We start from the raw sequence: 119,919 nt of genomic DNA, 5'->3' as shown, positions 1-119,919 counted from the left end.
TCCTTAAATTTGACAGTACCTAAGGTGATGTCTCACTCACCCTACCTAGTCCTAGAGAGTCCCAAAGCCAGAGAAATTTACAGCCAGTGTCCCTGCAAGGGAGCCATGCGACTCTCCCTATTAAATGGAGGCTCCCCAGAAAGACTGGAGGGTAATGGGGAGGGTGGCGGTGTCTGCAGTAGTACTGCTTCTTCGCGGAAAGAAAATGAATCCACATCCAAAGCCAGGAAAGAGTGAGAACCGTATAGACCCCACCTCACCTCTGTCACACAGACTCAAAGACCCAAACCGTGATAGGAGCACACTTTGAAAGTAGAGTTACTTTATGAAAAGCTATAATAAAAACAGAGTGATACTATTGTCATTTCTCACTATTACACTCAGTTTCCATTTTTTCTTTTTAGCAGATAGATCTTTTTTTCCCAGCAGATTTTTTTAAACCTCTTGTATTATATTTTTCAGTTACTAGTTAAATTACTTTGGGTTCCAGGCATCATTTCACAAATGTTCTGCTGGGATGACAGGGAAAAGTCTGCCTAGAATGAAAAAAGAAAAAGGAAAAAACAATTCATGATCCTCAAAGGGAGTAATCTGCACCATCAGTTGGAACAAATGAAATTTGATTGGAACCATCTTAGGTAAATTCTCTGAATCTAGGAAACTGATGTACGTCTCTTCCAGGCTGAGGGCATCAACAACGTTGGGGACCCAGTCCGCCCGGGCCTGTGGCCACTGGCTTCTGCCTCCAATGGAGGTGGGAAGGCTTTGTATTATCACCATTTATGAATTGAATACTTTCCATGCAGAATGTATTGAATATAAAAACAGTGTCTGACCCTGAGTTATTCACAGTCTTTATTCAGAGACAGGCAAGGCAGGTGGTGATAGAGGTGGGCCAGATTCATATGCCCTTGGTTAGTATTTCAAGTTGGCACATTCCATGCTAATCGCCTTCTAGCTGGACCCTGAAGCTGGTGAGCTTGCTGCTTAGACTGTTCCAATATCCACACACCTCTCCCATCACTGACACGCCCTCCAGACTCCTCTCTGTTCTTGGGCTTCCTCCTCTGTGATGGGAGTCTGTCATCTTCAGGTGCCCATCCATCTTCATCCCTCTCTGAGGCTTCAGCCCTTCTCATCCAACCAGCCAGGGCTGCCAAGGCTGTGCAGTTGGACTCTTTGGCTCCCTTCTTTAAGGGAATATCATATTGTTTGGGGATGGATAGTACCCAGACCTAGGCCTAAGGGTTAATTCTTCCAACTCAATGATATTCACATCCCCTGCCCCCCTTTAATGATGAGGACGCCCCAGTGAGAACCTCTTGCATTTATGGACCTTAGTGTAATCTCTCCTACTAATTAATTACACTTTTTGTTTTACACTTATTTTCTTTTAAGTTCACAGTAAATGGAGGAGTTAATTAATTACACCTGCATATTTTGAGGACACAGATTCCAGGTTGCTATGAATTTTGGGGACACTACTCAACTCACTGTGCCCTCCCCCAGATATGACATCATCTACACATTTGATCTCAGCCTAACAGTCTATTGTTCCTTACGTACTTTATATAGACACATGGCTGACATAAATATTTAAAAAAAATTAAACATCAAAGTTGATAGATTTTATCAAATTTTATCTCTGGTTAAAATTCATGGGCCAGGAATCTGGCCAAGTGTCTACAAGTCTGATTGAACACTGCTGAGAGGCAACCCACAGTATAAATCCCGGAAATACACGGTGTAAATCCAAGACAGTCTCCATCCACAGTTTGAACCTAAGGATCAATGTTGCACGTTAGTTCATAGTTGCTTTTTATTTCACATCTTTGAAATACATATTTTATACTGTAACAATAGCTGTTTATAAACCTGTTTTCCCCTTAAATGTATTGGTGAGCCTCCAGGGTAAAGGAAGCTAAGATAAAGTGGAAGGTATTTACATCTGAAAAGTAAAATTTTGTAACAAAAGAATATTTTTGTTGCTAGGCTTGATTACTTAAAAACACAAGGTTCGGACTTCCCAGGTGGCACAGTGCTTAAGAATCCGCCTGCCAATGCAGGGGGCGTGGGTTCGATCCCTGGTCTCGGAAAATCCCACATGCCACAAAGCAACTAAGCCCATGTGCCACAACTACCAAACCTGTGCTCTAGAGCCCACGAGCCACAACTACTGAGCCCATGTGCCACACTACTGAAGCCTGCACGCTTAGAGCCTGTGCTCTGCAACAAGAGAAGCCACCTCACTGAGAAGCCCATGCACCACAGCTAAGAGTAGCCCCCACTCTCCAAAACTAGAGAAAGCTGGCGTGCAGCAACGAAGACCCAACTCAGCCAAAAATAAAAATAGATAAATAAATTTATAAAAAAACAAACCTACAAGGTTCATAAATATAAAATTAATATATACATACATTGCAGAAGACTAGGAAAAACATCAACATGAAACGAAAATACTCTTGTAATTCCAATGATCAGAATGAAACTTTAACATTTTGGAGTAGACTTTTTCAGTCTTTCTAACCATAGGCACACATAAATACGGTGTGTCTGGAAGAAGAGATATGTATTTATAAACATACTCTCACAGGATTGTAGCTGCTTCAGCTACAATCTAGGAGGGTGGTAGAATTCATCTCAAGGAAGATTTATTTTAATTTAGAAGCATTCCTAATTGTCTGTATAAAGTGTGAATGGTGGACACCTCTCAACACTACTCCTTTCTGGGGCAAGAATAATAAATGATTCCCTAAGTTTGAGCTGACAGCTCAAGAGAGGGGCATGTGAGGAGGGTAACTGGGAAGGAGCACTGGGACGATAGATTCTGCGAAGGAGCACAACCAGTGAGGAATTCCCTGTGGCAGAGAATGCCTGATATTAAACCTGAAGCGGTTTCCTGCCCTGTGCCATAATTGCACTCCATGACTCAGCCCTTCAGTAAAAGTATGCTATTAACAACACCCCGGGGTTTGGTTGCTTTGGCTGAAATGAAGCCTGGAGTAAAGTGGAGTGGCGAGGGAGCAAGGGAGCTGGGAACAGAGGCTAGGAGCAGACATTAGGGAGAACAGGAATATACCGTGCACAAGAATTTTGTAGTCAGCTTTATTCGTTTAGCAAAAGACTTCAACAGCATGTCCGCATAGCGTTAGATCCTCTTCCACGTCACCATGGCGCCCAACCTCATATTTATAGCAGCTTTTCAAATTCGAGAATTTTCATCGACACAGTTGAAAGTGACAAGACTCAAGACAACGTTTAATAACTGCAATATTTCGGTACAATCAGGGATGCGGTAAAACAGCACCTACAGTTTATCCCCACAGAGGCTAGGTAGACACCCTGCTCCAAGGTTATATACAGAAGCCTGTAGTAGACATGCCAGTACCCACAGCCTTGCCCACGTTGCTGATTGTTTCCTTTTATATCCCAGAAGTGGATTTTACAAGGGTCAGAGAAGTATTTCAGAACACTGGACTGGCCTTAACAATTGTCCTCCCCCAAAGTGGTAGCAGTGTTGTTTTAAACAGCCAACTATCTTTCTCCAAACTGGGTATTATCATTATTTCATTTTTTTTCACAGTTTATAGTTTAAAAAAAGAGTACACAACCATTTTTGATCACTACTTGTGAGCTTGAACACTTTTCTGCCCATCTGCTTTTTACTTTTATGAATTGTCTGTTTCTATCCTTTGCTTACTTTTCCTATTGGGGGGTTCATCTTTCTCTTATTGATTTTTGTGAACATGCAAAATAAGAATATTAACTCTTTGTTGGTTAATATATTGCGGTGTTTTGTCCTAATTTGTCACTTGCGTTTACTTTTAGCTATGGTATTTTGGGACCAAGAAAAGTTTAAAATTTTCATGCAGTCAAATTTGTCTATCTTTTCCTTTATGGATTCTACATTTGATGTTCTAGTTTAAAAGATGTTTCAAAACCCGAGTTTATAGGATTTTGTCTAGTCCTTTTATGTTTCATTTTTTTAAATGTTCAATTCTTTATTCCTTTTGGAATTTATTTTGATATAAGGAATGAGGTGGAGCTTTAGCTTAACTTTTCTCCTAAAGGCTAGCCAAATACCTCAGCACTCTTTATCAACAAATCCACCTTTCTCTACTGATTGTAAATGCCACCTGTACATTACACTAGATTATAGTAAATGCTCACACGTACATTGGTCTGTGCTTCGCTGCCAGAGACATCCCAATATCCCCTCTCCCTTTCATCTGTAGTAGTAAAACTTTCCAATTTAGCTGGATACCTGATTCTCCTAAATCAAAACTATGTTTCCCAGCCTTCTTCGCTGATAGGTATGGTCACGTGGCTATGTTCTAGTCACTGAGATATAAGGGGAATGTTGTTTATAAATTTCAGGATATGTTCTGAATGAGAAGGGCCATGCCCTTCTTTAGGTCTTTTCCTCCTTTCTGACAACTGTAATGTAAATGTGATGGCAAGCGCTCTGGCAGCCATTTTAGACCATAAGTAGAAGTTACTTGAGCATTATTGCATAGTAGAAGTCTTGGTGTCTGAGGAGGTCTTGATGACTTTCTATCAGCTGTGGATTGTTTATCTTTAGACTTCTAAGAAAGGAGAGAAAAATAAACTTTTATTCTGTATAAATCATTCTTAGATTGTTTTTATTGGTCATTGCAGGTGAACCTAATTCTAACTGATGGGACTTTTCATTAGGTTTCACTGGTGTCTGCGTATTCATGTAACAAGGCTATGAAATGAAATTTTAACACTGTAACAAATTTCAATATGTGACAACGCAGATACCTCTCAAACTATTTGTTAATTATTCTCATCTGTTATTCTTCTTGGTACATTTTATGATAAATAAGTCAATTTGCAAACAAAAAATTCATTTGGGATTTTGATTAAAATTGCATTAAATGTATAAGTTAATATAAAATCACTGACATTTTTACAATATTGTGTTTTACTATCCAGGAATATGGTACGTTTCTCTCAAAGCTTTTATTATATTCCTCAATATAATTTTTCCTTATATCAGTTCATGTACTTTTTATATTTATTATTGAGCATCTTTTTTTACTGTTTATATTGCAAGTGGAATTTACTCTCATGAATTATTATTCAAAAATACAGTTGATTTTTTACAAATTTATATTGCGTAGAGAGTAGAAAAAAATAGATTAAAAAGAAAAAAGCAACTCAGCTACTTCTGCCTCCTAGGGGAATGTCATAACTCATCTCTGGGGTTCATGGTTGTATGTCTTAAGCAAATGCCTCCATGGGCATTTTTGGTTGAGAAAGTCACAGCCTGTTATTTGTTTGGGGGAGACTCAAAGAGGCCTGAATAATGTTATTATAAAGTGAGAAGAATCTTAAGTGTCTGCAGGGAGGCTGGGGGAGGGGTGAAGAACAGAAAGGTGAGAGGAGTGTGAGGAATATCTAGAGAGAGAATGGGAGAAGGACTGGAGAGAAAGAGGTGGAGATATGAGTATAGCTTGGCGCCTAAGGAAGAATAGGGCCAATGGGAATGTTCCCATGATGAGGAATGGAAAATGCATTTCTAGGACAATGATGACATATTCAATATTGTCATCTACACTGTTCTATAATAAAAAAAACTTCTTTATTTTCTCAGTTGCTCTGATAAAAACTCTGCTGTATATAACAGGCTGGGATTAGCAGTGTTTTGAATGAAGGAATAGGGGCAGTGTCCAGTGTGGGGCTAAGAGATGACGGAAGAATTAAATTGTTGTAAGAGGCAAATTAACAGCAAAGACTAAGAACCTGGTGAAGTCTAGGAGTTATAGCAAAAGAGATAACCAGGAGAAATACAAGGTCCCCTGAGAATATTATTTAATTGGAAGTGAAATCATGTAAGTCAGATGGGACTTGAACCCATGGGCTGGCACTCAAACCCACGGTCCACTGGGACTTGAACCCATGGTCTTTTTTTAAAATAATTAATTAATTAATTAATTGGCTGCATTGGGTCTTCGTTGCTGCACGTGGGCTTTCTCTAGGTGTGGTGAGTGGGGTCTACTCTTCATTGCAGTGTGCAGGCTTCTCTTGTTGGGGAGCACAGGCTCTAGGGTGCACAGGCTTCAGTAGCTGTGGCATGTGGGCTCAATAGTTATGGCTCATGGGCTCTAGAGCACAGGATCAGTAGTTGTGGCACACGCGCTTAGTTGCTCCGCAGCATGTGGGATCTTCCCGGACCAGGGCTCAAACCTGTGTCCCCTGCATTGGCAGGCAGATTCCCAACCACGGCGCCACCAGGGAAGTCGCAAACCAATGGTTTTTTAACTGAGAGCACACACCTGTTCTTAGGACTTAATGAAGCTCAGGTTTTTGATGTCTCACCACAGAAAGAATTCAGTGAGAGACAAAGTGATAGGTAAGAAGTGGACTTATTTAGAGAAAAGCACACTTCACAGACAGAGTGGGTGCCAGCTCAGAAGGCGAGTGTGACTCCAGGGTACAGGGTTGTCAGTTTTTATAGGGGTGAGTAATTTCATAGGCTAATGAGTGGGAGGAGTATTCCAGCTATTTTGGGGACTGGATGGAGGTTTCCAGGAATTGGGCCACCACCCACTTTTAGATCTTTGATGGTCAGCCTCAGAACTGTCATGGCGCCTCTGGGTGTGTTACAATGAGTGTATACTGAGGATCAGGGTCTAATGGAAGTTGAACCATCTTGGACCTATTTGGTTCTAATCAGTTTATGTCGTGTCCTCGGGATATGTCATTCTTTCAAAGATTGTACCCTGCCCCCTTCCCTTCTATTTCAGAAGGACCCTGGGTTTTCTACATGGGACGGGGGAACAAACTGTTTTGTTTGAATTATAGAGAAAGGTAATCCAAGAAGCCTGATGATTTCAAGATTCTCCTGTTGCAAACATTTAGGTTACAACTAGACTTCATTATGTTATTTTGTGGTTGGTTTGCATTTATTTTTTGGTTGATATTAAGAGACTAAATATACAAACAGGAAATGGTCAGACCATAGATGACCATAGCACTCTGACTCACAACCTTTGTAGCAACCAACCTGAGAAGTCAAACCAGACCCACTGTAGCAAACAGAACAGAAAAGTCAGGACTTGGTCAATGGTGGCCAGTTCCCTAGATTTTTGCTCCTGATTCTGAAACTGAGCAGGACCCTGTGGGGCTCCTGGGCACAAAAGCCTTTCTGTACCCCCATTTCGTGTTTGTAGGAAATAGGCTTCATGCAGCCTCCATGACCTTTTCTGAGTTCCAAAGGGCAGGTTCAAACAGTTGCTAATCAGGGAAGGGAGGGGATGCAGAGACGAGGGTGGATCAGCTAAGAAACAATAGTGCAGCCTTGGGGCAGGGTCCTGGTTCCACATCAAGGGAGATACATAACAATATCTTTGAGCTGTTTTGCAGATATTGAAACCCCCACCAGCTGGAAGAAGTTACTGTCTTAGCACATAGACCCCAGATCGGTTAGAACCAGGAGGTTGATGATGTTGACTCCCAATTACCTCACCACCAGCCAATCAGAAGAATGTCCACAAGCTGATCACACTCTCCTCTTTGAACTGTTACTATAAAACTCCTCACTGTCCCCTCCAGGTCAGGACACACAGCTTTGAGGACATTAATTAGCCCACTGTGGCCCCCTTTGCTTGGCAAAGTAATAAAGCTATTCTTTTCTACTTCACCCAAAACTGTGTCTCCTAGATTCAGTTTGGTACCAGTGTACAGAGGCTGAATTTTGGCTACAATTCCAGCTTAAGACCAATCAGAGAAAGTCAAATATGCTCCCCAAATCAATCACATAGGATGTATCTAGTTAGCCTGCCTTCAATGTCCCCATGCCCCCCAGCTCCTATCTGAGCATACTTGATATCTCCCCCATCCCCTTATTTTCACTATAAAGCTTTCCGGATTGCATCTGAGTTCTGTCAAACCCAAGTGAATGCAACTGACTCCCCTCGTATAGCAAGCTCTGAATATTTAGCCTCTAATTTTTTTTTCATTTGGGTGGTCTTTGTTTATTTCCACAATATTCTTGGGTTTTACAGGTAGGCAACGATGTGAACTTCAATGAAGACTTCTCCCTTTCGGATACCTATATATTTATATCTTTTTCCTGTCCTATTGCATAGAGTTGAAATTACCACAACAATGTCATGTAACAATGGCAATAGAAACTATGATTATCTTACTCCTTACTTTATTGGGAAAGTCTCTAAAGTTTTGCCCTTAAATACAATATTTCCCAGTGGTTTGAAATGGATATGCCCTCTTCCATTAAATAAGTATATTTTCATCTCCAGTCTATTTAGGTTTTTCTTTTAATATCAGAAAATGATGTTTTTAGTGTCTATTGAGTTAATCTTTTAATTTTTTCTCCTTATGGGTAATAACATATTAATAGATATTCTAATTTTAGTCCTTGTAGTCTTATAAAAATAAACCTACTTGATCACAGTGCATTATTCTTTTAACACACTGCTGCATTTAATTGGCTAATATTTTATTCAGGATTTTTGCATTTATATTCATAAGCCAAATTAGTCTGTAATTTTCTCTTTTTGGTGCTATTTTAGTCAGATTTTTGACTTGCAATCTATTTCATCTACTATTAATATTGTAGATTTTTTTGTTAGCATTAACAACTGGCTGTTGGTTTGAAATACATGTTTTTTGTCATGTTAAAGAATTACACCTAGACCTGCCACATTTGGAGGAGGGATTCTTTGGAAATGATTTCCAATTTGTTCCATATTTCTTAGTCTTTTCAGACCTTCTACATTCTCTTGACTCAATTTTGATCATTTTTATTTTCCCATAAATTTACCATTTTGTTAAGATTTTTAATTAAGTTGGCATGAAGTTTTATATAGATTTTTAAAAAAATTTAGTCTACGTGTGGTTCTAATATTTAGTTTTAATCTGTGGCTATAAAATATCGTTTTTAATTTGGTGTAATTTTTTCTCCTTCTGTGGGTACAAAACTTTTGTTTGTTTTAGATATTTATTCAATGTACAATTTGGGTTTCCCCTTGAGAAGGATTTGAATTCAAGCATTTTGTTTGGTTTATTTGGTTGATGGAAGAAAACACCAAAGGGGAGCAGGGAGGTGACCCGGGGGAAGGAAGGCAGCCAATAAAGGATGAGCTGTTCAGCCCCCCACCACTGTGGGGCCTGGGGTGTGAGCCTGGGGACTCGGGAGTAGAGGCATGCCTCAGAGGGACCTCACCAGAAGGGGCGGAGTGGAGGTACTTACACACAGCCCCTGACAGGTACTGGTTGAGGGTTACTGTGTGTAGAAATGGGGTGTGTTGTTAGTGTCAGGGTGTTCCTTCCCCAGCACTGAAGCCTGTCCCGGGCACAAGTAGAAAGGCCTCCCACAATCTCAGAAAAAGCTATCATGCAAGGGGATGCAGATACTGACACTGGAATTCCTTTAGAAAACACCAAAGTGATGATGCCCTGGGTATTGGGACAGGCACAACGGCTTCTGCTACATACACCCTCCAGGGCTTATTTATCAATTCTGCTCTTTCATAGATTCTAATTAATTTCATCTTTTAGCTTTGTTAATTTATTTCTTCTGTTTTTCATTTTATTTTTTATTTATTTGATTTATTTATTTCCCATGTAGGTTGTGGGATCTTAGTTCTCTGACCAGGGATTGAACTCATGCTCTCGGCAGTGAAAGCACAGAACCCTAGCCACTGGACTGCCAGGGAATTCCCTATTTTTTCTGTTTTTTAAACTTTAATGTTCTTTTTTTTTTTAAACAATGATTTCTTAATATCATCAGTTACTTTATATGTTGTTTAATTAATTAATTAAATTTATTGGCTGCATTGGGTCTTCGTTGCTGCGTGTGGGCTTTCTGTAGTTGCGGAGAGTGGGGGCTACTCTTCATTGTGGTGTGTGGGCTTCTCATTGTGGTGGCTTCTCTTGTTGCAGAGCATAGGCTGTAGGGCTCTAGAGCGCAGGCTCAGTAGTTGTGGCACATGGGCCCAGTTGCTCCACAGCATGTGGGATCTTCCCAGACCAGGGCTCGAAACTGTGTCCCCTGCATTAGTAGGCAGACTCTTAACCACTGCACCACCAGGGAAGCCCTAATCTTCTTTTTAACTTCTTGCATTATATGCTAACTTCATATATTTTTACTTTCTTATTTGATAATATTAATAAAAGCATTTCAGATTGGTTATGAGGCATAATTGAGAAACTACATGTAAAAGTGCTTAGTGCAGTGTCTCTCACATAGTAAGTGCTCAACAAAGGTTAATTATTATTTTTACTGACCACTTTGAATTTGCCTCTGGTTACAGATTTGGCTGTCTCCTCTTGGTGTTGATGTGTGGTGTGGTCATCATTATTTTCGAAGCGTTCTTTAAATTGTGGTTTAGATTTCCTCTTTGATCCACGGATTATTTTGAAGATTTTTTTCATACCAAGTAGTCAGGCATTTTTTTGTTTACAGATTTTTCCACTTTCTAGTTTTATTGTATATGGTAAAGGATATAGCCATGTGTAATTTCTGAATTTGGAATTTTGTTAGAATTTTTTGGTGGTTTGATACACAAGCAATTTTTAAAAATATTCTGTAGACACTGAAAAAAGCTGGTGTATTCTTTTTTATTCTTTTCACATTTGCTAAATGTACCCCAGCAGTGAGTTTTGTCAGAGGTTCTGTGTCGGGAGCCGTCTGGACAAGCCAATGCTGTGACAAGGTCACCAGGCTCCAAGGAGGACCGCAAGGCGAGAACTCCTTGGAAGGGCATTTCGGAGCAGGAGGATCGCAAGGCGACCGCTCCGCAAGGACAGGCCCCAGACCATCTCCACCCATTGTACATTCTGCTTTTTGTTTCTTTGTGATACTGTGCTTACCACCCACTTCCCCTCCCTGTTTCTATGTCCCCAAGAAAGAACCAGGGTTTGACACATTCTTTCTCCGTGTCTGCCCCACCAAGTCCCCTCCCACCACCCCTTCCTGGAGAAGGCGGGCACCTCAGGCTACTAAATGCTGGAGAAAAGGGAGGGGTGGCTCTTTTTGTAATGCTTATGATTGCTGCAGGCATAAGTATAGACGTAGACATTAGGCATAGGTATGGGTGCTAAGGGCTATCGTTTGCTTAGATATAAGAAGTAATTTACATATGTGTACCTCAGAGTCACAAGGTTTCCTATGGGTACTAAGGGCTATAGTTTGCTTAGATATAAGATTAAGAAGTTATTTACATATGCTTATCTCAGAGTTACAGGGTTTGCAAGCCAAACCTGATGAAAGAAAGAAACTGGTAGATGCTGAGGGACAATATGCTCTGCCATAAAAGATTTTTTCTGAGATATGTTCACTATATAAACACACAAAGCTCTGACAATAAATGGAGAGATCCTGCATAGCTGACACAGGCCTCCCTGTCTCTTCCTTGCGCCGACGCCACTCATCCCTTGGGTACTCCTGGACCCGCCGGAGCTGGACTTCGGCAGTTCTGCATCTTCATGTTTGCTTACTTGATCAGCTAAGAACTGACAAAGTCTCCATAGCAATTGCTTTTTGGTCATTTTCCTCTTATTACTCAGAAATTAAAGGTTTATGACAAACATATCTTCATTACAGATCCTGGTTTTTAATAATTATTCTTTATTTTGTTTAATAGTTTAGGACTTTAATTTTTCCTTTTCTAAATATATTTTTTCCCATCTTTTTATCTTTAAACATATAGAGTCACTTTGTTTTGGATGTGCCTCTTGTGGACAATTTATGGCTGGATCAAATGTAAGAATCTTTGTCATTTCAAATGGAAATATAACTTATTTAGGTATATCATGTCACAACTAACATGTTTGACTTTCTGTTGAATTTATCAGGATCCCTTGTTGAGGTATAATGAGAAAAAACTATTTGATCTTTGTCCCTGGTTCCTGGTGGAGATCCTAAAATCCCTGGGATTTCCCAAGGGAGAGAGGTGATAGGAGCATCTTCCCTTAATCATAAGGAGCCCCTTTCAACCACAGCTGAGTTCATGCTAGTGAGGTGACTCTTGGCCAGCCCCTAGACAGCTTCAGGATGGGGGTTGGCGCCAGAAAGAACAAGGCAGGATTAGACACTTGAAACTTTCATCCCCACTCTGCCCCCTCTCACCCTCCCCAACCCAACCTCCTGGAAGGGGAGAGCAGCTAAAGTTGAGTTAATTGCCAATGGCCGATGATTAGTCAATCATGTCTATGTAACCAAATCTCCATAAAAAACCCTTAGTAACATGGTTCAGGGAGCTGTTCAGTTGGCAAACACAACCACAGAGGGTGGCACACTCCAAACCCACGGGGACAGAGGCTCCTGTACTCCGGAGTCTTCTGGACTCATCCTATATGTCTCCTCACCTGACTGTTCATTTGTGTGCTTTGTAAAGATAAAAGATAAACTGAAGCGTTTTATAATTTTTAAGAGTTTGAGCAAAAAAATCCATTGGGATGGGGCAGTGCCACACCAGACGTCGTGAGGAGCTTTCCACCTATAGGAGTTCAGGAAGGGACTCAGAGAAGGTGCAGAAACAAAGAAAGGAAATTATTTGATTGGCTGTAGCTTAAAGCCTGGTTGGCTGTTTGTGACTGGCTGTCCTGAGGCTTTGATTTCGTACCCTGGAGGCATTTCCAGGCTTAGATTTCTGGTTGTTTACATGGGCTGCACAGCGTTGGAGCACCCTCAGTCTCATGGCCTCCTTGTTTGATTAATTTAACATAATAAACTGTAACAGTAAATACATAATTTTCCCGAGTTCTGTGAGTTATTCTAGCCAATCATGGAAACTGGTGGGAAATGGGGGTAGGCTGTGGGAACCCTGCCTGCAGCCAAGTTGGACACACGTATTGGACTGGCCCCAGGTTGAGGCGGGTGTTTCAGACACTGAGTCCTGAACCCTGAGGCGTCTGTGCTGTCTCCATGTACTTGGTGTCAGAGTTGACCTGTGGGGCACCCAGCTGGCATCAGAGAACCAGAGATTTGGTTGGGGTGAGAAAAAAGCCTCATGCTTGGCAAAGATGGAAATCTACTTCTGGTTTATGTGTTTGCTAATATTTAAACACACTTGCTCTTTTGACCATAGGGATTAGCCCAGACCCATCCCTACCCAGCCTTGTTGATGGTGGTGTCACCTGGAAATCAGACAGGATTCCTGCTGCTTTGGAACAAGGCTTTTCTTTGCTGCTGCTTTGTGTTTGGAGTAGCTGCTCTGCCTGGGCTTTTCCGCCTGGCTTCTCATGAAGTTACTATGCTGCAGCACCCAGAAGGACTCCATCTGACCCCTTTCCAGACTGTGCCAGGGGCTGCCCTTGTCTCCAGCCTTTGCCTCTCAAATTGGGAGTGTCTTAAGATTTTCCCTTCTGTTGTTGTAGAACTAGGGGAAGATGGAAGTTCTCTTCTTCAGGAAAGAGAGGGGAAAATCACCCTGAAGTTTTTCTTCAATCTAGTCCCACTGAACTTCATCTAGTGTAAATGCATTGAAGTTTCTGGTGTGTGGTTGGCACTCTTCTTTGGACCCCGGTCAAAGTATAATTTTCAAAATGATAAAAGCTTAACTTTTGTGCAAATATGAAATGAATCATGGTCAAAAATTTTATTCAACTAATTCATGAATTAATGTGGGAACCAATAAGATGTCAAAACTCATTCAAAGAGCATTTGTGAAACAATATGTAAAGATATAGATATGCAATTTAATAAAGAAATGTTGGGTTAAGATTGCTGGGTTAGATTTAGATATAAAAGGTTTTAAAGTGTTACAGGGCAATAAACTGTAACCTTTGGGGTTATCTGTTCTATCTGACAATAAATTATTCATGTTTTTAAAAAATATCTGAATGGTAGTTTTATCTTGTTGTAAAGGTTGAGTGCATATTCACATGATGGTATCTTAAGTGAGAGCTTTATTCTTTTATTTTTTTAAAATTTATTTTAATTAATTAATTAATTTGGCTGTTCCTGTCTTAGTTTGTGGCAGGCGGGCCTTAGTTGGGGCATGCATGTGGGATCCCTGACCAGGGACCGAACCTGGGCCCCCTGCATTGGGAGCATGGAATCTTAACCACTGTGCCACCAGGGAAGTCCCTATTCACATTTTTTTTTTTTTTTTTTTTTTTTTTTAGGCGCACGGGCTTAGTTGCTCCGTGGCATGTGGAATCTTCCCAGGGCAGGGCTCGAACCCATGTCCCCTGAATTGGCAGGCGGATTCTTTACCACTGCACCACCTAGGAAGTCCCCTATTCACATTTTTTAATGGACAAAAAAGACAAGTTAACTTCTTAAGTGTTGTAAAATAATCCAATCAATAGAAACCAAGCTCAGCACTGCACTGAAAGAACACTTAAAAAATCTCTTTTGCCTAGTTCCAAGATACAGATTGTTTTTGTGACAGATGTGCCATTTTTCACTTTTTGCTATCACTATTTCTAGACTGGGTAGAGGCAGAGGATGTCTGCAGCTCTTATGTGGCCATCGTACACAGAGGACTGGAAGAAATATTTCCTGTTCTGCTGCAGCTGCCTCCTGAGAAGGTTTTCATTTCTCCTATTAATGGCAGACTCAATAGAGTCTTGGCTAAACTAGGGGTTTAAATTATAAAAGAAGCTCCTCCAAAATTTAACACAAATGTCTTATTAATTTAAAAATACAAACACAAAAACTCAAATAAAGGAGAATTACATTATACACTCATTGAACTTAAATAAGTCCAACTATACACCAAGCAAGAGAACACTTTACATAGTAAGAGAATTTCCACCTGCTATTTCATTCAATGAATATGTACCACAGAATGAGGGTGAGAGGGAGACACAATTGGCTTTCATTTTCATAAATCTCGGTTCTCTTGCATGAGTATCTTAGTATGCTGGGTGTGATTCTCATGTTTAAAAAACACATATATTTTGGAACCACATGGTCCCAAAATGAAAGCCACCTACTCCAACTGGTACCATAAGTTCCAGGGTAGAAGGAAAAAATCTAGATGTCAGTGTCAGCTCTCCTAAAGGATTTTCATGGGTAGTTTTTTAAATAAATTTATTTATTTATTTATTGGCTGTGTTGGGTCTTCCTTGCTGTATATGGGCTTTCTCTAGTTGTGGCGAGTGGGGCTACTCTTTGTTGAGGTGCATGGTCTTCTCATTGTGGTGGCTTCTGTTGTTGTGGAGCATGGGCTCTAGGTGTATGGGCTTTAGTAGTTGTGGCACACGGGCTCAGTAGTTGTGGCTCACGGGCTCTAGAGCTCAGGCTCAGTAGTTGTGGCGAACAGACTTAGTTGCTCTGCGGCATGTGAGATCTTCCTGGAGTAGGGATCAAATCCATGTCCCCTGCATTGGCGAGTGGATCCTTACCCACTGTGCCACCTAGGAAGTCTCTTCATGGGTAATTTTAACACTATGTTTAATTTGCCTCATACAAAGTCTGCAGACTTGGTATTAGTTTTCTATGGCCGCATAATGGATTGCCATACATTGAACAGCTTTAGAAAACACACACATATATTGGCTTACAGTTTCTGTGGGTCAGGATTCTAGGCAGGTTTAGCAGAGTCCTCTCCCCAGATTGCAGTCAAGGGTTCAACTGGGCTGCATTTTCATCGGAAGGCTCAACCAGGGGACAATCTGCTTCTGAGCTCATTCCGCTTGTTGGCAGATTTCATTGCCTTGTGGTTGTAGGGCTAGGGGTCCCCTTCTGAGATTTTTGCCATGTGGGCCTCCTCAAGATAGCTCTTACTTTGTCAAGTCAGCAAGGCGAGTCTCTCTGACCTCAAAGAAGGCCTAGTCCCCTCTTGGGGGCTTTCACCTGATTAAGTCAGGCCCATCTCAGATGATCTCCCTTTTTATTTACTCAGAGTCAACTGTTTGAGGACCTTAATTACCTCTGCAAAATTTCTTCACTTTGCCACGTTCTATGGATTGGAAGCAAGTCACAGGTCCTGCCCACACTCAAGGGGATGGGGTTAAACAGGACCTGGACACCAGGGGGCAGGGGTCATGAAGGTCACCCTAAGGGTCTCTCTGCCACAGACCTTAACCCCCCAAAAGAATCAGGGCTTAGTCAGGAAAACAGCCACCATGCGAGGTATTCTAACAGAAAATATTTAATATAGGAAATTGGTCAAATAGCTACTAGAAAACTAAAAAAGTGAAAAAGAAAAAAATAAAGGAACAGTGAGATAAGAAACAAAATAAGTACAGGAAGCATCTACCTCTATGGCTGTGGGTGAGGGGTGAGGTCAGGGTTACCAGGACCTATGAGCTTGGAGGAGAGGACCACACAACTGAGCCTTAACCTCGGAGTACAGTTCCACTTTGACTACCTCAGTTTTTCAAGGAGGTAGCAGAGCTGGCTCAGACCTCTGAGGAGGAGTGCTGTTTGGCTGGTGCTGGTACCTGTGAGGCGGAGTCACGGGGATTGTCTTGGGAGTGCAGACAGAAGCTGTACCAGGCTGACCTGCTGCTGGGATGAAGGGCTGTTGCTGGGCCCACCTGCCAGGAGGAGAAAGCCAACAGGAAGAGCATCTTCCCTACTCCTGCCTTCCAGTCTCTCTCTCGCATCCTTCTTGCAGAACCTCACAGCTGCAAGCCAGCAAAGGAGAAACAGAATTTGCGAAGTTCCTATACCCAGCATCACAAAACAAATATGAAAGGGTAGATTTGGAACCTAGACCTTGAAAATCAGCATACACCTTCCCTAGCTGAGACTGCTGAAACCTAAGTCCAGTAGAAAACCTGGCCTCGGCTTCCTGTCTGACACTGGCAGTGCTGGGATTCTAGGTGGTCAGTGAGTAACACCTCTCTCTTCCCTGCTTGAGTTCTGAACCAAGCAAGTCAGAATATCAGCGGTTAGAAGTTGGAGGTAAAAATATCAGCTTTATTCCTAACAAAGTCTCTGTTGTCAGGTATGCAGCCAAATGTGCTTGCAAACATCCCAGACCCAAGCTTCCTGCCCCAAGCTTCAGGCTCCCCCTGTGGACTCATGAGATTACGTGTTCTCAGGCAGCCCACAAGTTCCAATGAGAGACAGAGACACATCTGAGTGAAGCCCAGCCTTGGGCACAGTGCCTGGAGGGGCTGAGGGGGGCCTGGGGGTGTCCCCGGTGGAGGGTCCTCCAGTGGGGAAGATGAGATTTGGAGGCGTATTTGATCGTAACCTGGCTCTGGTTAGAGAGGTTGTAGAAACACAGATTAATTTTTCTTAGTTGGAGGTATCATTTTCAGATTGTGGTAAAATATCTGTAACATAAAATTTACCATTTTAATCACGTTTAAGTAGACAGTCGGTGACATTAGGGACATTCACATGGTTGTGCAGCCGTCACCATCATCCATCTCCAGTACTTTTTCATTTTCCCAAATTAAACCTCGGTGCCCACTAAACAAGGAGTACCCATTACCCCCTCTCCTGTGCCCTGGAAACCTGTAGTATACTTTCCGTCTCTGAAACTGACTACTCTAGCCATACAAATGGAATCAAACAATCGCTGTCCTTTTATAATTGGCTTTTTTTCACTAAGCATAATATCCTCAAGGTCCATTCATGTTGTGGCAGGTGTCAGAACATCCTTCCTTTTTATAGGATTGACTAATATTCCATTGAATGTATATGCCACGTTTTGCTTATCCATCACTGGTGGACATTCAGGTTTCTTTTACCTTTTGGCTATTGTGAATAACGCCACAATTCACATGCTCTGCACGTGGGTGAACAAATATCTCAGTCTCTGCTTTCAATTCTTTTGAGTACACACCCAAAAGTAGAATTGCTGATCTATGGCAATTCTGTTTGATAAGGATTGTGAGAAGTATTCAGAGGTACGGGCAGCGAGCCCGTGACATGAGCACCACCCAGTCCAAAGGTCTCCTAGGTGCAAACTGCCCACTTGGCCCTGAGAGTCTGCCCCTGCTGCCTCTTCAGGCCCACAAAGTGGGGAAGGAGATTCTCAGAGAAAGGCGCCTGCCTGCTTTTTAGGCATGGGGTGGTGAGTTCCACACTCAGGAATGAGGGCAGGAGCTGGAGTCCACCTGGGTCCCCATCACCCAGGGACCGGTTGTGAAACCCGGGTAAGATTCTGGAGCCCTCGCAGCTTGCCAAGCTTTGTTATTTTTGTCATCCTTTGCTGTCAGTATCACTGTAGTGACTGGCAGTAGAGCCTTCAAGATGGGGCCAGCTGTATGTGTGTCTTTGGGGACAGCTGGAGAAGGGAGCTGGAATGCCTTTTTCTGGTTTAGGGCCACTCTTGGGGTGAGGCTGAGGAAAGGAAAGCAAGCTGAATTCCTGATGGTTGTGGAGGTTTAACAGTTGTAAGACCGTTTCTGGAGAAGTTACATTTTCTATTCAATAGAGCCACCCAAATGGTGGAACTTCCAGAATGGGGGCCGGCTGTTGGGTAAACATTTTGCAGCAGATGGCAGGGATTAGGAAACAGTGTATGGTACGGAGGGAACAGGCTCGTGCTAAGCCACGCGGGAGGACTGCGCTCTGAGCTCACTGGGTGTCTCAAAGAGAAAGTGGTGGATGCTTCCCTCTGCCCTGGGGCGGGGACGTGCACATGTCTGAGGCAGCTGAACTCACTCTCTTGGTTTAACTGGACCTGGCAGTCAAGCATTAAGGGTGCTCCCAGGAATGTCTCTTGGGCAGCATCATAAAGATACAAAAAAGAGGAAACAGATGAGTGCCAGGAGCATTTGTAAAGAAGTCAGTGCGTCTTACCGCTTTCCCTGAATGCTCAGGGCTTGCCTTTGTGCCTTCCATTCGTCAAGGTTCAGAGACTTAGAGCTCTGTCTGATAGAAACATAATGCGAGCCACACGCAGAAATAAAAGTTTCTAATAGCCACTTTGGTATAAAGGTAACATAAAGGGAAAGGGAAATGGATGCAATTAATTTTAATAATTTTTTTTTGTTTATCCACTGTATCCAAAATATTATCATTTCAGCTGGCAATCAATGTGAAAATTGTTGAATTATTTTACATTTTTTGGGGGGGTACTATGTCTTTGAAATTTGGGTCTATTTTACACTCGTGGCATACATCAATTCAGATGAGCCGTATTTTGAGCGCTCAGTTATCACATGTGGCTTGTGGCTACCATATTGGATAGTGCAGCTCTAAGAGATCCAAGGATATTTATAATAGCGGGCATTTATTGGACAACTGCTATGACATGTATTAAATCATTTAATCCTCATAGAGATACTCCAAGCTAGTTGCTGTCTACTAAGGAATACAAACGTATCCCTTAGTTTGTGGCCCCATTCCTGCATCTTTAAAAAAATGGTGGTGTAGCATCTACTGTCTCTGATCTGCTTCCTTCTACCTCCATCACCACGTGGCCTTCTTCTGACACTGACTTCTACTGAGACCCTTTCGTAAGGACCCTAGTGATTACCTCAGGCCCACCAAGTAATCCAGGATAACCTCCCCATCTCAAGATTCTTAACTTAATCACACCTGCAAAGCCATGCATTGTAACACTCACAGGTTGCAGGAGTAGGTGTGGGCATCTTGGGGGAATACTCTCCAGCCCACACAGAGGGGACTTTGTTTTCACAATCACGTAAGGAAAACGCTGCACTGAGACCACACTTCTTCCACTTCCTCTTCTCACTGTGCAGTCAACTCATTCTGCTCCCAGAGGAGACCATCTCCTTTGCTCTATCAAATCTGAAGCACTGGCTGCTGCTGGCAGCAGTGTGGCCCTGCTTCTCCTGGCGTCCTGGTCGCTTGTCGCTGTGAATAACTCTGCTGGGACTTCCATGTGTCTCTCCCTCTGAGGGAGCTGGTGATCTGTGAGGAGTCCTTCTTTCTGCCTTTTGCTTCTCACTTTGGGGGAGCAAAGGGATGAGACTGACCAGAATCACTAACCAGAAGAGGCACCTCTGTCCTCTTACAAGGGACATCTAACCTCAGCACCCCGCCCCTGCCCTGCCACCAGTCACCTCCCTGCTTCACTGGCCAACACTGACTTTCCACCCAAAATCAACCTCTCAAGCAAGTCATTTCCTTCTCAACAATGTCTTTCAAGTGAGTTCATTAAATTCTTCTATCATCAAGTAACAGAAACGGACTTGAATGAACTTATGCAAAAAAAGAAAAAGTGGCCAGAAAATCTCTCCTTGGGTATATCTCATCTCTCACTTCTTGGCAACCTGAGGACTCCTTCCCTAGGAAAGGGAAATTTGCCCTGTCTGCCTCTGACTCCCAGCACGCATTATGTGATTGCAATGCTTTAGTCTATGACTCCTCAAACACCCGTATGTACCTCTCTCCACCCAGGAAATGAAGAATCACAGACCTGCGATGGCACCAGGAGGCAAACCCTGGGTAGGAGGGTAAGTCTATAAGAGAGGAGCCTGGCCAGAGTGCTGATGACTGACCAAGACATTTGCTTTCATGTGTTATATTTAATATTGTGTGTGTGTGTGTGTGTGTGTGTGTTTGTATACACATATAGATATACTTAACGTTACACAAAGTTTGTGTATGTGTTAGGTATTGCGCTACTGTTGAGGATACAGAGATTACTTTATTCCTACCTTAAATTTTTCCCTAAGAGACAAGGATCTGCAGGACTGTTTGATAAATGCCGTAAGAGATATTAGTATTGGGTATAAAAATTGTACAAGGAGAGGCACAATTTCCTTTGTTTGGCTGTGTTTAGGGTATTTGAAGTGGGTCTTAATAGAAATTCAAAGATCACTAGGTGGTGTGTGTGTGTGTGTGTGTGTGTGTGTGTGTGTGGTGGTAGTGGTGGTGGTGATGGTGTGTTGGGAATGGAAACTAATGTTCCAGGAGGAAGGAATTATATGGCCGAAGGCCTTGATGTGAAATGACACTGAAGTTTAGAACAGTGCAGATAGTTCCACATGGCTGTCAGGAAGGGCATATGGGGTGGGGGATATGAGAGTGGAAAGTCGAGCACAGGCTGAATCTGGAGAGACTTAAATCTTTTAATTTCATCTTGTAAGTGACCAGGCATCTTGGAAAGAATGAAAGCAGAGAGTGTGACAAGATGTGAATTTGAAAAGAAGGAGGACTGTAGCAGTGTGAAGGATGGATGGAGGGAAGGGAGACCAGGGGCAGTGAGATCCGTTAAGACAAGTAGAGACCAAGACAAAAGTAAACAAGCAAGAGAGTCACTGGGGGAAACACCATACCTGTGATGGATAAAGAGGGAGCAGGAGTAGAGGAGGAGAGAGGAGAGCCTTCAGGTGTACTGCAGGTGTGACACCTGTGAAGGTGGTGGGGGCAGGGGGAAGGGTCAGGTAGGAGGAGCCTCAGACCACAGTGCAGCTGTGAGAAAATCTCAGCCAGGTCGATGGGGTGCCCAATAGCAACATCCCACGTCAGGCACAAATGGGCTGTCTCTGGCACCCTGCTGTGCTCACCACTGGCTGGGAGCCTAATGACCTCATTTCAGCTTAATCACCTCCTTTAAAGACTGTATCTCCAAATATAGTCATGGGGGCGTGGCTTCAGTGTGAACACCTGATGCACCCAGAGGTGCAGCAGCTGGAGGCTACCAGCCTCCCAGGCTCCTCGCAGCAGACCTGTGTGCACCTCCTACCGCACAGAGATGACTGTGGCAGCCCAGTCTGAATTAAGGCAGTTTTGGGAGAATGGAAAAGAGATGTGAAAGAGGGGCTGACCTCTTTAGCACCCCTGGTCTGGGTAGGTTGTTTTCCGCCAGCCTCCTGGAAGGGCTTAGGCTGGTCTCTCCTGGGTGTGTGCTTGCAGCCCCCTCCCCTTTTCCAGTTGCTGCTTGAAATCTCCCTCTTCTTCTTGAGCACACCACAGCCTTGGTAGATGTATTAGTCAGCTTGAGCTGCCGTAACAAATACCACAGACTGGGGGCTTAAAGAACAGAAATGTATTTTCTCAAGTTCTGAAGGATAGAAGGCCAAGATCAAGGTGTTGGTGGGTGGGTTTCTTTGGAGGCCTCTTTCCTTGGCTTGTGGATGGGTGCTTTCTCACTGTGTCCTCACATGGTCTTTCCTCCATGTGTATCTGTGTCCTAATCTCCTCTTCTTATAAGAACACCAGTCTCATTAGATTAGGGCCCAGCCTAATGACCTCATTTCAACTTAATCACCTCCTTTATAGACAGTATCTCCAAATGTAGTCACATTCTGAAGTACTGGGGTATAGGACTTCAATATGTGGATTTCAAGGGACCTAATTCAGCTCATAGCACTAAATTATCTCACTTTTTATTGTGCTGAGACTCAGGTCATTTTACCTGAATGTTTCCGGTTTTCTTTGTCCTCAGGACTGTTTTGCATGTCCAGTTTCTGTTTTTTTTTTCTCTCTCTCTTGCACTGCTTTATCAGCTTCTGCTTTTCATTCCATTCTTTTCCATCTGCTCCAGGGGCCTGTCCTATCCATTACTCAGCATCTCCCATCCCCCCCCTCTGTTCACCAGTGTGCTCATGGCTACTCTATTGTTTAAAAAATTTCCTTCAAGCTTGTTGCCTCCCCTCAACTTTCTCCTTCCATTACAGCCTGATTGAGATGTCCATGCTCTTCTGCTCTATTTCCTTAACGCCTGGTTTATTCTCTGTGCACTTATTTTATTTGCATATACAAAATATATAGGTTTGGGGGCTTCCTAGGAGGGGCAGTGGTTAAGAATCTGCCTGCCAATGCAGGGGACACAGATTCCATCCCTGCTCCAAGAAGATCCCACATGTGGCAGACCAACTAAGCCCGTGAGCCACAACTATTGGGCCCATGTGATGCAGCTACTGAAGCCCACGCGCCTAGAGCCCATGCTCTGCAACAAGGGAAGCCACTGCAATGAGGAGATTGTGCACCACAACAAAGAGTAGCCCCCACTCACTGCAACGAGAGAAAGCCTGTGCACAGCAACAAAGACCCAACACAGCCAATATACAAACAAATTAATTAATTTAAAAATAATAAAAAATATATAGGTTTGTTCTTAAGCATAAATGTCCTTATGTTGAACAGATTGTTTTCCGACTTGTCTGTTCACTTAAAATTGTCTTTGAGATCTTTTTCATAGTATACACAGGTCTATCGTACTTTGTTTAGTTTGTGCTTGTGGGTGGAGGAAGGTAGGAACGTCAGTGTTCCTCTCTGGGACAGCGTTAAACGTCAGACCTTGGGGGCCGCTTGCTGCTGAGCAGGGCCGTCACCCCTGAATGGATGCTTATTTGGGGGAAAGTCAACAGAGGGAAGCCTACCGACTGGGAGGAGGCCTGCCAGACATGCCTTGGTTTTAGATAAAAACCTACGTGTTTTTAGCTGTAGCCAGATCCAGTATATGTTCTGTATAACTGAAAGATACCAGTTTACCTTTTTTTAGAAATTAGCTAATAACTGTATTGTTTACTTGAAATTTGCTAAAAGTAGATCTTAAACATTCTTACAGAAAGAAATGGTAACATTATGAGGTGATAGATGTGTTAATTAATTTGATCGTGGGAATCATTTCGCAATGTATATGTATATCAAATCATCACACTGTAAGCTTAAATATATTACAGTTTTATTTGTCCATTATATCTCAACAGAGCTGGAAAAAGTTTTAAAAATTAAAAAATTAAAAACCTACTTGTTGTCGGCTGAACTGTGTACACTGCCCCACCCCCATACACATGCTGAAGTCTTAACCCCCAGTACCTCAGAATGTGCCTGTATTTGGAGATCAGATTTTTTTAAAGAGGTAATTAAGGTAAAATGAGGCTGTTAGGGTGGGCTCTAATCCAATTTGACTGGTGTCTTCATGAGAAGAAAAGGTTAGGACCCCAGGGCTGCTCGTGCACAGAGAGATGACCCTATGAAGAGGTAGCAAAAGGGTGGCCATCTGCAAGCCAAGGAGAGAGGGCTCAGAGGAAGCCAGCTCTGCCAGAACCTTGATCTTGGACTTCCAGCCTCCAGAATTATGAGAAAATAAACTTCTGCTGTTTAAGCCACCTATTCTGTGGCATTTTATTATGGCAGCCCTAGCAAACTAATAGACCCTCCCAAGACTATGTGGGAATTGATGGACTGGAAAGAAGTTTTTGATATTATCACTGCCTACCAAAGCCATGGCATTCATCAGAAGAGATCAGTTCCGTCTCTTTTCATTTTTAAGATTTATTGTTTATTTGTTTTTTTTTATTTATTTTTGGCTGTGTTGGGTCTTCATTGCTGTGCACAGGCTTTCCTCGCCACAATGGTTGTGGCTCTCAGGCTCTAGAGCGCAGGCTCAGCAATTGTGGTGCATGGGCTTAGTTCCTCCATGGCATGTGGGATCTTCCTGGACCAGGGATCGAACCTGTGCCCCCTGCATTGGCAGGCAGATTCTTAACCACTGAGCCACTAGGGAAGCCCCATCAGTCCTGTCTTGATATGCCACCAAAATTTGCCATGCCTTGAGTTTTATGATCCTGATACCCTGCACACAACTGACTGGACAGAGGATCAAGGACTGGCTAGACCTGTGGGTTTATGGGAGAGCTCCTTATCATAGAGTGCTAAGTTTCCCAATTAGATTCTCTCAGGGGAGTTTTGAATACAAAACAGTAAAAGAGCAGGGAAGGCAGAAGTAATAGAAACAGAAGTAGGAGAAGAAAAGACAGAAGACAGAGAAGCTGGGTAAGGAGCACAGCTATACCTAGGGCAGACGTTGGCTTCTGGGGGACAATCAGAGCTACTCTCAGGTGAGTCCCACTCTCTGCATGTGAAGCCTGCATATGAGATTGTTGAGACAGTTTCCTTACTTGTCCTTGTGCCTTAAAATAAATCCCTGTCACTCAAGCTCTTTAAGCCTGAGCCTCTCTTTTTCCTTCAATCTATCAAAGAACCTACCTACTACGATAGTGTATTGTTTGCTAGGGCCGCCGTAACAAAGTGCCACAAACTGAGTGGCTTATATGATCAAAATGTCTTGTCTCACACTTCTGGAGGCTGGAAGTCCCGGATCAAGGTATTGGCAGTGTTGGCTCCCTCTGAGGGCTGTAAGGGAAGGATCTATTCCAGGCCTCTCTCCTTGGCAGGCTCAGTAGTTGTGGCGCATGGGCTTAGTTGCTCCATGGCATGTGGGATCTTCCTGGAGCAGGGATTGAACCTGGTCTTCTCCCCCTTATGAATGGGGTGGTGGGGAGGGTGGGCACAATTTAGCATATAACAGAGGGTAAGGAGTATCGCACCTCTGTAACCCTTTCACACGTTAAAAGCTCCGAGTCCTTCGGTGTATGTGTTGCTGTTCCTTCCTGTGATTCCTGCTTCTGTCATCTGATGCGCAAAAGGAGAATCAGATGGGTCTAGGAGACATGGACACAGACAGTGTTGGAGAAAGACGTGAGAAGAGTTGGAGAGTGAGAAGTACACATATTAAATAGGGCTGAGGTCTCCAATTAGCTCTTAATCCTCAGAGACTCTGTTGCCCATCAAAGGAAGACTTGGGCAATGTGGTTGGGTACCATTCTATCACTAGTCACTTTCAAGAGAGAACAAAGGTAGCCATGGCTGAAAGGCCAAGAGGATGAGCAGTACCAAGGCTGGTGGAGAAGTCTGGGATGTGGCAAAGGGGAAGAGGCTGGGAAGAGTGAAAGGAAGAACACTGAGCCACATGAGAAGGTGTGTCTTTCTAAGAGTAGAATCTAAGAGCTCACTGTGGAGAGATGTCTGTGCCTCAGAAGCCCATCCTGGAAGTGTGCCTAGGAATCATTGCCCTAGTGGGTGGTTAGGGATGAGCTCTCAGAAGCAGAAATGGGAAACATCAGAAGACTCATTGTAAATTGGTCCTAAATGTCCTTTGCCTTGGTCTTGCTAAGAGGTCCTAATCTTCTCTCCCATCTTCGCTTTCCACTTATTTCCCATTCCTACCCTATGATTCATCCAGATCTGACCATCTGATATTTCCTAAAATATCTTGTGATTTCCCATCTCTGTGCCTTTGTTTATGCTAGTTCCTTCATATACAATTTATTTTACTTATAGGTGCCTCTCAATCCCTTCTTGATGCCTGTTGAGCCCTGCAACTGGGTGGGCTAGCCCCCTTCATTGAACTCTCCCAGACTGTCTGGGAAAACGTGCTGTTACATGCAATTTTGTGTCCCCAGTTTCACCTAGCACAGTGCCCTACATATAGCAGAATGAAATAGATCTTTGTTGAGTTAAACTGAAGTAGAAAAAGACTGCCTTATGTTATTTTCTCTAGGTCATTCATGGTAAAGAGTCCCATGAGAGTCTCTTCCAGTCGACAAAATATTTTTTTGGCTACCATACTTTGACGCTTAACTCCTAGCCTTGGAAGCTTAGATTGATTTAAATCTCTTTGCTTTAAATGCTTAAGCTTGCACTTTTACCAAAATGAGCTCATAGCTTCATCTAAGCCTGCTTACCCAAGAAGATTTACATTTTTTTTCTGAACATTTACAAACATATTAGAACAGTTTTTAATGTTGTGGTTTCCTCTTATCTTCCCAGCAGTATTTGCATATTAAAGAAGAACTTGGGGGAAAGTAGTGACAACCAAAAAGAAACCAGTGGAATTTCACAAAAGGAGGTAGGGGGAGGGTGTGGTCTGAGACAGATGTGCTTGAGAAGGGCTTCTCTAAACAACTCAACCTTTACCACCTAGGCAGACTTCTACTGCTTCTGATTGGTAACCAGTATTATAACTTATACCTACCCCTCTAATTTTGTAAGGTTTTCTACTCATGGCCACACTAAGTGAGCCACGAACTCGGAAAACCAAACCTGATCAAATAGAAGTTAAAAGGAAACAACACCGACAGCATTGATGAGATACATTTATTGATGTACAAGGCTCATGGAGCGCCTCATGGTAAGTAAGCGTAAATGAGTCCTCTCTCCTTCCAAACCAAAAGCAATCTGTATTTCCACACAGTCAATGAAGTCCTTTAACACAGTCAAATGAAGTACAGTCAAATGGTTTGCCGTGAGAGAAGCCCCCCTCCCATAAGAGGAGACGGATGGGTTTACATAGTTGCGAGGAAATATTGCCTTCTGTGATAGTGACAAAACTCAGAACCGTCAAAGTTGGGCCTGGAACAAGGATCTCCTGGGGGGAAGGCCAACTGGGCCACAGGCCTGAGGTTCTTCTTGCTTTTGAGGTTCACCTTCTCTAGGGGGCCTCCTTGTTGACCACTCCCAGTGTCCACCATGCTGGGTTTTGGAGAGCTCTGCTTCCTCGTCAACATACGACTGAGCTGGGCCGAAACCTTTAGGCAAGTATTTACTAAAGGCTAGGGTAAGTGAAAGGGAAACTTTTAAAAAAAAGTACCAGGAATCTGTCTTGTAAGATATAGTTTAGGCATCTTAAGCTGTCTCCCTTCTTAGTTCCTGGCCTGCCTGGATGCCATCCTAGTACCTGTCACCCAGGTGGCTACAATCTTCCATCTACCCCCTTCGAGTTGGAGCCAGGCTCCTAAGAGATGAGGAATTCTTTCCTCGTGCTGAGACCCATCTCATCAGATCTGGTGTCCTGTATGAAGAGCCACGTTTACTCTCATACCTGACACCAAAGTCAGCTCTCCTTTCTAAAGTCCCCACCCCTACCCCGAGTCTCATCCTGTCTGCTACTTCTTAGAGGATGAGGCAGTTGTCGTTTAAAAGTCCCATCGGGCTTCCTTTCCTCGTTCCTCCTGAAGCAGGGAGGACGGGAAGTGGCGAGAGGTGTGCCATGGGCTGGCTCCACGGAGACCCTAAAGCCAGGATGGCCAGTGGCTGGATGGAAATGTTCCTATGAAGCGTCTCAGGAGCTCTGGCCAGTTGGAGGTGGGGAAGCAGTGGGGACTGGCACTTCCCAAGTCTGTATAGGAAGAGGGAGCAAGGGGCTCACGCATCCTCCTGTATCCACCATTCCCATGTTGAATCTCTCTTTCCATCAGGAAGCTCTTATTATCAGATCTTACCCCCAGCTTTTCTCCATTGCGGAGCCTGTGATGGAAAGCTTGGTGTGTCCTAGTTTCATGTCCGTGCTATTTCTGTGTGCACGTCCCCTTCTGACCCCCTGACTGGAAATGTCTGTCTGAGGGGACAGCCATCTGTCTGAGGTCGCTGCCGCCCCCGACTCTAGTGCAGTCAGGAAGGCTTGCTCCACGGTGCTGAGCTGCAGCTCGTGTGCCCATCTGTGCTGAGCCGCATGTCAGGTCTGAAGGCACCGGAGGTCTCAGGGTCTCTTCCCTCCTGCAAATGGCCTTGAACCATCCCCAGCCACCCCAGTGCCCCGTAATGAACAGCTGTGTCTGGCACATTCTGCTTTTCCCTCTCAGCCACTTTCTCCCATTCACACCAGGCGTCTCCACCAGCTGAAGTCCTAGCCCCGCCTGCAGGAGCTAGACGATGCTGTGACTAGCTCTGCTGTGAGCTCGGTGTACAGGACACAATGAATATTTCCCATAACTGAGGGCGGGGGGCACGCGCAATGCCAGAATGAAATTCCAGGAAAAAAAACCCTTCTTTTTGTCACTGAATGAAGACTGCATCTGCTGACCTTTGTGTCTTCCAGAATTACCTGGGACCTCGGCTTGTAACTCCAAGAACTCGGGCCTGTCCCTGCTGTGTGTCTCTCCTGTCTTCTGCCACCAACAAGAATGTAAGCCTGTCGTCAACGGTCAGTCTTCTCACCTACTCATCCTGCTCTGCCCACACTGCGGTCGCCCGGCTTCTCACTTCCAGAGTCTGTTCTTTACCTCCTCCCCAGCATCCTCCTTGTGCAACGAGAGCCTCGGCTCCTCTCCTCGGGAGCTTCACCTACAGGGAGTGGATCCCCACTCAGGTCATTCAGGTAGGAGGGGCTCATGGAAGGATGGAGAAAGGGAAATAAAGGTTAGAAGCTTTTGTTTTACTTAGCTTTTTAATTTAAAAATATGTGAATGAGCGTCCCTAGTGGCACAGTGGTTAAGAATCTGCCTGCTAATGCAGGGGACACGGGTTCAATCCCTGGTCCAGGAAGATCCCACATGCCACGGAGCAACGAAACCGGTGCGCCACAACTACTGAGCCTGTGCTCTAGAGCCTGTGAGCCACAGCTACTGAAGCCCCCATACCTAGAGTCTGTGCTCTGCAACAAGAGAAGACACCACAATAAGACTGTGCAGCTCAAGGAAGAGTAGCCCCTGCTCGCTGCAACTAGAGAAAGCCCACGCAGCAAGGAAGACCCAACGCAGCCAATAAATAAAGGAATAAATTTATTTTTTAAAAAAAGTGAATGCGGTAAAAACATTAGAAAATGTTTATAGAGAACAACTGTTTTTGTTGTGAAAACTGTTTTTTCCAACCCTAGCCCAAGAGTTACCCAGTCTACTTACTAGATTCTAAAAATCTTATATGTATATGCAAACTTACAGACGTGTGAACGTGTATGTGTATACCTTTTAAAAAAAAAAATTATTTATTTATTTATTTTATTGGCTGTGTTGGGTCTTTTTTGCTGTGCACAGGCTTTCTTCAGTTGTGGTGAGTGGTGAGTACTCTTCGGTGTGGTGCACGGGCTCCTCACTGCTGTGGCTTTTCTTGTTGCAGAGCACGGGCTCTAGGCACATGGGCTTCAGTAGTTGCAGCACATGGGCTCAATAGTTGTGGCTCACAGGCTCCAAAGCGCAGGCTCAGTATTTGTGGCGCACGGGCTTAGTTGATCTGCGGCTTGTGAGATCTTCCTGGAGCAGGGATTGAACCCGTGTCTCCTGCATTGGCAGGCAGATTCTTAACCACTGCACCACCTAGGAAGCCCTGTGTATACCTTTTTATACACAAGTGGAAGTGCACTGTACACGTGGGTCCACATGTTACTTTTAAAAACATATTTATTTTCTTTATTTTTATTGGCTGTGTCGGGCCTTAGTTGGCGGCACTCAGGATCTTCGCTGAGGCAAGCGGCATCTTTCGCTGTGGTGCGCTGGCTTCTGTCTAGTTGTGGCACACGGTCTTCAGGGCGCATGGGCTCTGTAGTTTGTGGCACGCGGGCTCTCTCATTGAGGCACATGAGCGCAGTAGTTGTGGTGCACAGGCTTAGTTGCCCCACGGCATGTGGGATCTTAGTTCCCTGACCAGGGATTGAACATGAGTCCCCTGCATTGGGAGGCGGATTCTTTACCACTGGACCACCAGGGAAGTCCCCCATTTGTTGCTTTTAATTTTCTTTCACTAACACTTTATCTTGGGGCTCATTCCATTTCGTATTTATGGACCTACCTCTTCCTCATGGCTATGTTATATTTCATTACATGGCTGGGCCAAAATTATTGAACCAGTGCCTTATTAATGAACATTTAGTTGTTTTTACTTTTTGCTGTTATATGTATGTATACAGTCTTCTAGATTCTACCTCTTTAGCATCGCTCTGCATCCCAGCAGCCCAGGAGGGAGACTCCAGGCTTTACTGGTGCGAGGCAGCCCTTAAGCGAGACTGGGTCCAGAAACAGAGCCCCCCGGCTGGAGGTCAGGGTGTGGGGTCAGTGGGGGAGGGGAGTCACTCCCCAGGGCCCTGGGCAGTGGGACCCCCCGGGAGGTGGGGAGGGGTCCCTAAGGGAGGAGCCTGGGTGGTCCAGCTGACCCTTCCAACCGTGTGCTGCCCCAGCTCCTGTGTCCCGTCCCCGGCTCAGCCTGAGACCCACCAGCCTCGTAGTGGGGGAGTTGGTGGAGCTGCTCTGTGAGGCCAAGCGGGGCTCCCCTCCAATCCTGTACTCGCTCCCCCTCGATGGGGACATCCTGCGGAACCACGTGGCGCCCCACGGCGGAGCCGCCTCCTTCCTCTTCCCGGTGGTGTCACAGCAGGATGCCGGGAACGACTCCTGCGAGGCTGAGAATGGAGTCTCCAAAGAGACAAGCAAGCCCGGGACGCTCTCCGTGCATGGTAGGTCTTGTCCCCCACAGGGCTCCGGGCCCCACACCTCACGCCTCTGTGCTCCGCCTGCCATGCTGGGCACAGAGCACGGGGGGCCTGGTGGAGGGAGATGTGTCGTGGCAGAGGGACCTCAGTCCACTTGAAAATAAGCAGTTTTTACAGGCACAGATGTTGCAGACGCTGTAGAGAACCGCTTTCCTGGGATCTCAGTAAATCTGAGCCATTTGGATTTTGGCCTCAGACATAGGCAATTCATCTCCTGTGGAAGGCCATCGCATGTGTGCTACAGACTGAACGTTTGTGTAAATCCTAAATTCATAAGCTGAAGGCCTAATCCCCAATATGGAGGTATTTGGAGATGGTGGTCTTTGCAGATGGGGGTCTTTGGAAGGTGATTAGGGTTAGATGAGATTATGAGGGTGGGGCCCTCATGATGTGATAAATGGCTTTGTAAGAAGAGACACTAAGAGCCTCCTCTCGCTCCCTCTCCCCCACCCCCCTTCCCATCCCTTCCCCTCCCCCCCCATGCAAAAAGAAAAGGTCAGGTGAAGATACATGGAGATGGCAGCCACCTACAAGCCAAGAGAAGCCGCCTCAGAATGAAACCTCTTGGACTTCTAGTCCCCAGAACTGCGAGAAAACACATTTCTGTTCTGTAAGCCTCCCAGGGTGTGGTATTTTGTTACGGGAGCGTGAGCTGACTAAGCCATTGTGTGTTAGAGAGAGAGCAGAGGGGGAGAGCCCGGCTGAGGCACACGCAGGGACAGGAACAGAGAGGCAGGAGCTGGAGTCCCGGGTGCAGATGGGCTTCAGAGGCCCGTGGGAAGCCCCACCACCTCAGCTTGACCCCCTTTCCTCCCAGGTCTGCTGATGCCCTTTCCCCAGAGCTGGCTGCGTTGCCTTTTCCCCTTGTTGTGGGTGGGTTGTCACACAGTCTGCGTGCCTCTCTGCAGAGGGGACTCTGTGCCCACACAGCCTGGAGGTATTTCGGGAACCACAGGACTCCCCAGAGTGCCAGGGGAGAAATGGCAGCTGCTTTGCTCAGGTACTGCCCGAAGGCTAATGAGTGTGGCCCTGAGGCTCTGGACCCTGAGTGCCAACAATGACCTTGACCCAGCATCCTTCCCAAACAGTTCTGCAAAGCAGTCAGGACCTTCACCTTCTACTGCATATGTGTCCATCTTAGCCTACTCTGCCTGGAATCCCTTCCCTAGGAACGTGGGAAGATGGCACAAGTCTGAATCCACGTCCATCTCATTGTCATCAAGTCCCAGCTTGCTCTGCTCACCACATGACAGGCCAATGAATCACAGACGAGGTGTTGAGGCAAGGAATACGACTTTATTCAGAAAGCCAGCAGACCGAGAAGATGCAGACTAGTGTCTCAAAAAAACCATCTTATTGGGGTCTGGATGCCGGTTTATTTCATAGAATCAGAGAGGGAGAGGCAGTGAGGAAGTAAAGTGAAAGGACCATCAGTCTTGCAAAACATCTCTGGGAATGACCAGCCTTGGTGAAGGGATGTTAATTTCTTCTTTTCTGTAGCCATTCACACAGGTGGGCAGGGCAGGTTGTCTGCCCGTGAGCTCAACAGAGGCAGAGAGGCAGTGTTCCATGAGGCAGGCCGTCATGTATGATTATAATCAAAGGTTAAAGTCAGAGAAACAGATCTAACACGGAGTCCGGTTTAGCTCTTCCCTGTTCCATCATCCGCATCTCCTTTCCTCCCTGGCCTCTGAGGGCACTGTCTCTCCTGCCCTCACTCAGGGTGGAGCAGCACCCCAACTCCCTCTTCCAACCCTGGGTACCATGAGTGGCACAACCAGCCCTCAGAGGGGCTTAGGCTGTGGGCTAGAGTCCCTGCTGGGGTCCCTCACCTTGATTTGCTCCCCATGGTGTTATTGTCATTGGGCAGCTGTAGCCAGGAGTCTGGACTGGTTTGATTTGATTGGTTACTTCATTCCTTCTTTCCTTCTCTCCTTGCTGGAAAAATGAATTTAACACATTGTGTCATGAAGAATGAACTTTCCGAAGAGAGGTCAGGCTTTTGTCACTGGCTACTGGGAAGTGATCTTTAGAACTTTGGAATGTCAAGTCTGATAGGCGCGTCTTCTTTTGCCTGGGGACCTCAGCCACCAGACCATCTACCAATGTGATTTATGATGAGCACTTTGGGCCATGAAGTATCATTTCTCCCCCCAACTTTTGGAAGGCGAGAGACTGAAGGTCAGCCCCAACAAAACCAGCATCAAGGCTTGGCGAGCTTCTCTGTGTGTATTGTCACACACTGATGCCAGGAGCATAACACTGTCCCAGGATTCCATGGGAGAGGACACCTTTGGTACTTTTCATGGGTCTCTGCACTTCCTGCCTGGGCCGATTTTAACCTGTGAGTATAAAAGCTTTCAACGTGTTCTGTGAGTGCCTTTAGCAAATCATTGGAACTGAGGGTGGTTTGGGGGAACCCCTGAAACTTGCCGTTGGTGTCAGAAGTGAGGGTGGTCTTGGTCTTGTATCCTCTCTAACTGTATGCTTGGCTAAACGCTCATACATGTTTTACAGAAGGTATAAAACGTGGCAAGATAAGACACCAATCAGTTAGGAAAATGAGATTAGAAGAAAGCAGGGTAGGAAGATCAGCTGCTTCCAGGAACAAGGTCGGTATCCAGATTGCGTGCTTCAGTGTTCTATCCTGGCCATGCGAGGCCACCCACGAGGCTGTCTACTCACAGCAGCAACTCGGAGGTGGTAGTGACATCAGCTATACGGTCGCAAGGCTGCTCAGGGAAACAGGCCTGGGCCCTGCAGTTCCCGACCCTGGGAGGCAGTTTTTCTCAAGAAGACACTGTGTGCTGATACCGAACAGCACCTTTAGCATCAGACAACCCCACTTGCAGTAGCCCCGTTGAATATTCCTACCTTGTAACACACTGTACAGGCTGCAGGCACCGCAGTCAAGCACTTCAATGGGTCCTTGTGGGATGTGGCTTGGGGTTCAGCTTTCTGACCATCCCGCTTAGCTGGGGTTAGTGATTCTCTCTCTGGGGGCAAACTCCCTTCGCCCCAGCTTTGAGGACCTTTGCAGGAGCAAGCCATGCTTTTGTATAGGAGCACACGATATTCTTTTGTATTTTTAAGGCTCCAAACTGGGTGATAAACACTACTTTAAAGGATTTTGAGTAGGGGGCACTTTTTCTTTTTTAAAGAAGTTTTTTTCCCCACAGAATATCTTTTAATAATTCCAATAGGTAAGTAGGTGACATTCCACACATTCTATTTGAAATGGGGTAGAAGTTCTGCAATTCCACCCGCTTATGCTGCCCCCATTTCTTTGCCCATCTGCAACCCCTGTGCAGAGGAACTCCGTAGAACCCTCAGGGCTCCAAGGAGTTGCCTTGGGGTTTAAATTGAGAGTGTCTCCACCCTCCAGCTTGCACCAGAGTAGTCCACCTTTATCTGTTTCACATATTGGGTTTCTCGTAATATTTCCCTTTTTTTTAAGTATCTAATTTATTTATTTATTTATTTGCTTGTTTGTTTTTGGCTGCATTGGGTCTTTGTTGCTGAGTGAGGGCTTAATCCAGCTGTGGCGAGTGGGAGCTACTCTTCATTGCAGTGAGCTGGCTTCTTATTGCGGTGGCTTCTATTGTGGAGTGCGGGCTCTAGGCGTGCGGGCTTCAGCAGTTGTGGCTCATGGGGTCAGTAGTTGTGGCTTGTAGGCTTAGTTGTTCCGCAGCATGCGGGATCTTCCCAGACCAGGGATCAAACTGGAGTCCCCTGCATTGACAGGCAGATTCTTAGCCACTGCACCACCAGGGAAGTCCCTCATAATGTTTCCTTTGAGGAAAGGGTTATATGGATATTTTCTAAAGTTCAGAAACCACAGTTCTAAAGAAAGGGCTGGATTGCATAGCCTTTAGGGAATACCTCATCAGATGAGATTTTGAAAAATAAAGAGTTGGGGACAGTACTCCTGTGACCTCCTCCATCTTCTCCCAGTGTAGCCAGCCAGACTGGCTACCCTAGTGCCAGAACTGTCAATCCCAGGACGATTCTCCTCTCCACTGCTTCTTCCCCTGCCCATAGGACGGTTGCAGTGGCTAGTCCTAACTCTCCACTTCCCCTTCTCTGCCTCCATTTCCTCTTCTGGCAGATTGAGGGGATCCCCGAGGCCGTCCCCACTCCTTAACCGTTTCTGTAGACTGGGAGAGAAATTCTCCATTGCTGGGGTTCTGTCACCAGTCTGCTCTCCCCTCAGAGAAGGGAAACCTTGCAGATCCAGGAGATCCTGTCCCACAATCCCATGACCAAAATTCAAGCCACCTTCAGTGCTGTGAGGTGAAGACTCCAGACAGCCCCTCTCTCCCCTAGGAAGAAAGATTTGACCCAGAGAGCAGAATGCCATGGGGTGTCATGAAACCGTTATAAGAGATAAACTCTTTGGGGAACTTGACAGGGAAAAGGGAGCCTTTCCTGTTGAAAGTATTTTATATCTGATAAAAGAAGAGCTGCAGCCTTCACCAAGAAAAGCATCTAATGAGTGTATGGTGGGGAGTGGTTGGTGTTGGTAGCCACAGAAAAGGAGAAAGTGAGACTGCCTTCCAAGTGCCAAAGGATTAAGTCACTACTTAGTGGATCAGAGAAGAGATATGCAAATTATCCTAAGTAAGCAAATGATTAAGTGAAGGTATTTACTCCCTTAGAAAAATGAGATGGGGTGGTGTGGACTCATTGCCAGGACAGTCACAGCAGTAAATCCTGACAGTGCCACCTGAATTCTGTCTGGGGACTGTTAGCCACAGTTCAGTGGAGAAAGAGCTCACTATAGAGATTGATGCAATAGGCTGTCACCAAACATTTTATTTTTAAGATTTTAAAACCTTTTTACTTTGAGATACTTTTAGACTTACAGAATTAGAGTTCCTGGGACTTCCCTGGAGGTCCAGTGGTTAAGACTCTGCATTCCTACTTCATGGGGCGCATGTTCAATCCCTGGTAGGGGAACTAAGATCCTGCATGCCTCACGATGTGGCCAAAAAAAAAAAAAAATTACCAAGTTCCTGTATAGCCTTCATCCAGCTTCCACTAACTAACCTTAGTCCTTCACATGAGTGATGGTATGTTTGTCACCAAATTGTTGCATCACGGCTCATCTCCTGCCTTCTAACACCACGCCCCCCGGGGCAGGCTCCTATGGACAACTCCCCAAACCGGGCGTATGCAGGGAGGAAATGTCAGGGCAACGTAGCCGCAACTGGCCTCTTTGATTCGAATGCCCTCAACGAAGTAGACCTCTGGCCGCCCTCCCTCTGTATGCCTTCCTCCTGCTTTGCTTTCCCCTGCAGGACTTTATCACTTGACGTTGTGTGTTTGCTGTGCAATGCCTGTCTCCCCAAAACCCCGACCCTAACAAGAATGTAAACTCCATGTTTCCTGCTTACTGCCGTGGCCCCTGTCTGGAACAGTGCCTGTGGCCTTGTGGGAACTTCTTAAATATTTGTAGGGTGAGTGGCTAATTTTATATATCAGTTGATGACAGCTCTGATGAAGCAGGCTCCCAGATTCTTTTTTTTTAATTAATTTATTGTATTTATTTTATTTTTGGCTGTTTTGGGTCTTTGTTGCTGCGTGGGCTTTCTCTAGTTGAGGAGAGCAGGAGCTACTCTTTGTGGCAGTGTGTGGCTTCTCATTGCAGTGGCTTCTCTTGTTGCAGAGCACGGGCCCTAGGTGTGCAGGCTTCAGTAGTTGTGGCACATGGGCTCAGTAGTTGTGGCACAGAGGCTTAGTTGCTTCGTGGCATGTGGGATCTTCCCAGACCAGGAATGGAACCTGTGTCCCCTGCATTGGCAGGCAGATTCTCAACCACTGCACCACCAGGGAAGCCCAGCCTCCCAGATTCTGATCAACTCTGGGCCATTGACGAGCTGGAGTTTTGAGCCTGTGGTGGTGTGGAGAGCTGATCAGTGCTGAATTCACTGAGAAAAGTATTCTGTGTAGAGCTATCTGGGCAGCCAGCTGGCTTCCCTCAGGCCATCCCACTCTGTTCCCTTGGGCTCTCTTTGAGGGCCTCCAGTCTCAAATATAAATTAACAATAACAAATGAATACAAATACAAATTAATAATGACACCAGCAATACTAACATTTACTGAGGGTTTTCTGTGTTGGGACACCACAGATGGAGTTCTGTTACATCCCAAATTAATTTCATCAAGTAAAGTTCTGCCCCCAAGGCACCAGGAGACCTGGGTTTTGGCCCCAATTGTGTGGCCTTGGAGAAGTCCCTCCACCACATGGACCTCTGGGTTTTATTTTTGTTTTTTGTGGGTTTTTTTTTTTTTTGTAAAATAAGGGGTTAGACAAAATGAATAGGTTCTGAACTATTTTCCTCTCCTATTTTCAAACAAGTACCACATCAGCACCCCTGCACGTGAAGTAAGAAATGCCGGCGGATGTCTTGGGTTGAAGCTCTGGCTCTCACCTGCTTCCCTTGGCAGTCCTGGACACAGTGCTTCCAAATTCCCAGGGGGACTCCCAGGAGGACAGACCCAGAGTCCCTCTCATGTTCTAGGAAGCCCAGTCCAAGAAGGCAGTGTTTCATCGCTCTACTCAGGGGAAAAGAAAGCTCTGCGATTAGAGACAAAGGCAGCTCCGGCTGGGGAACTTCCTCTCTGCTTCAGCAGAACAGAAAAGCAGGCAGCGTGGGGCATTCTCAAACTTAAGCAAACTGTGGATGCTGGGGACCTGGGGACCTGGGGAGCAGGGGCTTCGCAGCCACCATCCCCTCGCCCCCATCCTGTTCCCTGGGTCTGGAGTGGAGCCCAAGGAATCAGCACTGTAGCCAGCCCTCCGTGTGATTCTGATGCAGAAGATACAGCATCTGCACTGTGAGAACAATACTCATGAGGGAGAGCAGAACATATGGTGGGGAGTCGATTTTAGGAAAGAAGGACAGACGCACACTGCTTACAAGGAAAGCTGAGGGAAGGATGTGTGTGTAGGAACCACTCTGGGATTTGGATGCCCAAGAGATAAGGAATGAGTGGTCAGGCAGTGTGTTGTTGTGTTGTTGTGTTGTTGTTTCTTTCCTATAATGATTTGTGGAGGGGAGAGCAGGGGCTGTGTTGGGGCTTCGTTGCTGTGTGCAGGCTTTCTCTAGTTGTGGTGAACAGGGGCTCCTCTTCCTTGCTGTGCCTTCTCTCTTGTTGTGGAGCACGGGCTCTAGGTGAGAGGGCTTCAGTAGTTGCAGCACATGAGCTCAGTAGTTGTGGCTCGCAGGCTCTAGAGAGCAGGCTTAGCAGTTGTGGTGCACAGGCTTAGTTGCTCCGCCGCATGTAGGATCTTCCTGGAGCAGGGATCGAACCCGTGTTCCCTGCATTGGCAGGTGGATTCTTAACCACTGCGCCACCAGGGAAGTCCCAGGCAGTGTGTTTTAAAGGGACTCAGCGAATTCCCTGGTTGTCTAGTGGTTAGGGCTCTGTGCTTCCACTGCAGGGGGCAAGGGTTCGATCCCTGGTCAGGGAACTGAGATCCTGCAAGCTGCTATGTGGCCAGAAAATAAAATAAAATAAATAAAATAAAATAAGCTCAGGCAGCATGCTGTGTCCCTGTGTATGTACATAACGGGCTGATCTGGTGAGTAGGCAGATGGCATGGAAAACACCAGGCTGGGCTGAACCTGCCAACAGCAAAGCCCTCTGTGTCCTCAGACCAGGGGCTGATTGGTACTGTCAGGGACAGTCTCAAATCAGCCTATTCACATGTCTTCTGTTAGAGACTTCCTCCCTATTCTCTTCAATAGACACAGACCTAGGCCAAGTACGCAGGGGCCCCAAGTATTCACAGTTCCCAAGCCCACGATCTTGATGCTTAACCAACCTTCAGTCACAATACAACTCACACTCTTCGTGCCCTCGCTGTGTGCCGCTCTGTGCTGGGTACTTTACAGACGTCATCTGACTTCGTTTTCACAACTGCCCTGCAAAGCTGGGGTTGTGAGGACCCCATTCTGCAGATGAAGGTTCCAAACCAAGCACTTTGGTTCCAGATGTCTTCCCCTGCTGGCCCCTCTACCTTCCTCCAGATCTTTAGGGCAATTTGTTGACCAGAAAAGCTAAGGGTGGCCTTGAACTCTTAAAGCTTAGCTATTGCATTGTGACTCCTTTTCTCAGATTTTGCTCCTGTTTTAGGGTAATCACATAATTTACAGTACAAACCAGGATACTTTCTAAGAGTGAAAAGGGGTACAATTAATAATTAGACCAGGACAACAGACTTAAACTGGGACTGTCCCAAGAAACCCGGACACAGAGTCACCTCATCTGTTTCAAACTTTGTCCATTCTCCTGAAATACCTGCCTTTGACACACACACTTAATACTTCAGTTTCAGCAGATAACTTTGCCTCCACTGTACAGAGGAAATTGAAACCACCATCAGGACTCTTCTTAACTTCTTGCCACAGACAAAGAAGATGTTACCTGCATCTCTGATCATCTTTTCTTATTATAATGAAGGGCTGTCTTGCAATCTAAGGCTGGTTCTTCCTCCTGGGCTCTGAACCCCAGCTCCCTCCCATCTTCTGGGGGTGGTGAGGGAGGCCTTGCTCCACTGACCATCTCCTTTCTTTCCTACATTAGGAGAATTGGGATGGAAGGCTTATTTCTCATTAACTTATTTGCCCCTAAAGACCCAGGCAGAGGAGACAGGGCATGTAAATTTGGCTGGCTCAATGACTTCATCATATATAATAACATCTTAAGCTACGTTCCTTCAAAGGCAGGGCCTTTGACAAGAACTTGGGTAGAGGTCGTCTTTCTGGGAGACGGTCCAGGAAACCAACCTGAAAGAATGAGGAGCATAAGATGGGGAAGGGAGAAAAGCCCATTAAAGGTGTGTTCATGGCTGGTTACTGCTGTAGGCAATGGGGCTCAATCTGCTGCAGAACCCTGGAGAACAAGCCTCAGAATTATCCCACGGAAGGGCAGGGAGGCTGGGACATTTGTCCACCGACTCAGTGCTCCATTGGCTCTAGGGGTTGCCTCTGGGGTCTGTACACTCCCCTACACTTTCCAGCTGCACTGTGCCTGGGCTGACATCCTTCCACTGCTGCAGAGAAAACCTTGAAGCAGAAAAGCAGAGGTGCAAACTTCAGGGTGGAGGGGCACAGTCACAGAACTGCAGCACTGCAGAAATCAACGGGGTCAGAGGCTGCAGTAAGGGGACCCTGTGTGTTAGCTGGAACCCCCCCCTGCTGTGGTTCCACGGAGGCGGTCCATGGACAGGAATGGAGCGATCAAAGGCAGTGTGAGGGAGACCTCCCGCTGTGAAATTTACAACCAGAACGAGGGAGAACCTCTGTCATCACTCTTGGAACCCCCCCATCCATGGATGGAGAGTTGAGAGAGGGAGGTTAGAAAGAGATTTCTTTTTTCTTTATTCTTCCTTTTTTTTCTTTTCTTTCTTTCTTTAGTCTGCACCCTGGGGCACATGGGATCTTAGGTCCCTGACCAAGGATGGAACCTGTGCCCCCTGCAGTGGACGCATGGAGTCCTAACCAGTGGACCATCCGGGAATCCTGGAAAGAGATTTCTTTAGAAATCACTGTTATTTTATTGTCAGTCCCCACCTCATTCCCCCAAAGGATAGACGGTGTTATAACTGACCATGAACCAAGTGAGGGGACTTCAGGGAGAGGACGTGAAGAGCTTTGAAATGTGTGTCTGCAGGTGAGAGTCCAAGGGGACCGGAGCCTAAGTCACGCCTCGGAGAATTAAAACCACCTGTGGACTGAGATGGGACTCCTGTGAGGCAGCCAGGAGTGTGGCGATGCGCTGTAGATCTCGGCATATGTCAGGGCCAGGAATGTTTTTGGAGGGCCACGGAGGACCACCTATGAGACAGCCTGTTTGGTTGGCCTGGGTGCCATACAGTGGGGACTGCTGGAGGGGCCGGGGTAGAGATGAGACATACAGCCAGATGTCCAGGGGCTGAGGAAGGACTTTCAAAGGACCACCCAGAATAGAGATGCATCCTTCCTGAGTCAAGAGTAGGAGAGAAGGAACCAGCAGGAACTTGTAAAAACCCACAAAACTGCTCCTTAAAAGAGTCTGTCTTAACCATCTTCCAGAGCAGAGCGCAAAGCCACTCAGCCAGGTAAGAACAAGTCCACCACCTCCCCTCCCTGCCCACCCTCCTGGAGGCTGGGGAGCATGAATTGGGGAGGCAAGTTGAGGGGAGCAGGGGGAAAAGGGAAGCTGAGCAGAGAGCAGGAGCTCCCCCACTCCCTTGTGGTAAGCTTGCAGCCTGTGACAGACACAAACCAGGGCAAGGGGCGATTGCTTGATTCTATTGAAGTTTGGAATTTTGTATATGACATGGGACAGAAGTTCTCATTTTTGAACTGAGAGCAGAAACCGTGGCCAAGGTTCTCATCTGGCACAGGGGAAATACCACCCCGCTGGTTAAGATTGAAGAGGCAGTGAGAGACGGAAATGGAGTTGCATTTGGGTCGCAATCCAGAGCCAGGATGAAAAATTAGATTTCCAGAGCCCTTGAAAATCCTGTTCGTTCGGAGAAGGGCTTTCTCTGTACTGAGCTGGGAGGGCTTAGCGAGGTGGGGTGGGGCGGGGAGGGAGTGATGGAAGTCATTTCCCTCTGCTTGATAGTATAGTGTACTGTGTATGGAGACAGGTTTAATCCGTCTGCACAGTCACCTTTCGTCTCATCAGCATATTCACTGCAGCAGCCATGAAGGTGCCCCCGGAGAGAACTTGCCTTGAGCTTCAAGGGATGTAGTTAACTGCCAGCCTCCAGCTGCAGCACCTGCAGGACCCATGCGCTGCCTGGGCAGCCCCAGCCGCCGACTGCACACAGTGAGGTGCCGGAGCTGCTCTCCAGAGCTCGCTGCTGAGTGAGCGGAGACTGTCTGCTCAGCACCACCGACCCAGGCTCTCCTTGCTCATTTCTGATTCCTTCCCCTTTTACAGTTCACAGGCTTTGCCCCCCACCCTCCCTCCCACGCACACATTAGGCCTCCTTCACGCCTGACTCCCGCATCTGATTCTCAGAGAACCTAGCTCATGTGCTCAAACTTTCAACTGAATTTTTTGTCCCTTGCTTTAATATTATTTTTTTAATATGATTTTTCAAATGATTGTACGTTGACGTTTTCATACTCAGACTGAGACCTGATCTAGCTTTTCAAAAAAATCCCAACCCCTGAGGTTTGGTAATTGCATAAATTGAACTTTAAGGACCATCTGATTCATTCTCTTCTTCACTCAGCAGATCTTACTCATCCTTGAAGTCTCAGTTTAAATATCATTACTCCACGGGGACCAGCATTGGTAGGACATACAGAAATGTCCCAAAAGATGGAGACTGCCTGGGGAGATAAAGATGTTTATAAGGTCAGATGATCACAGCAACATAGGAACTGCCAAGGGAGACCAGAGGCAGACTATCTTTAGAGCCAAATGACGGGGCTGGATAGAAAGTGTTTGAAGAGCTTGGGGAAGGTGATATGTCTGGGAAGCCTGGGAGGACCCAGGGTAGGGATCTAGGAAGGCTTCATTTAGGAAGTAGGATTTCAGCTGAGTTTGATGGACAGGAAATGTGAGTCAGTGGGTAAACCATCTTGCCAATCAGGCTCAAACAAAGAACTCTTCCCAAGATGGACAGGGAGGGGCTTAGTGAGATGGAGGAAGTTAGAGGGCTACTAGACAGGGTGAGAATCATTTCCCTCTCCTCAGACCTGTCAATCAGTCACTCTGTCTCTAGCAGTGTCCTGGCAACTTATCTTCTTCACAGCCTTCGAGGCTGACCAGGTCACACCTCCCGGGACACGGCGCTGCTGACATGGGAGCCCTTCCGTGGTTACTTCTCCTCTTGCTGTTCCAGGAAGGTGAGACAGACTGTCAGCTCCAGGACAGGAGTATCTCTTTCTCCCTCTGTTCTCCTATTCTGCTGGGCCTTTGGTTAGCAAGTCACTTCCTTAGAGGATTAGGGTTTGGTTTCAGCACAGGACCAAGAGACCAAGAGGAAACCTGGGGATATGTGATGGGGAGGGGCCCCAAGGACAGCAAATGGAGAAGAGAAGATGTGGAGGGTGAGGTATGGGTGGAAGCCAAGCCCTGGCAGGTGCTCAAGTCAGGTGCAGCAAGAAGCTAGAGCCAGAAGAGGCAGCTGCAGGACAAGATTGAACGTGGGTCATAGAAACTACTTGATTGCAATTGAGACCAGTCTCAGCAGCCCAGAGACACCAGCTGGCTTGTTTTCATCTTTTCTTTCTTTATCTGCAGCTGAAGGGTACTCTGGAGATAGTGTGGATCCCAAGGAAGTGGTTGCGGTCCTTCAGGAGTCCATCAGCCTCCCCCTGGAAATCCCACTGGATGAAGAGGTTGAGAACATCGTCTGGTCCTCCCACATTAGGCTTGCTACTGTGGTTCCAGGGAAAGAGGGACATCCGGCTACCATCACGGTGACCAACTCTCGCTACGAGGGCCGAGTGAGCTTCCTGGAGCCCACCTACTCCCTGCACATCAGCAACCTGAGCTGGGAGGACTCAGGGCCTTACCAAGCTCAAGTCAACCTGAGGACGTCCCAGATCTCCACCATGCAGCAGTACAATCTACGTGTCTACCGTGAGTTTACTGCGAACCATAAAACTGCTTTTTCTGGCTCTCCTGAGCTTCCCACACAAAGGCTCAGGGGTCTTAGGACTCGGGGTTATGGCTTGAAGGTCTGGGACTGGAAGGGAGTCTGTCTCCAGGGTGTCTGACCCCCAGTATCTGAGCTGCAGGTAAAGTGACCTGGAGTAGCGAGTTCCTGGGCTGAGGCTGTTCCCGTGGATGTGCCCATAGTGGTGAGAGGGGTCAGGAGTGTTGTCTACAGACATCTAGGGAGCCTTTGTCTCCCAGTGGGATTCTGCATCCTGGGCCTGAATGCCACCTCCATTCTTAAACCTTTTATCCTCCTGTGTGATTTGAGGGCTACTAATCAGGGTCTCCTCTCTACTCAAACCCAAATTTCCTCTTAGTGCCTGTGACATTGACTGATTTTCTACCTTGAATCTTGCAGAGACACTGATTAAACTATAAATGTCCCTGTGAGGGGTAACAATATTTAACAGGATCAAGGAGGCAGGACAAGGATTTCCCTGGCAGTCCAGTGATTAAGACTCTGTGCTTCCTATGCAGGGGGGTTGGGTTTGATCCCTGGTCGGGGAACTAAGATCCCACATGCCACGTGGCATGGTCAAAATATAAAAATAAATAAATAAATAAATAAGTAAATTTTTTTTAAAAGAGGAGGCAGGACAGAGTTTGTAGGAGGTGGGATGCAAGGTAAGAGAAAGAAGGCAAGGTATAAAGGGGAGGTAGAAGATGCCAAAGGCAGCTCTGTCTGCTTGGCAGCTCCCTGGGGACCCTGGAACCACAGGTTTGATGGTGGCTGGGTTCTGTTAGTTTGGCCTGTTTGTTGTTTAGGTGAAGCAGGTCTCAGTGGGCGGCATCCATGCCCTAGGATTGAAGAGCTTAAGAAAACACACCCAACTCCCGATTACTTAGAGGGTCCTTGTGTTTCTCCTTCATCTAGGACGGCTGTCACAGCCTCACATGACTGTGAACTTTGAGATCTCGGGGGAAGAAGGTACCTGTAATATGTCCCTGACGTGCTCTGTAGAGAAGGCAGGCCTGGATGTGACCTACAGTTGGATATCCTGGGAGGATGGCACTGACACGGCCCATGAAGGCTCTGTCCTCAGCATGTCCTGGAGGCCCGGGGACAAGGCTGTCTCCTACACCTGCAGGGCCAGCAACCCCGTCAGCAACATCAGTTCCCATCTCATCCCTGCTGAGCCCTTCTGTGCAGGTACCAGGGCCCCAGAGACAGCCCCTGGGACACCACAGGGCCTCAAGGCTACCTCCTCCCTCCATCCCTTCTCCCCAGGAGAGTACATGGAATCTAGAACCTAACGCCTCCCGTAGACACTTGACCCCCCGGTTGGGGAGGGGCCCCCTTTTCCTTGTGCTCCTTCCTACTGCTCCCAGCTTCAAAGGTCCCTTCCAGTCTCTTGCTCAGGTTGAGATTCCCTAGATGCCAGCCCCTGAGATTCTGTGAACAGAATATACATTTCCTGAGACACTTGCCAGGAAACATCAACTGACTGTGAACTGAGACCCCTCTGTGGAATCTGGGGTAGGTGTCTGGCCCCTGATCCAGACCTTCTCTCTGGTGAGCCCCTCTCTCCTTGCCTCCTTTTGTCCCAGATCCTGGCGACTCCACTTCCTTCTGTCCCCTGGCCAAGGGAGTGCTCATCCTCTTGCTTCTGGTAACTCTGGCTGTGGGGCTCTGGCTCGTCCGAGTGCAGACGGGATGCAAAGCACCAAGAATGAAGAAACTCAAGAGAAACAGGATGAGACTGAGAAAGAAGGGGAAGCCCGGCCCCAGGCTGGCCTGATGGCCCCTTGGGGACCCCTGTGCTGAGCGTTGTTTCTTCCCAGCCCCCGGGGCACCCTTCCTCTCCTCCCCAGGCTCATCTCTTCCCAGGAGGCCAAGAGGTGGGTGTCCCAAGGGCCACGGTCCCTGAGGGAAGATTGTCCGGCAATAAAGTCAAATTAGGTGACGCCACTCTGGAGAAGCTGTTTGGTCCTTCACTGGGTGACTCTGGCAAAACCCGCTTTCCTGCCTTTCCTTCCATTCTAGGTGCCCTCTTCCAACCCCACAGGCTTCCCACACCTGCCTTTGGGAAGGAAAGTGAGTCTAAAAGACCCGCTCACAGTGTAGGGTTGGTATGTTATTATTCAAGCTTAACCCACTCCCCACCAATGCACGTTTACATTTACACTTCAATAAGGAAAGCCAGAGGTTCCTTTTAACCTAGTGAAGCTGGGGCTCCTGAATGGGGGATTTCAGGCACTGAGAACTCTCCATAAGAGTGGGATTATTCCTGCTAACCCTTCCGCTCTCATACCCTCCTTCCACCCTGGCAGATGAGTGCACTTAGCTACTCCCACCCCGATCCAGCGGCTTTCCTGCACAGGCAGCTATGAAGCACCCCGGGGCAGTCCTACTCTGGGTCTTAGTCGAGCCTGGTGACCGTTCCATCGTCTCCCTGATGCCAGCTGCTCTGGTGTCTGTCGCATAGAGATGGCAACTTGGCCGGATTAATAGCGGAGGGCTGGACCCTTGACCTCTGTTGTGGTTGGTATTACTGTCCTGCCTGTCCCTTCTCCATAGATTTCCATGTCTCGCACCTTCTTTGTGGACTCTTGCCCTGGGTTAATGCCCACCCCTACACATACTTTACCTGTCCTTTCCCCGCCCCCGCAAAGGCCTTTACGTTTATATATTCTTGCTCTTTCCCAAGCCCAGGGATCATTCTGAATTCCCCACCCTCTGCTTAAGTCTTGGTCACCCTCCCCAAGTCAGATCTTGTGGATGTTACTTAATGTGGCTGCCGTGGCAGGGTGGGGAGGGAGGTGAATTGGGGAGGGAATTGAAAGCCACTCAAGTCACAGGATGCACCTAGGGAGTGAGTGACCTAGAGGAGGGTGATGTAGGATATATAGGGAGAGCACTGGGTGAGATCTCAGGAGACCTGGGCTATGCTCTGCCACTGGCCTCTGGCTTGGGACACTTTGTCCAGCAGATGTCCATGGAGGCACTGTCCCTTTCTGCCAGGAACATGCACTTTGAAGGCGAGGCAGGCACAGGTGAGGCTGACTGGTGCTCTTACAGAGACAGCGTTAAGTGAGCGCCTTGGTCCACAAGGGTGGGAGGGGCCAGTAACCCCCAGGGGATTTTAGAAGAGAGTCTGAGGGGTAGAGACAGGGCCGTGTGGCAGAAGCCATGCTGGACATCTCTCTGCATCTCGCTTTCCACTCTCAGTGAGGAGGAGGATGGTGACCTCCAAAGTGTCTCCCAAGAAAAGGAACACTGAGGCTGTGAAGGGGCAGTGGTACGTACTGGGGAACCATAGGGACCAAGGACAACTTTGGGGAAAACAGAACACGTGGACCAGGCATGGGACACTGCAGGAGGAGGGCTCCAATAGTAGCAAGGGGCATGGCGGAACCAAGAGTCAGGGTCTCCATGGTTGGAAAGGAAGCAGGGCCAGGAGGTAAGCAGGGGTTTCCTGTCTAGGTTTTGGGGCAGGAGATGGGGCCCTGTAGGGCTTGGGAAGGAGGTGGTGAGATGGGAAACTGGTACCCAAAGAGCTCCTAAGAATAACAATCAATCTATCTACTCCCTGAAGGCCTGAGTCCTTGGAAGGCAGTCCCTAGCCTGGGGCTGGGTCTCCATGCCTCCCTTTGGGCTGAGCAGCCCCACCTCCACAAGGCACAAAGTTCCAGGACTAAGCCTGCAGCCCCCACTCCTCCAATTCCTTTAGCACATTTCTGGAGACTGAGTGGATAAGGCCAACAGCCATCTTGCACACACAGGGGCAGGTCTTTTCTTGTATATTTCAGAGTCTGGCACAGGAAGTCAATAAGGGAATGAACGAACGGTCCCATACGGCTGGCCCAGGGCCCTCCGTGGGATTCGGCAAAGTACCTTCTCACACCCAGTCTCGGAACAAAGGCTGAAGTCCCCAATCAGCCCAGAGTACCTGGAAGAGGAAGGTTCAGACCCTCAAGGAGATGGGATGTAAGCTCAGAGTGACCCAGGCCTCTTCCTCTGCAGGAAACCAGGGTAATAATCACCTGATAGCACTTTGCCTTTTGCAAAGTTTGCTCTTCTGAAACAGGTGAGAAGCAAACTGAGGGGAGGAGGGTAATATTTAAGTACTGAAGTGTCAGGCACTGGGCTACGGTGGGAAAGGCACTGTCTGCCCTCAAGGAACTCTTTGTGGGATGTGTAAGATATAATTACAACGAGGTGTGACCAGGGCTATGGGTGAAGGTGAAGGTGTGGTGGGAGGACTCAGCGATGGTGTCCTGGAGGGAAGTGGTAAACAGAATGTTGACCTGCAATTAGCAGTGAGTCCAGGGAAGGGAGAGAAGGATATTCTAGCCAGACAGACAATAAATGGGAAGCCACTGATAAGTGAACAAGCACCATGAATTCTAGGGACTACAAGGTCACAGCTGCTGCCTTGTGATGAAGGGTTAGGTGATAAATGAGTCTGGAGAGGTAGGTAGGGCCCCTCTGATGGGCTAAGGGCTGGGGAGGTGGGAATTCAAGGATGTACAAGATCATCTCCACACCCTCAGGGAGTTAGAGTCTCCTGGGTCAGAAGACAGGCAAGCCAACAGCCAAAGGACAATTGATGAGAAAACATACGTCTTTTCTGATCAGGTGACAGGACCAGTGCTCACAGCATGTGGTCAGCAAAGTCCCTGGAATTGACAACATGGTTTGGTCTTCTTGTCAACAAGTTGAAAACACGTGGGCTGCCTGAAGCTTTGGTAGAATGATGCTAGGTTGAATCCTAGAGGATTGAATAAACTTTCCCAGAGAGTAATCATTATGGATCAAGGACAACCCAGAGGAATATCTTTAGTTTTGAGCCTCAAAGACTAATTTTACCAACTTTTTGTTTCTGGAATGGTTAGGGAACAAGTTAGGGTTAGGTTCCTTTTCTTACCAAAAAGCGAGCAAGATGCATCTGAATCAGAAAAAAATGACAATAATAATAAAACAGGAAATAAACTTCCAAGAAAAAAAAGAAAGACCATATCATAAAATTTAAAAAATTGAAAATCATTTTAACCCCCAATTTTACAAAAAATTATTTTAATGTCCAAAAGAGATTAACTTATTTTCAAGAAAACACTGGAGGGACTTCCCTGGTGGCACAGTGGTTAAGACTCTATGCTCCCAATGCAGGGGACCCAGGTTTGATCCCTGGTCAGGGAACTAGATCCCATATGCATGCTGCAACTAAAAGTTCGCATGCCACAACTAAGGAGCCCATGTGCTGCAACTAAGGTGCCCGAGACCCGCAACTAAGACCCAGCACAAATAAATAAATAAATCTTTTTAAAAAGGAAGAAAGAAAAGAAAACATTGAAGACAGCAGAAATGAAACCTTTGACCCAGAGATGGAGCCAATTTTAACATGGGGAAGGGAGATCTTTCCCATTAGTTGGTGAGAGTGCCAAGATGTAAAAAAGTTTGTTCTCTTTGGCCATCTTTCCTAGGCATTCTTCCTGCCCTTGCTTTCATGCTGGTGTCCACTGATGTGTTTTCATTAGATTCTCAGCACTCTTGGGTCAATCTGTTACGTAGTAACACTGGAAGCCAGCCACTTTGGGAGAATTTGCTGGAGGGATAGTGGGAAAACTCACACCACTGCTCCTGCCTCCTCTCCCCTCCCCCTCCCCCCATATTTTCATCTCAGGTTGTGGGCAAAAAGTGCCCAGATGTTTACACCTGGAAGAACTTTCCAGTTGTCAAAGTCCCTGAAGATGGAATGACTTCCTACAAGGTGTGGTGAGCTTCCTGGCCCAGAATGTAGTCAGATGGGGCTGGATGACCACCTGGAAGGGAGGATGCGGCAGGGATACTGGTGCTGAGGAAGGAGATAGATGGGTCCCTGGGCTGGACAGCTTGTGTTTGTCAAGTGGAGTAAAACTGAAGCTTTGATCTCACCCAGACACTCCAAGGATAAAGTGGCAGAAGCTGAGCTCTGCTGAAATAAAGATAAGATGACCACCCCTGAGGTCAAGGAAAACTTTTCTGTCTGTACATGCGCAGGAAGGCTCCTTGGGGCTCACAAAGGGAGGGGGTGCCACCCCATAATAAGTGTGGACCTGCACCCACAGGCCTCTGTGGTGGGAAAAGTTGTGCATGCCTGTTGGGGAGGGTCCTAGGACTGGTCAGATGTGAAAAAAGAAACGCGATAATTGGCCAAAGGTAAACAAAGACCGGGAAGGACTGTCCTATATAAGGGATTTAAATCACCACTTTACTGCCTTCCTCATTAGAGAGGACGCCAGGAGGACGCCCACACCTTTTCTCTCCCGGTGTGTATTTCTGCCTTGCTTCAGTCTTAAATAAACAAACTGTTTCTTTGTGTGCTCTCTCACTTGTTGTGCTGTGTCTCTAATAATAAACTTTGTACCTGTTTTTACAGTTTTTGCCTCCTTGAAACAGTCTTGCTTTCAATGGAGGTAAGAGCCAGGGGAACTCTGTCTCTAGCTTCTGGCCCCTGGTGGTCTAGTGCCTAGGATTCCTGGTTTTCATCCAGGCTACTCAGGTTCAATTCCTGGGCAGAGAGCTAAGATCTCTCTTCAGGACGGCTCACTGCTGTCTCTCCGAGATCAGTGTGAGCCGTGGTTAGACCCATCCTGTTGGATACTGAGGCCACGACTGGGAAATCAGGTGCTGGGTGCACTCTGTGAGTGGCAGGAGTTCAGACTGGGGTGAGATTAGTGGGCTGCTTTTAGGAAAGGCGTCCAGGGGAGCACTGGACAGACTTAAGACCACTTATGCCTGGTGGGGAAGGCGTCATGACCCTGCATCCCCAAGGCGGCAACAAGTTGAGGAAGCAGAAAGCTCTGGGGGTGAGACATGCAAGATGTCTTGTTCCCTGACGGTGAAGTCTCCAAGGGGGTGGGTGTGATGGAGTCCCAGCTGGGTGTGACTCCAGCTCTGCCATGTGCTAGATGCGAAGTCTTGCCTCAGTTTTCTCATTAGTCAAAGTGGGGGCTATACCTACTTCTTAGGGTTTCTGTAGAGGTTACATAAGAGTCCTGAAGCATGTAGTCCAGGATCTGGCTCCCTGCAGGGGTTCAGTGAATGATCACTTGTTTCTCTCCTCCTGTCTCAGTGTCCTCTCGCGTCTCCCCTCTGGGCCCGTTTCTCCGGGTGGCTGGTGCTGGGAGCTGGCTTGGCAGCCCCAGGCTGGGAGCGCCGCCGCCTTCCCCTCTGCCCACTGCGAGAGGCTCCCGGGCACGACCTGGGAGCGCGCCAGCGCAGACAGGTATTTCCAGTCCTGCCGGAGGAATGTGTGGAGGTGGGGATGGGGAAGGGGGAAGAGATCGGAGCAGCGGGGTGGGTCCCCTGGGAGGGGGGCGGGGAGTCCCGCTCCCCGCTTGGTGCCGCTGCCCCCAGGCTCAGATTTCAGCCCTCGCCGCCGCTTCTGCGGTGAAGCCGGTCAGGGGAGGCGAGCGGGTCCCAAGCGGCTGACGCTGGGAGGAGGGTGTGCGAGGAGCCCGCCGAGGGCCGGCTCCGGCGACCGCGGGAGCCCGGGCCCGGCCCGCTCAGCCCCGCAAGCGTGCGGCGGGAAGCGCCCACCGGCCTTTCCACCCCTTGCGGTCACGAGCTCCAGCAGGGGGCGACCCGGGCCCACGTGCCGCCGAGCCCGGCTCTCCCGAAACTACAATTCCCAGGCCGCTCGCGGGTCGCGCCCGCCTCGCCTCTCCTTCTGCTTGCTCCCATTGGCCGCCGCGGGAGGGGGATTGGCGGTCTCCAGGGCGACGGGAGGCGCTCGGGGCATCCGAGGCGGGGAGGCGGGTCCGCCCCCTATTGTGTAGCTGGGAGAGCGGAGCCGAGCGGTGCGGAGCAGGTGAGGGCTGGGGCGCGCTGGGGGGCGATGGAACGGGGGTGCCGGCGAGGGGGATGGAGAACAGTGCGGGAGTTATGGGGGGCAGCAGAAAGCGGGGGACTTGTGGAGAGAAGTGGAATTCTTTGGGGAGCAGAACTGGGGGAGCTCTGGGGAGTGAAGTGGAATTCGTGGTGGGTGGGTGGGTGGGTGGGGGTTCCTGGAGAACTGGAGGAGTTCTGGAGGTAATGTGTGTGTGTGTGTGTGTGTGTCTGTGTGTGTGTGAGAGAGTGTGAGGTGGGGGGGTGGTGGTTCTTGGTGGGTTCCACAAGCAAGGAGGAGTTCCAGGGGTCCGGAGAAGGCGAGGGAGAAGGGAATTGGGGGCGGGATATCAGAAGTGTATTGTGGGCTGAGGCAGGGGAATTCGAGGGAGGGAAATTCCAGGGAGGAGTGGCTGGGAGACGTGGGTGGGTGGGTGGGTGGGTGACGATTGTGGAGGAGACAGGGAGTTCCTTCAAGCGCAGAGGACCGGATGCAGTTGGAGATCCGGTGCGAAAAATGGGAATTTGGGGGGATTGTGAGACGTGGGGATAACTGGGATGGGAGAATGAGAGAGTACTGGGTGGGGAGACCGTCAGGTGAGGACATGGTGGTGGCAGAAGAGTTGGAAAGATCTTAGGAAAAGCAGAGGAATTCTGAGCAAACCTGGGTTCCTAAGGTTTTCGGAAAGCTGAGCCAGAAGGGACTGAAGGTTCCTCTGCATTTGGAAAAAGATATGTCCGGGAGGTATGGGAGAGCTGGGGGCAGTGGAAAGCCAGGGCGATGGATGTTTGCTGGTGAGTTATCAGGAGTGAGACGCACAGGGCCGTTCAGCAGAGGCAGGGATCAGCTGAGGGGCATGGAGGATGTTTTATAGCCTGTCCTGAACTTTGAGGCCAAGAGCAGGGTGGAGGCCCACAAAGCAGAGTCCACTTGGATTTGCCAGGCCCAAGGCCTTTGTGACTTCCCTAGATGCTCAGGGGCTGGAGCTATTAGTTCCTCCCCTCCATGCCCCAGGGCTCCCTTTGTACACCCTAGAGACTCACGGGCCTTTCTAGCTTTTCATGGACCATGCCCCTGGGGTTGGGGAAGGGAGAGCCAGACAAACCTTAGGCCCTGAGGATATTGGAGGGAGAGTAAGTGGGAGGAATTGGGGTGAGGCACTTGGGTCATGGTGCCTGGCAGATGGAGAGCTGCCTGGCAGCACCAAGAAGAGGAACTAGTGCCAGCCACCAGTCCCAGAACCTGCCCAGACGTGAAGGATGCTGCCTGGGCCCCCATACCAGCAGATGCAGAAGGAACTCCTCCTCTCCCAAGTGTCTAACTCATTCGTGCCTAAAGCAGTATTGGGAGGCTGAGTGGAGAAAGAGGTATAGGGTTGCCAGCTTTCAGGGTTCACAGAGGTTGGGGGAATGAGGCAAGGATTTGTGTGGGGGCACTCTGGGGCCACTTTCTAGGGGTTTTCATCCAGGCTTTGCCCTTGACTGGCTCTGTGCACCTGAGCAAGGCTCTCAGATCCTCAAGGTCCTTATTCATCGCCCTGGGGTGGAGGTGATCATACTGGTTCTCCCTTGCTATCTGCTACCTTGTTATTAGCATCAGGACTAAGGAGAGAAGAGGGAGAAGAGGCTGGGTTGCAGGGCCTCTTCATCTCCCATACTTTCCTGACAAGTCATTTTCCAAGTGTATAGGAACCTCAGTTCCCTCCTGGCTCAGCTTTCCAAGAGCCTTAGTAACCTGGGTATCCCCAGAATTCCTCTGCTTTTCCTAGGATCTTTCCAACTCCTCTGCTCCCCACATGTCCTCATCTGTCTGGTCTCCCCATCCAGCACTTCCTCATCTCAGCCCTTCCCCCACTCATCTGCTCTCCTCTCTCCTTCCTCGTCCTTCGCTCACCTCCGGCTTTTCTCTAACTCGGGTTTCTTCTGATTTCCAACACTGGCCCACTCTACATATTGCCTTGCATTTTGCATCTAGATCTGGTGGTGCTCCAGAGGACAGCTTCATCAGGTGTTACATGTGCCAAGCCCTAACTGTCCAGAAGAGTGAGAGCTGACCCCTGTTACCCGGTCAGAAGGATTGGCGGGGCCTGCTGGGCTGTGCACATCCCTGGGCCCCTCCATCTGGGCCCCTGTGGATAGGAGGGGCCGGGTGAGCAGGCAGCTGGGCTATGGTTTGGTGCCTCAGTGTGGCCATCCTCAGCCTGATCATCAGCCAGGGGGCTGACGGTGAGCTGGACTCCCTGGGCTCCAGAACTCCCTGACCTTGGGGTGGGGGTGGTCCCCTGGAGGTCCTCTGTGAGCAGGTCAGTGGAGGGGGGGACGTGCACTGGTTCTGCACGAGTTGAGGATTCCCTCAGCCACTTCACACAGACCTGGGGCGCCCACAGAGACAGAGAGGGTGTCTCCCCTCCCAGTCCTGATTCTGGTCTCCTGCTATATCCTCATGCTAATTGCCCTGCAGGTCGAGGGAAGCCTGAGGTGGTGTCGGTGGTGGGCCGGGCCGGGGAGAGTGCGGTGCTGGGCTGTGACCTGCTGCCCCCGGCTGGCCGGCCCCCTCTGCATGTCATCGAGTGGCTGCGCTTTGGATTCCTGCTTCCTATCTTCATCCAGTTCGGCCTCTACTCTCCCCGCGTCGACCCTGATTACGTGGGTAAGGCTTATCCTTAGGTTGGAGGTCAGGAGGTGTCCCCAACAAAGGTGGGCTGGGTAGAGTGGGAACAAGACCTCTTCTAACAGCTCTATCCCTGCCTCAACCTCATCTCCAGCTCCACTGCCTGAACTCTGCCTAACAAACGTGGCTCTGCTCCCAAGCAGTGTTCACTCATTGAAGAATTCATTCATTTACACACACACAGACACAGACACAGACACAGACACACAGACACACAGACACACACGGTCTGTTTAGAACTCCACGTGGTCTGTTCCAAAGGAGATCCTGCAGCCGTTTTCCAAGTGTCCATCCTAATTCTCGAACTGCTCTTTCTAGAGCTCGTCATCACCTCTCCCAGACTCCTTCCTGATCCTCCCTAGTCCCCCTCCTTGGCCCTCTCCTGGACCCTGGCTCTGCTGTCTTCTCACTGCCCTGCCCTCCTCCCCCCACTACCCTCTTAAATGCTATTTGGGGGTTCCAGGCTTCTAGGGAGTGGGCCGATGGGGCAGCAGGGTCAGTGGGTCTACGCCCTGTCTGCCTCTCCACTGCTTCTGCTTCTGAGTACAGCAGAGCTCGTGCACAGACAGGGTGGGCTGGGAGGACCAGGCTCCCCTAAAGATCAGCAAATGGATGGGGCTGGGCTGGGCTCCTGCTTCAGCCACCTCCTGCATGGACTTAAAACAGCGTATAGGCCTCCCTGGGGGCCTTCTGCTGCACCCCAGCGGCTCCCTCGAAAGGCTCAGCTTCCTTCTAATCCCCCATGGAGCCTTAATCTGAGCGGTTTAGTGCAGGTCTCGGAGGGCAGTGTGTGGGAGGGGCTAGGGTTGGGGCAGGGGCTGCTGGCGAGAGAGTCTGGGCCTCAGGGGAAGCGCAGGAAAGGCCACCTGGGAGGACGTCGATTGGGGCAGGGGACCCCCTCCCTTTTCCCTCTTTAGTTTGAATCCTGGGAGAAGCTGCAGGATTGGCTGAGCTCTCGCCGCCGCGGGGCAGGCTGAGCGGAGAGGGGAGGTGGCTCTGGCAGGTGCTGCAGAAGGGAAGAGTTTATTTTCAAACTGGGGGCAGTTGTTGGCAAACAGCCTGGTGGGAGCGTATGTGTCTGCACAGGTCTCGGGAGAACTGATGAAAGCGGGGTCCCAATTAGGACAAGTAGAGAGACAACGGCCGTGCCCACCAGCCCTCTCCGCCTCTGCCCGCCGGGCCGGGAGGGGCTGGATCTCCCAGCTGAGGCTCCGCAGATGCAGAACGTTGCCAGGCGGAGGGCAGGGCAGGGGGAGGTGGAGTACAGGGGAGAGAAGCGCTTTTCCTGGGCTTTCCCCCAGGAGATGTGCAACTCTCCTCCCCGCTCCACCCCCTGCCCTCTGTCCTGTCTTGAGGTCCCTCAGGCACACAAACCACTGGATGAGAGCAACTTTGCCACCTGTGGGTTTTCTTTCTGTCTCTGTGGTGTTCCTTTGAGCTACAAGGCTTTCTCCCTACCCCTGACCTTCATGCCCACCCCTGCCCCCAGTCTGGAGCTCCTGGGCGGGCAGGGCTAGTCTAGGGAGTCAGGGCCCTGGGGAGAGGCCCCTGTGCCTATTAACCCTTTTACTGCCTCCCAGTGTGGACGGGGCCTCTCAGCCTTTGTGTAGGGGACTCTGAACTGCAGTTGCTAGGCAACGGGAGGTGGAGGTTGCTAAGGACAATGCTGTCCTGTCATAAACCCTCTGGGCAAGCGGAGGGGAGATGGCCTGGGACTGTGTGTGTGAGGCCCGTGGCTTAGAATGTGGGAGGGGCCACGCACGAGAGAGACTGTTTGGAGCTTCAGGGATTACACTGAAGGGAAGGCTTCCAATCTTTGAGGATTCTAGGATCCATCTAATAGAGGAGACTGAATTTATAGACTAGTACAAAAGTAGTAAAAAGCAGTATAAACAAGCCAGGATTAAATCCTAGGATGAAGTTAGCCACTGTATGTAAAGAACCCAACACAGAGCTTGCACAAGAGTGCCTGCATGGTGTGAAACAGTGACCAGGCATCCAGAGGAGAGAGAGTCGGTTTCCGCTACACCAGCTTTCCTGGGGTGGATCTTAGTCCAGCTCTTCTAATTCATGGGACTAGCTTTTGGTCTTTGACTTTCGTGCTATATTGGGAGTTTCAAGATACCCCATATGGCAGAAGGGACATGAGTTTTCTCTCTGTCCTGAGTTGTTTGATAAAAATCAGTTATCTTCAGAGAATGGACTGGAGAACTCGAGGTATGGGAGGGGGCGGGGGATGAAGGGGAAGCTGAGACGAAGCGAGAGAGTAGCACAGACATATATATACTACCAAGTGTAAAATAGTCAGTGGGAAGTTGTTGTATAGCAAAGGGAGCCCAACTCGAGGATGGAAGATGCCTTAGAGAACTGGGGCGGGGAGGGTGGGGGGGACTCGAGGGGGGGGGAGTCAAGGAAGGGAGGGAATACGGAAGAAAAAAAAGAAAAAAAAAAAAAATTACATGGCCTGCATCCCAAACTCAATTTCCCTTCCCTCTTCTTCCTTCTGTGTAGCACTTGAAGATCGCCATAATGAAAAGTTACCATCACATGGGAGTTAGAAGAGGTCATAGGGCGTTCCCTGGTGGCCTAGTGGTTAGGATTCCAGGCTTTCACTGCCGTGGCCCAGGTTCAATCCCTGATCGGTGAGCAAGCTGTGCGGCCAAGAAAGAAGGAAAAAGAAGAGGTCGCAGAGGGGTCTGTGGGGTTCCCTGGCTTGGCAGATTCGGGCTGCTGAGGAATCCCACTGGTGGGAGGATGGGTGTGATTATGTTCGATATTTACCTGTGAGACTCAGGTTTATCTTCTAGGTGGGGATTTAAATACCTAGCCCTTTAAGCAGCTCCACCCTTTCTAGAGAATCCACACCCCTGGACCTCATTCTTGGAAGAAAAGTCTGTTGCCTAAGATCCCAGAGCTGGCCTCAGCCTGATCCTTCTCCTCTTTTTCTCTGACAGCGTCAGGGCCCCCACAGGTTTTGATTCTATTTCAGAAAGATGACCCTAGAGGTAGAATGGAACTAAATTGGAGGGGGCGAGTGCATGGACAGCTTTAGATTGTCTAGTCTTAGAGAGGGCTAAGTCGGGGCACAGTCTGATTGCATTCGTTTGGCATAACCCCAAAGATTTAGAAAATGTCAGTTGTCCTTATCAAAGGTCAGGGTGGAGTGGGTAACTGAGGAACGTGGAGGGCAGGAGCCTGGAGGCAGCGGGACCTCTTTGTGGGCTGTTGGAGGAACCCAGGTGAGAGATGCTGTGCGACGAAACTAAAGTAAAGGTGGTAGAGAGAGAAACAGTATCTAGGAAGTAGAACTTGAAAGGCTGACTGAACAAGCAGATGTGGGATGTGGGGGTAAAAGAGCAAACAGTCTAGGTGACACACGGTTTCTGGTAGGGCGATGTGCGTGGTGGCGCGATTCACCGATAGCAGGGGAGAAGAGGGAGAGGGTGTGTCATCAGATGAGGGATGGAGCCAAGGCTGCATGCGGGGAGCTGATTTGAGATCCTGAGCTCATTTGTTTGTTCAGCCATTTTTACTTAAGCACCCGTGGGTGCCAGGCACCATGCTGCCTGCCTGCCGTCCACCTCCCTGGATATTTTCTCTCCTTTTATAGATGAAGAAACTGACATTGAGAGAGAATTTAAGTGATTTAGCCAAAGGAGTACATGGCTAGAGCTGGACGCTAGAGCTCTCTGGCTCCCAAGTGTGTGCCTTGCTTACTAGGCTGCACTGCCAGGGCCCCAGGAAGCTGCTTGGGGTGCAGGGCTCTGTCAGGCTGGGAGGGCACTGTCTGCTTGCGCTGCGGCTGGGTGCTTTGTGAAGCTCTGTGTAGTCGGTCGGCGGGGCCTGGGTGCCCTGGAGCGTGAGGGATGGGGTGAGGAGGCTGCTGACCTTGCTGCCTGGCTGGGCTGGACTCTGGCCACCCTAAGGCGCTTAGGCCGCTGATAATAGCCCTGGCAGATTAGGGGCTTTGGTAGGCGAGGTCTGGATCCCTGCTGGGGCCCCAAACACGGCTGTGGTTTCTGGGGACAGAGTCCTCTGGCAGGAGTACCCCTGGGAGCCCCCTTACAGAAAGAGCTCAGGGATGGGCAGATTCGGTACGAATTCAGAGGAGGCTAAGTGTTGGCTTTTCAGGCCCCTTCCCCCTACAGTCCTGGAAGCCGGCGTCATTCAGTGCAGTGTTTTGTCCACTTGCTGCCACTGCTCTGGCTTCTCTTTGTCTAAGCTGGGTCCCAGCTGCTGAAAGGCAGGAGCAATCAGAGTGGCGGAAGGGAGGGATCTGCCCTCAATGACCCCAGCCCCATCTGTGCCTATCAGGGTAACTGGGAGAGACGGAGCCTGTTCTTGATGTCTGAGAATGACTAGCGTGACCAGGGGCTTGGGGCTCCCATGGGGTCCCTTCAGCACCCTTGATCCAGGGCTCCTCCCCCAGGGCGCGTCCGGCTTCAGAAGGGGGCATCTCTTCAGATCGAGGGGCTCCGGGCTGAAGACCAGGGCTGGTATGAGTGCCGCGTGCTCTTCCTGGACCAGCACAGCCCTGAGGACGACTCTGCCAACGGCTCCTGGGTGCACCTCACCGTCAATTGTATGAAGCTGGGAGCAGGCAGGCGGCGGAGGAGGGGCGGGGGGGAGGGCGGCCCGATGCCCCGCCCTTGCTGACGCCCCTTGTTTGCTGGCCCCCTGTCTGCAGCTTCCCCGCCCACCCCCACTCCTGCCCTTTCAGTTCTTCAGACCTAAATCCGACCAGCCCGCTGGGCTCTTCCTCTCTCTTCCCTGCTCCTGCCTCCCTGGCCAGGAGAGGGCAAGGGGTAGAGGGTAAGGGGTTATTGAGCCCTGAGTGAAACATCACTTGTGTATATACAACATTTTGCTTTTGCAAAACACTTTTTAACCCAGTACCTCATGAATTCTGTCTCGACCCTAAGAAGGAAGGAGGTCATACTTATTCCCGTTTCATAGATGAGAAGACTGGGGCACGGGGAGACTGGGTCATGCCACTGATTAGTGGCAGAGCAGAGTCTAGAACCCAGGCTTCCTGACTCCCAGGACTGTGCTTTTCTAGAGGGCACCTAGCGCTCTCCCAGCTCTGCACCCAGCCCGGTGCTCAGTTCCCTTGCCGACTCCGCAGGCCAGTGCAGGGATGGGCTGGTGCGTCCTCACTGGGCCCTGGGTGCAGCAGACAGGGCGGGGGATTCCCGTGGAGCTGGGTGGGTGATGGGCTGAGGCTGCGGCCCTGATCAGCCTCTCTGTGGGCGGATGGCCCCCTGGCAGCCCCTGACGCCTGGCTCATTGCAGCGCCCCCTCAGTTCCTGGAGACGCCTCCCCAGGTGCTGGAAGTGCGGGAACTGGAGCCTGTGGCCTTGCGCTGCGTGGCCCGCGGCAGCCCCCAGCCGCGTGTGACTTGGAAGCTCCGAGGCCAGGACCTCGGCCAGGGCCAGAATCAGGTGCAAGTGAGTCCCAGGGCTGCACGGGGTGGGGAGGTAGAGCGGGGGTCGGGCGGTGGCCTGGGCGCGGGGCTGAGCACGGAGGAGGATGGGCGAGGCGGAGGAGGGGCTTGGCCCCGGCTGCCTTGCGCCTGGCGCGCTGCCTCCCTCTGCCGGCCGGCCTCGGCAGTGCGGGGTCTGAGGCCCGCCACGGGCGGGGACACACGCGGGTCCTTCCCCACGGCTCTAGGTGCAGAACGGGACGCTGCGGATCCGGAGGGTGGACCGAGGCAGCTCCGGGGTCTACACCTGCCAAGCCTCCAGCACTGAGGGCAGCGCCACCCACGCCACCCAGCTCCTGGTGCTAGGTGCTGTCTGGGGGGAGGGCCGGGTAATGGGACCCCCATGTGAGAGGACTGACCTGTGGCTGGGGGGTGCCCACAGCGGGGATGGAGTGGGGGTTGTGCCAGAGGGCAGGGGCCGTGGAGAGGGAGGGAGCTCCCAACTCAGGCTGTTCCTCTAAAGCCAGCATCCTGCCTGTAAAAGGATCAGTGAAGGGAGATAGATATTTAGTGCCTGGCAGTGTGGTAGAGTGGGAAGGGCATGGGTGCTGGTGTTGGACCATGAGCCATGGAACCCCCTTGACCCACAGTTTCCTCATCTGTACAAAGAGCTTCCTGTCTTCCTCTCGGGACTGTTACAAGAATTAGGTTCAGTGAGCCCGGTGATCAGCTCTTAGTAATGTGTAGCCAAGCCCCTCCCTTTAGCAGGAAAGCTGAGAAGTAGACTCTGTCTTCACTGTGCCTCTTATCTACATGGGGAAGTAAGACCCAGTGGCGAGGGCTCCCCCTCTGGGTACTGTGGGAGAGGCAGTGCTGGGCAGTGGTGCAGGGTGCAGGTCTGGGGTTGAGAAGACCTGAGTATGAATTTGCCTCCCCACTGATCTTGGGCAAGTCACCTCACAGTCTGTCTGCCTCTGGGCCTTCATGTCTTCATCTATGAAGTGGAGACAGTAATTGCTACTGCAAAAGGCTCTTGGGAGGATTAAATGAGATGGTGCAGGTAAGGGGCTCAGCCTCACCCAGGGTGCCTGCAAGTGCCCTATACACCAGCTCTTATCATGACCTCTTATTACTGACCACTCGTGCAGCAGGAACCCAGAGAAGGGAGACAGCAGTGGAGCTGCAGATGCTAGAGATGGTTTGGCAGGGACTCGGTGGCCTGTCCAGGCTCTCAGGGAAGAGTATTCTAGACTGCAGTTTCAGAGAGCAGAGACAGAAGTTTGAGCTTAACATGCTAGGAGCTGTTGTGGGTTCTTGAGTAGAAGTGTTCTGTGGCCAAAGCTGGCTGGGGGATGGGGCTGGGGGGTGGGCAGGGACATTTCCACATGAATGGCCATCAGAGCAGCAGAGAAGGGGGAGCCTGGGGTCAGGGATTGCTGCAGCATCTTGGAGTAAGGTGTTGGGTACCTGGATTAGGGTAGGAGACAGAGGTGATTTAAGATGTGACAGATGAGGGATGGAAAGGGTAGTGGGTGTAAAGGGTGAGCAGAGGGTTAAAACTGATTTCCCCCTCCCCAACACACACACACACACACACACACACGGGAAACTGGGTGAATGGGGCTGGTGGGAAGGGGAGCTGACTGGGGCAGAGGAGGAACTTGTGTTAAACGAAAGGGTGAGGACCTGTTTCCATTCCCGAGGCTGTGTAGCAATCAGCCCCGTATTCCAGAGGGCAGACTGGGAAGAACTGTAGAAGTGACCTCAGGGTTCCTGGAAGGCTGGGCTGAGGCCTCCCCTTCCCCCTGTGCTCCCCCCGCAGGACCCCCAGTCATCGTGGTGCCCCCCAAGAACAGCACGGTCAATGCCTCCCAGGATGTTTCCCTGGCCTGCCGGGCTGAGGCGTATCCTGCTAACCTCACCTACAGCTGGTTCCAGGACAGCACCAATGTCTTCCACATTAGGTGGGGCTCGGGGTGGGGTGGGGGTGGGGAGCTGGTGGGCAGTCTGAGGAGCTCCTTGGCTGAGCAAGGCCTGGACCCCCTGCCCACGGGCCACGTTGCAGCCGCCTGCAGCCCCGCGTGCGGATCCTGGTGGATGGCAGCTTGCGGCTGCAGGCCGCCCAGGCCGACGATGCCGGCCGCTACACCTGTGTGCCCAGCAACGGCCTCCCGCGCCCGCCCTCAGCTTCGGCCTACCTCACTGTGCTCTGTAAGCCTGACCCCGGCTCCCTCGCCAGACTGCTCCCCTGCCCTGGGCCAGGCCAAGCTCCTCCCTGACCACCTGCCCCTGCTTCCCCCCAGACCCAGCCCAGGTGACCGCCATGCCTCCTGAGACGCCCCTCCCCGTGGGCATGCGGGGGGTGATCCGGTGCCCAGTTCGTGCCAACCCCCCGTTGCTCTTTGTCAGCTGGACCAAGGACGGGCAGGCCCTGCAGCTGGACAAGGTACAGGCTCGGGGAAGGGGAGAGAGGGCTTAGCATGGTGTTCGTCACCCCACAGCCGGGGTGGCGTTTGATCTGTTCAGTGACTGGGGAACACGCACTTCCTATCAGGTGCTGTGCAGGGGGTCACGTGGGGAACAGGAGCAGGCAGTCATGCCTAGAGGGGGTAGCACAGCCGCAGGGACTCTCTGCTGGAAGACCCAGGAGGCAGCGAGCACCTTCCTCCTAGGGCTGGTTGCGGATAAATCAGCAACAGCGTCTGGGACGCCGGTGATGGGCCTTGAAGGGCGGACAGATATTCCACGCAGAAACCGGGGCCCAGAGGCAGGAAACAGTATAGTGCGTTTATGGCATCATGAGTCGTCAAGCTAGGTGGGAGCTACGGTGCCTGTGGGGACACGACTGGTGCAGAGAAAGCTGGAAAGACGGGTTGGGACCAAAAGGAAGACCTATGGATGCCAAGCTAATACTACCTCATTCCGAGGCGATTGAGATCTTTTGTTTGTCTGCAAGGACCATAAATTCCTTGCGGGCTAGTGTTCCATCTTTTAATCCTAGTCTCCCCAGGGCTTCTGCAGCGGGAGTGGTGCTCGATACATTTTGGTCGAAGTTTAAAGAAAAAAGTCCAAAGGCATTCAGAGCCAGTGAAGTTGCTTGAGCAGTGGTGTGATAGCATCGGAGCTGTGAGCAACTAAGTTTGTCAGAAGAATGGAGGGGAAGGGAGTGGACAGACGGAGAGGGGTGCAGAGGCTGTTGAAATGAGGGTGTGGGTGAGACGTTACGAGGCCAGAGCTAGAGAGGAGGATGTGAAGATGGATGGGACAAAAGGCCTTCCCCGGAGGACAGACTCGGGGCGTAAGACAGAGTGGGAGTCAGATGTTAGCCCTTCACATAGAACTAGGGAAGCCGGGAAGAAGAACTGACTTGGGGTGGAGTGCTGGGAAGACAGCAGCGGGGAGCCCCACACCGCTTAACCCCAGGGGGCACCATGCACACGGGAGTCCCTGTGAGTGGCTCCCCCAGAGTCTGCCGTCCCGGCCTTCTCCCCCACTGGCAGTGCCCCTCTGTAGGGAAGAGAAAGAAAGGACGGGATTCACAGAGAGGTCTGGCCAGGGGTAGGGTCGTGGCATCCTCTGCATAGATGCGGGCCCCTCCCACGCAGGGCCTCGCTCCATCTCCGGTCTGGCCTCTGCTGAGTTTCTCTCTGTGGTTGTCATATCGTCTCGCCTCCAGTTCCCCGGCTGGTCCCAGGGCCCAGAAGGCTCCCTGATCGTTGCCCTGGGGAACGAAGATGTGCTGGGAGAATACTCCTGCACCCCCTACAACAGTCTTGGCACTGCAGGGCCCTCCCCGGTGACCCGCGTGCTGCTCAAGGTGAGGGTCAGGGTGGGCCAGCAGCAGCGGGTCGGGTGTCTGAAGATGGGAGCCTGGTGCTGACGCCAGGCTGACGGGTGGGTGGGGGGGAGGTGTACACGTGGGGAGGGGGATTCCCACGTCGCCCATGGCAGCAGCGGTCTGTTGCCATCGCAGAGGTTTTTGCAGAGATGGTGGCGGGGGTGGGGCGTCTGTCACACAACACCTCCACAAAGTAAAGTATCCTGCCTGCCCCAACCCTTTAACTTGGACCAGGCTGCCTCCCTCTCTGGAGGGAAGAGCGTGGGAAGCAAAGGGGAGGGTGAAGGGTGTCCTGTAGAGGTTTGTGCATCTCCAGAGAGGCCCTGGTCTCTCCCACAATGTCCCTCCAGCCCCCGTGCTGGGGACCAGAGACAGAGCTAGAGAGACACTGAGAGGTGGAGACAGACGTGGCGTGATGGGGGCCCCAGGGGTGGGGAGTAACAACCCTTAGGCAGCAGTGTGAGAGAGCCCCCTCCCAATGCCAGATCTGGCTTACAGGCTCCCCCAGCTTTTCTAGAACGGCCCAAGGAAGAATATTTCCAAGAAGTAGGGCGGGAGCTACTCATCCCCTGCTCTGCCCGAGGAGACCCTTCGCCGACTATCTCTTGGGCTAAGGTAAGGCTCCTGACCCCCTCCACCAGTATTCACTCCTGCTACACCCCTGCCTCTCTGTGCCCCTGGCTGCTTTGTGGGAGGGAGGGAGGAGGTGGGGAGGAGAAGGCTGTCAGAGGCAGGGTGGGGAGGAAGCTGGAGCTGCCCAGAGAGATGAGTGGCACCCTTGGTGAGGGGTGGCTGCGTGTGTCCTCAGGGCTGACCAGTGGTTCTGTAGGTGGGCCGGGGGCTGCAGGGCCAGGCCCAGGTGGACGGCAACAGTAGCCTCATCCTGCGACCACTGACCAAGGAGGCCCACGGGCGCTGGGAGTGCACGGCCAGCAATGCTGTGGCCCGAGTGGCCACCTCCACGAATGTCTACGTGCTGGGTTAGTGGCTGCAGAGCTGACTGGAGGCAGCTATGTGGGGAGGAGACAGGGGAATGAATCATATTGGGGGCCCCAGATGGGGATCTTAGTGGGGAGCCCCTGGCATGATGGGTGGAGGGCAGAAGCCCTGGACTCCCCTTAGCGCTTCATCTTCCCTCGGAACCCTGATCAGCATCCCTTCGTCCCCTCCCCCCACCCAGGCACCAGCCCCCACGTTGTCACCAATGTGTCCGTGGTGCCTTTGTCCAAGGGTGCCAATGTCTCCTGGGAGCCTGGCTTTGATGGTGGCTATCTGCAGAGATTCAGTGTCTGGTACACCCCATTGTGAGTGACCTGCCCCTGCCATCCCGCCCCGGCCCCCACCTCTGGCTCTCTGCCCTTTCTCCCACCCCTCTATCCCAGCCCTGCCCTAACTCTGCTGTCCCATTTCCAGAGAATCTCAGGTGTTCAGGGCCCAGGTCCTGAGACCCTGGATGGTTGAGAGGGAGGGGAGAGGTCAGCTCTCTGGACTTCACCCTTCCTGCTCTTCCTAGTTCACGAGGTGCCCCCCATTTTCTCCTGTCCTCCAGGACAAAGCGTCCCGACCGAGCCCACCATGACTGGGTGTCCCTGGCGGTGCCCGTGGGGGCGGCTCACCTCCTAGTGCCAGGCCTGCAGCCCCACACCCAGTACCAGTTCAGCGTCCTCGCTCAGAACAAGCTGGGGAGTGGGCCCTTCAGTGAGATCGTCTTGTCTGCCCCTGAAGGTGAGAGACCTTACCCAGAGCAGCAGACAAGGATGGACAAGGGCTGTAGGGAAAGTCCAGATATGGAGGACCTGGGCGGGCGGGGCCCGAGGGGTTTGTGGACGATGACTCAGGCCTGTCTTTAGGGGCTCTGGGCAAACAGCTGGGCGTCAGGGGGTGTCGGAGGCCAGGGGAGCAGGGGAGGGGCACTGGAAATCTATCTTTACCTGCCTATCTGTCCCATTCAGAGCTTCCTACCACACCAGATGCCCCCAGTCCTCCCCCGACAGGGATGCCGCCTCCCCTGTCTCCTCCGAGAGGTCTGGCGGCAGTGCGGACACCCCGGGGGGTACTCCTGCATTGGGATCCCCCGGAACTGGTCCCTAAGAGACTGGATGGCTACCTCCTGGAGGGGCGGCAAAGCTCCCAGGGCTGGGAGGTGCTGGATCGGGCCGTGTCAGGCACTGAAATGCAGCTGTTGGTGCCAGGACTTATCAAGGTAGGTGTGGGAGGCGGGCACAGGCAGGGAGGGAGGGCCCTCCCAGTCAGCCCTTTGCGCGGCTCCCCAAACCTGAGCTCACCCTGATCTGACCATCCTCACCTCCGGCTGTCTACTTCACCCGCACCTTCCAACTGCAAAGTCTTTCCAAATGGGGTTGGGGTGGACAGGGCTGAGCCCTGACCCCCTTCCTGGACCCCGACCCCCAGGACGTTCTCTACGAGTTCCGCCTTGTGGCCTTCGCCGGTAGCTACGTCAGTGATCCCAGCAACACGGCCAACGTCTCCACTTCTGGTGAGAATCTGGCAGGAGGGCACAGCCTTGGGGATCCGGTGGGGGTGTGGGGGGCTCGGAGCCCACGAAGTTGCGGACACCAACCCTCCGTGGCGACCCCTTCCCAGGCCTGGAGGTCTACCCCTCGCGCACACAGCTGCCCGGCCTCCTGCCGCAGCCGGTGCTGGCCGGCGTGGTGGGAGGGGTCTGCTTCCTGGGCGTGGCTGTGGTCGTGAGCATCCTGGCCGCCTGCCTCATGAACCGGCGCAGAGCCGCGCGGCGCCGCCGCAAACGCCTCCGCCAAGGTAGCCACCTGGGCCCCGCCCACAGAAGGGCCCCGCCCCACAAGCACCGCCCACCTGGGGGAGCAGTCGCTCCCTTATGCATGGATGGGCCAGGTGTGGTGTTCCTACAACTCACCACCCGCCTCGCCTTTTCCCAGGCAGATGGGGTTGGGCGCCTGGTGTTGGGGGAGAGGGTCTTGCCTTGGGCCCTCCCCGGGGGGCTTGGTTTTGCCTGTGTCACCTCTCGTTCTCCTGCGCTTGCAGATCCACCTCTCATCTTCTCTCCAGCCGGGAAGTCAGCTCCCCAGTAAGTCCCTCCAGTTCCTTGGCTTCCTACTGTCTTGTGTGAGCACCGGGGTTCTTGTTTCCTTTCCTGCACCTCGGGGAGGGGTAGGAGAGGTGGAACAGAAGTGAGAGGGAGGTGAGGATGAAGTGCAGAGGTCCCAGCCTGGGGGCCGGTCCCGTGCTGCCTGTGCCTTCCTTCCACCCCTCCACCATGTGGGTCCTTCTCTCCCTTGCTCTCCCTAGCTCTGCTCTGTTCTGCATCAAACCTCTCAAGGCCTGACGCTCGTTCCTGGGAGGGGGACTGGCCCCCTACCACAGACCCTGATCTCCTGTCCTTCCCCAGCTCTGCTCCGGGCTCGGGCAGTCCTGACAGCGTGGCGAAGCTGAAGCTCCAGGGTTCCCCAGCCCCCAGCCTGCGCCAGAGTCTGCTCTGGGGGGAGCCCGCTGGACCGCCCAGCCCCCCTCCGGATCCTCCACCTAGCCGGGGGCCCTTACCCCTGGAGCCCATTTGCCGGGGACCGGATGGGCGCTTTGTGATGGGACCCAATGTGGGGACCTCCCAAGAACAGCCAGGTCCCGAGCAGGCTGAGCCCTGGACCCCAGCTCGGTGTCAGGCCAGGTCCTATGACTGCAGCAGCAGCAGCCCCCGTGGGGTGCCCCAGCCCCTCCGCATCGCAGACATCAGCCCTGTGGGGCCCCCTCCCGCAGGCTCAGCCAGTCCCCTGCCAGGTCCAGGACCCCTGCTCCAGTACCTGAGCCTGCCCTTCTTCAGGGAGATGAATGTAGATGGGGACTGGCCCCCCTTGGAGGAGCCTGTTCCTCCCCCGGATTACATGGACACCCGGCCCTGCCCCGCCTCATCTCTCCTCCGCCCCCTGGACTCCCGCGCTCAGTCCCCCAGGGCAGCGGTTCCTGGGGCCGTTGTCGGGGTCGGGGCCGCCCCAGAGCCCCCGTACACAGCACTGGCTGACTGGACACTGAAGGAGCGGCTGCTGCCGGGCCTCCTCCCTGCCGCCCCCCGGGGCAGCCTCACAAGTCAGAGCAGTGGGCGGGGCAGCGCCTCCTTCCTTCGGCCCCCCTCCACGGCCCCCTCTGCAGGAGGCAGCTACCTCAGCCCCGCTCCAGGAGACACCAGCAGCTGGGCCAGTGGCCCCGAGAGGTGGCCCCGAAGGGAGCATGTGGTGACAGTCAGCAAGAGGTGAGGGCCGTCCCTGCCCAGTCCTGCCCTGTCCACATTCTCCCCACCCTCTCCTATACCCTCTGCCTTCTCCGCTCCATTCCCACCCTGGGACCAGGAGAGCTTGTCTCCTTTTGTAAGCTTTTGTTGAGGTCCAGGGATCTTCAGAGGAAACCCAGGGCCCACCCTCAGCTTGGGGTCTCTGGGTTCAGGCTTTTCTGGCTACCCTCTGTTCCTCTACCCACGCCACACATTTGTCCCTTTCTACAGGAGGAACACATCTGTGGATGAGAACTATGAATGGGACTCGGAATTCCCAGGGGACATGGAATTGCTGGAGACCCTGCACCTGGGCTTGGCTGGCCCTCGATCCCGACTTGAAGCTGAGCCAGAGCTAGGTGTGGGAGCCCTCCAGAGAGGCAGGCACCCCTGGCCTCGCTGTCCTGCACACACAGCCTTAGGACCCGGTCTGTTCCTAGCTGGGCCCTGTGCCCCAGGCCATCTCCTCTTGCTGCTGTGGCTCCTCTGCGCTGGCAGGCCCTAGAGAGCTCCATGGTGTCGGTGAGCCCCAAGGCAGGGAACCCTAAGACTTCCTCTTTTTGCTGTTCCGCCCTCTTGCAGGTGCAAAGACTCCAGAGGAGGGCTGCCTCCTGAATACTGCCCACGCCCCTGGCCCTGAGGCCCGCTGTGCTGCCCTTCGGGAGGAGTTCCTGGCCTTCCGCCGCCGCCGAGATGCTGCGAGGTCCCGGCTACCAGCCTATCGGCAGCCAGTCTCCCATCCTGAACAGGCCACTCTGCTGTGAACTTCCTAATGTGAGGCAGGGTGAAGGCACACGGACCCTGCAAAGGAGGCCCCCAGCAAGACCTAGCTGCAGCCTGGGGCACTGCCCCTGCCCCTTTGGTGCTCAGGCATAGACCCTGACAGTGGGCTTGGTGTGGGATGTATGTGCTGAGCCCCTAGAGTCTGGGGACTGGAACAGGGATTTTAGGTTCTGCCCCGTGTGTGTGTGTGTGTATGTGTGTGTGTGTGTGTGTGGTGTTTGTGGTGTGGGTGAGGGTTTTTTTTACAGGTGAATAAAGAATGTCTGAAAAATCTTTTTGTGTGTCATCTGCTTTGAATCTGAGAGGGAGGTAGGAAGATCCCTGAACCCGAAAAAAGGAGGGGGCTCTTCCTGAATAAATGGAGATACATTCAACATCCGTTCAAAAAGCATTTATTGAGTGCCTACTGAGGTTAGCTACTGCAGAACTGCCATTAAACTAGGTGCTGAGAAAATACAAAGTTCACAAGACATGTCTTTGCTCTGGGGGAGTTCTTTCTAGTCAGTGAAGCCGGCAAGTAAAGAAATAGTTACAGCATGATGTGATAAGTTCTGTGATAAAGCTATGTGTTGGTTATTAAGGTAGCACGAAGGAAGGAGTCAGCAAACAGTGAACAGCTTACAGCTTGTGCTGGGACGAATGTGTTGCAGGCATCTTCACAGGAAGCGAGAACAGTGATAACAGCCAGCGGCTGAGCCCTCACTGTGTGTCAGGCACTGCTCGAAGCTCTCTCTACGTGTATCATTCAATTCTCTACCACTCTGAAGTAGGTAGTACTATCAGCTCTATTTTATAGACTAGAGAACTGAGGTGTACGGTGCTTTAGTAATTTGCCCAGAAGTCACAAAGTTAGTGATGGGTAGAGCTGGTGAGAAGTCAGTCAAGGGAGGGAGCACATCCCAGCAAAGGAACAGCCTGTGTGAAGGCACAGAAGATGCAAAAACACTTGGCTTCTCAGGGAATCACTGGACTATAGGGGTAGGGAGGGTCTGGCAAGAGGGAATGGAAAAGTGGGAAGGCACTGGTTGTTGATGTGCTTGAAAACCAGGCTCAGCGGGGGCTTCTGTCATCTCTGAAGAACTCCACCGGTGGGTGTAAGCAGGGACCCCACCCCAGAGGGACTGCTCAACTGAAGCCTGAAAACAGGGAGTGGGGAGCACTCATTTAACCCCCAAACGATGCTCTCCTCCACCCTCAGAGACAGAAGAACTGGCAGCCTCCTCCACTGAGGGCTCTTCTGATCCCTCCAGGATTAAGAAGAGGTACCAGGCCATAGAGAGGAGGAAATGAAGGGGAAAGAAGTCAAGTCTGAACCCTGGGCCCCCACGCTGATCACGCCCCTTGGGCCCTGGGCAAGGAATGACCTCACTGTTAGTTTCTGCCCAGGCTTGAAGAAGGTGGGGAGCAAGACCACGTGTAGGAGCTGTCCTGGCCTGCTAGCCCCGGTCCTGCCACACCCTAGTCAGTTTGGGGGTGGGGGGTGAGCGGGGAGCGTCTTCCTGTGCCTCCGTTTACCTAACCACGCTTTTTAAACCAAGAGGCTTCTTCCCACACAAAAACGCCCACAGTCTTGCGCTAACCTAGACAGAAAGGCTCCCACTGGGGCGCAAGTTTAAGGGCTCTGGGGTAGGGGTAGATGTTCTCAAGGGTGGAGGCCGCTGCCTCCAGGTCCTTTAACTGGGATTCTGGTCCACGCCCCTCTCTCTTAAGCTCTGCCCTCCGCTTCTGCACTGCTGCGCCTTTAAACCCTCGGCCCTTGCCCCGCCCCTAGTCCTCCCCGTCCGAGGCGGGAGCAGACTGAAAACCCCCGGCCCGGCCCGGGCGCTCCACTCGCGCTGCAGCCCCAGCCGTGAGCGCGCGACTCTCCTTCCCGAGTGAACGGTGAGCTGGAGGGAGGGGTCCCTGCGGGCCGGGGACGCGCGCGGTCCCTAGAAAGCAAGAAGCCCGAGCTTGCGACTTGCTCCGGGGAGCTTGGGGGTCAAGGGCTTGGCAGGCAAGGGTCCGTGGACTGCCCTGCGCCTCCCCGGGCTGCCAGGTCTGTCCCCGCATTGTTGAGCGATGAGGTCAGGCGATGTTGCGAGTGCATAGACGGGGCGTCCGCCCGGATCAGGGACTCGGGGACTGCGCCCCGCCCGCCGGCTCCAGCCCCGGGTCTTCGCTGGGGTGAGGAAAGGGGGGCGTCAGGGATTAGCTGGCTGGCCCCGAGTGATGGAGCGTACAGGGTCCCGGCGCGCCCCCCTGGCCAGCTCGGCGCCGCCTCGGCTTCCCACGCGACCCTTCACTTCCTGGTTCCGGGAGCACGTGTGGGTGCTGCCTGCCCTCTGCGTCCCCGAAGCCGCCCTTTCTGTTCATTCTCCTGCAGCTCGTTTTTCTGGGGACTCGGAGTCGCGGGTGGGGCGAGGAGGCTCCGTGCGCGGGTCCCGCGGTGGCCTTGCCTTCCCAGGTTCGGGCGGGGAGTTGAAGCTGCAGTCGCCTCCAGGACAGCCCCCCGACCTCAAGCATCTGGGAGGCTGCAGCCCTGGCTGCGCCCCGGGGTGCCCTGCCTGTAGGAGGTGGTGCCGGAGGAGCGTGGCTGCTTTCCAGCCTCCAGCCCCTACGGGAGCCGAAGCCCCCACCCCTTGCCCTCCGCTGCTGGGAAAGTCGGTGGTGGCCGCGGGCGGGCGGGCTGCCCAGACCACTGCGTCACCCCAGCGGCGGGCGGTGGGTGATTCATCCCAGTAACGGCCCAGGGTGTGGCGGGGTGGGGGTGGGGGGCCGGCTGTGCGGGCCGGACCAGCAGGACCGGAAATGGACCGCCGCCTTCCCCTCCGCCTCGCGCGCTCTGCAGGCCTCCTGGAGTCTCCTGGCGCTGATATCCATGAAGGTCTGGGGCGACTTGGTATCTGTGAGCAGAAAAAAGCGGGGTGGACGTGAGGATGGAGTGGTGTGGGGATCCGGTGTAGGAGGAGACCTGTGGCTCTCCTAGTTTTCACAGCAGGCAGAGGGACAGCTCCCCGCCTTTAACCCCACTCCCAATTTCTCCTTCCTAGTCCATGGGGAAGACTTAAAATTGCCGAGGAGGCCAAAGTAGGGTGGGGCCAGCAGGGCCCTACCCTTCCAGAAACAACAAATAAGTCTTTGTCCAAGTGCAATTCTCCCACCACCCCACACTCCGCATCTCCCCCCCACTCCTCTTTTGCCCCCTGGCAATTGGCCTCTAAACCTTTCTACCCCACCCCCACCCCATCTCCAGGACATTTCTTCTCCTGAACTATGAACTTAAATCTACTTCTCTACCCCCAAACTGGTAACTTCCCTTCTCCATATGCCCCCCCCCCGCCCCATACCCTTCACAGCTGCTTCTGTGAGGAATCCCTTGCACCTGTCTATACCTGTAAAGGGGCCCCTTTCCCAAGGAACCCACTTCTGCCCCCCCTCCCCCCACCCTCACTCCTCTGCAGAGTGGATGTTTCTGCCTGGTGCCCCCACCCTGCCCCATTCCTGTGTTTGGTACACAGAAGCCATGGCAACGGCCCCCACCATACCCCTCCTCCCGCTCAGGCCTTGTGGCTTCCTGTTTGTGTAGCTTCAGCTTTCTCTTCTGCTCCCTGACTCTTGATAGCAAGGGGGCTCCCCCAAGGTGGCCATGCAATCACAGGTCTCCCACCACCCCTGCTCCCTGTGGCACTTCTCTTTGGGGCCAAGTACCCCCTTTTCGCTCTTCCGGAAGCGTCTTAATGCTCATTCTGGTTTGGGAAGTTCCCCTGTGTCCTCTCTGCATCTTGAATGCAGAGTCCCTTTGTCTTCCCAATTCAACACCCCAGCCCTTCAACACCCCAGCCCGGAGCCCTGGAAGCCTCCCACCCCCACCCCACGTCCGCCGCCTTTTCTTTGGCGTTGCCACAGTGGGGTGAGGTAAGCTTCCAGCCCAGGGTCTGGGTGGGGCTGAGGGCTGGAGTGCCTTTTGTGGCCCTTCTCCCTTTCCCAACTGTTGTAACCTTGTGAGTGGGGGTGAGGGCAGTTCCCACCACTGTAGGTAGCTCACTGCCAGCCCATCCCCCAAGGTGTGCAGCTGTTGTCTTCCCTTGGAACCCCAGCTCTGGGCATCTCCCGCACAGCTTCTCCCCACCTGGCTACCTTCCCTCCTTTAAGGGAGAGCCAGGGTAGGTCCCGCGGGTGTCCCCAGGGTGGGCCACTGCAGCTCCCGCGGCCGCAGCCCCTCAGCTCAGCTGCTTGTGGGGTGGGGAGAACAGCTGTGGGCAGGCTGGGCCTGTCTGGCCCGCCTCCTCCCAGAGCTCTGCCTTAGGGCTCTGTCACCTCAGGGTCTAGGGCAGTGGCCCCAGAGTGGAGCCGAGACACTGCAGCTGGAGGCTGTGACGTTGCCAGCTGTGTCCAGGCCCCAGAGTTTAGGAGCGCCCTCAACGTCCACGCAGAGGTGGGTCTGGGAGGCCAAGTCTGTCCTGCCCGTCCACATAGGCGACACTGGAGGGGTCAGGCTTTGGGCCTGCTCTCTTCGCCTAACCCTGCTGTCCGGGTTAATCATTCTCCTGGCCTTTCGTTCCCTGGGCCTTAGGCCACTTGGCTGCATGCAGACATAGCCCTGGGCCCAGGTGACCGCAGGGAAGCTGCCCCCAGAAGTGAAGTCTGGACATTGGGCTGGGAAAACGGGGCTTACTGGTGGCAGCAGCCTCTGGCCCCTCTCCCTCCTTCCACGCCTCCCAGCCATGCCCCTGTGCGTCAGGGGTCACAGGCCTCCGGAGACTGAGTGGCGTGGCGGCTGAACAGTTGGGGTTGGGCTGGGAGGAGGGAACCTTGTCTCCCTCTCTGCAGAGGCCTGCCCTCCCCCCGCTGAGTGTGTGTGTGGCTGGTGGTGTGGGTCAAGGCCCAGATTGACATTTATCTGGCCTGGCTTTCAGGCTGGGTGAGGTGGGGGTGGGTTGTCTTAATGAGGTTTAAAAATAACTGATTTGTGGCGAGGATCTCTGCCGGAAATGTGCAGCCCTGTCTGTGCAGCCCTGTCGGAAGGAGCAGCCCTGTTGAGTGGGGGAGGGGACGGCCTGGGTGTGCCTCCACTGGGGCTGAGAGGTGTGACGAGGCTTGAGGCAGCTGCTGGTCCCCGTGGCCTGCCCCAAGGCCCAGGAAGGGGGTGGTGGGATGGCTCAACCTGCTGTGCGTGAGACCCAGGGAGCCAGCGTGACTTCATCCTTTAAGTCTGACCTGGCCTGGGGCCAGAGGTGGGGAGAGGGAGTGTCTCCTTCCCTCTCCTTGAGCATAGGTGCCTGGCCTGGGGCATCCCCTTTTCTGTACAACCAGCCAGCTCTATTTCAGAGCAGAGAGAAGAGCCCATGGGGAGGGAACGGGGGCAGGGAGTGGGGTCCTGGCTTCCCCTTGGCATGGGTAGCATTCCCAGGACAGGCCTCTGGGTGTGGGACCTAGGCTGGGAGGTGGCGGGTGGGGACAGACTGCCCACCGCGGGGTGCTGTCAACTCAGGCCAGTGGTCAGGAAACCACCCAGTTCTTCCTAACTGAGGTCCTCAAACTAAGTTGAAGGAACCCTGCTGTGTATTTCCCCACCTCTCCCTCTCTCCTGGGGTTTCCCTAAAAATGCCACCCCGGGCTCCTGAATTAGTGCCCTATTCCTGCTGTAACGAATTATCACAAACCGAGTGACTGAGGGCAACACACATTTACTATCTTGCAGCGCTAGGTCTCACTGGCTAAAAGCAAGGCATTGGCAGGGCTTGCATGCCTTCCGGGGGCTTCAGGGGGCTTCCATTCCCTGCCTTTCCCAGCTTCTCAAGGCCATCGCGTTTCTTGGTTCATGGCCCTGCATCACCACAACCTTGGCTTCCTTCTCACTCCTCCTGCTCTGACTCACCTGCCTTCCTCTTTCACTTATTAGGACCCTTGCTGTGAGTACTTTGGGCCCTCCTGGAGACCCAGCGTACTCTCCCTACCTCAAGATCCCTAATTCAGTCACATCTGTAAAATCCCTTTGCCATATGAGGTAACATTCCCAGGTTCTGGGGATTAGACATAGACATCTTTGGGGGGCCATTATTCTGCCTAGCGCTGCTTCTAGAAAGGAAAGTAGAATTTGGTATTGTCTGGTTTCTCGTGGGAAGTCCCTTTGCCTGGTGAAATCTGTTAAGGACCTACTCAGACCTACCTCTTCCAGGAAGCCCTCCAGGCTGCTTCTGCCAATTCCTACAATGTATGGTCTGACTGTGTGGTTTAATATTCATCCTGTACCACTCTTGCCCTTTCATAAGTGCTTACATTGTCTCGCTGATGGCACTGTGGACAGCTTTAGGACTGAGGACTTTCTGTCTCTTCCACAACCCCCAGCACAAATAGTGGGTGCTCAGTGAGAACCCAGTGGCTAATTGCGGTAGATCTGTCCAGTCCCCTAGCTCCTGGCATAGGTTCCCAAGCCACTCCATATTCTTTCCAAATCATTCTCCTTCCCAGAACTGGAAAAGGCAGGGTTGGGGTTAGAATGACCAGTTTGCCTTTGCTAAAGTTGACCACCCCAAATGAGGGTATGGACCCCCAATCCTGGCCTCATTAACGCTATATTCTATTCCAGTGGGTTTTATACTTCATTGTAGCCGTGGAACCATTCAAATGAAATCTCATAGGAAGCCTCAATACTACAGACAGGCTGCCTGTCACAGGGGTGGGAGAACCCAGAGGTGCCTTAACACCTCCTAGAGTTCTGAGCACTGTGACTAGCCTGTATCCAGGGGTCAAGGTGAGATTGCCCTCATTTGGCGGCTATTCTCACCTCTGGGGCCCACCCTGGGGATACGGTGTGTGTCCCTGTGGGCAGAATCCCCCACCCCGAGGCTGCAGAGCGCTGACCACAGGCCTGGATGTGTCCTCTCCCCAGCTCCCCACCTTTCAGCCGCCCACCCTTCAGCATGGCCAACAGGGGACCTGCCTACGGCCTCAGCCGGGAGGTGCAGCAGAAGATTGAGAAACAGTACGATGTGGACCTGGAGCAGATCCTGATCCAGTGGATCACCACGCAGTGCCGCAAGGATGTGGGCCGGCCCCAGCCTGGGCGCGAGAACTTCCAGAACTGGCTCAAGGATGGCACGGTGAGAGCCGGGCACCTCCAACCCGAAGTGCCAGGAAAGCGGGGCCGGGGCTGGGGGGGACCAGAGATCGTCTCTGCTGAAGAACGGAGGGCGACCCTGTCCCAGCTTTTCCTGAGCTGGGATATCTCCATCGTGCAGAGGCCCCCTGCGTTCCTCCCTCCCGCCGAGGGAAGTGGGAGGGTGAATGTGCCTCCCGTCGGTGGGAGCCCTAGGTGACACGGAAGGAAAATGAGCCCTAAGGAAGAGCTGGGGGAGGTGTGCTCTAGTCAGTGATGCTGGAATAGCACGGTTTATGCTCTGGGCTCAGAGGCAGCGGGCTGGGCAGGGAGGCGCCTGGTCCTCAATCCAGGTGGAGTCCGAGCTGGTCTCCGGTAGGAGAGGCACCTCTGTGGTTCACTGTCTCTAGTGCCGAGGGGGGTGCACCCTGATCTGTGGTAGGCACGGCCTCGCCTCTGCACACCTGTTGTTCTCACCCAGGTGCTGTGTGAGCTCATTAATGGGCTGTACCCCGAGGGGCAGGCCCCAGTGAAGAAGATCCAGGCCTCCACCATGGCCTTCAAGCAGATGGAGCAGATCTCCCAGTTCCTGCAAGCAGCCGAGCGCTACGGCATCAACACCACCGACATCTTTCAGACTGTGGACCTCTGGGAAGGTGGGCCAGGGCCAGAAGACCAGAGGCTGGGCTGGGCCTGGTCCACCAGGGAGAAGGGGCAGGTTTCTGGCACCCTGAGGACAAAGAATGCAGGATGTTTGTGTGTGTGTGTGTGTGTGTGTGTGTGTGTGTGTATGTGTTTAGGGAGGACTTGGCCATATTGGGGGGTGGGATGGAGAAGGGTAGGGAGACCAAAAATAAAAGAATTAGGAGGCTGGGCCTGCTGACTTAGTGATAGAGACGGAAGCCTGGCGTCCAGGACTCCAGCCCCACTGAGGCCAACACAGCCCCTCCCCCTCCCCAGGAAAGAATATGGCCTGTGTGCAGCGGACACTGATGAACCTGGGCGGGCTGGCGGTAGCGCGGAACGATGGGCTCTTCGCCGGGGATCCCAACTGGTTTCCTAAGTGAGTACTGCTGGGGCAGCGCAGGCCCTGGGCTGGCGCGGTGATCCTGCCCGCTCCTGTCCCTCGGAAACACCCTTTACAAAGCAATTCCTCGTCTCACTTAATCCTCACAACTCTCCCGGGATGGCAAGGGACAGTCCCTCTCGAGAGATGAGGGGGTGGCTTCAGAGAGCTCAAGGCTCTCCCGGGCAGAGCTGGCGCCAGCACTCGAGCCCACAGAAAGCCTGCGCTCTGTCCAGGGAGGACATTTACGGGGGCAGCCTCCACCGTCCTCCTAACCAGTGCTCCCTTTCCACCCAGGAAATCCAAGGAGAACCCCCGGAACTTCTCCGACGACCAGCTGCAAGAGGGCAAGAATGTGATTGGGTTACAGATGGGGACCAACCGTGGGGCATCTCAGGCGGGCATGACTGGCTACGGGATGCCACGTCAGATCCTCTGATCCCACCCGCAGCCCTGCCCCTGCCCACCGTGAATGGTTAATATATATATATTTTTTACCAGTGACATTCCCTGAGAGCTCCCGGAGCTCTCACGCTCCCCTCTGCCAGGGTTGGGGACCTGGCCTGTCTCCTCTGGGGGTGCCCGATGGTGGCCTTCCCCCGTGCTTACTAATACATTCCCTTCTCTAAATGCACCAAAACTGGACCAACTGGCCTCTTTTCTTCCCCTGGGACCAAAACTGGGGGGGCATCCCCTCCCTCCCCACCATACCTCTTCTCCTTCTCTCTGGCCTCTCTTCCCCCTGAGCCCTGTGCCCCAATCCATTCCTTGGCTGCGAGTCAGGGATGCTGCCCAGTGGCCTTCTCCCCGCAAGTATGCCTCACCCACAGCTGTGGCTGCGGGGACTTAATTTATAGGGAGGGGCCTGTGGCTGCTCCCCCCAGCCCCAGCTGGACTGCACTCCCCACACTTCTGGGGCAGCCTGTCCTGGCAGAGGCCCTCGGGCTTCTCCCTTTCCATTCGCCTCTCTGTGGCTAAGGGGTGGGGGTGAGGGGACCAGGGAGGGAAGGCTGCCCACCACGGGCTGGGGCTTGAAAAATCTGACTTTGCCAATTGAAATAAAGAATCTCTGTCTTTTTTTGGATGGACTCTGGCTGTGTCTGGGGCCACCGAGCCCACTGTTGGGAAGGGAGGAATGTGGGGGACGTGTGGTGACTGGCTCCGGGGAAGAGGGCTTTGAGATGAAAGGTTGTAAACGTTTCCCCACCTTCGATTTCCTTCCCGTTCTTTAGCTCACTTGGTTTAGGTGTGGGGTTGAGAAGGGACAGGCCCTCCCAGCTGCCCTTGGGCTTGGAGCCATGATGGCAGGATAATGAGGGCCGTGTCCTTAGGGATGGGGGGGCCCTCACCTGCCCAGGTGCTCCTGGCTGGGCCCCTCCCACAGCCAGCACAGTTCTCAGCCATTGCAGGAAGGTCGGGCCGGCTATCCGCACAGCCCTGGGTCCTGGCACGTGTCTGGGTGGGAGGCCCTTCAGGCAGGCTTGACGGAGGCAGCCTCTTGGAGCTGGCCCGACCCGCTTGGGGCCAGGGGCAAGGGTTGCCGAGGCGAGGCTCTGGCGAGCTGGGGAGTGAGTGAGCAGGAAGGAGTTGGTGGTGGCTGAAAGGAGGAAGCCTTGTGATCATCCCAGGCACCTGTGCGCTGCATGCTGGCAAGAGCCCAGCGGCGTTCCTTCTAGACGGGTGGCCTTGGACCACAAGAATCAACTTGAGGGTCAGGTTGTCCTGAGCTCCCAGCCCTGACCCAGGCATGAACGTTCCACCTGTAGTTTCCAACCCCACGGCCTTCCCGTCAAACCCTGTGTCTCCCTAAAGGCCTGGGCCAGCGCCCACTTCAGCTCCCCGCCCAGGGCCTGGCCTCCATTATTCTCCCTGCTTCTGCTTCAGTTCATCTCTGTTTCCCGAGGGAGGGAAAGCCACAGTGCTGTGCTGGGTGTGATTGTGCAGCGGATGACCAGAGAGCTTTCATTCTCCTTTCTCCCACCCTACTGTGGTTCCCTCTGCCAAGAAGCACCTACTGTGTGCCCGGGCCCACGCCACCACTACATTAGCCGCCCCCGCCCTGTGCGAGATGGTGTATGCTTGCCTGCTGCACTCCCTTGGGCTGTGGCACAGATTAGATAGGCTGCAGCCTATATACAAATTCCCAGGGGGTTAGCTGTCACTCCACCCGGTTATATCCCATTTAGGAAGGCTTCTGGAATGCAGTGAGGAAGAGTGATGTCATTGCAGAGACAGCATTGAATTCACTGATATTTAAATTAAAAAAGCAAACCATTTGCACCCTTCTCTGATTTCACTCTTTATAGCTACAAATTATTGGCCACAGGCCTCACGACGTTCTGGGACCAGCACGCCACAGAGCCAAGACAGAACCCCTGTCTTCTCCCAGCTGAGTCCCACGATAGTCCCCGAGGTGGATAGTACTGTTTTATTTCTCTCCGTTTGTTCCCAGGTGAGCACACCGGGTCTCAGGACAAGAAACGCGCCCAAGGCCACGTAAAGAGTTGGAGGATGGACTGGGGTTTGGAGCCCAGGTCATCCTGGCTGAGAGCTGGCTGAGCCTGTCTTGCTCCAGTCCGACTGGATTTGAGAGGGGCTCAGCCACAGGTCTCGCCTCCCTCCAGGCTGTAACCACCACCCACCAACACGCTCTGGGAGACCCCTCCAGGTCTCCTCTTAATCCACCTCGCCCCAGGTTCAGCTTCTTCCTTCTGGAAATAGCCTCCATGGACACCTCAACATTTTGTTTGTTTTCTGTTTGCTATGTTTATAGCATTTCATTCCATCTGAGGTTACAGCTTCATCCCTGATTTGGCCCCTCTCATCTCTCCCGGCCCTCCATCAGGCCCTGGAGTCCAGAACGGGTCCCAGCCCTGGGATTAGAAGGAAGAGCTTCTCTGAATGGCACTCCCTTTTCCTGCCGTCTCGTAGCAACTCGTTCCCCGTGGCTCTCCACACGGGTGTTCCCTAACATGCTGCACCTGCGGGACTGTTCCCGCTGCCCCCAACAGTCTCCCCTTCCAGGTGTCGCTGGGGCTCCATTCTCTCCTTCAGGTCTTTGTCCAAATGTCACCTTCCGGTTCAAATATACTGCCTTCCCTGGCCACCCTATTTAAAATTGCACACTCCACCCTCAGCCTGCACCCCATCCTCCTTCCCTGCTTTCTCCTATCACCACCTGATACCCAATATGTTTCACTTATTTATTTTCTGTCTCCACCCAGAGTGTATACTCTGTAAGGGCAGGTTTGTCGATGCAGAGTAGTGCCTGGCATGCTGCAGGTGCTAGATAAATATTTGTTGAAGGAATGAATGAGTGAGTGAATATCACACTGCCCTCATGCTTCTGAATTTCCTGGCCTGGTGCCTGGCCAGCCCAGGGTCCCAGCAACCCAGCCTATCATTGGAGCTGAAATGGAACCAGCCCGCCTGTCAGTTTCTAATGCTTCCTCATTGTTCATTTCCAAAAGGTAAAAACCTGAGAAGCCAATTCTCCCTACAGCGGGAGGAGTGGAGGCTGGGAAAGGGATGGAGAGTGGTATGTGTGTTCTGGGCAAATGGAAGGTGCCTTGAAGTAGAAAATCACCGTGGAGGTAAAGGGAAAGTAGGCTTGGCCCGTGATGGCTGGTGGGAAGGAGAGTTGGAGAAGGAAGGCAAGGAGGAGGAGGAGGAAGAGGAGGGGGAGGAGGAAGAGGAGGAGGGGGAGGAGGAAGAGGGATGTGCAATGTGCTGACCTATGTGGAAGTGGCAGTTCTGTGCTGTCTAGGCGTGTGCGCCGATGGTGCCTCCAGGTGTGTGAGCATTCACAGGGCCAGGGCTCAGCGGGTGCAAGTGGGAGGAGCTGGATCTGTGACCACGTGTGGAGGCTGCTGTGTGTGTGTGTGTTTACCGAGGCCTGGGGACTGGGGTGCAGAGAGGTGTGTGTCCGGTGTGTGTAGGCAGGGGTTAAGCATCTGGCTGTTTGTACATGGCTCCGCGGAGAACAGTATGTCCATTCCTGCCGGTGCAGCCCGGGGAGGCCTTTGAGAGCTTGGCAAAAGGCCCAAGGACCAGTGGAACAGGGAAAGGGCTGGACGGCAGGGCCCCAGGGAGGACACAATAAAGGGCCTGGGATTGAATCTGTTCAAGAGAAGGCTAAAGGGAAATTAGGAACCGTCTCCTTGCGAAGAAATGCGTTTTAGTCCCAGTGGCTAGGGAGGTAGATTAAAGGAAAATGCACTGAAGTTGCACCTGGAGAAATTTAGGTTAAACAAGGAAAAATGATCCTCTTGACTCTGGGGTGTTATTAGCCTCTGAATTCCCTTAACGGTCAGGAGTGTCGTCAGTAATAGGACAAATCTCATCTTTTTAAGACGGAAAATGGGCAGTTCTGCCTGGAAACACTCATATCTACACCCATTTTTTCATTCATGTATTTGTTCCTTCAACAATTATTGGGGTTCTACCCTGTGCCAGGTCTTATGGGGGATATGAAGATTATTGCTACGTGATGTCTTTGCTCAAACAGTGCCTAGTCCCGTAGGGGAGATAAAACTTGATAGGAGCCATGATAATTCAGAAAGCCGTGATATGTGCCTTTGGAGAAATGCAAGTAGGGCTCTTTGGGAGGATCCCTCACCAACCTCTCACGGCCTGGATCATTTCAGGAGTGGAGGCTACGGGTGATGTCACGGTGAGCTGAGGCTCCGTATCTCAGGGATCCTTTCCCCTGCTCTGCCCAGGGCAGTGGGGCTGCTGGTTGGCGGGTGGCGGTGGAGTTGCTCCTCCGGAAAAAAGGAGTCGTCACTGGCTCTGTGGTCAAAGGTCATGTTTCATTGCGGGGGGCGGGGGGGGGGTGAAGGGGCTGTTCCTTTCCTGCCTGGAGTGGGGTTGGGCAAAGGGCCTGAGTCACAGTGAGAAGCAGGGATTGGGTGGGGACAGATCAACATCACTGAGGGAGGGTGGGTGGGGAGGGGGTCATACAAGCACCTCCCCAAATGCACCATTCGACCCCACTGGCAGCAGGGCCAAATTTTGAGTTGTGTTTCCAGGAGGGAAATGTGGCTCCTTGTGGGGCTGAAACATCATGGTTATGATGACACTGATGATTCACTACCATTTTTCTGCTAGGCACTGTGCTAAGAGCTTCACTTGTATATTGTATTTGTTCTTTCATTATTTCCAAAAATATTTCTTAAGCAACTATTCAAGGTGAGGCACCTACTGGGTGCTGGAGGATACAGCAGTCAACAAGACAAACACAGTCTGGCCCTCCTGGGAGGAAGTAGAAGAGCAGGGAGGCAATTATAATGCGACTTGTGAAATGCCAAGGGGAGTCTAGGTGAGAACCCAGAGGAGGGGACTTAGCCCAGCCTCACGGGGAGGGGCATCTGAGGATTTCTGGAAGGTGAGGTGTGAATGGAGGATTTAAGGATAATTGGAGGCCTGAGGGAGAGGCCAGTAGCAGTGAGGAGGACAGTGTTCTCGGCCAAGCTGCAGCATGGGCGTGGCCGGAGGTGGGAAAGTGCAGGACTGGGCAGTAGAATGGGTGTGTTTAGAGGCTGGAGGGGCACAGCATCAGAGGCGCTTCAGTGTCAAGGAATAATTTTGGACCTTTCATTAAGGGCAGGGGGAGCCCTTGAAGGTTTTTAAGCAGGGGGATGAAGAGATGAGAGTCAGGTTTTAATTTAGCCCATTTCCTTAGGCTGCGGGGTAGAGAATGGCTGAGGGTTGGGGAAGACTAGTGAGGAAGGTAGACCGACTCCAGGAGGTTACTGCAGCAGTTCAGGCGGAAGTGAGAGCGGCATGGGGAAGGAGGGCCAGTGGGGATGGAAAGAAGAGGCTGGATTTCAAAATTGTTTGGTACTCTGTACAGAGTGAAAAAGGGGGAGAGGGATCCAGGAAGATGGGCTTCTGGTTTCAGCCACGAAGCAAATGGTGTCTGAGGCTGGGATGGAAACCCAGGAGAAGGGGTGTGACCACCATCCCAGAATATTATTCTCTGCTATTTTACAGATGAGGAAACTGAGGCTAAGAGAGCAAAAGTAACTTGCAGAACTCAGCAGGTGGCTGAACTTGGATTTAAACTTGTGGCAGAAGAAGTCCCAGCTAACGGCTCTTCCCATCGTGGAGCTTCCTGGCTTGGTGGCTGACGCTGGGGAAGGTTTCAGGCTGCAGTCAGCATGAGCTGTGGTTTTTCTGTGGGTGGAGGCCAGGGCCACAGTGAGGAAGGGAGAGGTCAGGCTTAGGAAGAGGTGCAGGAAGTTCAGCTCTGCAGCAGCCGCCTCTCCAAGGCAAACGAAGATCTGGCAGCCACAGAAAGGAACTAACAGAGAGACGTTGAGGGCCAGCCCTTGATCCTGCAATTTGGGGTCTCTGTCCTCAAGGTTCCCTGAACTTTTTGGAGCCCTCTGACAGCCTAGCGTTTCCCTCCAGCAATAAAAGCTACCACAACCATCAGGACAATACCTGGGTGTTGTGCTTTCAGGGCATTTCCCTTTCTATTAATTCCAGGGAGCCTTGTCACCTCTTGGGAAGGCTTGAATATTGTTATACCCTTTGGGGAGAAGAGAGAAACTGAAACCTAGAGACTGTAAGTGATGGGCCAGGGTCCCAGGGGTCTTGAGAGTAGCAAACACACCTTATGTGTCTTTAGATGTCTTGTGGTTCTCAGAACAGTAGTACCAGGCCCAGAAGGAGCTCAGCCCAAGTTCATGGTTTTGAATTTGTTCTGCATGTACTAGAATCCAGGTCTCTGGACTCCTGGTCACTCACTAGATGTTGAAAATACTCATGTCAAGCATCCCTGGGGATGGGACTGACTGTAGACTCCAGCAGACGCAAGATGATAGGGATGCCTCAGGCCGCATCCTGTATCTTCCCTCAACGCGGCCACCCTCTAAGACTGCCAGCATTGGACTCCCCTGGGGTACTGGTTAGAAATGCAGATTCTAGTTAGTCCTATTTGACCTATTAGGCTGGGAATCTGTGCTGGAGGTGGTGGGGGTGGTGCCTTGCATTTACATTTTAAACTGGCTTCCCCCATAATTCTTAGGCAGCAGTGCTGCCCTAGGAGATTCGGAGAGAGACGTTTCTCCAGCAAGAAAACTGAGGTCTGAGCCAGTTCTGGCTGTGCCTTGAACGGGAGTTGTCCCCACCCCCCCGCCCTGTACTGTTTGATGACTCTGGCTGGGTTGCCAGGGGAACCAGGCTGTGTAACTTCCTGGCTTTGGTGGTTTTCCCCTCCTTGGCCTTATCTCAGCATCCGCCACCCAGTCCAGGGCCCGTGCTGGTCACGTAGGAGGGGAAGCCGGTGCCAGGCGTGTGGAGGTGTGTCCAGGGCACCAGGGCGAAGCTGGCCCAAGGACCTGGGGCAGGAAGGAGGGTGGAGATGAGATTTTGGAAAAGCGGTGGAGGCTGCAGATTGTGTGGGTGTCCTTCCTCTTGGCCTGAGGGTTATCTGCCCAGTGGGAATGTGGCCAGGTCGGGAGGCTGAGGGGATGGGGAGCTATGACCAGCACGGGGCTCTCTCCATCACTGCTCTGAGGTTCAGTTCCTCATACACTGCTCCTCCCGTGGAGGGAGGGGGGCACCAACATCAGAGGGTGATCCTGCCTTTCTGGCCTGTACCCTCCTGTCTTTCTCTCCCTTCCCCTCTAGACCCAGGCCTCCAGCCAGGCACAGGCATCACCCAGCAGGCCCCACTTCCACTCCCACCCTAACCATCTTCCTTCCCCAGTTCCACTCCACCCCAGCGCTTTCCCTGGTACTCACAATCTTTCTCCTGGGCCCCAGATTTCTTCTTGCTCCTCAAACTCTCTCCCCCATCTCTGTCCCTTGGCCTAGTCTCTCAGGCTGTAGCAGGAAGGCGCTACCGTTCTGAAGAATGGGAAAGAGAGAGTTTTGAAGAAAGCAGGAAGGCAGCAAATTCCTGGAGGAAAATAATTCATGCATTTAAGTGTTTATTTATGTTTTAAGCCATACTTTGTTTTAGAAAGACTTGAGGCAATTTTGAGAGTTCAAGTATTCCAGGAAGAAGGGGGTCGTGAAACAGTCTCTCTGGAATCCTTGCAACTTAGAGGATTTACAATCAGATTCCTGGTCGTGTTTATGTGACACGGAGGACAAAAGACATTCTCCCCACCACCCCTCCTCCAATATCCCCCAGCTCTGTGGGAAGGAAAAGGGGAGAAAACCGCCAGGCACTATGCAAACTGATTTTCCAGCCTGGTCTGCTCTTCACAGTGACTCTCTTTTGGGTTATTATCCACTGCACAGATGAGGAAACAAGGCCCAGGTGGTTAGGCAGTTCACCTAAGTTCTCTCAGCTATAAGTGGCTGTGCCAGGGGTTAAACTCTGTTGGTCTGGCTCCAAAATCAGTCACTACTTTCCTTCTTCACTGTGCTGCCCCAGGAGCACAAGTCACGGAAGAGCTCCTTCCAGGCTGCTCTAGATAGAACTGTGGGCTCTAACAGCCTTGGATGCTTTACTGAGACCTGAACAGGCAACCTAGAATTCCCTTCATGGGCAGGTGTCACCCTTAAGATGGGAGCAGAAGCTGCCCAAGGAGGCAGGGCCAGAGGAAGGAGCTGGGGCCTGTATCCTGGAGAACTGCCAGGATGTGTGTACACAGCAAAGGAGTTCAGAGAAAACAGGAGTGCAACAGACCACCGCTAACCCACAACTCCATGCACTTAACGCAGAGTCTTCTATGGGAATGTGGAAGGCCCATCTTTTTTGCCCATTGTACACGTGTGGCCCTGCTCTCCCCATCCCACACCCAGACTCCGCAACGCTGATCCCTCTGCTTGGAAGTACTTAGAAGTACATCTCTAAATGCATCTCAGAGAGAGAGAGAGAATCAGTCTCCTTTCTCATGTTCTTAGACAGGAGACTGCTCTAGTGAGACACCAGACTTTTCATTTTAACCAAATAACTCCTCTGGGTCCTGTCTCCCAGGCTCCTCCCATTTAAATGTGCTTATTCATCACAGAGTCTAAATTCCTATCCCTCCTGTCTCAGCCAACGTGGGGAGCATCTCAGGAGAACAGCAGGGTGGGGCCCGCCTAACCCATCGCCCCAAGGCCCGGTGGGGTGAGGAGGAGCTGCACAACCCAGCCCAGCCCCTGGGCTCTGCTCCCAGATCTGAGGCACCCAGCCACTCTCCCGGCTCCAGGCTCATGGCCTGTGGCCAGCAACCCGGGGTTTACTCCAAGACTTCTCCGGGATTGGCGACTTGGTAGGAAGGGTCAGGCAGCCGGAGGTGGGGTTAGGGTTGGGCAGAGAACCGAATCTAGCCTCTTTCTCAGGCGGTAGCAGCCAGCCTCTTAGACCTCCCCCATTGTTCTCATCCCTCGGCCTGCTATGCAATGAGGATGCTGAATATGGGGCAGAGCAGAGGACGAGAGTGAGATGAGAGCTTGGGGATCAGGGCAGAAGGAGGAAGCCCCCAAAGATGCACGGCAAGGAGAAAAGAGAGGAAGAAGAGGAAGGGCACAGGCCAGCAGGTGGAAGAGGATGGTGAGGGGAGGAGTGGGTAGAGCGAGGCTGAGGTTGGGAGGTGAGGGCAAGGGCAGCTGCCCCAGCCCCACTGGACATCTGAGCCAAGTATTGCCGAGAAGGGAAAGATTGCCTCCCCACTTGTCAGGGGTGGAACTGGGTTTTGTGAGGCCTGAAGCTTATACCATTTTGGAAGCCCCTTTTAAGAAAAACAATACAAAGTTAATTACAGGAGTAAATATTTAATTAGAATAATAAGTCACAACAAATTATTCATTAAAAAAAAAATCTGGCAGGGACTTCCCTGATGGTCCAGTGGTTAAGACTTTGTGCTTCCACGGCAGGGGGCACGGGCTCGATCCCTGATTGGGGAACTGAGATCCTGTATGCCTGCGGCATGACAAAAAAAATAAAAAATTAAAAAAACATCACAACATCTGGAAGAGCGACATAAGTCATATGAACTCACTTCCTGAAACAAGTCTAACATAGTTTCCACCCTTACCTTTTCCTTTTTTTGGGCTGCTTATTGTTTGTGTCTTTATATGACCACGATTCTATAATATTACTTTATATAAAGAAGAGAACAATAATTCAGCTTTTTCCTCTGACATGATTTTGATCAACACTTACTATCGATAGATTACAGTGTTTCTTTCATTTCGCAGTTTCTTGTATCAATTTTTGGATTTTTGTTAAATTTGGGAAAAAAATCTGTGAACTTTCTTTCCTATATGAGTTGTAGAATTTCAGGAGGTTGTTCAGTAGTTAATCTTAAACGCTCTTTGAGTCGATGGCACTCATTGACCAGATTGCCATAAGTACTCATTTTAGTGTACTTGTGAGTTTTATGCAGTCCCCATTAGTATCAATCTTTTATGTCAACTCAACAAGAAATTTAATATTTCCCCAATATGTTCATATGATTTTCTTCCCCTTGTAAGTTGGATTTTTTTTTTACCAGCTTTTAGTTTTATTGATTTTTGCTATTGTTTTCTTTGTTTCTATTTCATTTATTTCTGCTCTGATCTTTATAATTTCTCTCCTACTAATTTGGGTTTTGTTTGCTCTTCTTTCTCTAGTTTCTTTAGGTATAAGGTTTAAGTTGAATTATTAAACAAACCAAGTGCTTGTTTATTTTGTCCAAAATTTGTCTATTCCTTTTATTGAATTTCCTTTTTTAGTAATCTGAAAATTTTTGTCTTGATTTGCTTCTTTTTTTAAAAAAATATTTATTTATTTTATTTTTGGCTGCGTTGGGTCTTCGTTGCTGTGCACAGGCTTTCTCTAGTTGTGGTGAGTGGGGGCTACTCTTTGTTGCGGTGCTCAGGCTTCTCCTCGCAGTGGCTTCTCTTGTTGCAGAACACGGGCACTAGGTGCGCAGGCTTCAGTAGTTGTGGCACATGGGTTCAGTAGTTGTGGCTCTAGGGCTCTAGAGCACAGGCTCAGTAGTTGTGGCACATGAGCTTAGTTGCTCCGTGGTATGTGGGGTCTTCCTGACCTAGGGATCAAACTCGTGTCCCATGCATTGGCAGGCGGATGCTTAAACACTGTGCCACCAGGGAAGCCCCTCAATTTTCTTTTTAATTTCAAATTAATTTCTACTGATTTCATGGTTCATTTTTATCACTTTTCTTTCATAAACCCATTAATTTTTTTATTGAGATATAATTGACATAATATGGTATTAGTTTCAGGTGTACAAACAATAATTCAGTATTTGTATATATTGTGAAATGATCACCACAATAATTCATCACCACACATAGTTATGTTTTTTCTTATGATGAGAACTTTTAAGATATCCTGTCCTAGCAACTTTCAAATATACAATACAATTTTACTAACTATGGCCACCATGCTGTATCCCTAGGACTTTTAAATTTTATTTTATTTTATTTATTTTTAATTTTTTTTTTTTGGCCATGCTGCATGGCATATGGGATCTTAGTTCTCCAACCAGGGATAGAACCCAGACTGCCTGCAGTGGAAGTGCAGAGTCTTAACCATTGGACTGCCAGGGAAATGCCAGGACTTATTTATTTCGAAACCGGAAGTTTGTACTTTTTGACTCCCTGCCCTGCCTCTGGCAATCACCAGTCCGTTCTCTGTACCTGTGAGTTCTTTTTTGTTTTTAGAGTCCACATATAAGTGATACCATATAGTATTTGTCTTTCTCTGTCTGACTTATTTCACTTCACATAATGCCCTCAACAGCCACCCATGTTGTTGCATATAGCAAGATTCCAGTCTTTTTCATGACTGACTAATATTCCATGGTATATATACACCACGTTTGCTTTATCCATTGAACAACATTTAGGCTCCTTCCATGTCTTGGCTATTGCTGCAGTGAACACGGGGTGCATATATCTTTTTGAGTGGTTTTTGTTTCCTTTGGATAAATACCCAGAAAGGGAATTGCTGGATCATGTGGTAGTTCTAGTTTTAATTTTTTCAGGAACCTCCATACTGTTTTCCATAGAGGCTGCACCAATTTACATTCCCACCAACAGTGCACAAGGGTTCCCTTTGCTCCACATCCCTACCCCACCAACACTTGTTATCTCGTCTTTTTGATAATAGCCATTCTAACAGGTATGAGGTGATATCTCATTGTGGTTCTGATTTGCACTTCCCTGATGATTAGTGATGCTGAGTACCTTTTCACGTACCTGTTGGCCATATGTATGTCTTCTCTGGAAAAATGTCTATTCAGATCCTTTGCCCATTTTTCAAGCTTTTTTTCTTGTTGTTGTTGAGTTATGTGAATGCTTTACACAATTTGAATATTTACCCTTATCAGATATATGATTTGCAAATATTTTCTCCCATTTGGTAGGTTGCCTTTTCCTTTTGTTGATGGTTTCCTTTGCTATGTGGAATAAATCCATTAATTTTTAAGTAAATTTTGTCCTTTAATATGTACATGTAAAGTTAACAAAAAAAAGAAAATATAGTCTTGATATAGGTCCAAATCTGTTAAATCTCACTTGCATTACTTAAACTTTTAAAGACACCTTCCAAAAAGTAGTTTAGAAAGGCATATGCAAGTTGTTTCAACTTTTTGCAAATGTTATAGATTGTTAAAATATCACTGTTATGTCGCAAGGCGTGGGAGGCAGAACAATGTACCCCTCCTCCTCCAAATGTCCACCTCTTAATTCCCAGAACTGTGACTATTTACCTACAGGCAAAATGAACTTTGCAGATATGGTTAAATTAAGGACCCTGAGATGGGGAGATTATTTTGGATTATCCAGGTGGACCCAACCTAATCATGAGTCCTAAAAATTAGGGAACCCTTCCCAGAAGGAGATGTGACTACAGCATAGTGCTCAGGGAGATGCAATGTTCCTGGCTTTTTTTTTTTATTTGGCTGTACCAGGTCTGAGTTGTGGCGCATGGGATCTTCGCTGTGGCATGTGTGATCTTTAGTTGCGGCATGTGAATGATTAGTTGAAGCATGTGGGATCTAGTTCCCCGAACAGGGATCAAACCCAGGTCCCCTGCATTGGGAGCTCGGAGTCTTAACCACTGGACCCCTAGGGAAGTCCCACAGTGTTACTGGCTTTAAAGATGGAGGAAGGGGGTCATGAACCAAGGAACGTGCGTGACCTCTAGAAACTAGGGAAAGGATTCTGCTCCTAGAGCCTTGTAAGGAATGCAACCCTGCCGACACCTGGTTTTAACCCAGTAAGAGTTAAAACCCTTGCTGAACTCCAGAATTATAAGATAATAACTTTACATTGTTTTAAACCACTAAGTTTGCGGTAAGTTGTTGCAGCAGTGGTAGACATGGAATACACAAGGCTTGAATGGTGTTTAAACGGAAAGACCATCTCATTATACTTAGAAAAATCCAAGTAAGCATGTGTGTTTACAATTATCTATGAGAAGAAGTCAAAAAGAAAACCTATTCCTGTTGGACAAACAGAAGTAATCAATGAGTTCAGGTCCTTTGAAGGCAGCTTCTTCTCCTGTGAGATGCATACTGTGTTTACAATTATATATGTTGCATCACTGGGTCATCTCCAGGCCAGAGAGAACTTCAGTTTTGACCAGGCCTTGATAAGAACAGAATACTGACTTACAATATTACATAATGGAGACTTAGAATCTTTTCACAGAAGGACTTCTGGCTTTGTTCATTTCAAATCTTGTTTTTCCTCCACGTTGCAAATACTCTTGGTGTGAGTATCATAGTATATTCCCGTGAGAATACGGCCAGTCCTTCCTGTCCTGACATCAGGTGAGGCGGCATAGTGGCCTGGTGGAAGGAGTGTTCTAGGCAGCCATTCCTCCAGCTGGACAGCTGGCAGTAACTTACCCATCTGTATAAGCGATGGAGAACCACACAAACCTGTTTTATTAAATCCAAAGTAAACGTATCCTTAACTAAATGTACTTTTTTTTTTTTTTTTTGCAGTGCCAAGCAGCGTGCAGGATCTTAGCTCCCTGACCAGGAATTGAACCCTTGCCCCGCTGCAGTAGACGCTCAGAGTCCTAACCACTAGACTGCCAGAGAATTCCCTCAACACGGGCTTTCTCTAGTTGCTGAGAGCAGGGGCTACTCTTCATTGTGATGCGTGGGCTCCTCATTGTAGTGGCTTCTCTTGTTGGGGAGCATGGGCGGGCCCTAGGCGCCTGGGCTTCAATAGTTGCGGCACATGGGCTCAATAGTTGCGGCACATGGGCTCAATAGTTGCGGTGCATGGGCTTAGTTGCTCCGTGGCATGTGGGATCTTCCCAGAGCAGGGCTCGAACCCGTGTCCCCTGCATTGGCAGGCAGATTCTTTACCACTGCGCCATGTAAGAAGTCCCGTCAACTTACTTTTGCAAGAGGTTCATGCAACTGGGAGGCCTGAAGCTTACGCACTGATCGTTTTGATGTAAATTCAAACAAAAGCCTGGGAGGCAATTCCCTTACCCTGTATTTGGTCATCCCCTTCTTCCTGCTTCAACCTCACACCTTTCCTTCAGAGAGGCAGCCTGTGTTGAGAAAAGCACACAAACTTTTGAGTTCAGACAGTTATCTCTCTTGGCCTCAGTTTCCTCTTTGGTGTTGGGGATAATAACTACCCCATAGAGATGTGGCTGTGAGAATTGGGTGGAAAAAAGTAGGGGAAGCATCCAGTCCACAGGGGGCTGGTTACTTCATCTTCCCTTCTCTCTGGGCTGCAGGGAAGAGTCTGGGGAAGGAAGGGTGCCACGAACAGAAAAGCCCTTCCCTCACCCTCAAGCCAGGACGGTCGTGCCTGCCCCAGTATGGTAGCTACCCTTGCCTCTCCCTCCCTCTGATCCCACCTCCAACACGTTCTGCCAGCCCCACTCCCCCAACTAGTCCTTCGGAGGATTCCAAGGAGATAAGGCTGGGAAAGCTAGGGAAGGAATGTTAAGCTTGCTGGAGTTGAGTGCTTTTAAAAACAGCTGGAGGTGACCTGGTCTCCCCTCCCCCAGTCCCCTGGAGCTGGTAAACAGCCCTCAACCACCCTAGCTCTGCAGCCAATCCTTCTGTGTCCAGGAGACAGCGACTGTCTTTGCAACACAAAAGTCAAGTCAGAGTAAGCTCCAGAAAGGTGGGCTGTGGAGACAGGTTTGGGAGTGGGAAAGGAGCTCACAGAACTGCAGAGTCACCACTTCTTTTTGGTCTAAGAGTTCAGTTTATCAGCAATGGAGGGAAAAAAAAATGTACTTGGTTGGGTTTCCCACCAAGTACATTTGTGAGGCTTGGTGCAGGCACAGCTGTGGGGGCAGTTCACTTTTGTCCCTGCAGGTTGGGAGGTATAGATAGGTGCCAAACCAAATTGGGAAAAGCATTAAAAAAAAACTTTCAAGAACAGTACATACAAACTAGGAAGCTTTAAAAGGCAGGTTCCCTAAAGCCAGGTCCATAGATTTCGATTCAGATAGTCTATTAGGGCCTACATTTTATTTTTAATAAACTCTCCCAGGTGATTCTGAGCTGGAGGTCTGAGGCCCACATTTTAAGGAACTGCCCCTGAAACTACACACACATCCTCAGGCTGGAAGTTCTCTCTTTGGTCTAACGAGACTCTCTGCTGTTGTGAAGCTTGTTTCATCTGATCCTGCTTGCTTCTCTGCAGACTAAATTCTCATCAGGGTTGGCTTGGCCCCTCACAGGCACTGGGGCAACGGTAACCATGGTAGCCTAGATGGGGGTGTAGGAGAAAAACCATGACCCTGGGCCTGGCTCCTGGAAGGGCTGACAGCAGTTAGAGTCCCTGGGCACATGCTAGGCCCTTGACGGTTTGGGTCTTGACCCAAGAGTTCAGCCAAAGCAAAGGGAAGAGTGGGGCGCGCCAGGGCGGGTCAGTCTTTCAGAGCCGAGCTTCCCGCTCGAGGGCCGGCGGGAATAGTCAGAGGGAGGGGTTCGGGCTCCTTAAGCCACCGGTCGCCGCGCCTGCCCGCCGGAGCTGAGAGAAGCGCAGGGGCGGGCCGGGGGCGGGGCCTGGGCCGGAGATAGCGGGCTCTTGGTTACTATGGTAACGCGTCAACACCCGGCGCTTCCGTGGTGGTGTGGGCTGCAGAGGCGGTGCAGGCGCGGGGTTACGGCGTGCTGCTGAGATGGTGAGGTCCCGGGTGTACAGGAGAACCTTGGATGGGGGCCTCATGTGTCCTCCACTGGATTGGGGTTCTGAGTGGGTAAGGTAGGGATCTGGGAGAAGGGCAGAATTTGGGCGTGGAGGTCAGGAAAGCCCAGGAGTGGGGATGACACCCCTGGAAAAGGCAGGGGAAGTCCTGAGGGGCATCCAAAAGAGAGATGAGGGGTCGGGTCAATCGCGATTGGAAATGTGATCTGGTGCTGAGCCGAGGAGGTGGGGAAAAGGGCTCTCCCGATCCTCTTCCCCCTCCCCCACTGGGCTGGGGCCTCCATGGGCTGGGGATTGTGGGATGTGATGTGAAAACACCACTGATGAGGAGGCCAGATAACAGGTGATGGTATCTGGTCTGCCGCTGACTAGCAGGGTGACAACGTGTAAGTCACCTAATGTCCCTGAGCCTGTTTGGACAAACATTTGCAAATGAATGAATGAATGAAGAGGGTACCAGATTTGAAAGTCCCTGGAGAGGGATTGGGACTGTTCTAGCAGGCCTGGGGGTCCTGGGGATGGAGAGGACAAGAGTCATGAGGGTTAAAAGGGCGGTGGGCCTGGGAGGAGGTGTGAAGGTGGTGTTTGGGCTCCCCTGAGACTGGCGCGGTCCCTGAGGGACAATGGAGAGGCGCAGAGGATCGGTGTTGGAGCCTTAGGTTACTGGAAATAACCTTAGAGTTCCTGGGTGCACACCCCTTGGCAAAAGTGGCTCCTTCGATGAACTTGACACACTTCACGCTCAGAGGTCGCGCTGCTTTTCTGGGACTCAGTAGTTCAAATTCAGGGTCCCCAAGTAGGGATTTCAGGAAGAACTTCGTTAATTATAGAAGAAACAAATCTCCAACAAAGAGCAGTTCCCAACTTCTGAGGACCCTGTGGTGTTGCAGCAGGGGTCCCCCTTCACTTATGCATTTTATGATGCATGTTTTCCTCCAGCTCTCCTGGGTGATTTACAGGCCCGGTGCTGCGTGTCTGTCTGTGAGGCTCTAGCATCACACTTGACATCTAAGGGCACACAGTAAATGTTAGTTCTCTTTTTCTCCTGTTTCAAAAATGTCATATTTCAAGTCCAAATTAATCAGTGAGTTGCACCTGGACTAGACTTGTGGGCTTCGGCTCATGCAGATCAGGAATTCCCCACCCAAGGGCCACTCAGGGCAGGGTTTTGGTCTGTTGACTGAGCCCTTCTGAAGTCCCTTGGACAGGCCTGGTCATATGGACAGGCCTGGGCATATGGGCATCTTTGAGAAGCAGTGGGTCACGTTAGTGACCTCTGCCCTTCTGTGACGTCAAGGGTGTGTGTGTGTGTGTGTGTGTGTGTGTGTGTGTGGTGCTACTTACTGGCTTTTGAGAGTGTTTGGAGGAGTGGGAAGAGGGTGATGGTTGGAGCGAGGGTCACAATTAGGCAGACCTCCAGGACTCTTATAAAAACAATGAATAACATCCCCCAGAAGGAGGGACGGGGCCTCTGTACTGAGTGGGATGTCATCTTCAAATGGTACCCCACAGATGGCCAACCTGGTCTTATTTGAGGAAAGAGGTGACCTAAGTGGCTCACTCAGTGAAAGGCAAGGTGCCTGGTACATGGGCATCCCCACCTTCTTAGCAACTAGAGTCTACAGAAAAGGAGGTAGAATCAGGCCAAGAGCTTGAAGCCTGAATTTTCCAGTCTGCAGTGAACCTAATTGCAAAAGAGACTCTAGATCCCAGGGTGGAGGGGACAACCGGAAAAGGACAAGCCTTCGTCTTTGTTCAGTTGACAGGTGTTACAGTTACGTCAGGGAAACTCCATACTGCCCTGTTCCAGCCTCGTTCCAGCTCTGTCTTGTTGGATTTGAGCTGAACATCCCGGATGTTGAGACATCTGGCACTGAAGCTTTTTAAGGGCTCTGCTCTCTGTGTTCAGAGTCAGGGCATCAGGTCTACTGCTTTGTTTTGTTTTCAGATAAAAATAGTTGCCCGCTCCCCCTGTCCCAGTCGTAAAGAGAGTTACCTACTCAGTGCACACCATTATTCAATACAAGAAACACCTTAAGATGCTAATAGTCACCTGAAATTACTGTTAAACATTTTTGTGAACTTTCTTTTAGTAACACACTCTGGGTACGTACCCTTCATATGAACATTTTTACTGCAGTACTTATATGTTTCTTATAATCTGCTTTCTTTAAAACTTAATATGTTAGGGAGATCATCTTGTATCTATCAATATAACTAAGAGAAAATCATATTCTGATTAACCAGTTAATCTATCTGCATCAGAGTCTCTCCCAGAGCCCCCAGCAGTGGCTAAATTCTTGTAAACCTGGGATGGGATGGTATTTGAAAAGACAAGGAGGCAGCTAGGTCACCAAAAGGAAAATATCAAGGCAGGGATGGCATCTTTTTCTGTCCCAGTCCTCATCTTCCCCAATCATCCTTGCCTCCTCAGCAGTCTTTCCCTCCCTTCAAGAGCTGCCTTCCTCCAAGAAAGAATAGCAGGCTTCTCTCTAGGCATGGCTCAGCTTCTTGGGGATATTTATTTGGTCATGCAAGAAATAAAACCAGCCCTTCACCTCCTAAAAGAACCTCTTGGCTACTGCCTCTGGCCTAGAGGGATCTAACTTTCCATTTCTGCTTGGTTCTTCATTTTTTCTAGTACTTTTACACAGTGACCTCCCTAATCCTTCTTGTTGATTTTGGCAAAAGTGGTTATTATAACCCTGGTGTAAGACTTGTGGCTTCAAAGTCAGCGTTTCCTCAATGAGGTTTTTCAGCCACCCAACCCCAGAGCTCAGTACTTCCTTCTGCTCTGCCCAGCGGCTGCTTTTCTGTGGTCATCATTTGTTTTCCTTCCTCTGTCCTGACTTTGAGGCTCAGGCAGTCGAGTATCTCTCGTGTGACTTCCTCTTGCCCCGGGTACCAAGGGGGTAGGAGGGAGGTGATGCAGTCGCAGCCCTGGAGGAACCTACAGTCTGGTTCATACCCGAGGCCAAGGGAAAAGCTGCAGGAGCCCTTGAAAAGAAACAGGAAAACAAATGCAAAACAATAATGCTTTCTGTCTGTGCACCAAAGCCCTTTCTCATACATTATTTTCCACAATGCAGACCACATATGTGATATGGAAAATGTGGTGTGGTGGCATATTCGGGAAAGGCTTCCATCTCAATCTGGTCTGCAGCCCCCAAGAGGTCGTCTTCCTTGGTTTCATTCATTCATTTTTTTGTCAAATGCATATCGAGCTCCTACTACGTGCCAGGCACTGCACCTTTCCCCTTAGTTGTGTACACCATCTCTCATAATCCAACGCCCTCCATCTTTTCGGGTTATTCCCAATGCTTTGCCTCAATCCCACCTATTGTGGTTTCTATTCATTTCCTCTTATTCTATGTTCGGTGGAAAGGGGAGCTGTTGCTCCCCACTCACCACATAATAACCCTTCAGCGTCGGTTATTAGGCATCCTGGGGCCTGCTGTATTTACCTTTTAATAAACCCAAGCTTTTCTGCTCTGCCGTAGTGGGGCTGACTGCGGCTGCAAAGAGAGTCTCCCTCTGTAAGCCTGTTGTTGGCTGTGCCAGGCTGGGAGGGAAAGGGCACACACAACAGTGCTTGTTGTGTGGAAAAGAGCCAGCTGGGGAATAGTTGCCCAATTTAGCGTGAAAACCTGATACAGGTGGAACAGGTGCTGCGGGGGGTCTGTGATCTTGGCAGATCAGAGAGAGCTTTCTAAACACAGTGTCCAGTGTTTAGTGACCTGGAACGCACAGCCCATTTCCCTGTCCGCCCTGTCCCCTTGACGGCTGCTCATTCCCAGGTGTGGTAGACCCGACCTGTCCAGCCCATTTCCCTGAGGTGCCACAGCTCGGAGAACTGCGGGAGACGTGGGCTCCTCCAGAGTGAGATTTGAATGGGCTTTAGATTAAGCCTGGAGTTGTCCTGCGGTCCTCACAGAAACGGCCTCCTGGAGACAGACTTCTCCTGGGGCTGAGTGGAAGCTGGGCTGGCCTTGGGGCATGGAGGGTGTATCTACCAGCCTTCTTGGTTACAAGCAACACAGCCAGAACTCGAGTTTGAGGAGAAGCGCATGTATGGAAAGGATTTTGGAGAGCACACAGACTTCACACCAAGGCTGGAAAATGAGAACAAACGAGGTCTAAATCACAACCCACAACGGGTCTGGCAAAGACCCTGATGCACTGTTGCACCCCCAGGGCTGACAGCTGAATCGTGGGCAGTTGCTGCTGCTGGTACCTTATCAACACTGCCGCAGACACGGGTGTGGCTGCCTCCACTGCCTTTGTCAGAAGGGGTTTCCATGTTCTCCTTCTTGCATCACTAGTTCCCTATTTATTTCAGGCTTGGGGGCATCTGATGGCTCTGCCTAGGTCCCTTGCCCAGTCTTGGGAGGCAAATATCTGGTGTTTCCATTTCCAGTCAGAGATGAGCCTTGTCTCCCTCAACTCATTAGAGGGAAGTCTCCAAACCTAGGAGAGTACTGGATGGTTAAAAACTGACTAATGCACATTAAAGGGGTCCTGGGAGTGAAAGAGCCTCGTGGTGGACGCTGTGAACTGGTTTGCCTGATTGTATCTGGCAGCTGTTCATCCACTGAAGTTTATCAGGCACGAAGCACCTGCCGGCAGCGGGCGAGATGCTTTTCCATCCCTAGTGTCCTTGCGTCCCCACCGTAACCTTCTGAGACAGTGGAGACCTGAAGGAGGTCAAATAGTAGTGTCAGCTGTGAAGGGGGCTTGACGCTCGGGCTGTGGAGGTTGGAGGTGAAGAGGACACTGCACGTTTCTGGGGAGGAAAGTCCACGTGGCCGCACAAGACTGTGCTTGTGGGAAACTAGAACCAGGCTGACACTGAGGTCATCCTCCTGCCATTCTGTGTCCTTTCTCCTTCCTTCCCTGCTGCACGATGTGTTGGCCTTCTTTCGCTTGGGAACCTCAGAAACCCTCCTCCTCATTGAGCTGGCGTGCCAGCCCCATGCAGGGAAGCTCCTGCCCCTGTGGGGTGTCCCCTGTGTTCCAGGGTTTCCCCAGGTGCCTTCCCACATGCCTACCCAAGCTCCCTCCAGCATGGGCTGACGAAGTGTCCACCTTGCCCGGGGTCCAGAGGGCATTCAGTGCTGGTGACGCCAACCCTCTGCCTCTCCCTGCAGCCGTTAAGCACAGCCGGCGTCCTGAGCTCCTCCTCTGCCACTTCCAGCAGGTCAAGGAATAGGCCTCGCTATCGAACCAAAGCCCTGAACTCTGAGGTGGATGAGAGCCTGTTCGGAGGTATCAAGGTAACCCTCACCCAGCCCCTCCAGGGAGCTGGCACCTGGAGGCAGTGACCCGAACTAGCATTGCTCAGGACAAAGTTAGCTCTGGGCAGGTCACTCCCCTCCCAGGTAACTCTCAGACTGAAGACAGTGGTGGGGCGGGTGGGGAGGTTCCGAAGCTCAAGTACAGGAGCTCGGACACCCAGTGGGGTACCCATGTGAGCAGGGAACCTGGCTTCCTCCACCATGGAATCCTTACATCTGCCCAGCATTTAAAAATCTGTTAGAATGTTGAAGGGAGGCTCAGCTGTGGAGCACTCAGTATTTGCTATTTGCTCAGTGAACGCCCTGTGATGCAACTGTTTGAGGGCCACTGGCCCAAGCTTGCAGGTACAGAGTAACATAATTCCCTCTCCATCCAAGAATAGCATTGGAGTGAAACACTAAATCATCCTTTCCCAGCTGCTCAGCTAAAACAGTTACTTTGCTTTGGGAAAGGAGCAGGTCTTTATTTGCAAATGTCATCCTGTCTAAAAGGCTGACGACTAGAGGAGAGCCAGGGTATTATTTGGAGTAACCTTGGTACACGTGATGTGCAGAAGGTGAGAAGGAAGAGAGACAAGGAGAGAAAGAGGATAAGACGTGGCGAGAAAGGCTGTGAGAGACTGAGAGGAAAGGGACACTGCCTGTATGTTATCTATGAAAGTTAAGAGAGTAAATCCTGAGTTCTGAGCGCAAGAACATTTTTTTTCTCTATTTCTTTAATTTTGTGTCTATATGAGATGATGGGTGTTCCCTAACCTCATTGTGATCACCCCTCAGGATGGATGTAAATCTAGTCATTATGCTGTACACCTATATGGCAACTATGTCTCAAGAAAACAGGAAGAAGAAAAAAGAGAAAAATAAACAGAGTAAAGCGAAAAAAAAAAAGGATACTAGTGGTGGTGTGAATACCGGTGTGAGTACCTCTGGCCGCAGGCAGACTGGGGAGGGGGTAGTTGATGTCTGCCCCTGCTCCTCACCATCCTCATTGTGAACCAAAAAGAACTCTCCAGAGCGTTCCAGATGGACATCTTTATCCATTTAGAAGACGCCCACTCTGCAGCTGTTTCCTAGTGACAAGGGAAAACATCAAAGCAATGCAATTTCACTTAAAGACCTGTCGTTTGTTTTGAGTCCGTGGGGAGTCTTCTAGCCAAAGTGAAGATAGATGTGGAAATGGCCAAGTTCTCCAGACTTAGTCCTGCTGGTTCACAAGAGGGTGCAGGCAAAGCAGTGCCTATTCCCGGCTTCTTCTTTGGCCTCATTGCCCGGTGAGAGTCCCGGAAGTCTCCCAGCCGGTAGTAGGCGGCAGAAGTGGCCTGTGGCCTGACTGAGTTGTGCCACTTGGAAGCAGAGATGGGCACCAGGTGGCAGCAGCACGCCGGGGACGGGTGTGCAAAGTGAGGTTCTCCAGACAGGCAGGACCTCCACCCAAGCCATGCCCCTGCCTCTACTCAGGACCACAGATACTGCGTTCACGACAAATGAAATTCTTTCCTGTGTTCAAAATTTCCTGAAACAAGTGCTTTCATTTTCTTATTATGTAATGCCTTCATGGTCAGAAAATTTAAAAAAAACCCCCAAAACTCATATATCTGACTTGTATTTTCCTTGATGAATTCTAACTCACTGACTTCCTCACCTCATTAGATTTAAGGGCAGGGACTTCCCTGGTGGCGCTGTGGCTAAGAATCCACCTGCCAATGCAGGGGCCACAGGTTCGATCCCTGGTCCTGGAAGATCCCACATGCCTTGGAGCGACTGAGCCTGTGAGCCACAACTACTGAGCTCGTGTGCCTAGAGCCCGTGCTCTGCAACAAGAGAAGCCACTGCAATGAGAAGCCCGCACACCACAGTGAAGTGTAGCCCTGCCTGCCGCAGCAACAAAGACCCAACACAGCCAATAAATAAATAAACACCTAATTAAAAAATATGTTTAAAAAAAAAGATTTAAGGGCCACCAGACCATTTAGCTGTTTCTAACTCCCTCCATATGGCTTTTTTTTTTTGGGGGGGGATGAAATAAATGAATCATTAGAAAGGATTAAAACCAACAAATATCATAGATTGGATGAGTCTGTAACAAATCCTATGTTTCAAACCCACTGTGTGGCCAGGAGAGCTAATTATTTTTTCTTTCCTAAGCCGTGGAGGGAGGAGAACCTAGAGACCCCAAATTTTCATTCCTGATGGTTTTAGGTTAGAAATGGACACATGCTAGCAACCCTCCCCCCTCATCCCCAACCCTCTGGGAGTATGTGCACAAGTTACAGAGAAGCCTTGCTCTCAGGAGAGCTGGTCGGTACAGAGTACATCTGGCCATGCTCAAGGGCAGAATACCAGGCTGTTTTCTCAGTGCCCTGGCTGCTCTTGGTGGTCCTGCAGTCTGGGCCCCAGCCAGCGTCCCCTGCTGCTTGGTGGGGTGGAAGCCCCAGGAGAGGGGAAGGCTGCACTTGAAGTCAGGACTGACCAGCAGGCAGTGGGGTGACCAGCTTCTAAGCTGCCCTTCCTGAACCCACAGCCCCTGACCCAGAGCGACAGCCCCGTCGTGCTGCTGCGAGATAAGCATGCCATTCGGAAAACTCTCACTGCCCTGGGCTTGGACCACAAGCCGGAGACCATCCAGCTCATCACCCGGGACATGGTTCGGGAGCTCATGTGAGTACCTAGGGCACGGGGCCCTTCTGCTGAGGACCCGTGCGGGGAGACAGGGAAACCCACCTGGTCTCATTCTGTCAGTGCGGACCCAGCCTCTTTCCTATGTCCCCCCTTTTGTATCTAGGTTCCCCTGTTTTCTCCAGTTTGGTTTCTTTTATTTCTCCCCACCCTGTACCTATTACTGCCATTGCCCAGATTCCCAGCTTCTTTCTCGTCCCTTTCTTCTGCCTGCTGTGGGTCCTGTGGGGCTGGTAAGTGGGAGGTGCTGAGGAGTCTCTTGGAGCCCCCATTAGTGCCCTTGGTAAAGGGAAATGTCCAGATGAGTCACTTCCTTTTGGCTGCATCCAGACGATGAAGCAAAGGGAAACTGAGCAGATGCCTAATTAGCCCCATGGCTTCTTCCCAGGCTCGGAGGCCAGGAGGGGAAATTCCCCAGGGCTCTTGGGTGCCTTTGCGATTAGCTCGGCATGGCTTCAAGCCCCCTTGCGTGGGCCCCTCCTGTGGGTTTAGGCCCAGCTCAGCCGTGTGAAACGAGCCAACACTGCCACGCCGTGGTTTCACTCTTGTGCTAGTGCTTCATTCTCCGAACCGTTCTTCCTACTTTGGCTCCCCTTGCTAAAAACTTGAATTCCCAGAAAGTGCAGCCTGTGTCACGAGCTGGGGAGGCACAGCTGAGACATAGCTCCAGGAGCACGGGTCTGGTCAGCTCTGGCATCAAATGGCCAGATGTGGCAGCAGCCCTGCAGATACTTCTGGGGCCCAAGAAACGTCTCCTTCTTGGACTGGTCCAGCCCTGAAAACACATCGGAGGTGGAGTTGCTGGTGACGTGTCAGGGCTGCTGAGAGCAGGGTGAGATGCTGTCTCAGATTCGGATCATTCCTGGTCATTCCAGATCCCAGGCTGTCTGGGGCCATGCCACCCAGTGAACCACAAGATCCTGGCTAAGTCTCAAGTCCATTCACTCATTTGTCAGCCTCCTGGACACCTCCCCTGCACCAGGTTTATTGGATGAGGTTTCACTTCCTGCCTCCAACCTTCTGCGTCTCCTTGCCATGTACCTGTTAAATTGCCTCACCCAGAAGCAGCTTTATCCCCACCCCCTTGCTCCATCTTTAATGTATGTCATTTGTTTGTAATCATTATAATTATTTATTGGTTTGTTGAATGCATTGGGCGGTGAGAAAGGTCTACAGTCATGTCTCTATTGTTGATCAGAGATTTTAATTAATATTTAGGGTTCAAAGCTTCTCTCTGGGCTGAATGCTCAGGGATGTTTTTGTTTCTCACTGGCATCCACTTCATCCCTGTCTGGCGTCCCCTTGTCCTTTTTATGTCATCCTTGAGGAATCAACTGTTTTAAAAGTTCAATTCAACAGCTTTATTTTGGGTCCCCACTCTGTGCCCAGAGCTGTGCCAGAGACTGGGCTGCCCGTGGGGTTAAGACAGAGTCCGTGTCCTGAAGGAGCTTGTGATCCAACAAGGGAGACAGATGTAGCCCACGACACAGGCAGGGAGAGCAGCGGGGAGGAGGTGTACGTGGGGGAGGGTCACACGTGGCTGTGCAGAGGAGGTAACGTATGAACTAGACCTTTTAGAAAAAGTCCGTAAAATGTCCCTTTTTTAGCCCGTGACGCTACTTGCCTGGGACCCCTTCTCCCCAGGGGACCCATCGCACAGTGTCTCTCCTGCCCTAGCCCGGGTCCCAGTGGGAGGGTGGGCAGTGATGAGGGGTGGGGCAGAGAGCAGAGCAGCCGGCAGCGTGGAGCTGCGAGCTTCCCCTCCCCTCCCCTCCCTTACTGTGTTCAATCCTTGTGGCAGCGTCCCCACCAAGGATCCCTCCGGAGAGGCCCTCATCATGAGCCCTGAGGAGTTTGAGCGGATCCAATGGGCATCCCACGTCCTGACTAGAGAAGAACTTCAGGCCAGGGAGCAGGCCTTCAAGAAGGAGAAGGAAGCCATCGTGGTAGCTACCCCCGCCCACCATCTATGCAGAGGGAGGTGGAAGAGAAGCTCTGGGGAGAAGCCGGCTTCCCACAAGACTGGGAGCTCTCCTTAGGGGACCCTGAAATGGGGCGTGAGTGTGTTAAAGAAGACGTGTTGTAGAATGAAGATTGGTTGTGGGGGCAACTGCAGGGCAGCGGAAAGGGTGAGGAAGCCAGGCTGAGAGACCTCTGGGTTCTGACAGTGCGGTGGGGTGATGCGAAACTCACCTGGGGTCGCCCGTGGCAGCCAGACTCGTGCCCAGGGCACGGAGCACAGGGAGTAACCCCCCCCGCTGACCCTGACATGGGTCCCATAGGACGCGGCGACCACACGCAAGAAGGTCATGAAACAGAAGGAAATGGTTTGGAGGAACAAGAAGCTCAGCGACCTGGAGGAGGTGGCCAAGGAAAGGGCCCAGAACCTCCTGCAGAGAGCCAACCAGCTGCGGATGGAGCAGGAGGAGGAGCTGAAGGACATGAGCAAGGTGGGCTCTCCATCCTCACTCCCTCCTCTTCTCTCTTTTTTTATTTTTGGCTGCACCACACAGCTTGCGGATCTTTGTTCCCCGACCAGGGATCGAACCCGTGCTCCCTGCAGTGGAAGCGCGGAGTCTTAACCACTGGATGGCCAGGGAAGTCCTCCCTCTCCTTATCTCTTATTCATACACCTGACAGCATGGGCTCCAGGGGTGCAGGGGTGAAAGGTCAGGGGCTGGCCTTGGCAGGGGAACGAGGTTGGAGAGGGTTGGGGAGAGCTGTACCTGTCATGTGCCTGCTGTGTGAGCTTCAGCAAGTCACATGCCCTCCCTGAGCCTCGCTTTCTTCATTTGTAAAATAAGGGTGGTGAAACAACCTAGCAGAATTATTGGGATTAGATATGCTAATATGTGGAAGAGGCTTTGCGAACTGCGGCTTGGTAAATACATGTGAGGATATTACTTGTACCTTCATCCTGCTGGTTCAATTCTGGCCACATATGGTGGTCCAGGCAATTGGGTTCTTTTTGTCGCTCAAAGTGCTTCCTTCAGCTGAGAGCAGGGAGAGCAGAGGCTCATTTGAATTCTATTGTGTTACTCATTTGCATTTGGTTCACTTCCTGGACAAATGAAAAATGCTGACTCCCCAACCCCTTTTTCTACAGTTTCTCTCAGATAAATCTTCTCTACTTAATACTTCCTTTTATTTTCCAGAGCTCTTACTCCATAATTCTTATTGATGGCTTATGGTTTCATTCCCTTATGTGTCACATTGGGCTCTCCTAGCTTAAAAATCTGGTGGCTTGGCCTCTGCAAGAATGTCTGTTTCCCTGAAGTGTAGAAGAGGGGGTCTGCACTTGGGGTTCACAGGCCCCTAAGGGGGACCATGAACTTCTGAAGTTTTATGGAAATTTTATAGATGTGTATAGATGTAGGTGAATTTTTTAAAAAAATAAATTTATTTATTTATTGGCTGCATTGGGTCTCCATTGCTGCGCACAGGCTTCCTCTAGTTGCGGCGAGCGGGGACTTCTCTTGTTGCGGCACATGGGCTTAGTTGCTCCGCAGCATGTGGGATCTTCCTGGCCCAGGGATCGAACACCATATCCCCTGCATTGCCAGGTGGATTCTTAACCACTGTGCCACCAGGGAAGTCCCTAGATGTAAGTGAATTTTATGGAGAAGACACATAGCTTTCATCCTATTCCCAAAGAGTGACCCATGACCCCCCATACACTAAGATCTAATACCTGGAAAGATGCTATTGCTTTTCTGGGCTTGTGAGCACACTCAGTAGGGTTCCGCTCATGTCTCTCCCCTCTCCAACTTCCACATCCCTGTGGCCCATCCCCCCACCCCCAACCTGACTCCCAGACCTGGTACCACAGCTCCATTCCCACTCCCCAGATCATCCTCAATGCCAAGTGCCATGCCATCCGGGATGCCCAAATTCTGGAGAAGCAACTGATCCAGAAAGAACTGGATGCCGAGGACAAGCGGCTGGATCAGATGATGGAGCTGGAGCGGCAGAAATCCATTCAAAGGCAGGAGGAGCTGGACAAGAAGAGGAGGGAGGAGAGAATCCGGTAAAGAGGTGGTTTTGGCACCTCCATCTGTAAGTCATTTCCATGTGTCTTTAGGTCCATGTAGCCTTGCAAAGAGGGAAGACACGAGGGATGGTCATTACCTTCCTCTGTTATTATCTCAAAACCTTTATGGAGTGATTCAGAGAACCACAGAACTTCTTACAGCTTATTTTATTGCTTCACAGTCTGGCCCCAGTTCAGCCTCATTTTGCATCATTTCCTGCCGTCCATTCTACGAGGCTTTCCTTCATCTCCCCCAACACGCAGGGTCTTGACACAAGCTCATGCCTTCTGTGGTCCCCTCTCGTTTGAATACCCCTTGTCTTTCCTTTCCCCCCACAGGAATGCTGTCTCTTCCTTCTGTATGTAGCTCTGCAGGCCCCTCCCCTGAGAAACCTCCCTCACTTCCCCAGGCAGGCTTTGGGGCTCCCTCCTCTGAAGCCTGCCACCCTGCGTTGACACTCGGGCCCACCCCTCCTGCACTGTGGCTCTCTCGCCCTCACCACTGAGGACAGGGTCCCTGTCGTATTCATTTCCATAGCTTCTGGGCCTGGCAGAGTGTTTGGACTGTAGTAGGTGCTTAATACATGTTAGAATCAGTAAATTCAGTCCCCTTCATTTTGCAGGGAAGGACCAGTCCCAAAGCAGATAAATTATAGAATAATAGTGTCCTAGATTTAGAATGCCAACCATATAATACAAGAATTACCTCTATAAATAGTCCTTATAAAAAAATAGTCATTGCACCATGCTGAGTGGCAGTTCTTTCTCCCCATCTGTATTCTGTCCTCTTGTACCATTCATCTCTGTACTTCTAGTAGCTACCTGGTATGCTACAGTAGGCTCCCAATAAAAGTTTGTTTCATGGCCAAGTGGCTCTCCATTTTTTGCATAAACAGTTTCGATGAAGGGAAAACCCCTGCCTTATTAGGAAGCTCTCATGATCTGACCTGGTCCTTGTATCAAGTCTAAACCTGCTTCCATACAACTCTTTTACTCATCGCTCCAGTGTATTTCACCTGGAGTCATGAAGCCATTCAAGAGCTCTATTAGTCTTGTACTCCTTCCCATAGTTTCTTACCCTAATCTGTGTCTTCTCCCACTCTCCCAGCCTTTACTCATCTATCACGGGGTCTGGATGCTTCCAAGCTCATTGACATCCCAGTAACACATAGGGAGTCACTTGCGACACTGATTGTGCAATCTGATTTCTGTGCTTTCCATTGTTGAGCAAGGGCACTGCTAAGTGGAGAGACATCCTCAGACTCAGTCCTGTCCACCAGCAGCTGATGGTCTTAAAATATGAGACTGGGTATAAGAAGGACAGTTAGCAAACTAGGCACGGTAGATAGAGTGGGAAGAGAAGATACTTGGTTGATAGCAGATGCACTGGAGAAAGGAGAAGTCGTGGGCGTCTTAACTCTGGGAAGGTCTGTGACGCCAGCTGGGGAAGGTTGTTCCCTCTGATTACTCTGGGAAGGGTCAGGGTGAGGGTGGTAGGATTTCAGAAGCTCTTACACACTGAAAGGGTGCACTCTTGAGCAAACAAATGAAGGGAGGGAATCTCAAGAAGGGAGAGCCCCACAACGCGGAGCTCAGACGAGAGAGGACCGACCCGCCAGGACCCTCTGGGGAAGGACTGGAAGGACTTAGATCTGGGCTCAGGAAGCAGACCTGTGTATAGGGGACGCTTGTCACATTGTTTCTATGATGCCTCCCGTCTTGGGGGAGAGACATGGACCCTTGGTTTCTAAGACACGTGGCCCCGTTTCTTCCCAGAGGAAGGCGGCACATTGTGGAACAGATGGAAAAGAACCAGGAGGAGCGGTCCCTGCTTGCCGAGCAGCGGGAGCAGGAGAAGGAGCAGATGCTGGAGTACATGGAACAGCTCCAAGAGGAGGATCTAAGGGTAACAGGGCTGCATAGAGAATGCCAAGTTGCAACAGCAACAAAGCCCTCCAACACTGTGGGGTTTGAGCTTGTGGGCTGATGTTGCGTCAGGCACATGCTCATTTCACAACATCATCACCATCAATTTTTATTGCCATACGAACCACTTGTGCGGCCGTGGCGTCATGCTGGGGGATAAGCAGAGACCTGGATGCTGTCCCTGCCTTTCTGGGACTTGGGGTCCAAGGCTGACAAATCCATGCGAATGGACACATCAAGGAGAGATACGGCTACATGCTTGGCACAAATAAACACAGGGATGTTTTCTTGTCTTCCCTCAATTATCTAGGGCTATCGTATACTTTGTAGGTGAACAGTAGCAGTGTCTTAGTTCCAGACTCCCTGCTGTTGCCTCATATAGAGTGCATTGCATCCCGGTGTCATTAATCGTGTTGAGGAGCCAAACCTTTTTTTCCTGTTAGCCTAAATAAAATTTGTAGGCATATCCATTGCAAAGGAAGGCATGACATACCTGCTCAGACCACGCAGACTTAAAAAAATCCTTTGCTATTGGCCTTATCTGATCTGTTGCAATATACGAAAGTCCCTGGCACAGTGAGGTACGTGGTAAGCATTTGGAGCATTTATTCTTTTTTTTTTTCCCCCTCGATTTTTTACTTTTGAGAAAAAAAATTTTTTTTTTACATACAGACAAGTTGAAAGAACTGTACCACACCCATCAATGCTTCACCTAGATTTAATGATTGTTAATCTGCCTGAGTTGCTTGTCTCTTTTAGATGTATATACATATTTTGTTGGTGTTAAACGATTTGAAAGTTAGTTGCCGATATCTTGACACTTTGCGGCTAAATGCTCCAGCCTGTATCTCTGAAGAACAAAGACATTCTCTTACACGTCAGCACCACCATTATCACATCCCCCTGCTGAAAATTCGAATCCAGTGATTCTATAATGTCATTTAATATTTGATCTACATTCAAATTTACCCAGTTGTTCCAAAAATGTATTTTCAATTGCTTTCTCTCTTCCAAACCAGGATTCAATCAAGGTTCACACACTGCATTCACTGAAGTCTCTTTAGTCTATTTTGATCAAGAAGAGTTCCCTCACTCATTCATTCACTCATTTTTATAACACTGATATTGTGAAGCATCTAGGACATTTGGCGTGAAGAATGTCCCACATTCTGATTTGTCTGATTATTTCCTTGTGGTGCCTTGCCATTTAACTTGTGGAACACGTATTTTTTTTAGTTTGCCTCCTTCCTCATGTTTCTGGATGACTGAGTTGTCATCTCCTGGTGCATTTGATGGTGAGGAGTGACAGGGGGCCCTGAAGGACCTCATAGGGGAGCCTTTTAATTACGAAGGCTTCTCAGAGCATTTGCAGTGTGAGGATCTGTGTGAGGAGTGGGAGGAAGATCACTGATGGTTCGAGAAGACAAGAGGGCATGCAGCCTTGTGAACTGCATGGGAAGGGGACCAACAGGGCCAAGAAAACAGACAAGGCCTGGCCAGACTCCTGGCTCAGGAGAGAGAGGGAAAGGACCAGGAAGGACAAGCCTGGGGTAGACATAGAGAAGACTGGAAAATCCAACACAGCTGTAGGGAATGGGCATTGATGGGTGCATTGAGAAAGTTCTAGGTGTCACTGAGTCCACACAATTACTCCGGTGTCATGTCATTGTCCTTTTCCTGGCCTTTTAGGCACTACCTGAGTCTCCAGGAAGTATTATTGGACAGAGGTAGAAACCTCTGCCTCCCCAGCTTAGAACTGCATCATCTCAGGGTGATACAAGGGCAGTTTTCGCCACCTTGCTAGCAAGATGGAGAGAGTGAAGGGAGCTTATCTGGGGTCGCTTTGAAATGGCTTCAAAGATGAGAAACAGGGAAAGTCCTTTGGTTTCTTAGAAATGAAATGAACCCACAAAAACAACAAACCAAAAAAGTAAATAAATAGGCAAAGAAGTAAGTAAATAAATATGTGATCATATGTATGTCATAGATCAGATGTCAGCAGCTTTTCTAGCTTTGAGGGTCAGTGGGATTAAATACTGCCTGGGGTACCAATGGCAGGCCTCAAACTGATGGGAAAAAGGTATGAAGGAAAGGAAGAAAGGAAGAAGGGGAAAAAAAGAGAGTGGGAGTTGTACTGGCAGGAGGGGAATTGTGGAGTGAGCAAGGAGGCAGGTGCGTGGAGAGTGAGGGCATGCTGGCCACTCAGGCACCACGTGCACCTGGTGGGAGGCAGACAGTGCTGTGCTGGTCCAGTTCAGGAGGCTTCCTGGAGGAGGGAGCCCTGAACTGGGCAGTGAGCCAAGCTGGGGGAGGGCCATCAGGGCAGAACCTGGGCTGACAAGGAGCTAGAAGCCCAGGGATGGGTTAGTCTTTGAAGAAATGGAGGGAGCTGGGAGCAGTGTGGGAGGTAGGGTGAGTTGATGGGCAGGACAGTTTGAAGCAAGGGGTCCAAGTTTGAGGGGATAGGGAGGCGACTGCACAAGATCCCAGGGCCCCTCCGCATCGGGACCTGACAGTGTGCTCAGAAGTGGTCTGATCATTGGGAGCTTTCAAAGGCTTAGGCTCATTCCTTGGAAGGCATCTTGTCACTCAGGGTGATTGGGACGTTGACGTCCATCACTTGTGCCTCTCTCTGAGATTTGTTTCTCTTTCTCACTTGCCACTCACCTTGGCCCCCTCTTCCCTGTCTCATTATGGAGTATTTGCTGTCTCCCTCTCAGTGTTAGGAAAGAGAAGTGTGACACGTGGTCCCCGTCCTCTGGCTGGGACAGAATGAACACAGAGGAAGGGGATGGGACCCACACGACAGCATGTAATCAAGTCACAGGAGGGGTAGCACCATCGTAGGTGCAAAGGCAGTTCAGAAATGCAGAGAGAATTAGACCTTGGGGCAATCAAGTCAGAGTTTCAGAGAAGATGGGAACTTTAATTTAGACAGACCAGGTTCCAAACTTCTGGCTCTGGAGTCTATTAGCCGTATGGCCCTGGGCAAGTCATTTAAACTTGGGGGGCCTCAGCTTTTCCTCAGTTATCTGGACAGGAAAGTTCACAAGGCCTAACTTTCAAGATTTGGGGGTGTATTTAGGTGTTAGAGATAGGTTATACAAAGTGTCTTATGAATAGGAAGTATTCAGTTAGTGCAATACTTTATTATATTAATCATCACTATTGAACAGAGACCAAAAGTTTGGGTTTGAATAAGAGAAGGAAATTGAAGGCAGGAGGAAAGCATTGTGAACAAGGGATAGGATTTTGCCTATAAGCGGGCAAAATGACACGTGGGAGATACTGAGTAGAATTTTAAGAGCCTCCACTTCCTGGGAGAGCACATAGAGGTCCATAGTGTCAGGGGCTGCCACAGAGTCAAGGTGGATGAGGACTGCAAAGGGCTGTTTGGCTAGAAAAGGTCATTGACAACCCTTGAAAGAATAGCTTTAATCAAGGGCAGTAATGGGAGTTAGAGTGTAGAGTGTGTGTCTCTCTCCCTGCCTCCATCCGTGTTTCTCCATCCTGCATCCTGTAGGCCAGTATCTTTTGGTCATTCCCCTTCTACTCTGAGCTCTCTCCCTTTGGTGGCAGGACCTGGAACGAAGGCACCAGCAGAAGCTGAAGATGCAGGCTGAGATCAAATGCATCAACGATGAAAACCAGAGGCAGAAAGCAGAGCTTCTGGCTCAGGAGAAGCTGGCAGAGCAGATGGTGATGGAGTTCACCAAGAAGAAGATGGTAGGGACCTGCTGCCTAACACCTGGGACTTCTGAGCACGATGGAGTGTATGTCTAGGGAGACACAGGCGTGAGCACTGAGCAAACTCTGCAGAAGACAGTCACGTCATCATCCTAAAATGCGTGTCCTTAGCTCGGGGGCCTGACTTCTTTTTCTCTCGAACCTGGGCAGTCCCCTTGTTCTTTACTAGAGAGTAGCCTGGAAAGGACACCCCAGTTAGGGTGTCATTATCTTTGTTAACACCTTTGAGGATGAGGGTCAGATGCAGGCAGGGGAGAAAATTAAAACTATTGGTGAAAGTAAAGATTTTGTGGCTTCCTCCTGACCTGGATAATCATATCTTCAGTAATCAGGAGTCAGCTGCCTCATACATTTCTTGTGAAAATTCCCATATTGGGCATCTACCCTATACTGGATGCTGGGCTCAGAAAACAGAGCCTTCAACCACCACCCCCTGTAGTACTTATAAGAACAAACGCTCCGTGGAACAGAGAGCAATACCTTCCCACGGGTTCAGGGAGACGCAGCTCGTGAGTGTGTGGGCTCATTCTGGGGCAAGGCGGGTAATGGCGTGATGGGGGTCTGCGAGGAATGGAGGACAAAAAGAAAGCTTTCAGACATGGTTTAGATGCAGTGAACGTGGATTTCTGTAAGAAGAGAAGGAAGGACTTGAGGTGGCAGGAAAGCTACTCCGTTCTTCCTGCGTGAGTCCTGTCTCCCCTGCTCGCTTTGAGGTTCCGTGACGACACCATACTTCTCTGCGGTGGGAATTCGTGACGGGCAGGGGGAGGGTGTGGGTACAGTTGGGAAAGGCATATTTGATATAACTCTATGCTCCAAGTGCAAACCACAGACAGTGAAGCTCAACAAAGCTTATGTATTGGCTTTGGCTTCCTTAGTGAATGCCAGGGAACCGCAGGCAACAGAGTGAGAACACGAGACTGGGGGCGAAGGGGGCTCGTGCATATAATAAGGGTCGTGCTGTGACTGTGAATGGAGCATTTAGTCTGTGCGCAGGCTCTGTGCTAAGTGCTTTGTGTGTGTCATCTCATTTAGTCGTCACAACAACCTGCGAACCTAGCCATTGACTGGTTCAAAAGATCCCGAATGCTCCGCTGGGTGTGTGGTGTCCGACCAGGCTGAGCGGACCTAGACATAATGCAGTGTGCATCGTCTGGCTCTCAGGAGCTGCCTTGTTCCCTGAAGGGGGTGAAGGTGGTGCTGATAAGCCAATCACATGTAGGAGCTGGTGAACAGGTTTAGTGGCTGCAGCAGAGAGTGTCTGGTGGTCGTGATGGGAAACGAGGTGGCGAGATGATGGAGCGCTGAGAGCAGTTGTGGAATGCCTTGGGCCTTGAGCAGAGCTGCAAGCACGGAGTGATGAGGGATTGCCATAGATTTCTGAGCAGGAGAGGAATACGTCTTGTCTCCACACGTGGAAATGTCATTGGCAGGAGGAGCTGGGAGAGGCAGGAAACTGGCAAAGGGATCGGGCACTTGGGCACGCCCACAGCCCACCATAAGTATCCAAGTATATCACAAGCCCCTCCCTGACCTCACAGTGGTCTCCGCTCTTATAGCCAGGGTTGTCCCTTTAGAGCTCAAGGCAGAGATTGGTGGCAGAAGCCTCCAGAGTTTCCTGCCCTGCCATCTAGGGCAACGTGGAGCAGAGAGACCAGCTTGACACACAGCCAGCTGTGCACGGCTCAGAAGCAGACAACTCATTGGGTGCACAGAAGCCTGGACAGGTGGAACAAGACTGAGGGACATTCATTATGGGATGATCACATTTCCACCCAACCTAAGCCATTAGTCTTATGACTACCCAAGAATGGTAGTTGGGAAGCTGTGTATGGAAAGCTCTTAAGGATGTGTTTGCTCTTTTCAGAAAAGTGGCAAAGGGAGCTCATTTTGATAGTTCACTCCTTAGGTATCTGCTAATCACCTGGAGAATGCACGTCACATGGTTGGCCATTTGCCCAAGGACTGATGAGATAACTTCCAGCTGCTGTACTTTACAAGACACACAGGAAGCCACAGTTGTTACTTCTAAAAACTTGAGTCCAGCGGCTTTGAAACTTGGAAATTGTGACGTAGCAGATAGAGCATGAAGGCTGGGCTCATCTGCCTTTGAATGCGTTTGGTAGTTTATTAGGTGTGCAGTCTTGGACAGGACCCTTGAATTCTAGGAACATCAGTTTCTTTGTCTATAATACAGAGCTCATGAGATGTTGTGAGGACCCTCTGGGATATTATGGGAGAAGGCATTTCATCAGCAATGAAGCATCTTCCAAATGCTGATTAGTTTCATATCGATGCATAGCTAGCCATTTTGCCCTACCTTAAAAGGAGTCAGGAAGGGGTAGGGGGGATATTGAACAGATAGAGGCTCCATTTCTCTCTGCAAGACTGGGGCAATGGGAGCCATTCTATGAGACCTTTTCTTCCTGGCAGGCTCGAGAAGCAGAGTTTGAGGCTGAGCAGGAGAGAATCCGGAGGGAGAAAGAGAAGGAGATCTCCCGCCTGAGGGCCATGCAGGAGAAAGCCCAGGACTACCAGGCAGAGCAGGTGCCTATTTGGTCTTGACTTCCCTCAGCCTCTCCCACCCCCTTAACTCTTCCTTTGACAGCCTGTAAAATGGTCTCAAGGGTAAGGGTGTAGAAGAGAGGATGCAGGGACTTCCCTGGTGGTCCAGTGCGTAAGACTCTGTGCTCCCAATGCAGGGGGCCTGGGTTCGATTCCCAGTTGGGGAAATAGAGCATGCATGCATCCCACAGCTAAGAAGTCTGCATGCTGTAACTGAAAGATCCCACGTGCTGCAAGGAAGATCCCATGTGCTGCAACTAAGACCCAGTGCAGACAAAATAAATAAATAAACAAATAAATAAATAAAACAAATAAATAGATGATGCAAGTTATCTCGACTTCAGTAGTTTGAGGATGGAGGGATGGGCCTGCTCCCAAGCCTACGGCAGTAAGGATCGAGCAGTGCATGACGTGCTAAAGTCCAAGAGAAAGTTTTTGGTTGCCACATAAAGAACTTTCAACCTTAACTAACCCTTGAAATGTGTCACCAGAGGAAACCATGGCATCTCCATATTAGCAGTTTTTATTTTCTTTATTTTTTATTTTTTATAAATTTCTTTATTCATTCATTTATTTATTGGCTGCATTGGGTCTTCATTGCTGCACACGAGCCCTCTCTAGTTGTGGCGAGCAGGGGCCACCCTTCATTGTGGTGTGCAGGCTCCTCATTGCACTGGCTTCTCTTGTTGCGGAGCATGGGCTCCAGGCTTGTGGGCTTCAGCAGTTGTGGCACATGGGCTCAGTAGTTGTGGCACACGGGCTTGGTTGCTCCGTGGCATGTGGGATCTTCCTGGACCAGGATCGTGAACTTGTATCCCCTGCATTGGCAGGAGGATTCTTAACCACTGCGCCACCTAGGAAGTCCCTGGCAGTTTTTAAAATTAGAAGCAATCGCAGGGCCGCCTGGAGGTGTTTGAGGTATAGGGAAAGAACTGGGATGAGTTGGGGGTGGGGGAAGGACAAGATGACCCCCTTAGGGTATCTTCTGACCTGAAAGTTCTATGACAGGATTCCATTTATTCTTTCCTAGCATAACCTTGTTGCTAGAGAAATTCTAGGGGCTTCTCAAAGCAGGCTGGGTCAGAGTCTGAAGTAGGTGTCTTCCCAAAGGGACCTGAGTTTGTGTTGCATCCTCCCTGGTCTCCCCACCCTCTTCTTTCCCAGGATGCCTTGCGGGCCAAGCGCAACCAGGAGGTTGCCGACAGAGAGTGGCGCAGAAAGGAGAAGGAAAACGCACAGAAGAAGATGGAGACAGAGGCCCAGCTGCGGAAAAGTCGGCTAGAGCAGGTGGCTTTCAAGGAGCACACTCTGGCCGTTCAGGTGCAACGGGACCGGGACGAGTTTGAGAGGATTCTTCGGTAGGTAGGAGGGGCTGGGAGCCTGGGCTTTTTGCCCCTGACACGGTGGCAGTGATGGTCCGTACTGGGTGGAGAGGCACTTTCTGGCACGTCCACAGATAGATGTGTATCCACCTTTGCCACGTAGGTGGGGGTCCCTCTAAATGGATGGACGGTTGACATATTTCAAAGACACTTGACCTGAGAATTTTATTAAAGAATTGGAAAATAGCACCTGGAAGTGTTGAAAGAATTGGGGATTGTTGGAATTATTTACCTGGGAGCATTAAAAGTGTAAGCAAAGGTAGAAATCTGGTTCCTTCTGCCCTCCCTGCCTCCATGTCCCTCGGCACGTTTGGGCTGAAACTGCAGCAGAGGAGGCTGAGAAGAGAGGGAGAGAAGAACTCGCACGCTCGGGGTTGCGAGACATCAGAGCAGGGCTTTAAGGGAGGTCTTGGCCATTCATTTGACACATATGTATTAAGCACATAAATTCAAGGCTCTGTGCTGGATGCCATGCGAGGTATTAGAGATGAATAAAACACCATCCTCACCCATTCATGTAAGAAGGATGTTGGAGACTCATGTGTGGTTGGATGTCACCTATGTTTATCCATCTCCCCTGCTTTGGCAGCTCTTTGTCCTTTTATTTCTGTTCCCTCTGTTGGCTCAATGCTAATTCCAACCCATAAGTGGAAGTTAAGTCTTCACATTTCTCTGTCTCTGGCTCCCTACTCCTCCCCCAAAGCTGTATGCAGTCTCAGAGGCTCTACTTTCTCCCAGTCAGATCCACCACCACCAGACCTGGCCCCTGGGGCGTTCTCTTGGCTCTAACTGTTCTGGCCTAACTGGGAAAGACTCTCTTCTTGCTCTGGTCCAGACTCTATAAGACCAAAACATTTTTTAAAGGAAACAAACTGGGAATTCCCTGGCGGTCCAGTGGTTAGGGCTTGGCGCTTTCACTGCCTGGCCTAGTTTCGATCCCTGGTCGGGGAACTAAGTACCTGCATGCCACACAGTGCAGCCAAAAACAAAAATAAATAATAATAAAATAAGTAAATAAAGGAAACAAACCAAATGAAACTGAGTTGGGGTGGAGGGGTACAAAGTTTACAGAAATTTTGCTCTAAGTAGGGATTGAGTGGTACAGCCCAGCTTTCTTGGTCTACATGCTCTAGGTCCTTCTCCTGGGGACTGCCCTGGTTAGTTGCATGCCAGACCAGGCCCCTGGACCCCAGGCAGAAGCAGAGCAGATCTTTAGGAATCTTCATCCTTGCCAGAGCCAAGTTCTTGGACTTACATTGGACTGCAGGCCCCCAGCCCATCTCTATTGGCTGTGATACCCTTTGGCTTTGTAGCTCTCCTTGCCCTCAAGGGTCATGCTGTGGTCTCTGGATACCTGGTGAAAAAGGAAGCTTCCTTAACGTCCCCAAAGATTTGGCCCCTGGGCTCCAGACTGCCTTTTAGATGCCTGCCCTCCCCAGCCTCTGTGCCCTGGGACCTCTGTGTTGCCTTTAGCAGTCACTAATAAATGTTAATTGTAGGAAATTAAAGCCCTACTCTTGCCACTGACCCATTTGTCCCTTCTTTGCTTTGCTTGCCTGAAGCATATGGACTAGTCAGTTATGAAAGCTAGACCAGCCCTTTGGAGAAGTTCAATGTCACCTTTTGTTCTAGGTTAGCATCTGGACCTAGTGTCTTCAGGGCCGTGTGACCACCGTGGTGGGTGTCTCCAAGTGCTAGAAGTGTCTACCATGGCCAGCACTCTAACTTTTCCTATTTCAAAAGTGTGGCCTCCTCTATGACCTATATATGGACTTCCTGCTTCTGGACAGGGGGATGCCTTCAACTGTCAGCCTGTTGACTAAGCAGGATAGCTGACCTACCCACTCCAGTGGTTCTTAGAAATGTCTGGCAGCTTTCTAAAAGTACTGGGTGCCCAGGTGCCACCTCCAGAGATCCTCATACTGATTCCAGGCATCAGTATGAGATGCCCCCAGACGACTGCAGTGCAGCCAGGCTCCAGGATCCCTGCCCCAACCCTATGAAACCACCAGGCTCTTCCCCGCTCAGATTTCTACTTGCCTGCCACCCCAGGGGCTCTCTAGTGATATATACAGGTCCCTCATTTCCACCCAGTTTCACATAAGGTGAAGCAATAGAAGACTGTTCTCTATGTAGGAAAATAATGGCAAGGCAAGAAGGAGAGTTTTGCTTTCATAGATGTGTCCGTGCAGTTGGCATTTGGTGTCTAAGTACAGAGGGGCAAGGAAGTCAGCAGTTTTCTTCTAATAAACTGGGAAGGCTCTGTAGAAAGTACAGAATTTTAGGAGGTGTCTACATGGTGTCAAAGAGCTGCTGGGAGTCAAGAGGACACGCCATGCATGGTGGAGCTTGAGAGATGGCTGGAGGGAAGCGAGTCAGTGAAGTGGTGCTTTTGGCTGGGGTATGAGTGACCCCAGCTAAGAGATCCTGGCCTAAGATGATTTTACATTTTGTTTTTGATTACATTGAGAAAGAAATAAGATATTAGCTCAAGATGGCCTGTGACTGCATTTCCCCTGAGATGTGAATGCATTTCATTTGAGTTTTTTTCTGGGCATATCTGTTCTACATTAGCCATTTTCCTTCTGATGTCAGGGTTCATGAAGGTTTCTTGTGGAAGAGGCTCCTGAGAGGAATTTGGAGAGTTGGAGCAGTAAGAGAACTGAGATTAGAGGCTAAGTTCCTTCTTACAGATTTTACTTTTTTGAATTTCCTAAGCATCCTCTTTGTTGATTTTGTTAATGTCACTATTTTTGTTAGTGGGACGGAAGGAAGGAAGAGAGAGAGAAAGAAAGATATCTCAGACCAAACTGGAGAGAAGTTAGGCATTGTTACCAGAGAGAGTAGGAACAATAGCTTCCAGTGGTGAAATCCTGGGTGTAGGGCCAGCTACAAAATGTGCAGGGCTCAGTGAAAACCGATAATGTAGGGCCCTTTGTTCAAAAATCAAGAATTTCAAAACAGTGACAGCAGAGGCTTAAGCCAAGCATGGGGCCCTTCTAAACATGCCCATGGCATAGAGTCACATGCTCGTGAACCTGGGCCTGGCTGGCATCAGCCTTTGGGACTGACCTCTGAGCCACAGGAGGGGAGTGCCTGAGGGTGGAGGGCCTTGGTCTCTGCAGTGTCCCCTGGAGGAGCCCACCCAGCAGGCTCCCCCAAAGCCTTATCGGGGCTGGGCCAGCTCAGCCTACCCAGTGGACAACCTGGGTCCCTCCTGCAGGGCTCAGAGGGAGCAGATTGAAAAGGAGCGGCTGGAGGAGGAGAAAAAAGCCACGGGGCGCTTACAGCATGCCAACGAGCTCCGGCGCCAGGTGAGGGAGAACCAGCAGAAGCAGATGCAGGACCGGATCGCCACCTTCGAGGAGGGCCGGCACCTCAAAGAGGAGGCCCAGAAGCGGCGTGAGCGCATCGAAGACATCAAGAAGAAGAAGATTGAGGAGCTGAGGTGCGCCGACATCCCTTCCTCCACAGCTCCTCCCCCCTTCCCCAGGAAGGTGGCCTGGAAAGTGTGGGATTAGGGGAATGAAGGGACGGTGACAGGGGTGTGGGGAGGGCCTCCCTCCTGACTCAAGGCTCACATGGGCTATCGCCCTCTGAAGGGGATTCCTGCAGAGAGTTCCAGGACTGGGTATTCCTGGCTCTCTGGGAACTCCTTGGCAGGATGCTGGAGGCTTGACAGGGCTGTGTTTGGGGGATGGATTGTGGGACCAGCATTGGGGGTATAGGTCCCTAGGTCCTGTAAATGTCACCCAGAGCCTACTTCTGCTTCCTCCTCTTTGGTCTCCTCCTCCATCCCTGCCCCTTACACCCACCCTGTGTTTCCCCTGCAGAGCCACTGGCCTTCCTGAGAAGTACTGCATTGAAGCTGAGCGCAAAGCTAACATCCCACCCGACACCTCTGTGAACTGAGGGTGCCTCTCTGCCCCTCAGGATGCCTTCAGGGGACAGGTTCTTCCCAGGCTCTTGGTGTCCATAACTGCTGCTAATCTATACATTTCTGAGTTACAGATTAAATCTATTCTACTTCTCTAAGGAACAGTCCAGCTTTCTTGCTGCGGGGATATGGCTGCCATGGGTACTGAACGGGGAGCAAAATAGGTTATGGGAGCCCCAGGCTGTGGGCCGTATGGTGCTCAGAGGCAGAGAATGGAAGGATGCTCTCTCATGGCCCTCCCTCCTAAGCCAGGTAGTCCCTTTGTTCTGGTGTCTCCTGGCTTTTTTGTGACTCTCTGGGATGCTGTCATCATGTCCACTTTCAGCTCAGTCTTATCTCTGTCCACACTCCCAGCTCAGAGGCATTTCAGGCCAAGGAGCTAGAGATGCTCTCTCTGGGCGGAGCTGGGGAAGGAGGTGCCAGAGCTCTTACTAGGTGTACACCTGTGACTCAGACCATGAGCGTGGAGAGGGTGATGTGTGAACTTGGGGCTCACACTCCTGTCTCAGCCCTCTCCTGCCAGAGCCCTTTCAACTCCAGGCGGTGTCACGACATAGGCACCCGCTCCATCCTCCATTGGTACACGACCAGGACCCAACTCCTCACCCTGCCAGCCCATTCCCCTCACCCAAGCACAGCTGCCCCCTCACTCAAGTGGCCGGCTCTCCTTAGTTCACCTCACTCCAACAAGTAGGGGTCCCCAATGCTGTCTTTATCTGTGTCAGCTTGCCTAACTTTCCCCCCAAATATTCTCCATTCATTCATTTACTCACCCAAGTACCTCTGAGTGCCTACCACGTGCTCGGTACGTTCTTGTGAATCAATTCCCAGTGAAGCAGCAGACCTGCTTCCACCTGGTTCCCCAGAAGCGTCTCATCTGGGTCCATCCGTCTGCTCTTGCTTCCCACCGTCCCCCTGCTGCATGCCACCAAGCCTCTTGTATCTTTAGCAGAGTTTCAGGCTATTTGGAAGGACCTTGATGATCAGGCTCCCATCTGGGGCTGTGTTCTAGCTTCCAGCGATGGAGCCATTTTCCCCATTTTTGTATGACTTTGGGAGGAAAGGGCCTCTTTCCATCTCCCATCACTATGGGAGTTTCATTTGGTTTCACTTCTCAAATCTAGAGCCCAGTCTTATCTCCTTCGGTGGGTCCTGGACTAACAGGAGGCAGAAGAAAGCTGCTGTGCGCGTCCCCAGTGTTTACAATGCCAGGTTACAAGGGCCTCTGGCAAAAGTCCTCTTTTCATAGGGCCCGGGGAGAGTGGGCAAGCTGCTTCCTGTGCTTCCTCTGCCTCGGGACAACTGCAGCTTCCCCAGGCACCTTCCTCACCTTCCCCACCAGAGAGGACTGTGTCCCCCTTCCCCCCCAAACCAGGTGGGCAGCCCCACCAGCTGCTTGGGGAAGAGGCTTTCTCACCTTCCCTGCTCAGTACCCCTAAGTGCATCCGTCCTACCTAAAGAAGTTAATCCCTTCCTCCCTAGGGGTCTTGGAAAGATGTGGTACCCAGCCTGGGATGGAAGAGAAGACATGGCAATGCCACCGAGGCAGCTGGCATACTTGCTTAGGTTCTCTCTAAGCATTCCTATTGCACAATTAAGAATACCTGCAGGGACCAGGAGGGAGTCCTTACTTGTTTCAGGGGACCCTCTTCCCAGGAAAGCCATAAAGGGCCTTGGCTGCCTGGAGTTTGCCCAGGTCCCTATGACGTTATCCACCTCAGGGCTGAGAGGAACAAGCTCCCTTGGAGTACAGGTCAAGAAGTGGACCTCCCCCCAGCTGCCCCCACCTGCCCTGC

General features: G+C 50.7%; 4 protein-coding genes across 6 annotated transcripts; all 4 read left to right on the top strand.

The window, feature by feature from the left end:
• Positions 1-42,588: 42,588 nt before the first annotated feature.
• Positions 42,589-45,284, top strand: SLAMF9 (SLAM family member 9). Its single transcript, XM_057727441.1, has 4 exons — positions 42,589-42,728; positions 43,126-43,467; positions 44,420-44,695; positions 45,094-45,284. Exons 1-4 carry the CDS (start codon positions 42,683-42,685, stop codon positions 45,282-45,284), a joined length of 855 nt encoding a protein of 284 aa, XP_057583424.1. The 5' UTR covers positions 42,589-42,682.
• A 5,926-nt stretch (positions 45,285-51,210) lies between these two features.
• On the top strand, positions 51,211-68,605 carry IGSF9 (immunoglobulin superfamily member 9). 2 transcript variants are annotated; one of them, XM_057727420.1, is made up of 21 exons: positions 51,211-51,338; positions 53,331-53,581; positions 53,817-54,005; positions 58,456-58,608; positions 59,319-59,473; positions 59,697-59,814; positions 61,271-61,412; positions 61,514-61,659; positions 61,752-61,894; positions 63,125-63,265; positions 63,785-63,901; positions 64,116-64,266; positions 64,467-64,590; positions 64,836-65,011; positions 65,239-65,489; positions 65,699-65,783; positions 65,891-66,067; positions 66,311-66,353; positions 66,675-67,529; positions 67,779-67,906; positions 68,130-68,605. In XM_057727420.1, the coding sequence occupies exons 2-21, from the start codon at positions 53,524-53,526 to the stop codon at positions 68,309-68,311; spliced, it is 3,534 nt and encodes a 1,177-aa protein (XP_057583403.1). In that variant the 5' UTR covers positions 51,211-51,338; positions 53,331-53,523; the 3' UTR covers positions 68,312-68,605. The 2 variants fall into 2 exon arrangements, with proteins under 2 accessions (XP_057583403.1, XP_057583413.1); XM_057727430.1 differs by lacking the exon at positions 53,817-54,005.
• A 1,462-nt stretch (positions 68,606-70,067) lies between these two features.
• Positions 70,068-77,558, top strand: TAGLN2 (transgelin 2). The gene is made up of 5 exons (XM_057727407.1): positions 70,068-70,211; positions 75,202-75,412; positions 75,890-76,064; positions 76,369-76,471; positions 76,772-77,558. The coding sequence occupies exons 2-5, from the start codon at positions 75,233-75,235 to the stop codon at positions 76,911-76,913; spliced, it is 600 nt and encodes a 199-aa protein (XP_057583390.1). The 5' UTR covers positions 70,068-70,211; positions 75,202-75,232; the 3' UTR covers positions 76,914-77,558.
• Positions 77,559-78,897: 1,339 nt separating this feature from the next.
• CFAP45 (cilia and flagella associated protein 45) lies at positions 78,898-118,221 on the top strand. 2 transcript variants are annotated; one of them, XM_057727384.1, is made up of 13 exons: positions 78,898-78,926; positions 90,382-92,543; positions 97,714-97,839; positions 100,382-100,518; positions 102,338-102,482; positions 102,819-102,986; positions 104,385-104,563; positions 106,343-106,472; positions 110,072-110,218; positions 112,673-112,786; positions 113,969-114,162; positions 117,410-117,634; positions 118,020-118,221. In XM_057727384.1, exons 2-13 carry the CDS (start codon positions 92,541-92,543, stop codon positions 118,096-118,098), a joined length of 1,647 nt encoding a protein of 548 aa, XP_057583367.1. In that variant the 5' UTR covers positions 78,898-78,926; positions 90,382-92,540; the 3' UTR covers positions 118,099-118,221. The 2 variants fall into 2 exon arrangements, with proteins under 2 accessions (XP_057583367.1, XP_057583375.1); XM_057727392.1 differs by lacking the exons at positions 78,898-78,926; positions 90,382-92,543 and having other exon boundaries at positions 97,705-97,831.
• Positions 118,222-119,919: the final 1,698 nt, after the last annotated feature.

Source organism: Hippopotamus amphibius, chromosome 1, assembly GCF_030028045.1.
Source record: "Hippopotamus amphibius kiboko isolate mHipAmp2 chromosome 1, mHipAmp2.hap2, whole genome shotgun sequence".
Classification (NCBI taxonomy): Eukaryota; Metazoa; Chordata; class Mammalia; order Artiodactyla; family Hippopotamidae; genus Hippopotamus; species Hippopotamus amphibius.
Note: the sequence above shows the minus strand (reverse complement) of the source record. Positions and strands in the feature narration are given on the sequence as shown.

What these genes read in the sequence shown, in the direction of transcription:
- SLAMF9 (XM_057727441.1), top strand. Translation starts at nt 42,683, where the DNA reads ATGGGAGCCCTTCCGTGGTTACTTCTCCTCTTGCTGTTCCAGGAAG. An exon ending in GTACAATCTACGTGTCTACC is followed by an intron (nt 43,468 to 44,419) that starts GTGAGTTTACTG and finishes TCCTTCATCTAG; the next exon opens with GACGGCTGTCACAGCCTCAC. An exon ending in TGCTGAGCCCTTCTGTGCAG is followed by an intron (nt 44,696 to 45,093) that starts GTACCAGGGCCC and finishes CTTTTGTCCCAG; the next exon opens with ATCCTGGCGACTCCACTTCC.
- IGSF9 (XM_057727420.1), top strand. Translation starts at nt 53,524, where the DNA reads ATGGTTTGGTGCCTCAGTGTGGCCATCCTCAGCCTGATCATCAGCCAG. An exon ending in TGACCCGCGTGCTGCTCAAG is followed by an intron (nt 63,266 to 63,784) that starts GTGAGGGTCAGG and finishes TCTGGCTTACAG; the next exon opens with GCTCCCCCAGCTTTTCTAGA. An exon ending in CGACTATCTCTTGGGCTAAG is followed by an intron (nt 63,902 to 64,115) that starts GTAAGGCTCCTG and finishes GTGGTTCTGTAG; the next exon opens with GTGGGCCGGGGGCTGCAGGG.
- TAGLN2 (XM_057727407.1), top strand. Translation starts at nt 75,233, where the DNA reads ATGGCCAACAGGGGACCTGCCTACGGCCTCAGCCGGGAGGTGCAGCAG. An exon ending in GACTGTGGACCTCTGGGAAG is followed by an intron (nt 76,065 to 76,368) that starts GTGGGCCAGGGC and finishes CCCCCTCCCCAG; the next exon opens with GAAAGAATATGGCCTGTGTG. An exon ending in GATCCCAACTGGTTTCCTAA is followed by an intron (nt 76,472 to 76,771) that starts GTGAGTACTGCT and finishes CTTTCCACCCAG; the next exon opens with GAAATCCAAGGAGAACCCCC.
- CFAP45 (XM_057727384.1), top strand. An exon ending in GCCTGTTCGGAGGTATCAAG is followed by an intron (nt 97,840 to 100,381) that starts GTAACCCTCACC and finishes CTGAACCCACAG; the next exon opens with CCCCTGACCCAGAGCGACAG. An exon ending in AGGAGGGAGGAGAGAATCCG is followed by an intron (nt 104,564 to 106,342) that starts GTAAAGAGGTGG and finishes GTTTCTTCCCAG; the next exon opens with AGGAAGGCGGCACATTGTGG.